This window comes from Beta vulgaris, chromosome 4 (genome assembly GCF_026745355.1).
Source record: "Beta vulgaris subsp. vulgaris cultivar EL10 chromosome 4, EL10.2, whole genome shotgun sequence".
Lineage (NCBI taxonomy): Eukaryota > Viridiplantae > Streptophyta > Magnoliopsida > Caryophyllales > Amaranthaceae > Beta > Beta vulgaris.
In genome coordinates, this window is record NC_079205.1 from 6,846,311 (window position 1) to 6,990,489 (window position 144,179).

At 33.9% G+C, this 144,179-nt stretch overlaps 6 protein-coding genes across 7 annotated transcripts in view; 3 read left to right on the forward strand and 3 right to left on the reverse strand.

Annotated features, from left to right (window-relative positions):
- Nucleotides 1-824, forward strand: part of LOC104907103 (scarecrow-like protein 21) — a 4,660-nt gene extending 3,836 nt beyond the window's left edge. The window contains exon 2 of the mRNA XM_010695983.4: nt 1-824. This exon is cut by the window's left edge and continues 1,338 nt beyond it. Within this exon, the coding sequence (XP_010694285.2) occupies nt 1-515 (515 nt within the window). The 3' untranslated portion in view covers nt 516-824.
- A 7,082-nt stretch (nt 825-7,906) lies between these two features.
- On the forward strand, nt 7,907-14,565 carry LOC104907154 (organic cation/carnitine transporter 4). 2 transcript variants are annotated; one of them, XM_048642697.1, is made up of 3 exons: nt 7,907-8,453; nt 13,231-13,752; nt 13,918-14,565. In XM_048642697.1, exons 1-3 carry the CDS (start codon nt 8,048-8,050, stop codon nt 14,376-14,378), a joined length of 1,389 nt encoding a protein of 462 aa, XP_048498654.1. In that variant the 5' UTR covers nt 7,907-8,047; the 3' UTR covers nt 14,379-14,565. The 2 variants fall into 2 exon arrangements, with proteins under 2 accessions (XP_048498654.1, XP_010694344.2); XM_010696042.4 differs by having other exon boundaries at nt 7,908-8,453; nt 13,231-14,565.
- A 9,187-nt stretch (nt 14,566-23,752) lies between these two features.
- LOC104907156 (organic cation/carnitine transporter 4-like) lies at nt 23,753-27,351 on the forward strand. Its single transcript, XM_048641908.2, has 2 exons — nt 23,753-24,169; nt 26,049-27,351. Exons 1-2 carry the CDS (start codon nt 23,773-23,775, stop codon nt 27,182-27,184), a joined length of 1,533 nt encoding a protein of 510 aa, XP_048497865.1. The 5' UTR covers nt 23,753-23,772; the 3' UTR covers nt 27,185-27,351.
- A 2,062-nt stretch (nt 27,352-29,413) lies between these two features.
- Nucleotides 29,414-34,496, reverse strand: LOC125496849 (uncharacterized). Its single transcript, XM_048642698.2, has 2 exons — nt 34,044-34,496; nt 29,414-29,583 (listed from the first exon to the last, which is right to left on the reverse strand). Exons 1-2 carry the CDS (start codon nt 34,394-34,396, stop codon nt 29,526-29,528), a joined length of 411 nt encoding a protein of 136 aa, XP_048498655.1. The 5' UTR covers nt 34,397-34,496; the 3' UTR covers nt 29,414-29,525.
- Nucleotides 34,497-65,624: 31,128 nt separating this feature from the next.
- On the reverse strand, nt 65,625-72,241 carry LOC104907104 (organelle RRM domain-containing protein 2, mitochondrial). The gene is made up of 4 exons (XM_010695985.4): nt 72,014-72,241; nt 67,215-67,283; nt 67,029-67,135; nt 65,625-65,993 (listed from the first exon to the last, which is right to left on the reverse strand). The coding sequence occupies exons 1-4, from the start codon at nt 72,159-72,161 to the stop codon at nt 65,886-65,888; spliced, it is 432 nt and encodes a 143-aa protein (XP_010694287.2). The 5' UTR covers nt 72,162-72,241; the 3' UTR covers nt 65,625-65,885.
- Nucleotides 72,242-89,839: 17,598 nt separating this feature from the next.
- LOC104907157 (uncharacterized) lies at nt 89,840-106,135 on the reverse strand. The gene is made up of 6 exons (XM_019252535.3): nt 105,438-106,135; nt 100,270-100,851; nt 99,104-99,614; nt 97,739-98,284; nt 92,148-92,201; nt 89,840-90,325 (listed from the first exon to the last, which is right to left on the reverse strand). Exons 1-3 carry the CDS (start codon nt 106,099-106,101, stop codon nt 99,277-99,279), a joined length of 1,584 nt encoding a protein of 527 aa, XP_019108080.2. The 5' UTR covers nt 106,102-106,135; the 3' UTR covers nt 89,840-90,325; nt 92,148-92,201; nt 97,739-98,284; nt 99,104-99,276.
- Nucleotides 106,136-144,179: the final 38,044 nt, after the last annotated feature.

Here is a 144,179-nt window from a genome sequence, read left to right on the forward strand (position 1 = left end):
CAGTTAATTTCCCTTTACAGCTTCACCACACACCTGATGAGAGTGTCGATGTGAACAACCCAAGGGACGGTCTCCTTAGAATGGTGAAATCACTCGGTCCTAAGGTAACCACTTTGGTAGAGCAAGAGTCAAATACCAATACCACCCCTTTCTTGACTAGGTTCACAGAAGCTTTGAGTTACTACTCCGCAATGTTCGAGTCTATTGATGTAACAATGCCAAGGGATAGGAAAGAGCGGATAAATGTGGAGCAGCATTGCTTAGCAAAGGACATCGTGAACGTCATCGCCTGTGAGGGAAAGGAGAGGGTGGAGCGTCACGAGCTTTTGGGTAAATGGAAGTCGAGGTTTACTATGGCGGGATTCAAGCAATACCCTTTGAGCTCATATGTGAACTCGGTGATAAGAGGATTACTTAGGTGTTACTCTGAACACTATACGTTGGTGGAGAAAGATGGCGCTATGCTTTTGGGTTGGAAAGATAGGATGTTGATTTCGGCTTCAGCTTGGCATTAATCTTACACATAGGAAGAAAATCAGAGATAAGAGACACAGAAAACAAAGATAGGTGTTCTATATCTCTTTTCAGAATTCTTTTCGCTGAGCAATGATTGTGAGTTGCTAAATCAGATAGATTTTGTAACTTCTCACCATTGTTGTTCTATGAAGAGATTTCATTGTATGTATTTACTTTGTGAGCAGGCTTTAAAATATTTAAAGGACTAACCTATATGAGAAATAATAGTTTGTTGTATAATGATTTAGGATTAAGCAAAGATTTGTTTTCATTCATTTATTTTCACATAATAAAGAGTAGTTATGATATAGTAGTAGTCCGTAGTAATCAAAGCTTGATTAGATATGTATGCATTATGCAACCCCAAGATCCTTGGCTGACAGCCTCATACTTTTTAGATATTGTGAATAACTACTTTTGTTTCTCAAAAAGTTAAATACTTTCTTTATCCGAATCAGTCACAATAAGTGGAATTTAGGTCAAAATGGTAAAAAAAAAAAGTTTAATATCATTGCAAATATGCTATTAAAAAGCAAGAGGAGATCTTAATTTTTTTTTGTTTCACCATTTGAATTACCTTATCTTATTGTGGTTTCAACTTTCTCTTTACATTTTTTAATGTTCTCCCACTTTTTCTATGTTTCACTTATTGAGAAACGGAGGAAAAACTAATTTATTTTCTTATCGAAAAGTGTTGGTTGTACAAACTACAAAGCCATTAATGGCAGTGACATAGAGGTAGTGGTCTTAATTCTTTTTAGCAGTTTAGTTCTGGTTCAAATCAAACAGTTCAGTTGATTTCAGTTCAGTTAATTTAGTTCGTTTTCTCGAGCTTAACTGATTCAGTTTAAACTTTTTCGATTTCAGTTTCAATCCATACAGTTAATTCAATTTTTCAGTTTAGTGTTGTCTTTTGGTTTGACCTATACATTTTTGGTTAAAACAATTGACTTTTTACCTATTACTATCAGTTAAACAAACTGCATCAACTCGGGTGGAATTTGATATGATATCGGTTATGTCATATGCATCTTTTTATCTCTTCATGTTTTGAGTCAAAGGTTTACCTGTTACATAATTTGAACTCGGTTGGACTTTTGTCATGTCGGTTGAACTTGTCGGAACCGACAATACCATTAAGATTTAAGAGACGTGTTTATATTTGTTCACAAAAGCACATTCGAAAGTTGCTAATTTATTGCGTATTTAATTTGCATTAATACATATACATAAAAGATTTAAACTATAAAGTGATTGATCATTAATGAATAATGATCACTCATCAATTTATCAAATTAGGATTATAGTTTTGACTTTGGAGTTGCGACAATCGATATAAAATACGTATGTTTTTCACTTCTTTGTGAACACTAAACACCTAACAATTAACAATCATAATCTATATATAAGTGTCCATACTAATTAATGGTTAGACTATTAGCATCATTAAACTTAACCATTTAGTTAGCTAGTGACTTACTCACTTTCATTGGTTCACTAAACATGAGTTGAACTAAAGAATTATAAATATAATGAAGAAAATGAGAATATGAAATTAGAGTATATGATGTATGAATAAGATGAAGACACCAAGATTGCGAGACATGAAGTAATGAAGTATGAATGTATGAAATTATAAATCGTTAAGCATGAAAAGTACGAAGTTTATGATTTGTTTGAACTTAATCAACTTATGATTAGAGAATACTGATTACTGATTGATAAATTGACGATCAAAGCACAAATAGGTGTGTAATGACTCTGATACTCAAATCAACTCATTCAGTTTCGATTCTTGCTATAATCCTAATTTGTTCGATTTTTTTTTCTAAATTCATGACTTTTTAAAAAGAAAAATCAATAAGTTGATTGTTGTTTTGTGTTAATCACTATTCACTAAATTCACAAACTTGTTACTTTGTTAGTTGTTAATTGGTAGTTCAGTACTAACTAGTAATTGGTGTTTGTACTAGTCACCTTCCTAACCTTTAGTGTATTGTATTCTATTAGTCAACTGCGTAAAACCATTATAATATATGAATGAGTATGTATAGCGCCTCTTGATATGTTCTAATATTATAACAAACGACAATAATAATAATGAGTATACGATGAATTCCCAGATTTATATAAATGACTCTATTATCATAAGCATTATGATTGATATATAAGTTTGTGAATAGTTATGATGCTGATGAACACAATACAAATGTATCAATAACCTTGTCTAATTAAGGTAACAATACTCAAGTTAAGTTAATCTTCATTAAGCTATATTCATATCGAAACTCAAAACATCTATTGCTCATTCGCAACTCAAGCCATTTTTTGTTTTTTTTTTTCCAGTTTTTGAGATATTTCTTAAATTAATTGATGTTTATTGCTCATATTACTTTAGGGTTTTCTTGAGGTTATTAGGAATCTCTATGTCATATAAAAGGATCTTATTGGATTATTAAAACCTCTAAGCCTATTGTAAGACTACTTGTAACCCTCCAAGTTTCTCCATTGAAGATTTCAAAAAAGCTCCTCAATCCCCCCACCTATGAACTAGGTCACATCGACCAAACCACGTAAATTCTTTTGTCTTTTGTTCAACTTATTTTGCTTTTTTCCTTATATTTTGTTCTTGATTATTGTTCCACATTAAATCAAATACAACACTATCCCATTATTTAACAATTGGTACCTGAAATAAGTTTAGGATGTTCATCGAAAGTTTGACTTTTTTTTATCATGTCAACGATGAAATTCGAGGTTAAGAAGTTTGATAGGCAAGTAAATTTGGCGTATGCCAATTGAAGATAAAAGCCATCGTAGTTTAAGGTGGTTGTCACAAGGCTCTTGATGGTGTCTCGAAAAAGCTTGGTAGTGAAAAAGTGAGAGGATATAAATTTGAAGGCTCTATCTACGATTCAACTCTTTATCTAATGAAGTTTTGAGAGAAGTTGCTAAGGAGACCACGACAACAAGTTCGTGTTTAAAATTGGAGTCACTTTATATGAATAAAAGTGTCACCAACCGTCTACTACTCAAAAGAGACTTCAAGATCTTTGCCTAGAAGAATGTATGCCGCTCGAGTTTCATTTAGATGAGTTTTTTTTTTCTGTAATTATGAATTTGCAAAATGTCGATGTTAAGATCGATAATGAGGATATGTCTATTAGGTTATTATGTTCTTTACCTCCCTTCTTATCAGCATGTTAGTATGAGACCCTATCATATGGTACGGATGATTTTAGTTTGGATGATGATCGATAATGAGGATATGTCTATTAGGTTATTATGTTCTTTACCTCCCTTCTTATCAGCATGTTAGTATGAGACCCTATTATATGGTACAGATGATTTTAGTTTGGATGATGTTAGGGATGTCTTAACTCAGAGTGATTTAATTGACTATAAGTTAATTGCTAAATCTAGTAGTCCTAGTCCATCTCAATATGATGCTTTGGTGGTTAGTGGTGGTAAGAATATTAACAAATTAAAGGGAAAGTTTGTAACTGTTGTTGTGTAAAAGGGAATATCAAACCTGAGTGTTGGAAGTTGAAGAATAAAAATGGTGGTAAATCAAATGATAGGAAGTCCGCCACTGCAAACTTCGTTGACACTGATTTTGATGATGATATATGATGCACTTTAGACTTATAAGTTTTTGTGAATTGCAATTTCTATGATCTCTTTATGACATATGTCTTTAAGATTGTTGGTAAGGCGCAAATTTATGCTATTTATTTTTCTTGGAGTCTTAAGTTAGATTGTGTTTTTGCAATAAAATTGCAATCTTTGGATATTGCATTAAAATATTGTTCCTAGTTAAGCTATTTCTTACCTCAATTTGGTACTTTTATGATTTGTTAAAGTACAATTGCAATTTACAGATTTTTGATGTAATTTTCAATCTCTCTAGAATTTTTCACAGTTTGGTTTTTTGAGATAAAGAAGTGTGTGCATAGAGTTGGGCCGATTTGGGTAATGCATGTTTGAGTGTCATGACATTATCCCCTCGGTCTAGGCCATGTTGATGGTTCAAGTTTCAGAGTTTTGTGTTTGGCAAAGCATTATTTCACAAGTTAGAGAAGTTAGATTTGTTCTATCTGATTGCCTGAAGTTAGAAGGCATATGGTACTTTGTTTAAGGTTGAGATTAACATTAGTTATATTTGGGTGAGCATTACTTCATGGTATTTATTTTTGATTCTGTGGGTTTCAAGTCAAGGTGGATAATACTAGGTGTTGCCTTTGAAATTGACGAATATGAAGATATGGAGTCTCCCAGACAGACGGTTTAATAGCTCGGGCGGACAACTTAATTATTATCTTGCATGCTCACTATCTCATTTATGGTATTTTTTCCAGGAGCGCATGAACAGTGTTCGAGCAGGCACGAACAAGGATTTTAGTTTTCGTGATTTTTGGTAATTTTTTTCCGTTTTCGATATATTTCGTAAATTAATTGGCGACTATTGGACATATTAATTTAGGATTTTCTTGAGGTTATTTGGGTTTTGTATGTCTTATAAAAGGATCGTAGTGGGTGATCAAAACCTCTAAACCTTTTGTAAGACTCCTTGTAATCCACCAAGTTTCTCCATTGAAGATTATACAAAAGCTCCCGAATCCCCCACATGTTGACTAAGTCGCATTACTTGAACCACACAAATCCTTATGTCTTTTGTTTATCTTATGTGTTGCTTTCTCATATTCTATTGTTGATTATTGTTCGTATTAAATCAAACACAATGTCGTGCTAATATTTAGTATCTATAATGGAAAAGGTGAAGATTTTATCATTAATTTAAATTTTCTCCACCCTGTAGTTATGTGGCATTCTCTATTTTACATTATTAATCTTGTTTCTTCTTTTTCTGTCAATTTATTCATGATTTTTTTATAGTCGTGTACATCTCCTATCTTAGTTGGTACAACCTTGAATGGTAATATGATATGAATTCATATCCTTATATCTTATACCAGGAACATCTTGAAGATTTCGGAGTCCCGGTTCTAATATAAAAATTGGGTCCCTAAATTTATAGAAAATAAAGATGGAAGATTAGAGTTCTTAAGATGAAAACTTGAAAATCTAAAGATAGATCATTGACAAATTTATTAATGGTGAAAAACAAGAGTGGTTTCTTCAAATATGAAGTAAAATTTCATAATAATATGAAGCAAAGAATTTTTAGAGCCCTTATAATTTTGGGGACCCTATGCTGTTGGACTTCTTGCATACCTTTTATCTACCCCTCTGTCTTATACCATCTACAACAGTGCTTCTGTGCCTTCTTATATACCCCCTTGAAAACTACATCTATTTACCCCTTGAAAACTCTATTTATTACCCCTTGCCTCTCGGTCCCAGAATATTGTTCCGTATTTTATTGGGTGTCCCAAAACGTTCTTCCCGTTTCCTTTTATGATTCCATATTTATTCTTGATTTGCCTATAAAATCGTGCCACAATCATTTACTTATGCCTTATACTTGGTTTTTTCTTTGTTTATTGGGTTAATTGGCTAGAACAACACAACCTTTGGCTCAAGTGCAAGGAACAACACAACCTTAAGCGGGTGCAAAGCGTAGCACCAACTTAAATACGTGGTGCGGAAAATAGCATAAATGGCACCGAAGCACGGAGATTCCACCGGAGCTAGGAATCTCCGTTCAAGGTTATGTTGTTCCTTGCACTTGAGCCAAAGATTGTGCTGTTCTAGCCAACTTTCAACTTCAATCTCAAAAAAAAAATAAAATTGATTTCCTCTTTACTCTTCTTCGCTGCTGTGCTACTTCCTCATTTTGCGATTTTCTTCCCTGTTCGACGTAACACAGATATTCACATCATCAACAAATTGCATCAGCGCCAATATCGAAATCAAGTCGCTGGATTTACTTCTATCATCATCAATAATTGACGTGTAACAATTGTGGAGGCTGATCTTAGTTTCTCCTAGCTCAATATTCACTGTTGATTCACCAAAGACCACTCCACGTGCTGTTTGTAAAAGAGTTTGTTTGATGAGCGCCTGCTTCGAGGTCGCACCATGGTCGCTCAAACTTTCTGGAACTCCTCTGTTTTGTGGTGAATTAGTACGGAGCGCCTGCTCTTGTGGACTGAGAGTAATGCGAGGTTGTGGTGGAGATGGTGTTTGGTGTGGTGGTGCTGCAGTGTTTGGGGCAGAGGATGACATTGTTGGAGTAGAGGTGGTGTTTGGTGTGGTGAAGGAAGATGATGGTGTTGAGGGAGGTGGTGGCGTTGTAGTGTTGTGGGCTAGGGAAGAGGGTGGCAGTGATGAAGTGTGGTTTAAGGTAGATTTAGTGTAGTAGAGGTTAAGGAATGGCGTGATTATGAAAATAAGGGTTGTGTTGTTCCTTGCACTTGAGCCAAAGGTTGTGCTGTTCTTTGCCAATTAACCCTTAAAATAATGGAGATTCCCTAGCTCCGGTGGAATCTCCGTGCTCCGGTGCCATTTATGCTATTTTCTGCACCACGTGTTTAAGTTGGTGCTATGTTTTGCACCCATTTAAGGTTGTGTTGTTCCTTGCACTTGAGCCCAAGGTTGTGCTGTTCTAGCCAATTAACCCTTGTTTATTCAACCCAAAGTTGAATTGTTCATACACTTAATACTTTTTCAGCCAACACTCTCCATTCTCTCTCCTAATATTAGTTGTTTCCCCTGTAACATTAATTTATGCATCATATTATATTTCACTTACCTTAATTGCGATGCAAAATAAAAAACAAGAACTATATTGTGAGATGGAAGGAGTAGTACAAATAAACAAAGAAATTGCTTATGTACTTAGATATATAACATGATGGGTCGATTTTTCAATTTTTTCTTAACTTGAGTGTAATATGGATGCGCTACTTGTTATCCTCATATATATAAACAAAATGTTGGGCTAAAATGTGGAAACGTACTCAATAAATTATATAATCCATCGTCTCAAAATATAATTTTTTCTTTTTTTTTTGTATAATTTCCAACCAGCACATTTGACCATCAATATCTTTATTTACGTATCAATAAAGATTATAAAAAGTTAATATTACAAAACTCATATGAAAACGAATCAATTAATATCCCACATAAATATGTTTTTAAATATATATCACCGACAATATTTGATTAAAAGTTTTATAATTTGACCATGTATAATGAAACGAAAACTATATTTTAAGACTGAGTGAATGCTTATATACATAAAAACACAAAATAACATAAATCTACTTTGATAAACAATGCCACTTAATATTTTAAACAGATCTCACCTCCTCACCCCTTAAAAAATCATGTGCTTGCGTTACATACCATGATTGGCAAGATACACTCGGCACACCGATTGTCACGTGTAAGAGTCGTTTAAAACCTTAGAATCTTTAGTCACAAAGATGAGCAAAGAATAGGCAAAAAAAGACACACATACACACCCACACAAAAAGATACGATTCCACATATAAATAGTCTGAATAACACATTATAAGTACCCATCAAAACATAGTAAAAACCTCCTAAAGAAAACAAAACAATGCCCTCTGAAAACCTCCTAGATCACAGGGACCTCCAAGAACCATTGATTCTCCCTACTAATGAAAAATCAAACGGTCCAGAAAAGCTCACCATAGATGACATGCTACAAAAATATTGTGGTGAGTTTGGAAAGTGGCAACTAAGACACTTTATATTAACAAGCTTAGCTTGGGCCTTAGAGGCCTTTCATACTATGGTTATGATCTTCGCCGACCGCCAGCCGCGGCGGTTGTGTACTGGCCCGGGCTGCCAGACCCATCCCGAGGTTTGCGGGCTGTCGCCGGGCTCGTGGGAATGGGTCGGCGGGCCCGGGAGCTCCACCGTTGCTGAGTGGGGATTAGTGTGTGCTAACAAGTACAAGGTTGGGTTGGTGCAAGCTTTGTTCTTTTTTGGCTGCATGATAGGTAAACAAAAGAATAACTTGATCATAGTTACTTTGTTTTTTTGATGTCTAGTTCTTATTTGTTGAAATTGTTATTTTAAATATTACTCGTATTATTACAAATGTATAGGGTATATTCGTGGAACGGTGGTAGATAATATCAAAGATTCTTAGGCTGATGAAATATTTAATAATTGATTTGAAGAGGCTATCCATATCACATTTGAAGTCTAGTACTAGTTGTGTACCCAAAACAAAAATGCCTACAAATTTTATAATATTAGTCTCGGAAATTTTAGTACCGCAAAATATGAAAATGGTGAACCTTGGAAAAAAAATTAATTTGCTCGTAAAACCTCAACTAATTTTGTTTATGATATCTGGATATGAGTAATCAATGGTGGTTATAGTACCAGAGTATGATTAGCAGCAAAATCAAGTAGAAAGATATAAATGTTCTTGATTGCAATCTTTTAAAATGTTCAACATGAAAGTATTAATAGGTGTAGAGGTGATCATGGCCCGGGCCGGGTTCGGCCTGGCCGCAACAAAAACAAATTTGCCCATTGGCCGGGCCGGGTCTAAATTCGGGCCGATTTTTTGTCCCAAATTTTTGGCCCGTAAAAGTCTGCTAATTTAGGCTACCCACAGCAAAAAAAATTCGGGTCAAAAAAATCTGTCCAAAACCTGGCTAAAAAACGGGCCGATTCGAGCCCGCGGGCCAAGCCAAAATGCTCACCTCTAAATAGGTGTGTTGAACTATTCTTTGAATTAATTGTCCGTCATTTAGAATTAACTTCTGTTCCTATTATTCTATAATTTGTACTCTTTATTCTCAAGTCTCAACTTAATAGAATTAGGTCTTCTTCTTGCGTAGACCTAGATAACACATTAAAACTACGTCAAATTTTTGTGTCGATTATTCTTCAATTATTCATTGTTTCATTTCATATGTTATAACAAGGTGGGTCATTTAATCAGAGATTACTTCATATACACAACAATTTGAACCATTATAGCCTGGAATGTATGTTACTAATATAATTGTTCACCACGAAGTTACTTGTCTTAACCTTTTAAAAAATTTACATGTTTCAATCATCTATGATCTCGCAAAGTTGTCATGTCAGGGTTTCTATTTAATAATTTTTCATATGATGAGTTGCTAACATCAACGTAGTGTACCAGTATAGGATTTATTCGATATTATATAACTGGTACTGGAGTAGATCTTATTGTGTTTTGGATCTTGTCGTTCTTTCCTGGTTGCATATGGATTCAAAAAACTATTATTTTTTTTATCAGCGATGAAAAACAAAAATGCAGCTCCTAAGTAGAATCTTTGTCAAAAAATAAGGTAATTATTTTAGCACTAGTCACCATTTCAGAAAAGGTTCTTTTTGGTCGTTACCTTTGGAAATATCAGCGAAAATTAAGCTGGGACTGGTAATCAAAGTCAAACATTACAAGTATTTCGGTTGTCTTGATGTATTCATATTTAGAAATATCACTTAATAAAAAGTTTAAATTGATAGTTGGAGTTTAGAAATAAATATATACTCTTTCACGTTATCACACGCGAGAGCCCATTGAGTATGAAGTGTAGATGTAGTACAAATATCTTGAGTGCAATACAATCACCTTTATACCAGGTTGACTCTCGTACCATGTCAAAGGAGTAAAAGACCAACTCAACCAATAGCTTAAGATGATGATTGGAGTCACATGAATAGTTTTACCTTCTATTATTATCTCTAAGACTTTAAACTAGGCGTCGGAAATTGATTCCACCTAAAAGTATATCTAATTAATTCAATATTGACGTGAACAAATTTGCCAAAATATAAATTTCATTTGAACAACATTTACCAATATTTGAGAGGATGGAAGTAGTTATATATTTTTTTTATTGTGTATAAGTGTATTAATAAGGCTTTCTTTAAAATACTTTATTCTTTAGGAATCATCCAAGAAAAATGGACACAATTTCACATTATCAAATTAAAAAGATTTGTTACTCTATATGTAGCTATTATATTCAGAGAATAGGGGCATGTTGCCAATGTGTGGCTGTGTGCTTAGCATTCAAAACAATACATGAATTTAAGTTTTGTTTCCAACTCAAAATCTTGGCTAATTAGGAATATTATCATCTATATAAGGATTTTTTTAATCAAGAAAATTGGCCCTGGCCATACTCCAGCTTAATAACCAATGTGAATTTAAAGTTTTAAATCAAACACGTGAGAGAAGAGGGGAAAAAAAAAAAGAGAGTAATAGTATATGATTTTGCTGAGGAATAATCTTCCAATTCATTTTAAATTTTGTGTATAGTAAATTATAATATGAATATATTATTTATCAATATAACCTTCGGTTCTAAGAAAGTATATATATATATATATATATATATATATATATATATATATATATATATATATATATATATATATATATATATATATATATATATATATATATATATATATATATATATATATTTACTTATAACTATAATCGATGTAATTAACTCTATACAACAAGTTGAGAAAAAAACTTGAGGGGGGTAAAAGAGTAGGCTGATAAGTAGTGTAAGCATATTTATTGCAATTATAAATTAAGTTTAAATTTAATACATAAACTTACACGATTTATTAAAAGATTCAAAATAGTAATAATATATTGAAATTTCTCAACGTGAGAAATACAAAAATAACAAAAGAATACGAAGTAAATTTTTTGGGCATGAGAACTTCATTGAGAAGTACTCCTAACAAACTACAGTTTTTTAATGTAGTTAAAGAAACACAGGAAACAAGTCAAAGATATTTTACCATGGAATGAGTCAGATTGAAAGGTCGAGAAAATTCAAGTTTAATGCAGAAAAGGCCTGAATTAGAAAAGTTTTTTTTTTTTTTTTCATTGTTGCTGACATGCCTGAATTACGAAGTTGATAATCAGAATCATCGATGTAGCCCACAACTTGTTGTGGATGATTCAAACAAAGACATATGTAAAAAGCCAGTAAGTGACGGGTGTAACGAAATTAAGCGGTCTGCGTATTCGTAGTTGCACTTGCACGTCTTCAGTAAAGAGATAGGTAGTGCGTTGCTCAACCAAAGAAATTTGAATTTAATGGTATGACTTCATATTTCTCTTATACGAGATTAAGGTTCAAATTTTGGTGAAAGTAAAAAATTTAATATTATTGGAGATTGGAGGTTGGCGAGGTTGAGGGTGGGAGGGGGGGGGGGGTGGGGGTTATTGGGTCTTTAGGTGAGTTCCTAAAAGAGATCCAAAAAAAAGTAGTACGTTGGCCGTTGGTCAAGTTTGACCTATCAAAAATGAAGTAGGCACTATATTATGGGACGGAGGCACTATATTATGGGACGAAGGGATATACTATTAATAAATCGCTCTTTCTATTATATATAATTTTTATTAGATGACGTTTATATATATATAAACGGAAAATGTAGTATTATATATTTTTTGGGTATTACTCGATGTAATAATTGAATAAATAGTAGTTAAAAAATAAACACTTTCTTAACAAAACAATTATTTGTTGGAACAATTTCTAGTATCCAGCTCCTAGTACCAACTATTACTATTTAGAATCGGATATTATTTTCTTCCTTGGTAGTATCCACCTCCGAGCTAGTAGCCTCGTACCAACAATTTCTCCATTGTTCGTTTGTTCCATTATAGACACTATATAAAGAAAAAGGTGGCTGCTGCTGCTAACTGCTTAATTAGTACTATAGTGGTCGCAAATACATGTTGTATTTCGTTTAGTGATAAGGTACGTATTTTACAATTTTAATGTTGTAGAATTAATTTCCATTAAAGACACTTTGATGGTAGGGTTCTCTTATTTCCCTCCACTCCGAAAAGAACCTTGCTTGTGTAGTTGGGTCGGATTAACCTCTGCGAAATTTCGATTTAGTAGCGTACTTCTCTTTTATCAATTAATAAAAAATAGTATTAAAATATTGTGTTTTCTGTCTATTATAATTTATAAGAAAAGCTTTAATTTTACTGTGTGTTCTTAGGTCTCTTTTATCAATTAATAAAAAATAGTATTAAAATATTGTGTTTTCTGTCTATTATAATTTATAAGAAAAGCTTTAATTTTACTGTGTGTTCTTAGGTCTACTGGTCTAATTAGAGTTTGATCATGTACAACATGTGTTGTCTTCGTTTTTCTGTTGTCTCTTGTAGTATAAATTGGGGAGCATCATATTAGGTGCTCTCAAAATTATGAAGTACTAAATCCAGGTGGTGCCCAAAATTTGGAAGGCTAATATTCTAAGAACAAATTGTTCAAGAGCTTTCTCTCTTAGAAATTTACATGAACAACAAAATTGATATCATATTATCATCCAATTTTAACGTATAAAACTGGAGAGATATATGATAAAACAAGGGCAGTGAAGGAAAATCTAGAGATATAATTATCATTACACTTCAAAATAATAACTATGTTTGAATTTTCCTCCATTTAGAGAAATAAAAAATTGCATTTGTTCCCCTATGAATAAGAGTATTTGAATCAATGTGTACGAAATACTATAAGATGTTGATTAAACAACAATAGTTAGAATAGCTATATTCTTCAACATGAATGAGAGCGAGGGATAGCTTAGTTGGTTAGAGCTTCTCTCCTGATCTCAAGTGATCCTAGATTCTCATCCTCGCCCTTGTGGCTCATTCGCAACAAAAAAAATAAAATTCTTCAACATGAATAAGAGTATTTAAGAATTCTCATTCTGATTACAAACTTTCACTATTTTCAGGTGCAGGAATATTTGGTCATTTATCAGATTCATCTCTAGGAAGAAAAGGCTCATTGACCATAATATGCCTATCAAATGGGATTCTTGGTTGTCTGACTGCTCTGGCTCCAAACTACTCAATCTACACCCTCCTACGCTTCCTTAGTGGCCTTAGTAGTGGTGGGGTGGGCGTGTGTGCCTTTGTCCTTGCCACTGAACCTATTGGACCGTCTAAACGTGGCGTTGCCGGTATGTCCACCTTCTACTTCTTCTCTACTGGCATTGCTCTCCTCTCTGGAATTGCCTACATTTTCCAATCTTGGCGATCCCTCTATGTTGCATCATCGATACCTTCGATTATCTTCATCACAGTCGTTATTCCTTTCATCTCCGAATCTCCTAGGTGGTACCTTGTACGAGGGAAGGCCAAGGAAGCAATGGAAGTCATGAAGCATATGGCACAAGTTAATGGCCGGACAATCCCACAGGATGTGGAGCTTGTTGTAGATGACAATATTGCAAACAAGAGCAAAGAAACAGAAGGTATACAAGGCTCTTTGATAGATGTTTTAAAGTCACCCATCACAAGAGTACGCCTTTTTTTGGCTATTCTAATCAACTTCTGTTGCGCGATTGTATACTATGGACTTAGTCTAAATGTTGTCAATCTAGAGACCAACCTCTACCTCAACGTACTCCTCAATGCAGTTGCTGAAATGCCAGCCTTCACATTAACCGCGATAATGTTGGATAAGTTTGGAAGGAAGCCACTTACAATAGGAACAATGTGGTTTAGTGGGGTGTTCTGTTTGCTAGGAAGCATGATGAAGAGCTATGGAATATGGAAGATTTTACGGATGATTTGTGGGATCTTAGGGATCTTTGGTATGGCCGGAACTTATAATTTATTGTTCATCTATACTGTAGAGTTGTTTCCTACGGTTGTGAGAAATGCAGCCTTAGGATGTGTTACACAAGCGTCGCAAATGGGTGCAATACTAGCCCCATTTGTGGTGGTAATGGGGACTAGATTTCCTTTTGTTGTGTTTACCGTCTGTGGAATTGTTGGTGGTTTGTTTGGGTTCTATCTGCCTGAAACGTTGAATCGACCGTTATATGATACCATGGTTGGCATGGAGGAGGGTGAAGCTATTTGGAACAATGCATAGATTTTATTTATCCTCGTCCCTCTATTTCTTTCCAGGTGGGTGGTATGAGAGATCTTTTGGTGATGTAAGGTATGTGAAATCATGTTTTGTATATCTACATTCTACAAGCTAAATCATAGTGAAGAAACGATGCAAATTTCTAAATTTACTACTCGCTCACATCAATAGTTGCATAGATTTTATGGTCGTGCAAATGTAGTTTTAGTTTGCTGCCAGTACAGCAGAAACTTTTAGCAGGCAGCACCTATAAGAGCATGAGAAGATAAGCTGATCAGGTGTCTCCAATCTCTCCATTTAATGAAACTGTATTTTGGGAAATTGAAACCAATCTACTTATCTACATCCATTTAAACCAGGGAACTTTCTATCAAGTTCAAGAAGTCACCTGCATTTTATTCATCGTCTAGATAAATATTTCAATATGACAAATTACTAATCGAAACTGCCATTTTATTGATTCAAACTTTTATATATATATATATACACACACACACAATACATTCGCACATAATTAGGGGTGAGACCGTAAGACTGACATGAGTTCACCATATATAAAAGAGTGAGAGATATATGACATATGAGCTCACATACAAAAAATATATGAGAGTTAATCTTGGATAGGGGTAGAACAAGTGTCCCACAAAAATATATTTGTTGTACAATTTTTGATGTAATCAATACTTTATGAAATTGTATAATTGTAATTCCGGGTCATTGCAAGTTCTGCATGCGCCAAAAACTCTATCACACTAGGGGAAAAAAAAGGAAGGGCTGCGTTTTTCCTAAAAGTGCAGCCCTACTAGTGAAGGGTTGCGCTTTTCTTTAAAAGTGCATCCCTACATATCAGAAGGGTTGCGCTATCCTTCACTTAGTAGGGCTGCGCTTTTATGAAAAGCGCATCCCTTTTTACATACAAAAGGGCTGCGCTATTTCTACAAGCGCAGCCCTACTAAGTGAAGGGTTGCGCTTTTTAAAAAAGTGCAGCCCTTCTATTATGTAGGGCTGCGCTTTTGAAGAAAAGCGCAACCCTTCTTAAAAAAATTTGAAATAAAAAATTCGCGGGCTTCAAATATATTATCCATCATTCTCTCACGTCCCCCCTCCCTTTTCCTCCTTCTCTCTCCTCTCTCACATCCCTCCTCCCTTTCCTCCTTCTCTCTCATCCTCTCTTCTCTCTCAAAAACTCCCAGATTCGCGACAAAAAGCCTGAAATGATTTGCACTAATCATGCCGATGAAGTCCGATTGTCTATTGTGATACCTTTTCGGAAGCGAAACAGGCCAACGAGTTAAACTCACCGCGATGCTGTGATGTATAGGCTTTTTAAGCCATCCGAGTTCGTTTAAGGCTCCAAATAGACATTTTAAGTTTTTTCGAATTTTATTATTTCCTTAATTATGTATTGGGGTTTTGTTTTACGTATTTAAACATTATTAGGTCAATGTTTGGAGACAGTTTTTGATTAATGTTCTTGTATTTTCAGATCTATAATTTCTTAATCTTTGTTTTGATTAATATTCTTGTATTTTCAGATCTATAATTTCTTCTCTTCTGTATATTAGTTTTGTTCCTTTTCGTTTCGTTCTTTTTTTTTGTTTGTTTTGGGTTTAGTTGCATTGTAGATTTATAATTTCTTTTCTTCTGTATATTTGGGTTTAGTTGCATTGTAGATCTATAATTTCTTCTCTTTTGGATTTGGATGGTTTACTTTAAAGGTTAATGCAAATGTTAAAATTCAGAAAATGTGAGATTAATATATATGAGTAAAAAAATGTCAAAATTTTTTTTTTTTTTTGGTAGGAAGGGCTGCGCTTTTTAGGTAAAAGCGCAGCCCTTCTAAGCTTGAAGGGCCGCGCTTGTGTAGCGCAGCCCTACTTAAAAAGTGAAGGGCTGCTATTGAAAGGGCTGCTGTCAAAAAGCGCAGCCCTACAGGCCTTTTTCAGCGCATTCCTTCTTCATTTTTCCACTAGTGTCATTATCTTCACCTGAATTTGCTAACCTTAATTGAACATATTTAGCCTTTATTATGCCTTATGTTTACACCTAATTAAATTTGATTAGACATGAAACTTCTTTTCTAGAACTAAAGAGAACACACTCTAGACAAATTAGAGTACTTAACAGATTTAGATTGAATTTTATTAGAGATTGTTTTCGAGTTGGACTAAACAACAATGGTATAGTATTACAACACAAAAACTATAAATGACACATGACAATTTCTCATAAAATTTACCTGTCACTCATATTCAAGAAAAATGTTACTCTCTTCATCCTTATATAATAGTCTTGTTTCACCTTCACGTATAAATGCAATGCTTTTGCCACTAATATCAACAATTACACGTTAAAGTACCAAACTTTAAATAATTTAAGTTACGTTACATAATTTTTCATCATATATATACCCTCCAATTTAATTTTTAGCAAAGTATGAGCTAATTGTTACTCGTAACTATAGTCTTTCATTATAAGGGTATTTCTCTTTAACTTATTTTTACTTATTTGAACTTAATCATACGAATCTAAACTTTTTAATCCTTATTAAACTTTATCTAAACTTAGTAGAACTAATCAAATCTTATTTAAACTAGTCTAAACTTATCTTAACATAATCGAACATATCTAAAATACTTTTTCTTATAAGGAATGAACATAAGTTTAACAAAATTGGGAGTCAATGTATTTTTTATAACCAATATTTAGTGGGATAAAGAAGACATAATTTTGTGGTAATATCCTCATTTCACATTTTTTTTCACATGCCCATGTAATACCTAGAGGTGGGCATGGGCCGAGCCAGGCCAGCACGCGGGTCGGCCACGATCCCTCTCAAGGCCTGGCCCGGTCCGTTGTCCACTACGTGGGCTATAGGCTTGTCAAGGTCAAGAAATTTTATTTCAGGTCCATCCCAGCACGATCTCGACTATCCGCCGGCCCGTGGGCCGAATTCCTCTTTTTTTGTTTATCATCTAAAATTGCCAAAAAAAAAATAACATAGAACATGGGTTAGGCCCGCGGGAGGCATAAGCCCGGCTCGGGAGCCCATGGATAAAATCTGAATATTTCAGGCCCGACACGGCACAACCCGCCATTCACGGGCTCGGGCTCGGCCTGACGGTGCCTAAAGCTCGCGGGCCAAGCCTTGAACAGGCCTGGTCCGGTCCATGCCTAGGTCTAGTTATACATGCATATTAATTGTGGAAAATTTGTAAATTATTTTTTAAAAGTTTAATTTTGTGAATAAAAACCTTTTAAAACATTATGTGGCAAAAGAATCACAGGCTTAATTTTCTTTTTGTAAGATGAAACCTATTCTCATTTTTGGTGTGTTTCTTAGATGCATAGAGGTGATGTTGTAGTGAATGAAAATAGGAGGTTAAATAAAGATAGAAGGGTCACCCCTATTCATCTCAAAAACTACTCTAGAAAATGAAAATAGGTTTTATCTTACAAAGAAAATGAAGTTTGTGATTTATTTTTTGCAAATAATGCTTTAAATGATTTTCTTTTGCTAAATATAGCACAAAAAAAGGCTAAATACAACACCTAATATTTTATAGAATTTAAATATGGTTAATTTTTACCCTTTTTTCGATAGTAAAAAAAACATGAGACTTAGTGTTCTAATATATTTGTTGTACCTAACTAGCCATTATAGTATAACAGTAGTACTTAAGATCACCAACAAATCATAGGGCAATTACAATATTAAGCGGACTTTTTTTTTTTGTTTTTTGGATTACAATAAAAATAATACATCAGTTCGATGAGTACTCAATTGTGTCATATCAAATTTATTGTTAGACTAGTAGGTCATGATCATTTTTTTTCCTTTTCCGTAAATTTGTCAAAAACAATAAAAGACTAAAGATCCCTCACGGAAGGTCATGATCATACTAAACATGACAAATATATACATCATGTTTATTGTTTAGTATGATCATGATTCATGACCCTCCCATGAAGGATGTTTAGTCTTTTATTGTCTTTTTTTGTTGCATTAACTCTTTTTTTTTGTGTATTTAATCGTGTGTTTGGTTTATTATTTTTAGTAAAGGAAGAGAAGAGAAAAGAAAAGAATGGAAGAGAAAAGAAAAAAAACCTTAACTTCTCATGTTGGAAGTATAATTTTTCTCTTTCCTTCCAACTTCCCCCACTTTTGGGAGGAATGAAAATTGAAATTTTATTAAAGAGTCCTTCCTTCCAATTCCTCCCATTTCCTTTCACTTATTTTTTTTTTTTATGAACCAAATATTGAAAAGTAACCAATTTCCTTCTGTTTCCTTTTTTTTCCTTCTAAATCCTTTCACCAAACAAGCTGTAAGTATTTAACACTTATGTTGCAAAATTAAACCCAAATTTTCCAAAAATTATTAATAGGGTGAGTACATTGTTTTGACTGAGTGTGAATTCATGAGTGAAGGAAAAAAGAAAGAACACAGTTGAAACAAAACTTACTTATTCATTCCAGACAAAACTCAATACCCTCATCTTCCTCCACTCCTCCCCACTGTCATAGTGTCATCACCTCCCACAAAATTTACCTTATCCATTCCAGACAAAAGCACAATTGAAACAAATATGGCGGAATTAGTCCACGATCTCGATGCTGTCACAACATCGACAATGTTTCGGCGGAAACCCTAACTTCCTTAACTCTTCCCGATTTCTGATTCTGGACTACATTCCTCCAAGACTTCCGGTAAAATTCCCTAATTCGTTTCAAATCTGCTTCCAAGTTTTTGCTTTCTACTATTTATTCCCCTGAATTAGCAAAATCCCACCTCAAAATGTCCTCTATATTTTCCCCAAATCAATTTATTATGCTTACTGATCGTTCATTTAAGTTTGTTGTAATACCTTATGATGACCTTAATAATCTGAAAGACCCTGTTATGATAAATTTCAGTCTTAATTCATGTGTTGAACAACTTCAAAGTGCTTGCATCGACTTTGTGGGGGTGTTGTAACGGCCTTGTATGTGTGTATTTATTGTGGTGTGGGAGTTTTGGATGGGGGTAGAGAGCAATGCAACTACTGGTTTCTTATGTATTTGCATCCCGACTTTACGTCAGTACTCGAAAATCGATAATCCTGGTTCTGAGTGTTTGATGCCTCTCACTTATTGGTTTGGTTGTACAAAATCGTCCATGGACGATTACAAGATTGTTGCTCGTTTTGAATCTACCAAGGATCATGACACTTTACATATATTTTGTATAATTTTTAGAAGAGAAAAAAGAGAAACTTAGAGAGAATTAAAAAGACTACATATTTATATTTTTCATACTTAAATAACTAAACAAAACAACCTTTAAATAGGCATACAAACACTACTAATAACATGTCCACTACGTAACCCACTACTTGCTATCCCATTAATAGACCATTATGTAGACCACTAATTGTTAGCCCACTAACTAATTGTTAGCAACTAGTTAAAACTATATGACTAGTTTTGGAGCATAATCCTCTTTGAGGACTGGGAAATGGAATAAAGTTTTTTTATTTTGATCCGCATTGTACTTATTACCAAAGTTTGAATCACGAGACGGTTACCGTGATGTATTGGTCTTTGGATTATGGGGACACTGTGCAAGGGCCTAAGTGTATTCTTGGCTTTGATTTGGTTAATGAAGAATTGAAAGAACTTCCATGGTTGGATTGGTTAAATGGGTATTGTCACGCAGATTTCTATGTGCTAGATGGTTGCTTGGCCTTGCATTGCCACTCGCGTGATCCATCTAGTGATATTTGGATATTGAAACAGCATGATGACTGGAATTCTTGGGTCAAATCATTTACTCTATCGCTTGTAGACTTGTCTATATATAATATTACTCCCACCGGAAAGTTTTTGGTATGGGATGATCGCCTGAAAGTATGTAAGATTATCGATCCGAGTAAGGATAATCAAGAACAACCCAAAGTGGATGTTTATTGTCCTAGTGCAGAAATAGTACCGGGTGCAGGAGATTACGTTGGCGAGGCCTAAGTCGTATCGGCTAACGCGCAAATAAATCAATACTACCCTACACAAACGTAGTATAAGGAAGTAAGGTTCGAATCCACGGAGAAGGTAAGTTTGGCTTGACTAGACGTGTGCTATGGTAACAATGGGGGGGGTTTTGAGGAATGAAATTTAAACAAACAAAACAAAAAGGAAAATCAAATAATAAACGAGATCTTGGCAATCAATCTTCACAACCAATTCAACCCTTGATCATTGAACAATCCAACAACTAAGTTACTTGAACGCCCTATTGTGAATCATAGGATTCAATCTCCCCTAACGTAATGGTATGACTAAGCGAGCGCTCTAGTCCTACCCTTAATGGCAAAACAACCTAGTCCAAGCGTTCTAGATTCAATTTAGCAATTAGATAACAACTAGGGAGATTTCAATAGGGTAATCTAGCATTCACACAAGCGGTCGAATGCGAAATTATATGATGATTCTTCTTATACTCAATCATCCACGAGCGTGCAATAATTGGGCATAAACTACAACCCTAGATAATCTCAAAGCAGACAATTATCTAGATAGTAGAGATTGCAATAAGCAAGAAGTTAATTGATCAAGTTAACTTAAGCACAAAAACAATCAAACATGAAGAACATGAAGAATCATCAACATTCAAGCAAATTAAAAGAAGAATTGAACTCACAAGTTGATTAAAATGGTTGATTCGATTGATACACCAAGATGGAAGATTAGCCCTCCATAATAAAAGATTACAATTTTATTTGAGTTCTCTCTAAAAACCAGATGAAAAACGATACAAAACCAAAAGACGAACTATTGTTTTTTATCAGAAAAATAGGGGAAGACGAAAAGCCGAATTCTCGTTGCGGGCTCCGCGACCGCGGAGGAAAGCACCGCGACCGCGGAGGGGGTCCGCGCCCGCGGTGAAGTCGCGGAGGAGCTCTCGGCTCTTTTCTGCCATAATTCGTCGCGGCCGCAATGAAATCTCCAGCGACCGCGGAGACCTGGCCTTAGCTTCTCACCTCCCTTCTTGTTGATGACTTACTCAAACCAAAACTATTCATGAAGCGCGCATTCCACTTCCTTGCTTCACTATGATAACTCTTCAAAGAGTTTCTTCGACATGCTAACTTTCTAACTTGAACTTTCTCCAACACAAATGAGCTCAAATGATTAAAAAGAGCTAATTACAACATAGTAGAGAAAAAGATCAATAACATTACAAAACTTGTGTCAAATCCCATTAGTAAGTGGTGAAAAAGTGTCAAGAATGCCATATAAACATGGCATATCATACGTCGAGAGTCTCATTTCGCCTTTCGGCACAATCAAGCTCACCCGCGATTAAAGATGATGTGTGTTTGCCATTTCTTATGAAGTTGGGTTTAGTTCTATATTCTATTAGTGTAAGGTAATTTGTTCTGCAACTCTGCTATTGATGGTCTTGCTTTGAAGGGGAGGGGGTTAATTGTAGCCTGTATGAAAATAGTCCACTCTTAAGTCTTAACCCTTTTGGTAGTCTAATGTGCGCACAATTGACTAAGCTGGCATATCTTGTGTGTTGAACCACTATATGTCTTGAATCTAGTTCATACAATGTATAGTAGGTAGACTCGGCTATTATCGACGTGTGTAGTTTTTAACGTGTTTAATTGTGCTAATTTTTGGCCTTGATTGGAACTGAGCATCTTCTTTTTTTCCTACCTTTTATAAAGTACCTAGAGTTAAAATGTGAATAAACACTGTGATCTTTGCAATTTCTAAGTTAGCAAGGAGGAACTAGTAGAACGAACCTAGAAGCATAAGACTTAAAGATTCTTTTTCTCTTGTTCTTTGCAACAGTATTTGTTAATGCAAGGCCTTGGTTTCAAAGGAGCTTTTGTTGATCGAGTCACACTATTTGGAAAATGTTTCTCCACCGAACTTGTGAGGAGGGGACATCTTAGTAAATACCGATTGTGTCCAACACTACATTGAAATTTCCTCTTTGTTTGGTAGAGAATAAATTATCCATCTAAGTTTTTTCATAATGATCAGCTTGGGTCAGACGCTCAACCCTTGCCTGTGCTAATATATGATCTCATCAGAAAATTGTGTTACGTATCTGCAGGAAATCGGAAGATTCTTATTTAAGCAGTAACCAACCTTTGTGTTTTAATTCCCTCAGTCCTTGAATTTTGGTTCTTGTAGTTTAGGCTAATTTAAGAAAATTTACGTTATTTCTTTGATTGATTATTTATCACCTCCTTTGTATTAAATTTTTTGTAAAATCTTGGTCCTCAGCCCAAGTGTTTGCTGCTGCTGTATATTGGAGGATTGTTCTATGAAAGTTTGACTTGATGTTATACAAGCAAGCATACAGTATTACATGCTCCTGGTTTAATGTTGCTGAAATCCTGTCAATTGTCATATAGTTTAGGCCTTGAATCTTGATGCTCAAAAAAGTGATGTTAGGTTGCACAGAAGTATGGATTAAACAAAAGAAAAGAGTGTTCTTGACGTTCCCATCTGTTGAGATTACTACTTCGATACCTCATTACTCTGTAGCTATGTCTATTTACTTAAGCGGGAATTATTTTCAATGAAATTGATATTTCATAGAAAGTATTCATTGTAAATCCGGGTGAACCATGTACATAGTACACTGAACGCCTTTTTTTTTCTTTTCCATAGAGGACGATGAAGCTATTTGGAGCAATGCATAGCTTTTTTTATCCACTTCTATTGAGTGATTTCACTTGTTAGAGTATATGCAATGGGTATCTTGGGAGTGCTTCTCCAACTAGCTCTCCAAGGAGTGAGAAAATGTAGAGTTATATCTTACCTAATAATGGGTCTCTCGGTTGTATCTTGAGTGTATCTTCATAGAAACACTTCGAATAGTGTTTATTGGAGAAGATACCATTTTGTCTAAAAGATATCCTAGAGGCTCCTAAGGTCAAACATTAGGTTGGATATATATTCCTTACATTTGGAAACATTTAGTATCCATTAAAAGATTATAAACTAACTGCAGCAAATCACATGATAGAGTTTAAAACATATCATATACCAAAATTCAGAAGCCTTGCATCACTCTAATAATGGACAATCTATAATTTATTTTTCCCGTTCATACTTAATACTTTACATTTAGGAATTTTTCTAATGAAAATCGTGAAGCACACATATTAATGTAACACAAAGTATATTTAGTGTCCTCACTACAGCAAACCCGTTTTCACGTGTTGCGTCCTTCCAGAATTTTATAACACAGGGTCAATACTAAAAACAATGCACAAAAAAAGAAAATCCACTTTTTTGTTTTCTCCCCATGATTCTCCACATATAAATAGCCACATAGTGTAATAAAGTTATAACAGCTTGGAAACATATATTTCACCCCCCAACTCCAATTCCCAAACAATGCCTTGTCAAAATCCCAGGGACCTCCAAGAACCATTGATTCTCCCTACTAATGAAAAATCAAATGGTCCAGAAAAGCTCACCATAGATGATATGCTACAAAAATATTGTGGTGAGTTTGGAAAGTGGCAACTAAGACACTTTATATTAACAAGCTTAGCTTGGGCCTTAGAGGCCTTTCATACTATGGTTATGATCTTCGCCGACCGCCAGCCGCGGTGGTGGTGTACTGGCCCGGGCTGTCGAACCCAACTTGAGGTTTGTGGGCTGTCGCCGGGCTCGTGGGAATGGGTAGATGGGACGGGTAGCTCCACCGTTGCTGAGTGGGGATTGGTGTGCGGTAACAAGTACAAGGTTGGATTGGTGCAATCTTTGTTTTTCTTTGGCTGCATGATAGGTACTTCAAAACAAATTCTTGTACATAAATCAAATGCAAAAATTATTAAAAGAGACGGTCTAATTTTAATATAAAATTAGACATAGTCACTAAATGAATTAAATTAGTCACCGAAAGAAATTAACCTAATTACTACTGGGCTAATTCTCTTTTCAATATTGGATTTACCATTGCCTAGTTTTAATTTAAAATTAGGCGGTCTCTTACAAGACAACTCTATAGAAATCATCCCAAAAGTTAGCTATCTGTTGGGGTTAATTTTTACTCTAAATTGATCATTTTTACTTATATAAGAGTAATTCATTTAAGAAACAAACAAACTATTTTTTTTGCCTAAAAGCGACTCATTTAGACTTGAAAAAAAAATGCATCTTAACTTATGTAATTTTGTGTCAAGTACGAAATTGGAAAATGGACGTTATGACATGATAATTTAATTTTAAAAAAACTTCTAAGGAATTGGGGATAAAAAAAATAATTACAATAGAATTGGGAATTAAGAATACTATTACCTTGATAAAAGTGTTAGAGATCAAAAAGGTTGTCTAAGTTTGTATAGTTACATATAATTGTAACTTTGAAATGTTAAATAGAGATTGTTGTGGATTGGTGGTTAAATTCTCACATTTCATTTCAAAGGTCATGTATTCGACTCCTAATAGCTACACATTATTAATATACTTCCTCCATTCCATAATAAGTGAATTGGTTTTACAATAAATTTATTATACGCCCATTGCACACAATTCAAATTTTATCTCCTATCTTACATTTTTATGTTATATTTATTGCAAGAAATATATATACTACTCTATAGGTTTTCATGTAGCTTGTTCGTTTACACACACTTTCTAATACAAATCTTGGACCATTATTATATGTAGTTAGGCGTTAGTAAAATAATAAAAAATTGATACTTCTTCCATAACGAAATAGATGTTATACTTTTCAAAACACATTCTTCTAGGCAATTTTTTAAAGAGGAGAGAGATAGAGAAAAAGAATAAAAGGAATCGCATGTGATATGAGTCTCCTAGGTGGGTAAAAAATTGCCTACGAGTCTCCGAAAACCCGGTATCCGATTCGAAAATTCGGTGATCCGATCCGAAAAATTTGGATATTCGAAAGTTTCATATTGGATTCGGATCACAATTCCTCCTATCCAAATTTTTCGAATTTTCGGATCTGATCCGGTATCCTACATTGAACAACCCTAATAGGAGAGAGATTGTTGCCTACTCCCTCCGTCCCTTTTCATAATTCTCCTATTCTATTTTGGGTGTCCTAAAATGTTGTTCCTATTTCTCTTTTGAACATCACTTTTTACTCTTTCTCTCTCCACCTTTTCACATGAGTTTTTTTTACACCCTCATTTAATGTTACTCAACTCTTATTGGTTGGATATAACAAAAAGCATTTTTTACCCTGTCTGATCTCCTCTTTTCACATGCCCACCACATTTAATATTTATTATTCTTTTTATTTTTTTATGACAATGATTCCAAAAAAAACAACTCCGATGCAACTACATAATAATCATTGTTTTCTTTATTCCCGTGCCCAAAATGAAACGGGAACTATAAAATGGGACAGATGGAGTAAAAATGAAGTAGAACATTTATTTTGTTACAACCATATTTAGAAAATATAACATCTATTTTGTTATGAAGAAAGTATTTTAATTACAGATCGAGATAAATCCAAAAAAGCTCGAGATAAATGTAATATTCTAAGTATATGATCAAGATAAAAAGCTACAGAGAAAGCAATAGATTGGCCCTTAACATGTTAATTGCATAGCAATAATCAGCTTTTACTCATAGTCAATTACACATATTTAAGAACTCTCATCCAAATTGCAAGGTTTTACTATATACAGGAGCAGGAATATTTGGCCATCTATCAGATTCATCACTTGGAAGAAAAGGCTCATTGATGATAGTATGTCTATTCAATGGAATTCTTGGATGTCTAACTGCTTTATCTCCAAATTACTCAATTTACACCCTCCTTAGGTTCTTAAGTGGCCTTAACACTGGTGGAGTGGGTATGTGCGCCTTTGTCCTTGCCACTGAACCCATTGGACCCTCCAAACGTGGGGTTGCTGGTATATCTACCTTCTACTTCTTCTCGATTGGCATTGCTCTCCTCTCCGGAATCGCCTACATTTTCCAGTCTTGGCGATCTCTCTACGTTGCATCGTCGATTCCATCAATAATCTTCGTTACAATTGTCATTCCATTCATCTCGGAGTCTCCTAGGTGGTACCTTGTACGAGGGAAAGCTAAGGAAGCGATGGAAGTCATGCGTCATATGGCAAAGTTTAATGGTCGGACAATCCCACAAGATGTTGAGTTACTTCTTGACAACAATAATGCAAATAAAAGTAAAGAAAGGGAAGCAATAAACGGGTCTTTACTAGATGTTTTAAAGTCCCCCATCACAAGAGTACGCCTATTTCTGGTTGTTCTAATTAACTTTTGTTGCGCAATTGTATACTATGGACTTAGTCTAAATGTTGTCAATCTTGAGACCAACATCTACCTCAACGTACTGCTTAATGCAGTTGCTGAAATGCCGGCCTACACATTAACGTCAATTATGTTGGATAAGTTCGGGAGGAGGCCATTAACGATAGGAACAATGTGGTTTAGTGGGGTGTCTTGTTTGTTGGGAAGTTTGATGAAGAGCAACGGAATGTGGAAGATTTTACGGATGATCTCTGGGGTTTTAGGGATTTTTGGTATGGCAGGAACATATAATTTATTGTACATCTATGCTGTAGAGTTATTCCCTACAGTGGTGAGGAACGCGGCCTTAGGATGTGGTGCCCAAGCATCCCAGATGGGAGCAATACTAGCGCCGCTTGTAGTGGTGATGGGAGTTAGATTGCCTTTTGTCATATTTTCCATTTGTGGAATAGTTGGTGGTTTGCTTGGAATTTGTTTGCCTGAAACTTTGAATCGACCCTTGTATGATACTATGGTTGGCATGGAGGAGGGTGAAGCTACTTAGGGTTTCTTTTACCTTTTTTTCTCTCTTTTTTATTGGCGGGTAATAGAGTGAGTAATACAGGTATGATAAACCTCTATTAGATAGATGTGTTAGACACAATTTTTCATGTAATAAATATTGTTTCGCATAACATATAAGGGGAAAACAACAAAAACAATATTTTTACATACACAAATAATATTTGTTACATGAAAAATTGTGTTAGATATATCTATTCGTTAGAGATCTAACAAACCTCATGCGGAATATGGGGCGATCTTAGTTTTATGTTTTTGACGACGCAAGGTGTGTCGTCTCATGTTTTATATGTCTACAAGCTAAATCACACTGAAGAAATGATGTAAATTGACAAATCTACTACTTATCATCCCTATCTAATTTAAAGGAATTATACAATCGAAACAGTCTCTCTTTTGCAATATAAGAACTTGTTTCGCTCGGACCAAACCAAAAACTACTACTTATCATCCCTATCTAATTTAAGACATTACAATAGGTAGACCTGGGCATAGGTCGGGTCTATTCATGGGTTCGGGTCGTGGGCTTGGGAAAATGGCGGGCTAGTCGGGCCTGAAATTTCCAAATGTTGTCCACGGGTCCGAGGGCCAGGCTCGTGCCTCCTGCAGGCTTGTCTCGTGTTTTATGTCGTTTTTTTTTGGATTTTTTTTACAGTTTTAAGCTAAAAAACAAAGGAAAGGGACGTTCGGCGATTCGTGCTGATGCGGGCCTGAAATAAAATTTCTTGGTCGTGACAGGTTCACAGCCCACGTAACGAATAACGGGCCAAGCCTCGAGCGGGATTGTGCCCGCCTGCCCAGGCCCACATCTAATGATAGGTAAAATAAAAGAAAATAATAAAAGGAGTATATAAGTATATTGCTCTAAATTTATTATAATGTATATTTTATTATAATGTGTATAAAAGAGTTGGCAATCCTGAAAGTTACTCAAACATTTCCCGAGATTACTCTTATCAATATAAGAGATAACATTAATCACCATCACACACTTTCTAATGGACCGAATCTCTTGATTCTTCACCTGCCACACCTAAATATCGCAATCTATTCACAAGCAGCACTATCATCACTCTTTTCCTATCTTTATTAGCTACTTGCCTAGTCGCCTAACTACAATTATCCATCTCGAAAGTCATGACAATTTAAGGATGGTAATTTGGCTTGTCTTATTTAAGGTAAGTTTGGTCTCAAACTTGAGTTCAATTCGAGAGTATTCCAGAGTATTGAAGTTTGGACACTATAAAAGCAACTAGGGTGTGGGGCTTCGTTGGATTGCAAACTGGACATGCCAATACGTATCAGCACCATCCACACTTTATTTTAATGCAAGGAAAGACAAACAAAGAACAATCACTCCAAACCAACTTATGCCAAAGTAAACTTTGGGAGCAGATCTTGATTCTTGAATTTACATACTTGGAACCAACATCATTATATCCCTGGTTTTGATTCTACAACTAAATTGTTGTGACAGAAGCAAATAATGAAACAAAGATAGGAGAAGAATCAACACAGAGATTTAGCGTGGTTCACTGTGCTAGTTACGTCCACACAGTAAGGATAACTGATTTTATTAGGTTCAAGATAGAGAGTACAATTACAGAATTATAGAGATAGAGGTTAATTAGCGAGACCCCGTACTTGCTTAATTCTAGCGCCAGATAATTCAAGGTATATTTCGACATACATTAAGTACAATATCACAAAAAAGAGTCGGTAAAAATCAGTTAGTTATCATGGTAAAGTCTCGTTAAAATAGTACTAAGACCTGAGATTAAATTGCATATAAGAATTACGTACTGACATCTATTACTCCCTCCGTCCCAATTTATTTGCTACATTTGCAAATATTTCCATATATAGTACATAGGTCCCACACTTTATTTATAAATTTGCCATCACTCCCTCCTTGGTTTTTGTAAATATTTCCATATATAGTACATAGGTCCCACAATTTACCTATTTGCTTTATTGTTAATTCTTGTTATGGCAATGGTCCCCACTTCCTCCTTGGTCTTTGTGATAAAGTGAATGTAGCAAATAAATTGGGACGTAGGGAGTACTAAGGTTCGTAAGAAGAAAGTGATAGACAGATGTGCATAAAAAGACCGACAAATACTCATTTTCTAACATTAAGTTTTAGGAGAGCTGGCATGAAATAAATACACCCACTTATAGGATAAAGACCATTGGTTGACATATTCACAAATGGTAGGGCAACGCATATTAACATTTCATCCATTAAATTCATTTACTTACAGACTTCGCAAGGTAAATAGCCTACATAAGATAGAGCTACAGCCTACAGGCTACTACTATCATTAAAACATGAATGGAGCTGCAGAGAAAGCTGGGAAAGCCATTGCAAGAGATTCTCGGCTGCAAAAGTACAAAAGAGACGTTAGAATTTTAATTTGTACAATTCATTGTACCAAAAAATATTACATATAGAAATCCCAAAATTATAGTACTATAGTATTATAGTGTCAATAATTAGCATATGAAATGAAACGCCAGGAAGTACTAAAGATTTTCTTATAGAGCTTGGTTAGTTGCTTGTTTGATCAGTTGTTATTATAAGCTTATTTTATTAATGGATTGAATCAATTGTTTATATTGACTATATATCTTATGAATCATCTACTGACGTACTAACTTTTCTAAGCCAAAAAAAAAAAAAATCAAATTTAATATAAACTCGTGATACAATTTTAAATAGCTATCCATCTTTTATAAGTAGGGTAAGTTTTAAATAAACTATGTTAAGTCAGTTAAATTTTGCGACAATTACCTTTTCTTATTATGATTAGATTAAGTTAACAACTAAATTTTTTATAGGTGCCACCAATCATAGTTTCATACTTTTTTAATCGTATATTTCAAAAAAGTCAAAAGTAAATAAAAAAACAGAAAATAAAGAATTAGTTGATGACTTAATCTAATCATAAAAGTGGGATATGAATTATCACTAAATTTCATAAAAGTGGGACAGCTAAAGTATTAGTGCAATTAATGGACAAGATCAGGATATGGATTATCACTAAATTCAATTGTTTGCTAACCGGCTCTATTTGACTAATTAGACGCCTCAACCCCACGATGATGTTGATACTTGATCTGACAAATGATCTATCCTATAAACAACTTGATGGCGTCTTAGCTTTGTGATTTAATACTTTTTTTTCATGGTTTCCATTACTTTATACTTTATGATTAATGCTCGATACTGAATTTTGTTATGAATTGGCAGCAAGAAATAGTCTTTTATACTACATATTTGATTATTAATATAAACCAATATGCAACCAAGACAAGTTAGTGCTTGTATAGTTATATGTCAAACATCAAAAGTTTGGTCATGTGAGAAGGAAATTATAATTACATGACAAAAAACAAGCCAACAAAATTAAAACTCAAGTATTTTGTATGTGCAAAAGGTTAATAGGTTTGATTTTATTCGATGTATCATTCAAGTTTTTTTTGGACTTTAAGTAATGAGAATTATTCCATTTACGTTTAAGTTCAAATGAAATTTTATTAATTTAGCTTAATATTGAAAATAGATCGATATTAGTAATCATAATTATGGAGGAAATTAGATTAAATCAGTTTATTCTATTTAATGTTTGATATGAATCGTTATATGACCAAGTCAATAATCCCATAACTAATTTTAGAATGATGATCTAGGTTTACTTTGGTGCTCCAAATAATATGATCTTGCAATCTGGACTCTTCAGATTGACTATTTTATTCTTAGCAAATTCTCATAGTTTTGTTATGTCAATTAGCAAATAACATAAAACAGATTTGAACAAAAGTTTAATTTGATTCAGAAGGATAATATCTTTATCAATTTATCAATCAACCAAGCAACCCCATCAATCTAACTTCATACCGCATTATAATTCCATACGTACATGCAATTTAAAGGAAACCAATTTTCATTAGGGGGCTAATTATTAGTAATGCTTCTATCCTGATTAAATTATAATATCATTATGTAAAATAATAAAAAAAAAAATCGGTCTAATTTTAATATAAAAGTAGACCTAGTTACTAAATAGATTAAACTAGTCACCGAAAGAAATTAAATTAATCACTATTGGATTAATTCTTTTAAAAAAATTGGACTTATTAGTGTCTAATTTTAATTTAAAAATAGGCGATCTCTTATAACACAAACTCTATTATTATAATATACAATTGGTGAATGGTGAATGGTGATGGGTCCCTTCCTAGCTTTGGGTCCCTTCCTAGCTTTGCCAATGTTACACATGAATGACAAATTCACGATTAACACCCAGTCATCCTCCTTTAAATTTGCATATCAAGATAGCCCAAACGTCATTTGGCACTTAGCAACCTCATTCTTTGTGACAAACTTCTCCACTCATTTTGATATCATATCCACCAAAAAGAATTAAGGGCGCACTCAAATTTGATTGATTGATATGTTGATTCTCATCAAAACTTTTTTGGAGCTTCCTCATTTTACTCATGCTGAATACACACATTTAAATTGTAAAAGAACAAAAAATTGAATAGTAGGTATTAGGTACTATGCAACTTTACACATTTGTTTTCTTTACATGTCTTTCACCCCCACTTTAGTCCCTACTTACTCCTTCTATCCAATAAGTTGGTAACTGTTTCTTTATTTGTTGTACGACGTATCTTTTCATTAGGTGCACTTAAAAATTTCTATTAGTATAGTAAGTTCTTGGTCGGGTAACTTCTCTCCGAGTGTAAGCATAAAGGACTTTATATAAGAAAATAAACACAAAATAAGATAGGATGAACACCATATTTTTTTTTTAGTCGATATATGGTGTATTAGAGACTTTTAGGAATCAAGAACGTTATCCTAACAATTTTGTTGTATGTATCCTCGATGAACTTGAGAACTTCTCCTTTGTGGCGTTATCACATCATAAATCTAGGATCCCATCATCAAGTCAGAATTATTGATAGCAATGCATCAAACAGAAGTACATAGACTTGGATATAGCTCGAGCCTTTCATGGGCTTAGCCTGTGGGCTTTGGGCACCATCGGGCCGGGCCGGGCCCGAGTCAATGAATGACAGGTTGTGCCATGCCGGGCCAGAAATTTTTAAATTTTGTCTATAGCCCGGCCCAGGCCCACGAGCCTGTGGGCCGAGCTCGTGCCTCCCGCTGGACTGACCCGTGTTTTATGTTGTTTTTTTTTATTTTTTTGCCAATTTTAGACTAAAAAACAAAGAAAATGGTGCCTGTGGACCGGCCCACGAGCCATCTAGGCGGGCTCGTACCGGGATGAGCCGAAAATAAAGTTTCTTGACCGTGGTAGGCCCAAGGCCCACGTAGCGGACAACGGGCCGGACCTTGAGCGGGATTGTGCCAGACCAGCCTGCGTGTTGGCCCGACCCATGCCCTCCGCCAGAAGTACAAAAACCCCAAGGTCATAAGCAATCCACTAGAAATATGGCAACATTCAATGACACAACCACAGAAATAACGCTTTATGAATATTTGCCAATTTTTCAACTACAAACATTCATATTTTTCTTATGAAGAACTTCTCTAAAATCTAAATTTTCTTATCATAAAAGCCAATTTTTCAATACTAAATGTAAGTAGATAGTTTGTAATTGAATCCATGTTGGCTAATTTTACTTTTCAACAATTTGGTTGAAGTTAAATGTTAAACGGAAGTTCCGTTAAAAAAGTTTAAATTTCGATAAACCATTCGATATATGAGTGGAGAAATCAAATAAAAATTCCAAATTTTAAATGAAATTGAATCGCCTTATCAAGTCTAAGTGCAAAAAAGATTGAGGTGGTAGATTATTGTCATCACTTCCCATCTCATATCCTAAAGTCTAACCAATCAAAACTCATGGGATTCATTTGATGATTTCCTATTATCTTTCAAATGATTCTCATTCATCTTACCTTTTAAAAATAAAATCTAAGTGCAAAAGGAAACAAACATGTAAATTACTTCTTGTAATAATCTACCCACAACAAAAAAAAAATTCCAATTTACAGTATGGTGATGTTCAATTCTTCTTGAAAAATGAGTCTTGCTAATTAAAAACTAATCACAAACAACTCTTATATGCATACTTCGCCAAGTTGCGAAGACCTTTCTTTATTTACTCCTAAAATATTCAAGAAAGAAAATCATGCATATCAAGTGGTTTTCAACTAATTACTCAAAACCTTATTAGCACGTACCCTAATACTCGAGCAAATCAAATTAGAAAAGGAAATAAATCTTCTTCTTACCGCTCATGAAAATAATGTGATAAAACCTACCTATAAAACAAAATAAAAGTATATAATTCCTTTTTTTTTTAACAATAGTAGTACCATATTAACTTTTGAGAATATTTTCACTTTCTCTATTTTTACCTTTTTAGTATTGGAGTCCGGATATATACGGAAAATTAGAGCTCGTTTAGTTACCGTTGGAAATTAAATCTCATGAAAAGTCTTATATCATGGAAAGTAAACTTCCTTGTCTATTTTCTAGGAAATGGATTTTGGTGTTTTGGTTGAGCATAGGAATTTGTAATTGACACATAAATTTCTAATCACCAAATGAGGATTGGTGATTAATTTCCTACACTTCATAGGAATTTTTCATTTCTTGGAAATTCTATTTCCCATGAATTCCCTATTTACTGCATACCAAACAATTATCCTATTTTATACTATTTTATACTTCATAGGATATCCAAATTCCAGCGAAATTTGAAGTGAACCAAACAACCTTTTAATCAAGTAGAATCTTATCAGATCCCATCTGTCAATAAACAACATAAAACAAAAAAAAAAGGTTAGATATCCATACCCATAATCATGCGCACGAGAACGGGCATTGACCTGGACAGATGAAGGACCACAGTGCTTAACATTCCTAGAAGACACCACCGAAGTCACACTCACATGTTGCCGGTTAACCGGCTTTTGTGGGGTCGTCGAGACGGCGTTGTCCTCGGCTATTGCAAATAGCGAAGGCTTCCAATCCGCCGACGACCCCCTCGTAGACGTACGTTTACGGCGGCGATGAGTTTTGGCCGCCTGCGTCGAAGTCACAAGAGATCGAGTTTCCTCCGTTCTCGGCGTTGTAGGCGATGGAGGATCCTCTTCCGAAGGAGAAGATGTCATGGTGTAGCAGCTGACGCATTCGAAAAGGAATCTCATACTCTCCTCAGTCCTCCCTCTCTCTCTCTTGATTCTCCTGTGGAGGAGACTGGAGAGAGAATAAGAGAGGAGGGATATATAGAGAAGGAAGTGGAGGTGGATGATGAGGAGGGACATATATATATAATAATAATAATAATAAGTTTAAATGTTTAATAAATAATTACTATATTTTTTTTGTTTCTTTTTAATTGTGATGGATCTTTAATTTTGACGGTTAATATTTTTAATTGCTTGGTGATAATATTCGTTATTACATATATTAGGATAAACGTGATGGCATCTTATAAAATTACAATCTTATAAATTTGGTAAGTTTCACTCAGCAAATGGAAGTACTTTACACTCATATTAGTTCGTGTATAATTCCGGCAAAGTTGCTAACTAATAATAAACAATGTTAATATTGATATAACTTACCATTTTACATTACCATTTATGTAACTTACCCGTAGTCGTAGATTTTGATTTATAATGTAGACAATTTATTTTGGAGTTGCGGGATTGATAATCTATATATATATATATATATAAAGCTAGAAAAATTTGCCTATGTGTCAAGCTATTACTTATTTCGCCACATGTCATCACTATACTTATTCTCATTTTTTTAGTGCCACGTGTAAAATGGATCAATTACAATCTTATAAATTTGGTAAGTTTCACTCAGCAAATGGAAGTACTTTACAATCATATTAGTTCGTGTATAATTCCGGCAAAGTTGCTAATAACTAATAATAAACAATTTTAATATTGATATAACTTACCATTTTACATTACCATTTATGTAACTTACCCGTAGTCGTAGATTTTGATTTATAATGTAGACAATTTATTTTGGAGTTGCGGGATTGATAATTTTCACAACTTTTTATATTGCTTAATTATTACTCCTGTAGAGTACATTATTATTAGATATTATTGTAGTATACAATAATTATCTTTACGTGTCATTTGTCTATATTGATAATGTAGGGTAGCAATAAGTTCGAGTTGGATTAATTTCAAGTTCACCTGATTTCTATTTCGGGTCACTTACCCCTAATCCAAACGTGACTTGATACTGATTTCAGGTCAAAAATTAGAATTTGAACCCGACCTTTATTGTCGATTTCAGGTTGACCCGAAACCAACCCAAAATGACCTGATTTTAAATTTAATCATTGCAATAATTCAACATATTGAGTGAGTCTTGAATTCAAATGCCAACTTAATCAAATTTAGAATATTCAAGAAACGAGTTTGGTCTAATACAAGTTAGATAAACATAGGTTAGCCTGCCTTGAATTTGACCCCACTTCAAAGTCAGATTATTCGGATTGTTTTGATGAGGTTCAAAAATTCAACCTGAACCTAACCCATTATTTTTTCTGGTCGGGTTGGGCTGACCCATCTTTTTTTCCAGGTTGAAAATTTTAACCCAAATCCGAAATTTTCAGGTTATATTCGAGACGGGTTATCATATTGGATCAGCTTTAATTTTGACAGCCCTAATGAAAAGATTATATCATGAAATATAAATTTACAATTTATAATCTTTCAATTTTAAATGTAGTCATTCCAATAATTTTGGAATTTAAAAAAACTATTTGAGAACTAAAAAAAATCCATGTGCATTATGCACGGGTCCAGATAATTTTAATATAAATTATTTCTCAAATAGTCAAGATGTAAATTATTTCGCAAGTCAATAGTAACAAATTTTAAAAGCCATCTAATCTTTTATTTCTCATTTATATCTTTCTTAAATTATTTCAATATTTAGTTGTGTATGATCACTTCATGATTCTAATGTAAATATCACAAAATATTCAATTTCTAAATTGAAATATTTTGGGTTTTCATATTTTTTCTTAGATATATGTTATTAATATTAATATCAGCACATATTTTGCTGACCCGCAAATGAAAACCATGCTATCTAGGGGAGATAGATATTTTTTTTAATATGTAAGAATATTGATATAAACAATTAGATTCATTGTAAGAAAATTTATGTGAGCTTAAAGCGAGTTTGAACAAGTTTGACCACTATATGTTACTCAAAGTTAATTAAATTAACCTAAGCAATGTATGTGCTATTAACTTAGTACCATTTAATCATTTATATGGATAATAATAATAATAATAATAATAATAATAATAATAATAATAATAATAATAATAATAATAATAATAATAATAATAATAATTATAGATACTTTATATTTCAGTATAGTGCATCGCACGGGTTGTAAGCCAATTTTAGACTATTCTTAATACAATATTATATCATTTTAGATAACAAGCCCATTTAGTTATTTTGTTTAAGGTTAAATCCATTTTAATTTATAGGATTCTCATTACAAAATCATAATATCGTGTAGGATATTTCTATATTCATTTCTTAGGTATATATTAGAAAAAAAATTTATACATTACAATATATATTTCCTTTATATATTACAACATACATGAAATTTTTTGTATAATGATTATGATTAAATGGGTTAAACGGGTAATTCGTTTATCAAATAGGTCGAGTCAGGGTTGAATATTTCAACCTGTTTATTAATTGTTTAGTAAACCCGAACGCAAATCCAACCAAACCTGAACTGATTGCCAGCCCAACTTGGTTGCCTACTCTACTTTTATGTTTATACTATTTCATTACATATTTATATAAATATATATACCATGATTTCAAGGGACGTATTATATAATTTTAAATATATATTGTCATATCAAGAGTTATTAGCAGGAAGGGTTTGATGAACATTAATAACTGATATTTCTATATTCATTTCTTAGGTATATATTAGAAGAAAAATTTATACATTACAATATATATTTCATTTATATATTACAATATACATGAAATTTATCGTCTATTTGATAAGATGAGTTACATGTTATTTTTTTTAATAAACTAAATTGAAAAATATATTTTCTCTTTAATTTCTTTGTTAATTTACATTTACTATACAGTGTAAATTATAATGTCACTACTTTATGTAGGGTTTGCAAAAGCTAACTCAATACGAAATACGACCCGAACCTAACCCAAAATAAGCAGGTTAGGGTTGGAACTTTGACCGATTTTCTAACCCATTGATTAAACAGGTAGGTTGAGGTTGACATTTTGACTCGAAATTGACATGCTTTGACTTTATTAACTTACATATATGTAGAAAATTCTCGAAAAATATATTGATAAATCTAAAATTTGGTTAAAAAAATAAATATTGCTAAAATTGGTCACAATTATTATAAGAAATATTAAACATGGATACTTTCAACAGTGAACTCTCTCATATATACTTTTAAGAAAATAATTAATATTTTGTATAATACTAATTATGATTAAATGGGTTCAACGGGTAATTCGCTTATCAAATAGGTCGGGTCAGGGTTGAGTATTTCAACCTGTTTATCAAATGTGTAGTAAACCCGAAAGCAAATCCAACCAAACTTGACCTGATTGCCAGCCCAACTTGCTGGTTATTGCATGCTCTACTTTTATGTTTATACTATTTCATTACATATTTATATAAATATAGATACGCCATGATTTCAAGGGACGTATAAATTATTTTAAATATATATTGTCATATCAAGAGTTATTAGCAAAAAGGGTTTGAAAAACATTAGTAGCTGATAAAGAACGTGAAAACTCAAATGTTACCACAAATGTATAGTACAAAGACGTGGTTCAAAATGTTTTTAAAATACTCTTATTATTATTGTCATTTAATAATTCATTTGTGATGTTCATTCATTTCGTTGAGATAAAAGGATTTTTTCGTGTTTCCTCTTTAATAAATGCTACATGCAAACTTGCAGTGTTTTACCATGTATGACATAATATATACACATTCTTATTTGATATAAAAAATTAAATCAAAAAAATAAACTTCCCGTGCATTTTTGCACGGGTGGAAAACTAGTTTATTTTAATATCTCTAATATATAAGGGAAGGGGGAGCAATGGTGTCCTCTTTTGAAACGCCTATTTTGCCCCCCTTCCCTTTCTAAATTACAAAAGGAATGTAAGTTAAACTAAAGTACTAAACAGAGGAAGTATCAAGTAGATACGCTCAAATATATGCCCATCTATTTTTACATTATCTGGCCAAGACTTCAGTAACCTTCTAAGCTATGATAAATCATCTATCAATCTCGCACTACAATGAGTAAATAAAAAATAAAAGAATGTACATATTGTAGGAAGGAAGCAATAAGTAGGGTAACACCGTAAGAGATACGGAAAGGTCCATATAACTTCTTATGCAAATTGAATTTTGGACCCAACTAATTTGCTGAATAAGAGCTTCAAACAAATAGTAAGTTCATATGATACAAAAAGGAAATCATATATCTCTATTACATAAGGGAAGGGAGACCAACGATGTCCTCTTTTGAACTGACTATTTTAGCCCCCCTTCCCTTTCTAAATTACAAAAGGAATCTCAATACCAAAATGGGGGTCAAACAAAGCCATCAGAAATTAATTTTCAACAATCACTCAGAAATCACTTATATGAGGAAACTTTACAAATCACTGATAGAATTGAGAAAATCACATTGTAAAAATCACGCAAACCATTCAAATGATCATGAAACTTTACAAAAACTAAAAATTAACTTACAAACAAAAACTAATATACTATGACGTCGATACATACAAAAACATTCACAAAATTCATTTACAAATCATTATTCTTAATAACCATTCACAATTACATACTCACAAAAATTACCTATAAACACAAATTTGAGAAAAACATAAGATTTTGACAGTGATATCATACATTCGTCCATCGGCGATTCGCAAACTTTCAAATAGGTACATAATTCTTTTAATCTTCAAAGTTATTTCACATTAGTCGACTGTTATGCAGTTGAAAAAAATGGAGATAATAGCAATTAGTTGAAAAGGGCTTTTATATAATTAGACTTAAATTTATTTGATTCATTTTCATATAAAATCAGAAAACAAGATGTGTATGAAATTTGATTCATATATGACACTGGCGAAAAAGTTACAAATTTAGTTCTTTTTTTAAATTCCAATATAAAATATTTGCCCAAAACTTTTGCAGAATATCTATGTTCAAAAATAAATTTTGAAAAAAAAACAATATCAAACCTTTTTGCGAACAACTTTCGCAAAAATTCATTTTTAGGAAAAAAAAAATTTACATTAATTTGCGAAAACCATTTCATGTGAAATCAGATTGTGCATGAAAATTTTGAAATTTCATTTCACCTATAATTGAAACTCAAAGTGTTCAAATTTAGAAAAAGGAGAAAAATTAAACATGACCATTTCATGCGAAATCAGATTGTGTATGAAAATTTAAAATTCCTTTCAAATATTATTGAAACTGAAAGTGTGAACATTTAGAAAAGGAGAAAAAAAAATTATGAAAATTCTTAATATCAATTTGTGAAATCAGAATTTAGAAGTAAGACAAGGAAAAAAAAACTGAAATTGTATTATACTTTTCGGTTACAATTTTGGGATCATAGAAAAAATACTGAAATCCATATCAAAAACTATTATGAATTACAAAAATGAATAAAATCAAAAAAAAAAAGAACATGGTCATATTTAGTAAAGAACATCATACTTATATAATAGAACATGCGCATATAAGACTTGAGAAACAAAAAACTATTCAAAATCACAAAAATGAATAACAACATAAAAGAACATAGAATAATTTTATTCACAAAATGGAGGTGAACATAAATAGTAACTTACATTTTCAGTTTATTTACTACTTAGTATTATGCCTAAAAATATCATCGCACGCATCGCGTGCACAAAAGGCTAGTAGTAAAATAAAAAAAAGTCAAAGTTAAATGCAAACCTTACGGTTTAGTACCTTATTTGAATTTGGTGAAGTATTGTTTTTTCTATTCATATGAGTCAGGTGAAGTATTGTGAATGCTTTATATGAAATGATACATGCAACTCTTTAAAAACAATACAAAACATTAATTATGTTGATCATCGTGTGATTATGTCATAACTTTCTAAATTAATACTAATATATGATATGAATTTAATGCTTATATGTAACCCTAAAAGTCGCATATATCAAAAATCGAATTTTATTTGGGGATATGAACAGCTTATAACAAATTAACTAATATTTCGGCTCAGACGACGCCGTGGGTTAATTACTATTATTAAATATATTATTATTATTATAAATCTCATACTTGATTTTATTGGGTTTTCTTATTATTTTGTCTAGTTCAAAACTGAGAAATGAATGTTATGGCATGATAAGTGTTAGAGATCAAAAAGTGTATTTATGTCTTTATGCTTACATATAATTATAAGACTTTATTATGTTTTTACTCTGAAACAATAAGCATTGAAATTATAGTGGATTAGTGGTTAAATACTCACATTTTATATTTCAAAGGTTATGTGTTCGAATCACAGTAACTACATATTTTGTTATTATTTTTAAATGAGATTATAAACACGTGTATTAGAGCTTGATCAGAGTACCATCTAGCATCGTTTCTTTGATAGTAACCCTTTTTAATATGTTTAAATATATTAATGGAAATATTAAGTGATAATTAAACATCAATAATAAATGACGATGAATGTATGATTTTGTCATAAGTTGGTAAATATATATATATATATATATATATATATATATATATATATATATATATATATATATATATATATATATATATATATATATATATATATATATCTATTACATAAGGGAAGGGGGGAGCAACGGTGTCCTCTTTTGAACTGCCTATTTTGCCCCCTTCCCTTTCTAAATTACAAAAGGAATCTCAATACCAAAATGGGGGTCAAACAAAGCCACCGGAAATTAATTTCAACAATCACTCAGAAATCACTTATATGAGGAAACTTTACAAATCACTCATAGAATTGAGAAATCACGTTGTAAAAATCACGCAAATCACTCAAATGATCAGGAAACTTTACAAAAACTAAAAATTAACTTACAAACTAAAACTAATATACTAGGACGTCAATACATACAAAAACATTCACAAAATTCACTTACAAATCATTGTTCTCAATAACCATTCACAATTACATACTCACAAAAATTACCTATAAACACAATTGAGAAAAACATAAATTTTGACAGTGATATCACACATTCGTCCATCGGCATTTGCGAACTTTCAAACAGGTACATAATATTCTTTTAATCTTCAAAGTTATTTACATTAGTCGACTGTTATGTAGTTGAAAAAATGGAGATAAAGAAATTAGTTGAAAAGGGCTTTTATATAATTAGACTTAAATTTGATTCATTTTCATATAAAATCTGAAAACAAGATGTGTATGAAATTTGATTCATTTATGACACTGATGAAAAGTTACAAATTTAGTTCTTTTTTTTAAATTCCAATATAAATTTTTGCCCAAAATTTTGCAAAATATCCATGTTCAAAATAAATTTTGAAAAACAAAACAATATCAAACCTTTTTGCGAACAACTTTTGCAAAAACCATTTTTCAGAAAAAAAAAATTTACATTAATTTGCGAAATCAGATTGTGTATGAAAAATTTAAAATATCATTTCACCTATAATTGAAACTCAAATGTTAAAATTTAGAAAAGGAGAAAAATAAAAAATGACATTTTATGCGAAATCAATTGTGTATGAAAAACTTAAAATTTCATTTCAAATATAATTGAAACTCAAAGTGTTAAAATTTAGAAAAGGAAAAAATTAAAATGACCATTTCATGCAAAATCAGATTGTGTATGAAAATTTTAAAATTTCATTTAAATATAATTGAAACTCAAAGTGGAACATTTAAAATGATGAAAAATTTTTAAATATCAATTTGTGAAATCAAATTTAGAAGTTAGCAAGGAAAAAAAACTGAAATTGTCTTATACTTTTCGGTTACAATTTTGGGATCATAGAGAAATTACTGAAATCCATATCAAAAACTATTATAAATTACAAAAATGAATAAAACCAAAAAAAAGAACATGACGATATTTAGTAAAGAACATCATACTGATTATAAAAGAACATGTGCATATAGACTTGAGAAACAAAAAACTATTCAAAATCACAAAAATGAATAACAACATAAAAAGAACATGAAAGAATCTTATTCACAAAATGGAGGTGAACTTAAATACTAACTTGCATTTTCAGTTTGTTTACTATTCAGTACTAGGCCTAAAAATATCATCGCACGCATCGCGTGCACAAAATGCTAGTATATATATATATATATATATATATATATATATATATATATATATATATATATAGAGAGAGAGAGAGAGAGAGAGAGAGATAGAGAGAGAAGTGAGTTCATATGAGAATGCATACTTATATGAGAAATAAGAATAAATTTTACGCACTATAACTCTTATAAAAAAGTGATGTAACTCCAAAAAAAGAATATTAGAAAAGAAAAAAATTAAAATCTAATGAACAAGTGTTGTAACTCTAATCCAATCATGTGGTTGAAATTTATTTTCATTTCTCATGTAAGGAGCATTCTCATGTGATCTTATATATATTGATTCATACGAGTCACGAAGGCAGTACAAAATACAAAAAAAGGGAAAAGATATTTGAATTTATGACCTGTCGTTCACAACACTTTAATTTTAACCATTAGCTCAAGATATTCTTGATAGTTGGTAAATCAAGAGTATATAGTAAGTGGTACTAATACTTTATAATAAAAATTATTTTATTCATTGTTGGTGATATGATGAATTGGTGATACCATAGGTGAATCTTGATAGATCATTTATTTCTCTTTCTTTGGAAATTTCACCGATGATGATATGACATATGAGGGATCGTGAATTATAGAGGACTTTAATAGACCAGATCTTTTCGGTGGACATTACTCTTTTTTAGAAAAAAAAGAAGAAGGAAACATTATAATAATGTATTAATTATTATGTGTTGTAGGATTGTAACGTCTTTCCCATCAAAGAAAACGACGGGTTCATATTTAATAAATTGAGGTATGCTTTAAAAGACTTTGGATTTTTCTACAATATATCCATGTCTTTTTTTGTTTTTTAATTCTAGCTATATTGTATCTTTAATTTTTTTTATTTATTCTATTGTATTTTTAATGTTCTAAAAATTTCTACACAGTACCCATATAGTATGTGTTAATGAAGACGGATTTTAATGATATTTGAAATTCCAACCTAACTTCCATTTAGGGCATGTTCTCTTCGACGTAAAATAGTTGAACTGAACTGAACTGAACTGAACTTATTGGAGCTGAACTGAACTGAATTGAAATGAATTGAATTGAATTGAATTGAATTGAATTGAATTAAATTGAATGTAATAATTATATAAATAATATTTCAAACAATAATAATATGAATATTAAATAATAATTATAATGATAAGAAATAATAATGAATAATAATAATAGTATTTTGGATATTTTTAAATGATAGTTATAAATAAATAATATTAATAATCATAAATTAATAATAATAATAATAATAATTAATGATAATAATGATAATGAATAATAATTATTTTATATTATTTGTATTAATATATTAATACTTGATGATGATATATAATAACAATAATATCTAAGAAGTAAATTAATATTACTATTTTAATAATTAGATTTAATAATATAAAATATTTAGTAATAAAAATAATGATTGAGTTGGACCGTGAAATTACATCATAAAACGTCTTGACGCGATTTGATTGGTTTATGGGCTAAAACAAGTGGTTTTATATGTGCTTTGACCTAAACCATGTTCCTCCTAATAATAATAGTAATAATAATGAGTAAAGGTATAATAAACAAAATAATATATAGAAACAACAGTAATAATAATAATACTTAATAGTAATGATATGTATTTTATTCAAAGGAACTGCTGATAATTCTTTCGAGGGAATAAAGCTCTGTAGAACAGGCCCTTCCGTGTCCCACCTCTTTTTTGCAGATGACTCTCTGATTTTATTCAAAGACACTCCTAAATCGTGTGAAGGAATAAAGAGTATTCTGGCTAAGTTCAGTAGATTATCAGGAGAAGTCATCAACTACCATAAGTTCCTTATCATGTTCAGTCCTAATACGCCTCCAAACTGTCGTCAACAAATGCGGAGCATTGTCAATACTCCCTCTGCGGAATCTCTTGGGAAATATTTAGGTAATAACATAGAGGTGAATGGAAGGAGCTCCAAGATGTTTCTTCCTTTAGTCGAGAAGGTTGAAAAGAGATTGTCAAGTTGGCATAATCTATCTCTCTCACTAGCTGGTAGAGTCATCCTCATAAACAGCGTCCTCTCTATGCTTAGTCTAAATATCCTTAGCGTTTTCCTTATTTCCAAGTTAACGACAGATAAGTTAAATTCGATTTTTGCAAGATTTCTATGGGCAGGATCCCGCACAACAAAACCGATTTTTTGGAAAGGAAGGACGACCCTGGAATTGCCTAAGGGAGGTGGAGGATTAGGAATTCGTAATGTCCATCTTTTTAATAAAGCTCTACTCGCTAAACAAGGTAGTTAGGATCCATAACACAATTCACTCTCTGATAGCCCAAGTCTACCATGCAAAATATAAAACTTCTCCAGTAAACATTGCTCTCAATAAATTCAAATTGAGCAGAGTTTCTTGGGGTTTTCAGGGGCTTTGCAGATCTATCCAGGACTGTGCAGGAGGGTTCGTCAAGATAATAGGCGATGGATCCGACACAAGAATATTAGAAGACAAATGGTTAAGAGGGGACCCTCTTAAGGTAAAGCCTAGGATTATCCTGCAAGAGAAAGGACTACAGAAAGTCAAGGATTTGATAATTACATATCGGAAAGTGTGGAATACAGAGCTCATATGGAAAACTTTCTTGCCAGAGTCCTCTATTAGAATTCTTTCAACCTACATTCCCAAGGAGAGTATTCAAGACTATTATGCATGGAGTGAGACCAATCAAGGGTCGTTCAGAGTGAAGGATGTTTACGCATTCTATCTAAGGCAAAAAGGAGACCTAGAGACGTCACAGAATAAGAGGAAATTTTGGAGTAAACTTTGGGCCTCGGATCTTAGACCAAAATGGAAGATTTTTTTATGGAGAATTCTTCAAAAAGCTCTCGCCTCCAACTCCAACCTGGCCAAGCGTAACATCCCTGTGAATGAAAGATGTCATTTCTGTCATCGATTTAGAGGAGATGAAAAGCATCTGTTTAGGGATTGTGATATTTCATCTCGTATCTGGTCAGCCTCTACACTTGGAATCAGGACTCACTCAAGTCGGTTCATCCCCATTGACGATTGGATAAGGAATTTTCTTCTACTATTCTGGAGAGAGGATGGAATGAGGTCTGAGCGAATTAGGGAATTTGTTGTTACACTCTGGTCGATCTGGTTACACAGAAACAATGTGGTGTTAGGAAACTTATCTGAGGATCCCTTAATCATCATTCAAAGGAAAAACATCATTCTCAGAGAGTATGACGAAAGTAATAAAATAAAAGGAAATCACCTCAAGAACACTGCACCATCTTCCAAGTCTCATCAAAGGTCCCCGATTTCTCTGATCGAATCCAGGCATCGAGATACATGCATTATCTTAGTGGACGGAGCGTGGAAAAGACATAAGCAAAAACACCCAAGAGCAGGCATAGGGTGGACATCATATGTGAATGGAGGGAAAGTTTTTGAAGGTAACGCAGCAGTCATGGCTACTTCGTCTCTGCAAACAGAAACACTTGCGGTATATAAGGGGTTGTGGGAAGCTCACTCGAAAGGTATTCGAAGTATACAAATCCTTTCAGACTCGACATAAATTGTTCGAGCGATGAATAGTCAACAACAAGCGTTTGAGATTACTCCAATAATGCATGACATCAGAGCTATTTGCCGGGACTTTTCTTATTAGGAAATAAAGAAAGTTAGTAGAGACGAAATTACTCTAGCACATAACTTAGCTGTAGCGGCTAGAATAGGTAAGTTAGTGTAATAGTCTTTTCCTGTGTGTTCTTGTCGCCAAAAAAAAAATGATATATATTTAAATAATAAAAATAATAATGATAATAATAATAATAATAATAATAATAATAATAATAATAATAATAATAATAATAATAATAATAATAATAATAATAATAACAATAATAATAATAATAATAATATAATAATAATAAGAGTAATTAGTAAAATAAATTATACCAACATAATAATAATATTTAACAAAATGATTATAAAAGAATGGAGCTGAGCTGAACTGAACTTATTCGAGCCGAACTGAACTGAACTGAACTTATTGGAGCTGAATTGAACTGAACTGAAAATAAGCTGGGGAGAACAGGCCCTTAGTAGTTTTAATGACCTCTGAATTTCTTCATTTCAAACTTTTAAGTTTATTCTCTAACCTTCGGGGTTAGTTTAATCTTCTACGATTCTACCCCTGTCACTTGAAATCCCTAAATCACGTTGTAGAACCCTACAAATTTGCTTTTCCCTGAAAATTGAAGTTTCATTAAAGGCGAAAGTGGAGAAGGAAGACGAAAGTACAAAGAGTAATCTAAAAGGGAGACACCAATATTCCGGTAATTTTCTTGATTATAAGTTATTAAATTATTAAATTCATGCACTTGCATTGTTTTGGTGAAGTTTAGAGCTTGATTGAGTGTTAAATTTTCTCGATGGAGGAGAAGTTCAGTAATGAGAATTATTTTTGGGAGAGAGAAGTCATCAGGAATGCAAATTTAATTATGAGAGAACAACCAATGGAGGAAAGTGATACTTATGGAGAGAAATTTTTCCGTTGTTGTTAATATGAATCAATAACAGGGATAATAAATAACTAACAGTAAACTTTACGTACACTTAACGAGGGATTACTATGTAGAAAATTTTAAAAAACTCAAGGATACAATGTAGAATAAAAAATATATTAGTAGCACAGCGTAGAATTTTTAAAAATAGAGATGTATATCGTAGAAAAATCCAAAAACTTTTGTTTCATATTTTGACATATATATCACCTCCATTTCTTTTGTATTCAATATTCACTAGTGAATAATTGTTTATTGCTGCGGTGGTATTGCTGCGGTTTACTCATACGCATCAATATATCACGTAAAAAAGAAAAAAAAGGTAAATATAAAATAAAGATATTGGTTCGGTTTCTACCAAAAATCGCTGCAATATTGTATCAATAGGAAAAATTTTGAAAAAAGTTGACTTTTTGACCAAACCTTGCTGCGGTTTTTTTTCAAGAACCGCAACAATATATTAAAATATTATTAAATAATAATATTTTAATATATTGATATGGTTCTTGACAAAAACCGCAGTATTAGATTAAAAAAATATTAAAAAATGTATAAAACGCTTGCTCATCAGTTAGGATTTGTTTTGTTTCCTCTCTCACAACTCACACGCCGTTTTCACCTTCACCCCTCTCTCCTCTCTCCTCTCTCCGCCCCTCACTCCTTCGGATAGCTCTCAGATCACCACTCCCCTTCACCCTCACTCCTCTCACCTTGACCCTCACCCTTCATCTTCGACGGTGGTGGCGACGAATACCACGAGAATTCCTACGAAGACCTCAACCTGTTTTTCTTTTTTCGACTCGAGTCAAATAATTCCGACGAAGAAATCGATCTATTTTGTTGTGGAGACGGCTTTCGTCGTCTCGAGTTCGTTCTCACCACGTCTTTCGCCCCACGTCGTTCGCCGTTCTCGTCCGTCTCCACCAACGTCGTTCGCCGTCTTCGTTTGTCTCCACCAACATCGTTCGCCGTCTTCGTCTCCACCACCGTCGTTCGCCGTCTCCACCAACGTCGTCCGCACCAACGCCTTCTGCACCAAGCTGTTCGTCCGCCCCATGTTCTCGTCGTTTCAAGATCTAATCTCATTTTTTCATTTTCTTTAAATTTTTAATTTTCTTTGTGAATTCTATGTAATTCTGTATTTCTATTTTTTTTTTCTTTTTTGTTTTTTAAATATTTTCCTTATTAGATCTATTTTCTTTTTTATATATATATTTTGTAATTAGGGTTTGTAAAATATTATTTTTATTGAATATATGTTGGTTTGATTTAGTTACTTTTGTGTTGTTATTGTAGTATTACAATAGTCTCCTTGGATGAGAGAATGATAGTGGATGTGTTAGTTATCTATTTTATTCTTTCAAATTTAATTGCAAAATGCAAAAAAAAAAAAAAAATTCGCCTGTTCCAGTACCTATTGCTACGGTTTTGGGCAACAACCGCAGCAATAGACAAAGATATTGTTGCGGTTCCTAGCCAAAACCGTAGCAATACATTGTACTTTTTAAATAAAAAATAAACATATTGTTGCGGTGGTGCCCAAAAACTGCAGCAATATGTTCAGATATTGCTGCAGTTTAAAAGCGTAGCAATATATTAATTACCTATTGTTGCCCCCGCAATTGTTGTGCGGCTAAAACCGTCGCAATAGGCCACTTAATGACTGCAACAATAAGCATTTATTCTACTAGTGATTTAGAAATGCAATATTTTGTTTTTATAGTTCACTCATAACAAAAGGCAAAGTGTTGCCTTTAACAAAAAGAAATGAGCATGCACATAATTCTAAGTGATAGTCATAAGTATTTCCTTGGTTCTTTATTAAGTGTAATAGCTGGATTTTCGCAATATTAGCCGACAAAACCTATAACCATTACTATATATAGGTCTTCCCTCTTTTACTTTATCTCTTATTTCGAAATTTTTTTCCCTTTTTACCTTCTCATGTGCCTATCATATGGTCCACCATTACATTATTAACGGCATGTTCTCTTCGGCGTAAAACAACTAAACTGAATTGAATTGAACTGAATTGAATTGAATTGAACTGAATTGAATTGAACTAAACTGAAATGAATAGTGATATGTGAGAGTAAAAGTATTGTCCAAAGCTGAACTGAACTGAACTGAGTTGAACTGAAAATAAGATGGGGAGACTAGGCCCTAATTCAATTTTACTCCCTTTCTCTCTCCTACTTTAACCATTTTTTATTTGTTTATTTATCTTAACCCCTTTCTCTCTCCTACTTTACCCACCCTACACAAATGTATCCTCCTTGGTTAAATTCCTACCCCCAAACATTTGTTTGGGATTTAAGGGGGGGGAGGGGGTTGGGGGTGTTTAGCTTGTAATGGGCCTCTGGGTGGGGGGTTTTGTGCGAGGGCAGCCCAAAGGAATTCTTCTTATCAATTTTTTTAAAAAACAAAATATATACGTATATATATGCATATATATACGTGTATATATATACGTGTGTGTGTGTGTATATATATATTCACTATATCAAGTATTTATAGTTTTACTAAAGTTAATTAATTAAAAATATGAATGATTAGAGTTGTGCATTGACAAAGGTGAAAATCTAAACTGTTGTAAGCATAAAGAATGTATTAAAGTAAGAATCACGGCCCGTTTAGTTGGTTGGAGGCCCTTGCAAACTGGGATCCCCAAATCCTCCACTTGCAAGAAATCTTCATGCATGTTACCTTAAAAAAAGTATTAAATATAGGATTTTTTGGTTTTAATGATGCAACCTTTTAGCCATTTGCAACGAATATAAGCTAACCTTTTAGTTATTTTTAAATAATGAAACCTTTATATTAAAATGTCTACAACAAGTCAAACTGACTAGTAATCTGTGAAACGGGTTAAATTTTTTTTTGTAGGAGATAAAAAAGCTAATTCTCTCACTCCCTCCTCCCTTACCCTACTGCCCACATCGCCTTCTTCCCCTTCCCCCCACCCCATCCCGTCTCCTCCCCCTTCCCCCTGCCCCATCCTGTCTTCTTCCCCTTCCCTGAAACCAGCCAAACCCACCCATGCCATCCTTTAAACCAGCGAAACTCAAACACCCATCCCTGAAACCACCAAAATCCACCCACCCCATCCCTTAAACCACCAAAACCACCTACCCCACCCCTTATACCAGCGAAACTCGCCCACCCATTCCTTAAACCACCAAAACCCACTCATCCCATCCCTGAAACCACCGAAACTCGCACTCTCATCCCTTAAATCTCGAAATCCACCCTGTTCGGTACAGTGGTTTGAGTTGTGTGGGGGTGGTTCATGTGTCGTGGTAGGTGCGATGGTTCTCTTCGTGAGGGTGGTTCGTGTTTTGTGGGGTTGTGCATTTGGGTGATGATGATGTTGTGGTTTCGTGGGGGTCGTTTGTGTTTCGTGGGGTGGTTCATGGAACAAGGAGGTAGGTGAGTTTCAGTGAAAGAGAGAGAAGAAGGTGGTGAAGGTGGTTCGTAAAAAAAGGAGTTGCGGAGGAGGGTGGGAGTGAGAAGAAGAGAGTTTGGGTCTGCATTTTTTCGAGGTGGGGGAGGAAATAGGTGGTGATTTTGGGATAAGGGACGGACTAGGGGACTAGGGGCGGGGGTTTTCCGGTGGGTAAGGTCGTAGGGGTGGGTTGGGGTGGGGTGGGGTAGGGTGGGGAAGAGTTCAATGCTGGTGGAGGGAGATAAGGAAGAGAGAAAAAAATAATTTTGTTTTTTTAATTCAACAAAAATCTAAACTAACCAATGAAATTATGACAATTGTCCTAAATAACCTGTTTATTAAGTTGCATTCGGTTGTTACCCATTCAGAGAATTTTTTGTTAAAGGTTGCATTATTAAGGAATAAGTAAAAGGTTTATTTATTCGTTGCGAATGGCTAAAAGGTTACATTATTAAAATCAAAAAATCCTTAAATATAGAATATTTCCTCAAATTATACTCCCTCTATATATCTTAATTTGCTCATTTAGAATATAAATGGGGGTCTTGTTTGATTACTCTCGATTAATACTTTAATAATAATCTAATCGTTATAATTTTTTTACTAAATATGTACTTGAAGATATTTAAGGTAATATAAGTGAATTGGTAAACATGCACAATCAAAACAGGCAAAACTAAATAAATATAGAGGGAGTATCAATTTAGCAAGTTATGATAAAATCACATTTTAATCCGTATTATTAATGTTTAGATATTACTTAATACTTTGCAATTTTAAATTCTTATATGTAAGGGTGTTCATGGGTGGTTAACCGTCCCGAAACAACATTTCAGTTCAGTAACCGGAAGTTCTGGTTCGCTCCTTTTTGCGAACCGTAACCGTTTAGACCGGTTACCGCTTAAGCGGTTAATCGTTTTTCCGGCACGATTTTTCGGTTGACCATTAACCGTTATTAAACTTATACTATTATGTTTTACTTAATGTACTATATATTTTCAATTTTTTGTATGCATATATTCTAATATTACATATATTATAATATAAAATATATTATAAAGTGGATAATAAATCATTGAAAAATATAACTAACACTAATAGTTCACTTCATTTCCTAATTATAGTGTTTATATTAGTACTAGAGTTTCAAAGTAATTACATACTTACTCTAATTGTTGTAACTTACCAACAAATATTAGAATTAATGTAATTGTTCGGAAATGTTCACAACTATTAAATAGAGAAAAGAATATTTCGGTATTTCGGTTAACCGTTCACTCAAAAATCATAATCGTAACCGTACCGTTTCAACCGTCAATATTATCGGTTCGGTATCGTGCCGTTGAAACTTTTTTTATCGTCACAGTAACCACCCATTTAGACCGTTTTTCAGTATTTCGGTACAGTTTTTCGATTTTTTATGAACACCCCCTACTTATATGCATATATTATTTTCTTTGTACTCCCCGAAAAACTATGGGTTGCTAACACTTAAGAGAATTATCTTTGCTTAACTTAAAACATTTTTACACCCCTTTTTGAGATAGCCAACTTATAAAACATCATCCAAGTTAATGATTTTGGGGATGACGAAACTTAGGTAAACACTTCGGTGTAAATAATCCCCACATCCCATATATCCTTTAGACATCGAAGACACACAACACTTGTTCCGCTGGTGTCCTTTAGCTATCGAGGCTTGGGCCCATCGACAATTAGGAATGGATCCGACTAAAGGTAACACTTCTCTTTTTCAGAAATGGTTAAGTTACTGGCTGCTTTTCTTTTATCAGGAAGATGGTTATCATGGGGTTCGAATTCCTGCCTTTATCGGCACCCTATGGGCCATCTGGCGTTTACGGAATGATCAGATTTTTCGTCAGAAACGGCCAACAAGCGAGTTGATTCATATACATATTCAAAATAGCCACAACCAGCATGAAATATTCAACAACACTGTGAATGATCCATCTAGGAATCCACGGGACCCAAATATAGGTTTCCACTATGCACATCTGCGCCAACAAACTATGGGCGAGCGACCCCTCCAGGTGCAGATTAATGGCGTGTGGGATAGGTCTAAATTGTCCAGTAGCATTGCTTGGGTGACCCCTTCAATAACTAATACCAACCAAAGGTAAAACGACTGTTTTTGCTATGTGTCATCAGCACTGGCTGCAGAGTCTATGGCTTGTCTAAAAGCCAAACTTTGGCTCAGAATGCAGGTTACATGGATATTGTCCTACTAACGAACTCTTATAACCTAGTTCAACTCCTTCGTTCGGGAAATTATAAGGATATCACTGTCAGATGGACTATCGAGGAAATTAGGACGCTTGGGTGTTCTTTCTGAAAGAGAATAATCCCATGAGTATTATCATTAACCTAAAACGTTTAAATACAATACTAACTATGTCCTATAGACTAGGCTACAATCAAGGAAGCTAATCTTGCCTTTCCTATTATACAGAGACATAAATATATACAATATATTTACATACTCTAACACACCCCCTCAGTCGAAGCGGGAGGTTCACGAATGCTAAGACTGTTCCTGAAATCCTCAAAAAGGACTAAGGGAAGACCCTTAGTAAATATGTCAGCAATCTGATATCTGGAAGGGACGTGTAAGACACGCACTTGGCCACGGGCCACCTTTTCGCGAACAAAGTGTATGTCCATCTCGATGTGTTTAGTGCGCTGGTGCTGAACAGGATTCCCAGATAGATAAATCGCACTAACATTATCACAATAAACCAGAGTAGCCTTAATGATAGGACAATGAAGCTCAAGCAATAAGTTACGTAACCAACAAGATTCCGAAACCACATTAGCAACACCCCGATACTCTGCCTCAGCACTGGATCTGGAGAGAGTGGGTTGGCGTTTCGCCGACCATGACAATAAATTATCCCCAAGAAATACACAATAACCAGATGTGGATCGACGAGTATCCGGGCATCCACCCCAATCAGTATCAGTATAGGAAATAAGAGTGGATGTGGTAGATGGATAAAGATGTAAGCCATGATCTAAAGTACCCTGTAAATAGCGAATAATACGCTTAAGAGCATGCATATGGGCCTCACGGGGATCATGCATAGACAGGCAGACCTGCTGCACAGCATAAGAGATGTCTGGCCTGGTGAAAGTGAGATACTGAAGAGCGCCAGCCAAACTACGATAGTGAGAGGGGTCGGCATAAGGAGCAGTAGAGGTGGCACCCAACTTCGGTTTAGTGTCAACCGGAGTTGCTGAAGGTTTGCAGGTAGACATGCCGGCCTTGTCAATAATCTCAGAAGCATACTGGCGCTGGGAAAGAAAGAGACCACCTGCATGACGAGTAACTGCAACACCCAAAAAATAACTCAAGGCACCCAAGTCCTTCATAGCAAACTCAGAACTGAGGCGGGAGATAATAGTATGAAGTAACTCATCTGAAGAAGCAGTCAAAATAATGTCATCCACATAGAGTAACAAATAAGCAATATGACCAGCATGGCGGTAAATAAACAAGGAATGATCAGAGATGTTGTGAGTGAAACCAATAGTGGAGACATAGTCCGCAAACCGGGTGTACCAGGCACGAGGGGCCTGTTTTAGACCATACAATGACTTCTTCAAGAGGCAAACATGATCTGGATGAGTAGAGTCTCTGTAACCCATAGGTTGATGCATGTAAACAGTCTCACTGAGAGCACCATGTAAGAAAGCATTTTTAACATCCAACTGATTAATCGACCAGTGCTTAGAGAGAGCCAAGCTGAGAACTGTACGAATGGTGGCCGGCTTGACCACAGGACTAAAAGTCTCACCACAATCGACCCCAACCTGCTGAGTTTTGCCATCACCTACAAGTCGAGCCTTATGGCGCTCAAAAGAACCATCAGAATTATGTTTATGAGCAAAAATCCACATAGAACGAATCACATTAACTCTCGGGGGGCGGGGCAACTCCCATGTCTTATCTTCAATAAGAGCATCATACTCAGCATCCATAGCCAATTTCCAATTATGGTCACGCAAGGCCTCCACAGGGGTACGGGGTAAAGGTGATTTTGTGGTGGAGGTGTGGAGATTAAGAATTGTTTTGGGTTTGAAAATTCCACACTGGCTGCGTGTAATGGGGCCTGGACGAGTGGGAGGAAGAGAGGGGGGAGATGTAGAAAGAGTGGGGCTCAAGGAGACCGAAGAAGGCTGCTGGCCCAATTCGGGGGAAGGGACACGGGGCGGTGTCGAGATGGGATGGGGTGAGGACGGCCCAGCAGACCGAGAGCCAGAGGGGAGTGAAGGCGAGAGCTGCGAGGCAGACGCTGGGCCAGGAGATGTGGGCTGAGGCCCGCTGTCATTAGGACTCGAAGGAGGAGGAGTAAGAGGCTGTAGGGATGGGCCAGAAGTCAGTAAGTGATGGGTGAGATAAGGAGAGGGATCATCATCCAAAAAAGAGTAAGTAGAAGAGGTAGGAGAGTGAAGCCTAGCAAATGGAAATTGTGTCTCATCAAAAATCACATGGCGGCTTAGAATAATTTTATTAGAAGAAAGATCATAACACTTATAACCCCGATGATTTGACGGATAACCCAAAAACACACATGGTGTGGAGCGAGGTTGAAGTTTATGTATGGTGGTGGAGGGGAATAAAGGATAACATAAACACCCAAAAACCCGTAGATGAGAATAGAGGGGGTCCCTTTGATATAAAATCTGGAGGGGGGAGTTGCCACCAAGGAGTTTGCTAGGAATAATGTTAATGAGATATGTAGCCATGGACAAGGCATGATGCCAAAAAGATGGGGGAAGAGACGCATGAGCCATGAGGGTGCGGATGATATTGTTAATGGTACGGATTTTTCGTTCGGATTTACCATTTTGAGAAGATGTGTATGGATAAGAAAGACGGACATGAATACCATTAAGCTTACAGAAATCCCAAAAGGCCTATTATCAAATTCTTTCCCATTATCACATTGCAAATTTTTGATGTTGCGTTCGAAATGAGTGTTTATGAAAGCTCTAAAAGAACTGAATGTGGAATAAACATCAGATTTTTTTGCAAGAGGAAATGTCCACAAGTAATTAGAGTAATCATCCAATAATAACATATAATAACGGTGTCCCGAAGAACTCAAAACAGGGGAAGTCCATAAATCACTATGAATAATGTCAAATGGCAACACAGTAGTAGAAGAAGATGCAACAAAGGGCAATTTGATATGTTTCCCAAGAGGGCAAGAATTACAAATATGAGAAGTCCAAGAACTACTACAATGAATAAGTTTATTCTGATGCATCGAACTAAGAATAGAGTGCCCCGGATGTCCGAGGCGAGCATGCCATAAGGGAGAAGCTAAGGTTGCAAAAGCAGCTGGTTGAGCAGGAGAGGATGGAGTAGTAGGAGTGAGAGGATAAAGCTCGCCCTGACTATTGCATCTCATGAGACACAGCCCCGTCTGAAAGTCCTTCACAGAAAACCCAAAAGGATCAAATTCAACAGTAACAGAATTATCAGTGGTAAATTTTCGAACAGACACCAAGTTTTTAATCAAATTGGGAGCATGGAGGACATTTTTTAAGGTTAAAGGTGGGTTGGAGGAAGGCAACGTAGCATGACCATAACCACAAACAGGTATAGAATTACCATTACCAACTAGGATGCCAGTACTTTTGCTCAAAGGAAAATAAGAAGAGAGGTTACCTTGCCCAGAAGTCATATGAGAAGTTGCTCCAGTGTCCATGTACCAGTTGGAGTCCGGAGGAGTGAGGCTAAGCGTGTACATAGCTACCTCAATATCAGTAGGGGTCGAAGAAGGTCCCTGTGAAGTATAGGATGGATTACTACTTGCTGCATATGCTTGGGGCCTGCTGCCCAACACTCCAGGGCCCTGCTGCATTGGTTGGGTCTGGGTATTGGGCCTAGCCCAATATGGTCCGGCTGGATAGGGACATGGGGGGGAGCCCAAGGCCACTGCCAAGGCCAAGGCCCCCCGTTAGTTCTCGGCTGCCACTGTCCCCATGCGCGTGGCTGGCTGGTGGCCTGCTGATGACCACCACCGCGCCGGCCACCACCACCGCGACCCCGATTTCCGGTCCGGCCACCACCACCGTATTTTTTCCCGGCCGGTCGGTTTTGAGAATTTTGAGACTTTTTCCCCCCAGAATACGTAGAAATCGAATCGGAAGGAGAGCCCGCCACGTCAAAAGACGAAGCAGCCACCATGGCGGAGTGGTCATTGGCGGCCTGCTTTGAGAGGCCTGATTCCTCGAGCGTGAGCATCGACCTTGCCTGATAAAACGAGGGCAGTGGTGTTGTTTGCCGGATAAATGTGCCGACTGTACTATACGCCGGCGTGAGGCCCGAGACAAGTTGAAGGACCAGGCGGTCATTTGAGACGGTGGTTCCAACCTGCTTAAGTTGGTCAGATAATTCTTTGAGTTTCTGGCAATAAGAGGAGGCTGAAGGAAAATCAGCCATAGATAAATGAGTAAACTCTTGTTCAAGAACAACGGCTCTAGAGGTCTTGTTGTCCTGAAATATATCCCGCAAGCGGCACCACGCAGCCAGGGCAGTCAAATCCGGTTCAATGATTGTGTAGAGAAGGTCGGTGGAGATGGTAGAGTAAATCCATTGGAGGACCGTGGCATCTAGAGTGGCCCATAAATCCTTCTCCGCGTCCGTAGACGGTGGCGTGGCATTTTCAGGCGGTATAATATGGTTTAACACTCTTTGAGAGCGTGCATGAACTTTGAAAAGTTCAGCCCAAGTTCCATATTGAACGTGTTCCAAATCAAGGGTGATGGGAATGTTATTTTTGATATTGGACACGGTTAGGGCAGGGTGGAAGGAGGAGCCCTTGGTGTTGGCCATGGAGGAGCCGAGAAAGAGGAACACTGGGACAGACGAAGAAGATGGCGGAAGGTGGAAGAGATCTAGGGTTAGTCTGATACCATGAAAGAGAATAATCCCATGAGTATTATCATTAACCTAAAACGTTTAAATACAATACTAACTATGTCCTATAGACTAGGCTACAATCAAGGAAGCTAATCTTGCCTTTCCTATTATATAGAGACATAAATATATACAATATATTTACATACTCTAACACTTTCACAGCATGTCAGGTTATCAGGGTCTCTAGTCCACAGATAAGGCACGCTCAACAGCTAGCTCAATGGTGTCGGGAACACCAGATGGGTTTTGGCTAGGGGCCCGGGTTTAGTTAAATTTATTTTTCGTTTTTCGTCTTCAAGTTCTGTTATGCTTTTCGAAGTCTTGTTGTGTTAATCATACATTAGAGATTTCACAATAAGGGCATATTTTCCTATTCTCCTCAACTTATTTTTTGTTGAACTTAATTCTTTATTTTTTTACTTAACAGAACTTCTTTTGAACTAAAAACTATCTGTTTATTATTTTTGTGAATTTATGTTATATTTTGTTGAAACTAACTTACATTTGCTAAGTTTAATTTATTCTTGCTGAAATTTAATTATTATTTTTCTTGGTGAAAATATGTACCATAACATTTTAATTATAAGTTTTACAATCCGCAAGATATGTGTTCATACAATGGGAGTGTTTAACCATTAGAATTTTGGAGCAAAAAGAGAGTTTTGAAGCAAAAAGAGAGTTTTGGACCACTTTTAGAGTTTTGACTAGTCAAAAACTCTAAAAGAGTTGTTTTGTAAAATAGAGTCTTAAAGAGTGTTTTGAAATGAAAACTCTCAAAATGAAAAAGCTCCTAATAGGAGCTTTTTCTTTAGAAGATTATTAGGTACAAATATGTCCAATGACTCTTTTGCCTTTAGTAATACTACTACATATTATATTAAAATGTCTATAAGTGTCATTTTACTCAAATAAATGGCAATAAACTTTTAACAATCAGTTAATTGTTACCAAACACATTTATAAAAAAATTTGTCAATGAACAAAAAGTTAAAACTCTAACAGCAAATTCTAAACTTTAACCGCTATACTCTAAATATTATTTGCTAAACAGGGCCAATAACTAGAGGTGGGGCTAAAATTTAATTTGAATACTTCCATACCCTAAACCTTGTTATTCAATTATGGTGATCCCACCTAAAGGAGTTGCTTTGCCCTAATATAAGGGAACGAAATCGAGAAATGGCCCTCGCACCGTCACACTCTGACACGCATCCGAGAAAGTTTTGCTTTTCTTTTATTGATTTATGCATTTAAGCTCCAATACAGAAAGTTACTCTCATAAAAATGACGATGAACGTGAAATGCTATATGTGAATACTTCTTTTAACTTCATTCAAGATTTATTGTGGACAACAAGAATACCAGTTTCATGAGGGTGGAGAAATCGAGAGTTGAAGACAAGAAAAGTTCCGTGATAAACACGGTATTGCATGGTGATATATTATACCATAACTACTAAAACACAAGTATGTATCAAGGTTTCATGTGTCATCTTTTATTCCTAATGTATTATTGTTATTCTTTTGATAGCGACTTAAGTGCAATTCCAGAGAAAGAATCTAATTTTTCTAGTATTGTTGCTACAAATGATGGAGTATTTGGGTTTATAAAAATGTTTGCTTTTATACACATCATACATTGTACACATGAGATAAAGTAATAATGGGGTAAAGATTTGTATCTTGTAATTAAAAGGTTGTGGGATCAATCTCTATTATAAGAAAAACAAATCACATTTATATTTTATACTTTTTCTTGTGATATTTGGGGGCGGAACCAAAAAAATTAAGAAATACGATTTTTAATTTTTTTCCTATTTTTGAAAAATATAGCAAAATTTACCTTAGCTTTTCCAAAAAAAAAGTTGGGGCTGTCAAGACCTCCGCCCGCACCGATATTCCGCCACTAGTGATATTTTTCAATAAATTATTATTATTTCTGTCTTAAATTGTCAATCTTCAGAGAGTTTTCGAGCAAATTAAACTCACTCTAATGCTTAAGTCAATAAATGATCTCAAGAAGTGTATATGGGCAATGGGTTCCTTTGTGAGTATTAAGGCTTGTAACGTTAATAAAGTATCTATATCAAGGGAGGATATCTAAAAGTGGGCTTAAGTTACCTCCTTTGGTCTTGTCTTTGATGGTGGGCCCAAGAAATCCACCAAAGTGGGCCCATTAGAGTGAACTTTAACGACTAAGGGGGTGAACATAGCATGATCCATTGTTAGGCTCCTGTCCATATTCTAACCCCAATAAATTATTAAGCTGCAAAAACACAGATCTCTCATAATTGAGTATTTTCTGTTCTTCTAATAACCTTGAAAGTTTTATCCTCAAATCCTTTGATTTTTGGCGTTTGTTCCATCTAGGCTTTACATAGTTCCAACATCAATTGTTCCAATAATTCACCCCCTCTTAATAGATTAGCTAACTGTTAATCAACTTGCTTGATGTGCACAAGTCACGTATTCATTTATATGATTTATAAGCATGCCAATTTGGCTCAAACTACTACTACAACTACTAACGTATTTGTCACATACGTACATATTTATTCTTCTAGGTTGCCATAGTGCAATGAAAACCCAAGACAGCGATGGAACAAAAGGAGCAACGTGGTTTTACGTGGTATACAAACACCTAAGCCCTATTGTCTGTCCTAATATGGTCTCTCATTTTCTGATAATTTAGTGTGTACATATATAGTTGCCTTCCCGACAAGGCAGCAACTGAAAAATTAATAGTACCTACGCAAGGAACTAAATATGTTTTGATATTTGGCGATCTAAATTGGATTCATGCATGTTCCAAAAAGACATTCTGTAGTCTGTGTACTTGGGATTAGACAAGAGCTAGTCTTCTATTCCATGTAGATGTGTCAATCTGGGTTATCGGATGGGTCTAGGTTGGTCCGAGCTGGGTCGGATGTATTTGGGTCAGATCGTACCGGATCAAGCCTTTTCTCAGTTTGGGTTGTGTCGGAGTCACTTAGGTTGGATTCAACTCGGCCAACATATACTCGGCCGCGAGTTGGATATGAGTCGGACCATTTCGGCTCAGCTCAAATCGTTTTTGGGTAGACATAATTCGGGTTTTTAATGGATTTGTGGGGATCAAGTTGGATTCAAACGAACTTGGGGTGTTCGAATGGACTTAGGTCAGCTGAAGTCCAATTCGGATGAAGTTGGAACTGTTCTAAATCCCATTGTCTCCTGTAAATCAATATGAAAAAAAAAAAATGTTACACTAAGTTCTTACTTTTAATTAAGTTTTAACACCACTGTCCACTTTCTTGGCCCACACAAGGTCATTTTTTAAACTTTGTACCAAAACAAGTATTCAAGCATGGTAAAATGAGAGGAGTAATTAGCTAGGTAGATTGCTATCTTTGTCGAGACGAACATATATATATCTAGTGTTTTATAAGGGTAACTATTGTGGTTATCAATAGATATTGTTATCGGAAGGATATCTCCTTAAAGGGTAACTAGAAATCTTGATTACTTGCCTGCTAATTCCTATCTTTGGATGGATTTTCCTGTAATTAGTGTTGGAAATTTTCTAGCCCAATTGTTGCGCCATGTAAATATACAATCCTCTCACTAACTCCGAAACAATAGAGAGTTTTCGGAATGGATGGAAATAGTGCATGTTATTCAATAAAATAACATGACTTTTTCGATTATGTAGCATACATTAGATAACACTCCAAATCTTCCGAAGTTGTATGCTTTATCAGTTTATCTGTATATGACTACTGTAGAGCTAACAAATTCATGGACAGCTCTGCGTCCTTATTTCGGCCATGCTTTTGTCCAAACCTAGTATAGATTATGGTTGAAGGTTGATCATGTCTAAACTGTAAAATGAGCTCTCAAAATGGATGATTTGTGCATGTTTTCTAAACTAAATGCAATTTTCATTTCATCGTGATTTGTGAGTGCGCTTTGTGTGAGAGATATTGACAAAGTCATTGCATCGTATTGGCTCTTTCTTTGAGTTTCTTGTTTTTTTGTTTCCTTATTTGTTTTTTTGTGCAACATTCATCGAATGATCGAATGACAAAGGTTATATCCAATATGATTATAAACATTTTTTGTTCATAATAGTTTAAGATGTTTTTTAGAAAATAATATATTAGTCTAATAATTCGTATTTTCGTACTTAATTGTATATTTTTTATTCAATAGAATACTTCTTTTTGGTTATGAACAAAAATTATTTATAATTGTAAGTTGGCTAACCCTTTACACTGAATAAGAATACTCTCGAAAATATAATTATGTAATGAGATGAGTGCGCTTTGTTGTGAGAGATATTGACAAAGTCATTGCATCGTATTGGCTCTTTCTTTGATTTTCTTGTTTTTTGTTCCTTGTTTGTTTTTTTGTGCAACATACATCGAATGATCGAATGGCAAAGGTTATATCTAATATGATTATAAACTTTTTTTTCATTCATAATAGTTTAAGATTTTTTTAGAAAATAATATAAGTCTAATATTTCGTATCTTAGTACTTAATTGTAAATTTTTAATTCAATAGAATACTTCTTTTTGATTATGAACAAATATTATTTATAATTGTAAGTTGGATAACCATTTACACTAAGAATACTCTCGAAAATATAAATATATAATGAGATGTAACTCATAATTAGAAAGCTACCTCCCTTATAAAAAAAAGACCCAATTAGAAGGCTAATTAGACTAAAAATAGCAGAAGATTGTTATGAGATTTCATTTTCTAGATACACAAAAGAAGCATCCTAATGTCACTTTCAACTTCCAAACACATATACACAATTTACCAAACAACCTAATGTATTCATCTATACATATCATGCATAAATAGACAAATGGTCGAGGTAGGGTTCAACAACACATGCTTTGTTCCATCAACATTTATTACCAACAAAAGAAATCATCATAAAATGAACTCCCTAGAGAATGCCTGAGGTGGAAGGTTGTCTCAGCAACTAACTGTTGGAGGTCAATTTATAATTTGATAGTGGATATTTTGATATTTCTGCAAATTGAACCTAAAATTGGTACCATAAGTGGTTATTTTTCCCACTTTTCTATACCAATAAATTCATGTTTGTACCAACTCAATAAATTAAACATTACAAATATTTATATGTATTCGAATTTAGCACTTCTTACATCATTCCAAAAATTTAGAAATTGGTACCTTTATGGTAAAAAAGTAAGTATAATAAGTTATTGATTAGCCGTTTTTTCTCCCAACAAAGAAAACCTTCTCCAAGTGAATCCTTCAGCGGAGCAACCTGAAGGGCTCGCCGACCGACTGAGGCGGGCACGGTGCCCGTCGAGCCCCTCCCCTTTCCCCTCCTGTGCTTATGGTTTTTTAGTTTTAGTTGTCTTCTTCGTTGAAGTTCTCCGGTTCGTCGCCACGTGTGAAGGCTCTGTCGCCGGCAAGTTCGGGCCTTCTACCTCCTTCCTTCCCAGTCGCGTCTATTGGGCTTCCCTTCCCCCTCCCCTATTACTTCATCGAGCTTCCCTTCACCTCCCTTGTTTTTGTTCGTCGGGCTTCCCTTGGTTTCTCTAGTTAGTTGGGCTTTTCATCCCCATCCCCTGTTTTTCGTTAGTTGGGCTTCCCCTTCCCTTCCCCTGTTTGAGTTCTTCATTCGAGCCCTATCCCCATCCCCTGTTCGAGTTCTTCAGACGAGTCCTATCCCCATGCGATCCCTTGTTCGAGTTCTTTAGTTGAGTCTTATACCCATCCCATGTTCAAATTCTTCAGTCGAGTCCTCTTCCCCCTTTCGTTGGTTGTTTTTGTTGTTAATACATCCCCTTCCCTTCCCCTCAGTCGTTGGGGTTCCCTTTCCTCTTCCCCCTGGTTCTTCGACTCCCCTCCCTAGCTATGTGAGATATAAGTTTGCTGGTTTTTTTCTCAGTATGTGTGATTAGTCGTCTAATAGTTGATGTAAGTTGTTTCTTTCGAGTTGCTAAGGATATAGTCCATTATTGGTTGTAACAATTTAAAAAATGTTTGCCAGTTGGATAAAGGATGGTGGTGTAATGCTGTAGTAGTCGACTATGCAGGTTTTTTAAAATCTTTGATGAAGGAACGAGCGAATCAAGAGGATGATAAGTGTGAGTGTGGTCGAGGCGATCAACGATATTCATGGTTGGACCTTGTATTTTGTGGTTTTAAAAGCCGAAGGTGTGATCAAGAGCTCAACATGTTTAACTCTCTTTTTATTTTGGCATTGACCTTCATGGTCCGTGCCTTGAAATTTTCAAATCTGCAGGTGGCACCCGATTTGCATCTGGTGCATTTCAGCACGCCCCATTTCTCCTACCTTACGGAGAAATATGAAATACTCTCTCTCTCTCTCTCTCTCTCTCTCTCTCTCTCTCTCTCTCTCTCTCTCGAGAGAGAGAGAGAGAGAGAGAGAGAGTCATGAGTCACCAAGGAACGTGACTCTTGAACAGACCATGAGCCAAGAATCCCAAGCAATAGAAGTTATTGGGATTGCTCATGCGACGAGATGCGACGCTCGCCATTGGTTGTTCGTTCTACGGAACCCTGAACAACTTTCATCAGCCATTAGAGTTTTGACTCCACCAGCACAATTATTGACCAGCGACGCCCTCCTTAACGTGCGACTTTCTATCGATTTTATTTGCTTTTGTTTTATATGATATGTAAGAGCTAATAAAGCTCCTTTAGGTTTTACTTTGTTTATGTTCGATGTATTAGCATTAAACTGTAGTTCTTTGTTTAATTCATGCAAGTTTTCTCGATTTCGAAAAAAAATAAGCATCACAAGAGTATTATTTTGGTACTACAAGGAGTACCAATTAAATCATTTTTTTAGCTTTAATTTGAATAATATAGCTATTTTAGACTCACCGGGTAATCTCTATCACATAAGGGAATAGGATCCATCCTAAATTACAAATATACAGTCAAATAGAAAACAATTAAACTCATCTTTAATAATTTTTTAAAAAACAAAAAATATGTTCAAATTACATGGCAGTTTTTCAACTTAATTGGCATGTTTTCTTTACAGGACTTTTCTCAACCATTTTTTATTACATGTTATTTCAGGATATTAGATGTAATATATTATTCAACTTTTTATTTATTTTGACATACATATAAAACTAGTAGTCTAGTAGGTTGGAAGTTGCAACGTTATCCATTAGGAATATTTAGGTGGTTCGAAATGTGAATAGGACTATAGATCTATAGGAAGACCCTTAATTCTGATGAAAGATACATTTTTTTTTTTTGAAGGAAAAAAGGTATATTTCTTGACTATTGTCCACAGCACACTGCACACACCATCTATCGTCTTTCCTATAGGAGAGGAAAAATATTCTTCCAAAGATGTTGGTATGATAATAATTGCCTTGTAAATAAAGTTTACGTGATGAATTTTTTGTACATTAATTCCAATTTAATGTATCGTATAGACGTATATCATATTACCATACATGAATACATCCAAGTGTGGAGTGTGGACATGATAAGCCGTGGAAGAAAAGTCAAATTTCATTATCATGATAATTATGACTTTATGAGTATAGCCTCAATGCTCTCTAAAAGATTTTGGCTATATGCTGTTATTATCTTATTATCATACTGATACTAATGGATGTTATTTTCTCATATTTTAAAAGGTAAGTTTGATAATATCTCATGTATTAAGTAGTATGCAAAGTGTATCATCAAACTTGAAAATACTTGTAATCAAAATCACATTTGGAATTAACATGGGAATGCAATTTAAACTTGGGATTTATAATGACAACTTTTTTTATTGATGGCATTTGTTGACAGATTTAAATAACCTAACGACACGACGACATTTCATCAATTTGGTTTATAAAATTAATAAATGACAACAATTTTTAATGAAAGAGGAACTTGGGGATATTTTGCTAGTATTTACTTTTTAGTAAACACTTATCTATCTTAGATGTTTTTGCAAGAAAATTTACCGTCAATTAAGCACATAATAGTGAATCACTGCATTGAGCAATACCGTTTTATCAAAGGGGTCAAAACTTAACCATCATTTTGGCGTCCATCCTTCTTTACTATTATATGTTTCACAATCACTTTTAGATTACATCGACTTCAACAAAGTGCGGAGTCCATATTCAAGGGACAGTGATCCACACTGCGGATAGCTAGATTTCTTACTTGAACAAAGTACAAACAAATACAGATCCCTTAATGGGAACAATAAATAGATCAATAACTGGACTGGAACATAAACGCCATCGACATGACAAATTAATTATATTATTGGTAACCATTTGAGCCAAACACAGGGTTTCCAAACTGCTGTTGTGTGGGAGTTGCAGGTCGTGGTCTTGCATACTCGGCGAAAATTACCCAACCATCCAAGAACTGCAGCGAGAATCAAAGAATGCGTTAATCAAAACTAAGCTGAAACATATCGCACAGCAGCTTCTTCTCACAGTAATTCAAAATTTTCTCCAGTAAAACAATCATGGTATAACAATTGAGATACAGCGCACACCTACTCATAACCATTTCTCCACAAGCTACTACAAGTAGAGATACCATAACCATAGAGAAGCAAAACTGGAACAAGACATAATCATAGTTCATAAACACCTCCACAAGCCGAGAAGCAAATTAATCACCAAATGGAGAAGCGGAATAAGAGAAGGAAACCTAAACATTCTGAACATAATAATGTCTGAGAAGCAGAAAGGTTTCAGTTTTCACCAAGAAGCATGTTCTGGTTGACTTATATAACTCAAAATGACGTGGGGATTTTCACCAAGATAATAATGGTTCAGGGTTGACTTGTAAATTTTGGTGATTTCAGTATCCAACAGCAAAAACGAAGCTGCAACACAATCTTACTGTTACTAGTAGAAATGTCAGCAAAGCTGAATTGTCTTCTCACTTCCAGGGCACTTTTGCGTGTATACTATTTGGGGGAGGGGGATACTATATACCAATCAGATTGGCATCATAAGAATGCAAACCAGCTGACACCAACAAATTTTCACTTCTTAGCAACTGAAGCTTGAACCTCAGGAGGATTTGGCGAAAGTAATACTTTGTCCTGATTTTATTTTTTTACTTTCATCAAGTCGATTGATTGCAGTTTTAGGAGTCCATGTGAATAGTAAAGAGATAGAGAGAGATAAAAAGGGGAACTCATGTAATATGAGAGATAGCAAAAACCCATCGCAACTTCCATATAACGGAAGTGATGAATGTATGAAGAAATGAGGAAGTATCCAGTCAATGAAATCCTATAACTTCTTGTTCAAGCAACTTCTCACTAATGGTACCTCATGAGTCATGACTTGTGTTCTTGTTGGCACATTTACCAGATGTAGCAAGTTTGAAGTAGTAGTCCACACATAAACATATCAAAAATAAAGGAAAAGAAAATGTTCACACCTGACCATCCATGCCCTTTATTCCTGCAGTAGCGTCTTCTATTGTAGCATACTTAACAAAACCAAATCCTTTTGAATACCCTGAGACACGATCAGTCACCACTCTGGCTGCAACAATATAATCCCTTTAGCAAATACTCACAACCCCAAGAAATTACCCATGATATACAATTTTCCATAAACGTACCATGAACCACTTCACCGAACTTTGAAAAGGCTTCCTGTAATCCTTCTGTAGTAGTACGTTTGCTAAGACCTACAGAAAAAGCAATAACGTCATCAAATCAATCACTGATCTAAAAGTGACGACTCCTACACAAAGCCCAGCACCAGAGTAGTATTCTCTAATGACAACATCACAGTCAGTCAGTGCAAGTACAAAGTCGACAACTTTTTGTTTAACTAGCAGCTATGAGTTGACAGCAGATGTATAATTAATGCACATTGTTCGGAATTTCAGTAATGAGAGTTTGAGAGAGAAAAATTCAAAAGCAGTTCATAAACAGGACAAAAATTCATATGATGGCCAAAGAGCATAGTGAAATAAGAGTATAAGAACTGAGCAAAGACCTTTTCAGAAAACTACAACTGCATTCCCCCATTCCTGAAAAATAATGTGCGCACATACATAAATACAACAAAAGAAAAATCAATAGCACGATCTCATACATAACTCATTCTATCACTTTCATACATGATATATACTTCCTATGTTTCTTAATAGACGCTTCATATTGTTTGCCACACTTCCCGTTTTCCCGATAAACGACTTTGACCATCAATGTCTTCAATTACACTTCCTCTGTTTCTCAATACTTGCAACTTTGCAGAAATGTATATAGAAAAATAAAGTCAAGTGCGATCCTATTGGATTAATCTTGATGCATACTTTGAACATATCAACCTTTTATGGTTTTTACTTATACACAAATAAAGATATTAGAAAACAAAGTAGTGCACTGGCTAGCGTGTAAGCCTAAATGGTTGAAGTATTAACAAACGCACAAAGTATATCATTAAAAATTATAAAGAAGAATTTTTCAAAAATATACATTAAATTTAACCCGACAACAATTAAAATGATGACATTTTTTTTGTTTTAGTTGGACCGTTTCTTTTTGGGCAATATTCATCAACCAACTTTGTTAAGTTATGTGATATCATTATAATAAGAAAAAAAAAAGTCAAGAAGAATCTTTCTAGATTTGTCTCAATGCAAGTATTCCAAAAATCATTTTTTAATTTTTTTTTACTTACATGCAAGTAGAGATATTGACGTTCAAAGAAGCATCTCAGCACACGTGAAAAACAAAATGGTGCAATTAAAAGAAATAGAATAAGTAGTAATTAAATATGGTCCGGATAAGTAGTAATTAAATACAGTCCAAATTGATATCCAAATTTGCAAAAAGTCAATATGATACATCTTTATTAAGAAACAAAGAAAGTCGCATTCTTAATTCAATATATATTGCTCTAATAGTATCCAAATGTGCATCATATCACTAGTATTATAACTAACCTCTACAACTCAAAAGTTTTCACCCTACTAAGACTTAAGACTTCCCTATTAATAATATATGGAGAAATAATCAGCATATGGGCAACAATACATAAATAAGTGACAAGAAGGTAGATCTACTAACTCCAAGCAGGCCCCTTTTATCATTATAAATCAGAAGAGATAATGGAAATTGCGACACAGGATCAATCCAGCCAAAGCATCCCAACCATTCCTCGAAAACCCACACGTAATTCTAATCACATTCAAAAGGCACACTGCTCAAATAAAATTATTCCTTTAAAGACAACTTTCCTTTAGCTTCTTGATCTTGTTTTAGAATTTGGGGTGTAAGATAATTTCTTGGTAGGTGATATTTTGGAAATAATTATAAAACATAAGGTAGTTATCCTCTGTTATAAAAGTGGGGTGTAATATGTAGGATGTAACCAGATGAAAAAGAAGCCAATAAGGAAAAACTACGATGAAGGAGACTGTTATGACTAATGAGAAGGAAGATCGTAGGCGGGTTATGGTGACAGCAAAATTTGAGCCATTACCTTTGTCACAATGTCCCAACCAAAAGCCCCAACATCTTAGCAATAACTTCCGAAGATTCCACCTTCAATAAGCTCATCTATGATTTTTCTCTAACTTTATTCTTTGGCAATTCTCTTCCTAAATCTTATTGTATCCACCCCAAATCCCTATCATATCGACAATGATATGCGGTTAACCTATCGTCTTCCCATAACATAGTTTGTACTACTTTCTCCCCAATTAGTTGGGACATTTGCTATTTCACGATCCTACGATATTATCTACGTAATTGTGAGACAACCAGCTCTTCTTTCCCCAGCCAGATATATCAATGTTTCAGTCGTCATTTAGTTTCCACAACAGAAAATCAAAAGAAAATGGCTTTCAGAAGAAAGATGGGTGGTCAGCGACTGGCTTATATCTCAAGATGAACAGCTGAAGGCATCTGCCAAACTGCAATGATAGTGGAAAATATAAAAGGCAGAAAAGCCTCCTGATGCAACCCAACTCCTAGGCTACCAATCTATTAACCAGAAGTTATAAGCAAAAAGCAAACGTGTTCACCCTCACTCTCTGTAACTGCCCATCAAAGTTTTGCTTCAAAAAAAGCAACAATTAATTATCTGCCACCTCATATTCCAACATTAATCCATAGCCTCATGCCTTACCTTTGACTATTGTCCACAGCCTCATTAGTTATTAAATTTGCATCATCATAAGAAAATGTTTTTTGCTAATTAACAGGACACTACTCAAAACAAGAGCACTTTCAATTCCTCGTCATTGAATCTTGACAGATCAATCTCTCTTATGGACTCGAGTAAGGAAACGGATTCATGCTCTTTCAATTCCTCAACATTGAATCTTGGACAGATCAATCTCTCTTATGGACTCGAGTAAGGAAACGGATTCATGCTCTTTCAAAATCCGTTCTTAGAGACTACCCAAGTGACAATCACCAAATCATGCTTACAAGCATTTTAGCCCTCCTAAGTCCCATACAAAGTAATAATAACATCATTATGGCCCACAAAATCTCTAGAACACGACATTTGACCAAACCTTCCAACATAAGACCAACAACAATATCTTGTACAAAGATATTCTCACTACAACTTTATGCTCTTATCTTGTTACGAGCTGCATCTTAACTGACGGGAAAAACGTCTACTCAAGGCCAACACGCTACTAATGAAGATGCACAACATAGAGGCTTAGTTGACAAGAAAGCTACACAATTTCAATACTAGGTTTAATCGAGCACCACCCACCAGATCATGCTCATACTCATCAATTTCCCAACATATAGATTCAAATCTTCAATCACATTGCAAAGACCTAAAGAGATTCAGAGAACTCATGAGGCAAGCATCCGAAAGACTTTAGACATCTCACTAACAAAAGTTCTTATAGCTTTTCTGAGATTTTTAAGGAAAGTCTTGTAGAGAAATAGATATTTAAAAGAATCATTAAGAGATAAACAAGGGGAATGTAATTTCTATCAAGTATAAGGTTAGGTATCAAATCCATGCCTAATAGTTTAATACCAACTGTGTGCTTCATAGTAACTAAGAACCAGAACCCCAACTATTACACTCACCTCCCCCTTTTTATATTCTCCTCTTCTGGAGAATTCAATTCCTTTCTTTAGATCGTCTTCTCCACTCTTATCCCCCCTCCTCCACCTTCCATTTCTTCCTTCCTTTCACCACATTCTCACCTTAATCATCTTCCACTGTCATCAACTACCACCTCTCTTCCAAACTTATATGAACCATTCCTAGCCATCATCATTTGCTGACCTCTAATTTCTCCATTATGCAACTCTACTTTACCCTATACCTCTTCATGTTTTCTCAAAATTTGGTGCAAAAAAAAACCTACGGTAGTTGAATTATTCCACCATGATTCCAAATCCAAGATTGAATTCGTCAAATCTGATGCGTTTACAATGGTGGTGCAATAGGAGTGGTGGGCTTTAAGCTAATGATCATAGTATGGGGTTGTTGCAATGGTTTCACTTTGTGTGCGTTATCTTTTTATGGATTCCAGAGCTAGGGATTTCCTCTGTTTATGAACCCCATACCTCTAGATATCAGAGATTACGATAGTTCGGCTATTAGCAATTTAGCACAGAGGCAGCAACAACCAGTACGCTGAACTTCACTTGCAGCCCAATTAACAATCAAACACACGTCTGAAGTTAACTACTATCCCGTATGATGCTACTCTTGGGAACATTAAGACATCGACTTTAAAGCAACTACGCATCTCGTAGTTGATCGGTACTGCCATCAACAGTACCAACAGTCCAACATGGACAAAGACTGCTGAACATGGATAGAACAAGAGTCCAACTCGCGAATCAATCACTCATTTTGTTTGGAAGATCATTGGTTCTTCACTCTCTTGCTATTATTTACCCGCGCAGCAGCCAATGTGCATATTACATATTAAAGAAACTCCAAATTACAATTCACCCATTAATAAACTCTCTTAATTAATTTTATGTTCGTTTGTTCACCAAAAAAAAAAAATCTGATAACCTGAATTCACGAAACATCAACAATAAAGAAAATCTAAGCTCTTGTCAAAAAAAAAAAAGAAAATCTAAGCTTCTTTTACACCCTAAAAAAAGCCATTTTAGATAGAGCGGCAAAAAAAATGACAATAAAACAGATTATAAATATCAGATATTCTGTCAAGCTTCCACTCAATAACTAAAAACTGTCGCACCAAATATATATTTCATTCTTATACAAAAATATGAGGTTTATGATAGTGCATGAATAATTGAATATTATGTCAAAAACACATTATTTATTGGTTTCAGTACATTTCTTCCGGAAAAAAAAAAAAAAAGCAGATTAGTGAAATGATATCCAAATAATTAGGTTAGAAATAAAAAAGACAGCATAATAAAAATAATAATTAGAGAGAAATACCGGAAACGAATAGATTAGGGTTGGGTTCTGCGGGAGGAGGAGCAGAGGATTGGGAGGGCGGCGGTGTGAAATTAAAAGCTGAAGTTGCGAAAAGACGATTAAACCCCCGAGGAGCCACCGCCGCCATTACTGCTGCTCTCATCGCCATTGCCGACTTTCGAGGGTTTAAGGGTTTTTTCTCTCTTCACTTATGGGAGAGAGAAAGGAAATGAGTTTCTTAAAAGTCTTAAACCCTTGGGTGTTGACCTGTTGGGTTTATACTCTTTTAACTCGACTCACTCAAAAAAAAATATCACAAGGTATCTTCTCTCAGTCATTGAAGGTATTTTAATATATTATCATAAGACTCATGTGATATACTCCATCTGTTTTTTTATCATTCTCATTTTTCTGTTCGCGTCTTTCAAGGCATTTCTTTGAACTTAAATATTTTTCATTATATATTAGCAAAAATTATGATGATTGAATATTAATAATGTACTACCTCCGTTCTTTTTTAGTTGCAACATTTGACAAATTGCACTATTCATGTTCTCTTATTTGACCACATTTATTGATTTATATGTTAAACAAAATATAGTCATGTGGGGTCTTGTTTGATTCGTTTCGAGGTAAGCTTTCATAATATCAAATTTTTATAATTTTTACTTACATACAATTAGAGATAAAACGATTTGAAATTGTACATTGGCAAGCGTGAAAGTCAAAACGTTGCAACTAAATAAAAACAGAGGTAGTATTAATTAAGACGAATCAAACAAGACCCCACATGACTATATTTTTTCTTATATATTGAAAACGATTGAGAAGATTCTCTCTGAGTATGAATAGTGCTAAGTAACTAAGTAAGAAAGATAAAAAAAAAAAAAGGAGTATTACCTAAGTTCCATTTAATAGGGTGTAAAAGAATTTTCTCGAAAACTTTTTTCTTTTATTTTCAGCTTTACATTGTTTGGTTGGCAAAAGAGTGTAAAACCATTTTTCCTTGGGGTTAAATAACTCTCACAATGATAGAAAATCATTTTCTCTTCAAAATGAAGGGAAAATTATTTTTCTTATCTCTCTTGTGCATTCCTCTCACTACCTTCTTACTCTCCCTTTCATTTTCCTTTCATTTCTTCATTTTTCTTACATGGAACCAAACAACGGAAAACTAATATTGGAATTGTCTTTTACATTGTAAATTGTTTTCCATGAAAATCGTTTTACACTGAAAATATTTTACGCCCTACCGGAGCCGTAGTGAATTTCTAAGAGTGCGAAGGTACCTGTTAATTTTCAAAAAACTCGGGGATACTTAGGTCACCTGACAAGAGTGAAGTAAATAATATATGGAGGGAGGGGTGCATTCATCATATACCCGGGTACACCATGTGCATGGTACACCTAAGGCTACGTTTTGCTCATTTACTCATTTGGAACTCTACCTATTATGTGAATACTGGAGGTTTCAAATGAGCAATTAGCAAAAAAAAAAAGCCTTGGGTGTATGATAAAAATTGTAATGGAGGGAGTATTGGATTTGGTTGAACCTAACTAAATTTATAGAACTAAACTAAAATTAATAACCCCTTTGTAATATTAATAATAATTAAGATAATCGAAGTAATATCTAATAATATCGATGTTTTATATGAAAAGACCTAATAAATATAATTTTAGTAATATATATACATACATACATATATATATATACATACATACATACATACATATATATACATACATACATACATATATATATATACATACATACATACATATATATATATACATACATATATATATACATACATATATATATACATACATATATATATATATATACATATATATATATATACCTAATTTTGGGATGACAATTCTATTTGAATCTAATTTGAGTCTAGCTAACTCGATTCGACAAAAAAAAATCAGCTTCAAATCTAAAAATGTGAAAATCCTATCTAAATTATAATGAGATGGATGAGGTGGAGCCTAGATAAAATCCTATTGTTTCGACCAAAATTCGATAATTATTATCACCTCATCAACGTATACACTAAATTTACATTATAATGGACAATTATGCGTGTTCTCATAAAACAAGTAAAATACTCCCTTTGTCCCATGTTCATGAAGACAATTTGATCAACATATTGTTTTAGGAGCTTAATTTGAAAATTTATTTGATTGTTAATTGATAGTCGATGGTAAGTGAGTATTATTAATAATAATATGTTATCATGGTAGATGATTATTCTAGGTAGGAGCATGGTGGTGATGCTCGGGATCTCATCTAGATGGGAGCATGACCGTGGTGGGTTTGGAGAGATGATGGATCTATGTTGGTCGAGACCTTTGTGTCGTTTCCTTTGGTGAAGGGCACCGAAGGGAAGCGGAATTGGCTATAATGTATGGAGAGGTGATGGTGATGATTTTGGGTATTTATGGTAGGATGTTCTCTTGCTTAACTTGATCTCCATGTGGAAGATTGTTGGGTTTAATGGGAGATGGTGAAGCAAGTAGAGAAGAAGAATAAGAAGCAAGCCGAATAAGAAAATTCTGTTTTCGTTTTTCTTCTTTTTCTTTTTCCTTCTCTACCTCAAATTCGGTTTTATCATCCTCTTCTCCATCACATTCATCTTCTTCCTCATCATCATCCATATTTGCTCGTCCTTTAACTACATTGCCATCAATAACACACACATTCAAATTATTCAAGGCTTTGGCATTAAGCAAATTTCCCCTTGTCACACCAATAGTAGGAACTCCATTAAGCTTCACATTGAACTTAATTAGAATTTCCGTAATAAGAGCTCCATAGCCGACAACAAACCCGTTTTCAATACAATGACTCATGTGTTGAATCATTAAAGATGGAAAATTGATTGGTTTATGGGAAACTATGCAATGAATATAAATTAAATATAACATGCTAACTTGAGCACGTTTAGAAAGGCGGAGCAAAATGGCTTTCTTGAGAATGTGGAAAATCTTTTGATTAACATATATTTGAACTGCTAATAAATGTTTCCCTTTTGATTTAAAAACAAGGTTCTATCTAATTTTCCTCTTTTAAACTCATTTTCAAGAAGGAACTTTAAAAGTCTTTCATACCATGCTCTTGGAGCTTGCTTTAACCCATAAAGAGTTTTGTCAAGCTTAAAGACATGATTTGGAAAATCTTTATTTTTAAAACCTAGAGGTTGTTCCACAAAAACCTTTTCATTAAGATAACCATTTAAAAATGCACATTTCACATCCATTTGATACAATTTGAAACCCATGAAAGCAGCAAATGCAATAAAAATTCTCATAGCTTCCAATCTAGCTACAGGAGCAAAAGTTTCTTCGTAATCAATACCTTCCTGTTTATTGGATCCTTTCACAACCAAACGAGCCTTGTTCCTTACTATGGTTCCAACTCATCCAACTTGTTCCTAAAACACCCATTTCAAACCAATAACCTTATTGTGTTTAGCTTTAGGTTCAAGGTGCCAAACCTTTATTCCTTTCAAATTGATGGAGTTCATCTTGCATAGCCACAATCCAATCATCATCAGTGAGAGCTTCTTCATGGTTCCTGGGTTCCATCATAGAAAGAAAAGCATGAAAAGCACAAAAATTTCTAATTTGAGATCTCGTTTGAGTTCCCTTATTTATGTCACTGATTACGAGTTCCACAGGATGGGAATGCTGATGTTGCCAAGGCTTTGGTTGGAAATCCTGGATTGGAACTTGATTTCCTTGTAGAGTTTCTTGATCATCTTCACTTGGGAACCAGGTTCAACAATATTGGATTTACTCACTTGTGTATCCTCACCTAGTTTTTCTTTTTCGTTGGAAACAGGAACATGATGTTATTCCTTAGGCTTTGTTTCCATGACTTCTTCTTCTTCCAAAGTATCATCAATGACAATTTGGTCTTTTACCAAACCTATCTCGAAGTAATCATCAACTTGTGTGCTTGGAACAAGTTTATCTGTTTCATCAAAAATAATATGTACACTTTCTTCTACACACATGGTCCTCTTATTATAAACTCTATAAGTTTTGGTACTTGAAGAGTATCCTAGAAATACAGCTTCATCACTCCTAGCATCAAATTTTCCAAGATTTTGCTTCCATTATTATGAACAAAATATTTACATCCAAATGTTCTGAAATATGTAATATTGGGTTTTTTAGCAAAATATAGCTCATAAGGATTTTTATTTAATAAAGGTCTCAACATGGCACGATTTATAATATGACAAGTAGTGTTCACGGCTTAGGCCCAAAAATTCATAGGAAGACCAATAGCTATCAACATAGTTCTAGCCATTTCCTCTAAGGTTATTTTCTTCCTTTCAACAACACCATTTTGTTCAGGTGTCCTAGGGGCCGAGAAATTATGGTCCAAGTAAGTCATGTTCCCTACTAAAGTTCTCAAATTCCTTGCCATGGTCGGATCTAAGGTGTAACAGTTTTTGACCACTTAAACCTTGAACTTTCTTTGCAAATACTAAGAACTCATCATAAATCGCGTCCTTGCTAGAAAGAAAAATAACGCAAGTAAAATCTAGAGTAATCATCAACAATGACTAACACATACTTCTTGCCACTCCTACTTTGAATCCTCATTGGTCCACACAAATCCATATGGATCAACTCTAATGGTCTTGTGGTACTCACCACATTCGTAGCACACGCATCACAAACACGATCTATATGAAACTTAATTGAAGGTAGACCTAAAACTAGTTCTTTCGATCGAAGTTTTTCAAGTAAAGAAAAACTAGCATGTTCAAGACGCATATGCCATAAAAGAGGATCATCATCAATAACACTAAGGCATGTAAACTTATTTTTGGGAACAAAGTTAAGATCCACAACATATGTTCCCTTTCCTTATTCCTTCTAAAACGACATACCTTGTGCTTTTGTTGACGCTGAAAAATTTTTCACTATTAAATTTCACAAAGTTCCCCTTATCACAGAATTGGGAAATACTCCCTCCGTCTTTTATTAGTTTACCCCTTTCTTTGGGGCACATTTGCCGAGATACTAATTTGAACCTTAATATCTCTAATTTTCGATAAGCAAAAATTACAAAAAGTTGATATTTGGATAATACACATTGAGACGAATCCAACAAGATCTCACATGACTATATTTTTCCTTAAATACAAATTACAAAAGATAGTCAAAGTCATGTATGTGAATAGTGCCAAAAGTCAAAAGGGGTAAACTAATAAAAGACGGAGGGAGTACTCAACAAATTATGCTTTAAACCATCAACTAGAAAAACATTATCTATGGAATGTGACGATGACTTACCAACTTTGCCCATGGCAACTATGTTGCCTTTCATGTTGTCACTAAAAGTCACACTTCAACCATCATAGGCTGAGAGTGAGAGAAATCTTGATTATCTCAGTCATGACTTAGAACAACCACTGTCTAGGTACCAGTGTTGTTCCCCCTCACTCAACCTGCAAGAAAACTAATTGTTAGAGTTAGGAACCCAATCTTTCTTGGGTTCCTTTCCTTCAGGAACAATAGTTTCTTTTCCAAGTTAATTTACTTGTTTCCAAGTTCTTTTAAGCGACCAAGTCTAATAGGGCATGAGTTCCTATAATGACCAGTGTTCCCACAAAACATACAAACTTTATTACTTGGTACATCAACTCTCTTTTTAGGTTTTTCATATTTCTTTTTATGATTAAAACCAAGACCTTCAGTTTGCTTGGTTTGAGGGTTCTTAATCCAATTTAGAATAGGAAGGAACTTCTTCTTGTTCCTACTTAAGTTCAGTTCCCCTTCATGTTTCTTGTTTTCTTTTGCCAAAAACGAAACATGATTTTTCAATCTTTATTTCAGATTTAAACTTTGCAAGGGAACTGACTTAATGTCAAAGGAACTCACTTCAGGAACAAACTCTTTAATTGGATAACTCAAGGCTTAACAAGTATTCTCATTTTTAAGATTTTCGAAATCCTCTTTAATTTAGTTTTTATCAAACAACTAAAAAATCTTTGTTCAATATCAGTTCGAATACTTTTAAGCCAAGAGGTATGTTCCTTTCGCAACTATAAAGCATGTTGACATTGTTTCATTTAATAGACTCATCTTTGCAATCATTACAAATCAAAATAAACTCAAAATTTTCTTTACTTAAAGAATTAAGACGAGTTTTGATAGTGTCTAACTTGTCTCAAGAGATTCAATCTCTTCATCAGACTCGAAATTGTCAAGAGCCATGAGACAAAAGTTTGTTGTTTCCTCATTAGGTTGAGGTTCATCTTCTTCCTTGGAGTCAGAATCTCCACATGTAGCAATCATAGCTTTCTTCATATCAGATCTGGTATAAGAACTTTTGTACTCCTTGTTCCTATCTTTGCTTCGTTCCCTTCTTTTGCCTTTGTCTTGTTCCCATGGGGGACACTCCTTGATAAAGTGATCGAAATTGCCACATTTTGACAAACAAGTTTGTTAGAATATTTCTTATTCTTACCTTTGTAGTCTCCATTCTTCATGTTCCTAAACATCCTTTTGAATTTTCGAACCATGAGAGGGATTCTTTTCGTCAATTTTCGAATCATCACTTTCATCGGCTTTCAAGGCAATCGACTTATGTTTGGACATATCTCCATTCTCATTGTCCATTTGTAACTCAGGAGTCATAAGGGAACCAGCATGTTGTTCCAGATTGAACTTCGTAAAGTCCTTAGTTTCTTGTAAGGCTGTAACCTTGGCCATTCATCGATCCCTAAGAAGGCTTCTTAGGACCTTTCGTACCTATTCCTCACAAGTAATTACATTTTCAAGAGAGGTTAGCTCATTAATAATATTGGTAAAGCGTGTAAACATGCCTCGAATAGATTCTTTTGGTTTCATTTGAAAGAGTTCATATTGAATCATTAAAGATCATTTTGATCTCTTAACTTCACTCGTACCTTCATGAGTGACTTCAAGAAGATCCCAAATTTATTTTGAGATTTTGCATACCATGAAACGATTGTGTTCATGATGTCCAAGACCACAATGAAGCAGTTTAATATCAAGAGCATTAATTTCCATTTTTTCGAAATCAGCTTTATCGAAATCAGAAATGCATTTAGGAATTACATCGTTCTTGTCATTAGTGGTAGTGACTTCAAAATTGCCTACCTCTATAACTCTCCATACCTGGTAATTGTCGGCTTTGATGAAGATCTCCATTATGTTCTTCTAGTAGGTGTAGAATTTGCCATTGAACATCGGTGGCCTCTGTGTAGAGTACCCTTCTTCGAGTTTCTCTCTAGTATTCATATTTTCCGAGATCTTGAACTCAATAGGGTTTCTTGTGTTTTAATTGCTCCCGCTTTGATACCAATTGTTATATAATATGAGCACTTAAGAGGGGTTGAATTATAGTGAGACAATATGTTATACTTTTTGCGAAATAAAAGTACTAGGAAACACACAATGGAAACACGAGATATTTTAGCGAGGAAAAACTTCATAGGCCCAATAGGAAAAAACAACCTCGAACACAAGGGATTTTAACTTAAACCTTCCTCTATAATAGGCCAAATGACTCTGTTTACAGACCTATTACTTTTGTCTCGGGCCACAACTTGAGTTCCTAAACTCAAGTTCCCAACAACAGTTCCCACAACTGTTGTTCCTCTCGAACTTCCCTCGAAATTCCTTTCTCTTTTCTCTTTCTCACGCTTTACCCAAAGCTTCTCACACTTACAAGAGTTCACTCAAACCTTTACCCAAAAATAAAATTTGTAAGACAATGGAAGAGTGAAAACTCGAATAAAGTAAGTATGAATTCTCTTAGGAACGGCACTGACTCTTAAGACAACTAAGAATATTTAGCTAAGTCAGACACAAAATAATCTAAGGTTTAGACGCCTATTTATAGAGTACTTAGGCAAGACATAAACTAACCACTACTTAAGTCCATTATCCCATGATTTTCATAACTTAATTAATTAATTAGTTTTTATAAAATATTAATTTCTTGAGAAATAATTAACCCACTCACCCTACTCCTTAGCTTAAAAAATGAGAAGCAGTAAATATTACGTGATTGTAAATGCTTGGGGAATAATTAATCTAATTAAATTAATGTAGTCTTGGGAAGAAATTAATCAAGCCCACTAACCACTAACTATAAACGTGCAGCAATAGTGTATTTAGGCGTGATATCTTATTACTTGGGGAGTAATTAAAATATTTACTTTAAATAGTTTTTTGGAAAATATCTTTATAAATAAATAGGTTTAATTAAAATATAGATAAGATTTAAAAGGTTTGATATTATCCTAATTAAATCAGAAAATCATTTAAAATCTTTTCCTAACAAACTAATAACAAACGCCCTAAAACATTGGATCTAGTCAAAACTAACCTAGGACTCCTAACTAACTAGCTGGGCGCACAAATAATGTTAGGCGCACCACTTAGGAAATATTAGGGGTTCTTTACGTCGTTTCTAAGTATGTTCCTTAATCTTGTTCCTAACTGTCCAGTGTCGTCCGTTCCTTTCATGGGAACAGAACCAAGTTCCGTTTGATGATTCAACACAAACTAAATTAAGCATTCACTCGACCTTAACAAGAAGATATTAAATGCATCCTAGTGTATGCTAATCTTTACTCCAAGCTTGATACTTCATCATTCGAACATCTTCACTTCGATCTTTGATCAAATCTCCATTTTAATCTTCGATCAAGTATTCTCTTTGCTCGAGAATGAATTACCTAGCAACAACATAAAAAAATACAATATGTCTTTTGTGGTTAAGAAGGCGTTTGGTATAATCAACGTAAACATAATGAAAAGGGTTTGGATAAGGAGGGGAAATAAAAATAATAACTGTTACCTTTAATGGTTGTTTGGTATCCTAGTGGAATGGAAACAATTGAGAGGTTTATAATTGAGGGAGGAAACGTGATTTGTTTCCACTAGTTTGATAAAGGTAACAAATGGGAGGATTATGTTTCCCTCCGGAAACGGTATTTGTTACTTAGCACTCATACCAAACAACTAGAAATGGAAACGCTTATTTGAATCCGTTTACTACATCAAAATTTTCCATACCAAACACCCTCTAAGTCATCTTCAAAACTCAAGGGTCAACACCCTTCATTATCCCAACATATACCAATAGAGGTAATGGCGGAACATTATGGAAATGAGGTTGAAACATAAGAGATGCATGTCACGTGCCTATACATGTTTGGTTTTTACAAGTCAACCGGAACATACATAGCCAATTTCGAAAAATGGGTCAAGATTGTTAATTATTTAGTTGACTAACTCCAAATTGTTTTTTTTTTTTGATGGGAAATAAAATTTCATTACTCCAAAATCAGATTATCCATGAGTAAAAACGGAGCCACTTCCGCAGGATAGTGGTTCTCCCAAACTTGCTCGATACCAAAAGGATTTAACCTCGCTAAGTTATGAGCTACAAAATTACCTTCACGCTTAACATGCGACCACTGAATAGTGTTAAAAGTAGCACAGGAAGCTAAAATATCATGCAACTAGTTTTTGGACCCGTGCAAAAATGCACGGGAACTTTTTTGTTTAATAAGCATGTTTATATACCAACTATAGTAAAATAATATAAAAGATTCTCTACGTCCACTCGATTCAATATACGCTTATGTACTACTCGAACTCAAATGAGTTTAACCTCTATAGTCTATACCATATTAAATTAATAAACTTTGAATGATGTATTTAAATAGAGAATAATCCTATACATATTTAACCAAAAACAAAGCATCAATGATGCACTTTACCCCAAAAGACAAAAAATCATTCTTTATGTTAATTATAAAGTTGTTTTGCAAATACATGACACTCTTAGGTTGTAGAAGACTTATTTATAGACATATCATGTTCTTTCTCACAAATCAATATTATTATATACTTTCTACCCGTGACTTTAAAAATGACCACATACAATTGGCTATGGCTGAAAACCGAACTTGGGAGATACAAACCCATATGTGATAGGTATATCTTTGACTTTTATGTATAATCATTGCAAAACACAATTGAAGGAAAATTTTGTTCCATTTGACAGAATGAGTGTCATATGGGGCATAAATACCATATTACTCCCCTTTCCTTGACATACTCAGGCCCCCTTTAAATGATTCTCTAGGAAATACCAAAAATATGTTTTCTACTATATATAGTTGATATAGGATCATTTCCCTTTCCCTGACTAAAAAAGTAATGTAATTGATTTTTCTTATTGTTGGCTCCTTGAGCCACCCCGTGTCCTTACCACCGCCTGATTAGTTGTTTTTCCATCTTTTTTATTCTCCTTTTAGTAGTGTAGTCTCATTTTATTTGGAGCCCCTTAGCTTGAACATGTCTATGACCTCGAGGATGAATGTTCGATTATCCATGTACCACAATTAACCAAATTTAGTAGAAGAAATATGCTACCCATTGGTAGAAAATATGACTTGTTTTGTAGAAAATTAAATAATTCATAATTTACGTTTAATAAAAATGCACGGGATAAGATAACATGTGCAATAAAAAAACTCAAACGGCATGAGATAAATACATCACGTTGATGTCATTATTTGTATAATCCATGTTATTTTAAGGTCATTAATTTTACTCAAACAAAATTATGGTTTTTCTTTAAAGAATTATAAGAGAATAACATAAAGAATTATGATTACCATAACTATCATAACTTACTAATAGAAAGTGGTCTTACTCGACCAAAATGCATACTAAACCACACCTCTATTATGCAACTTAGTAAAATTATAATTTATTTTTCATATTGTTTTGCCCTACTCAATGTAAACCAACCTTAAATAGAAACCACCCTCATCCCTTTAATTTATTCCCATAGCCACCCCACTAATCATACAATTAACTTCAAATTGAACAAAAATATTGACTTCAATTTATACTTGACATTCACCTATCGTCTATCTCTAGAACAAAGGGGTATTATAGACATGTATTTAGTTCCACCATAAAAATCATGATCTGAATATATAGGTGTTAAATAAAGTTAACATGCCAAGTTTGTATTTGTCAATATTTAAACTTATAGTATGATTAATACGATTCGATAAGTGTTTCAATAAAATAAGCAACCCATCTCTTTACATATGAAAATTTCATGTGATATAATAGATCTAGTTCGATCTTGGTTATGCATTAGTTCTAGGTGATTATACTCCACTTATAATGAAACTAATTTTAATTAAATAATTAATCTTAACATATATTTATTGAGATATAAAGAGTTTTCTAACTTTCTTCCTTCTTTAATATATCATAATTGCAAAAATGAAATCTCCTAATCATCTACGAACTTTATTTAAGTTATCAAATAGTTACCTATTTTTCTTCTCATTGAGATCTAAAGAATTCCTTAAATCTGAACCATAATGTTATGATGTTACCAACTGAACTTTCCTTTGATATTTTTTGTTGTTTGACTTAAATTATCTTCATAATCTTTTGTGTTCCTTCACCAAGTGATATCTACCATTTTGGTTGATCACTCAATTTTTTAGCTTCATTGAAAAATTCTCTAACTTCATACCATGTGGCTTCAAGGATTTTGTTTAGATATAGAGATATTATAATTCAAAAAAAAATTAAATACATATTTTATTTAATGGTTGTGTATAAATTTAATAAATTTTGATAGTCATTATTAACATCCATTTCAACCAACAATCACGATTTTCAAAATTATGAGTAGATAAAGGAAATGTTAACACAATAATCTATTATATTTATAAATGTGATCAATTATAATGAAAGTGAAAATAAGTTATCTATGGAATTTACCTACAAAAAATAAGAAAAAATTATAATAATTGTATTACATATAACTATACCTTTACCAACAAAAAATATGCATACTTACATTCTCACCTTTTTTCGCTATCATAATGTTAACTTTCACCAAACAAATTTAACGACAGTCTTTCATATAGCAAGTTAAGCTCTTAGCTCTCCCTCTTTTACAAATTATGCAACTTAGACCCGAAATTTTAGTCATAGTAGATTAACACACACAACCCCCCCCCCCCCACATTTTATTCAATGCTCAATATGATTTAACCCAATTTTATTATATGAACATTTAATATATTCATTTCTTTTTTGTAGAATATGAATTAACAGATAATATTTTATGGATTATATAATTGTAAGACATAACTATACTTTTACCCATAAAAATATGAATATGTATAATATACATAATACACTTTTCAAGTATTTTCCCTCAGCAAGATGAACTCTCACCCCAAAAATTTATGGTCATCTTTCATGATATTTTTCATAATTTTCGTGATTGATAATGTATCATATGATTCACCATATCATAAATGCTTTAAAATTTAGGGTGCGTTCTCTCAACCTGAATTCTCCTAAACCTAACTAAACTTCTCTTCACCAAAACACATTTAGCATCGAAGTACGTGATGCATCCATACTTGAATTCCTATATACGATCATTGTATGAACTCTCAATGTTGTACTATGATTCTGTAACCCCAAAAATATGATCGTATATAGGAAATCGGTAAAGTACATTTCATTCATTCAAAGGGTTTTTGCGTTCGTTAGCTACTATATCACGTCTTGATGGTAATACTTTGTTAAACAATATATAGAAACTTTTAGGCATATTATGTTGTGTTTAGTTCTCGATATTGCAACTTGTATATTACATAACCTATAATTTTTTATAGCAATTCTTTTTCATATTATTATACCCACGTTTTATTTACAGATGATGAAGTGTAGGAGAGCCACTCAATATCGTTACAAAACTGATATGCAATTACTATCATTTCTAAAATATACTTATCTTACTGGAAATGAATGATAGATTCTAAGGGTTGTTTTTCATTATTTTATACTTGATTAATGGAATAGGAATGTGAAGATAAAAAAGCACCAAACTACGAAATGTTGACATAAAATTTTTCTGGAATGAGGTAATAGACTGATAATGAAGCAACAAAATATGAATGATTCACCAAATGTTGCAGAGATTTATACAATTGTACGTAATAACTTAATCAATGCCTCATATAATGTGATAGCATATGTGTTAATTTGACTAATGGGGAAAAAATTGAGTACTAATATAGTTATGCATATCTCACAATACCATTTATTATAAATTTGTAAATACTCAATTTAGAAGGTGCATTAGAGTGTATAGGACTATAGGAGTGTATACCAAGTCCTAAATGCAGCATAATCTATAAAGTTAACCGAATTAAATGATAACGTAGGAACCGATCCGAACTGATTGGAACTGAACTAAACTATTTACGGCCGAATCAAACTGAATCAAACTGAACTGAAAATAAGTTGGGGAGAACATACCCTAACTATCATAAGTTTTATAGCACAACCATCCATTTAAAGTCTTAGATTTATACCTTCCATTTTTATTGTAATTTTTTGTAGATCTAATTTACTGCAACAGGATAACTAATTTCCACGATTTTTTCTCTCTCTTGATCTACCTAATTACAAATTGTTTTGCTTATCATTGTAGAAAGCCGGTATTAGTTAGTTTCTTCTTTTTGTGAATTGTGATTCCTACAATCACATTTTAACCTCCATTGATAATTGCCAAACAAAATCAAGCGACGAATGATTAATGTCCTTCAAATTAGGGGAGAGATTTGATTATTGATCAGAAGGTGATATTGATGCTTATACTGTTTCAAATTTGGAAAATTTATCAATCATAGTATTATATGTTTGATAAATCTAAAGTCAACCTTATCAATGGTTGAGATCTATCAATTACAATAGCTATAATGCTCTAGTGATACTTTTTTTAACAAGAAAGATAGCATTTTTATTCATTCAAAAGCATTGTATCAGCAATTACATCCCTAATAGCTTCCTGCGGACATTCCTCCATCCACACTCTAAGTTCATCAAAATTTCCACTAAGTTGGGCTAATCTATAAGCGACTCTGTTAAGGGCTAATCCATGCTCTAGTGATACTTGTTTCTAATTTCTCTCCTCTTTTTTATTATTTGTTGTATCAATTACAATAGCTCGACTTTTGTTCCACAAAATTTCAAAACCAAAAATGCAAAAGTCGGTCTACAAATCTCGAGGATTAAGGGCGGATCCAGGAATTTGAATGAGGGATAGCGTAATATTTATTATGATAGTATTCGTTACAAAAAAAAAAAAAAATATTGAAGTACAAATTAAGTAAAAATTATTGAAGTAGAAAAATATTATCTCCCCAACCGATAATAAACAATATATATTCCCTAAAATATATCCAACTTCATATTGGTTCTCTTGGCCAAGTTGGAATTATCCTCATGGGATTATGTAAGAAATCAAACTTAAGAAAATTAATCAGATATCAAAACGAAATTAAAACAATATCTTCTTGAAACACATGTCTAGAAAATGAAAATTCTGACAGTAGCTAGCAAATTTAACAGAATCCTAAATATTTGTGTCAACCTCCTCTAAAACACACATCAAATACTTAATAAACTAATCTCCTATGCTTTGCTTAATCAAATCCCAAACTAATGACACTAAGTAAACAAAGAAATCCTAATTAAGTAATCAACCCATGATATGATACCCAACAATGAACAAAACCATGAAGCTAGGTAAACTCCAATGATCGAAAGCCTGAGTAGCATCACTTTTCTTCTTGGTGTCTTCTGCAGCAGTTTCATTTCCAGATTGTTGATCATCATCAGATGAATTTTCGACGTCCAAAACCTTGACTATCATCTTCTGCCCCTTGGAGCAATGGCGGTCACGCCACTGATGAAGTAGAATAAACCAAACGCATGGGTAGATGATTTTAGAGGTCAAAACTCTTAATATGGTCAAAACTCATCTCCGCCACCCGCCGTTAAACCTGAAAACTTGAAACCAAACCAAAAAGAATAGACCCAATACAGGGAAGCACCGGTTTTTTTTGCATATAATAATGAGAATAAGGGAAGGGGGAGCAACGGTGTCCTCTTTTGAAATGCCTATTTTGCCCCCCTTCCTTTTCTAAATTACAAAAGGAATATCAAAATCAAAATTGACACTCAAAGAAAACTACCGCAAATTAATTTACAACACTCACTCGATCACAAATCACTTAAAAGAAGAAACTTTACAAATCACTTAAAAGAAGAAACTTTACAAATCACGCATACAATTGAGAAAATCACGTTATAAAAATCATGCAATTCACTCAAATAATCAGGAAACTTTATTAAAACTTAAAATTAACATACAAACTAAAACTAATAACTTAGAACGTATTTTTTTCTATTATATAATAGAGATTAATTATCAAGGTAAAAAGGTTTATGTAAAATATCATTCAAGAATTAAAGTACATCATATCTCTATTATATTAGGGAATGGGGGAGCTATGGTGTCCCCGAATGAAGAGACTATGTTACCCCCTTCCCTTTCTAAATGACAAATTACTTACAAATCAAAGGTGGCTTCAAACAAAAATACCAAAAATATAATTATAACAATTACTCACAAACTACAACCTATGAAAAAATTGACTTCAAATGAAAGTGTTCACTTTCTTTACAATTTATGAAGTACTATACTTAATTCAAAAATCAACTAAAAAATTATAATATTAGAAATCATAAATTCAATAAAATATCTATTTTGTTCATAGAATTTAACCTTGAAAAGTAAAAGAAACAAAAAGAATGTTGAGAGACTTAAGTGACATAAACTAAACCAATCAAATTTTGCAACTAAAAACTATTATACTTCGTATGTGTAATGTTCAAATTTTGACTCTTATACCGAAAAAAATTGAGTTTCTGTTTCGAAAAAAAATTCAAGCACGCATCGCGTGCAAAAAATTCTAGTATGAACATTAATGCAAGGAGTGTATATGTTTGATCTAATACAGGTTCATCGACTACAATTAGTTGGATCAGATAGATTTGAAGCACGAGCATGAGCCAAGCACAACATGCATGAATGATATATATGCACTTAGCACACACATTCATTATTGTTCTTGTAAAAATGGGAAAGATTGGACGTAAATATTTGAATTCAATATATATTACCTACTATACCAAGAGAAAGAAAAGTCGATCATTACGAACATCTAATAGTACATTAATATGTTAAAAGGTATTGTTAAATAAGGAATAGTACTATGTAATACTTTCGTTATTAGTATGTTTTATATCATGTAATAATCAATAATTCATATACAATAAAAAAAAATAGATACACTGTATTACATTTGATATCGTGACTTCAAGTTAAGTTTGTATACTATTCCCTCCATCTCATAATATAGTGCCTATTTCATTTTTGTTGGGTCAAACTTTAAAATCTTTGACCAAATATTCTCATTATTATATGCAAAAAAAAAAACCTAGCCTCAACTGTTGAAATCAACCCGGTACTCACCCTAGAAAACCTTTCACCATATAGCATCTTTACAGCTAGTAGTACTACTCCCTCCGTCCCTTAATAGAGTGCCCATTTCTTTTTTGGACACTATTCAAAGGTAAAGAAAGCCCTCAAAAAATATTTCTAATATATAAGAAAAAACATAGTCATGTGGGGTCTTGTTTGATTCATCTCATTACGTACATTAAGAAAATCAAACTTTTATAATTTTTACTAATATGAAATTAAAGATATTAACGATACAAAACGTGCATTGGCAAACGTACATTGGAGAAATGGGCACTCTATTAAGGGACGGAGGGAGTACATACTAAAGACCATGCAGTCTTCCTCCACAAAGCCTTGGTTTTCACTTCTTCAAATAATATAAATTAATGGAATACTCAAAACTCCAAATGCCATTAGTGCCCTGCAAAAAAAAAGCTACTCCAGTTGATCCAAGTAGGGCAGCACTGCAGCAAAAACGACTAAATCTATACATATCCAATTCAGCCAAAAGCCATTGTACGCCAAACCATTTCCTTTAGAGATTGGTGGATTTTTTTTCTCAAAATTATTAATTGTGGCTTATGAAATAAACCAACATAATTCCTTAACATTAGCTTCAATATATATAGTGCAAGTTATAATTCGAATGGAATTGATTTTGATCCATAAAGTTTCCTAATTTTGATCCATTCTAGCATCAATCTATCGCATGATTGAAGCCATCATAGAGATTGATTGACCGAATATTCTCAATTAGGTATTATATGTGGGAAACTTTATGTATTTTTCCTATAATTCAGCCATTCAAATTGATCCTAGTATCAATTAATACAGTAATTACATGATTGACATAACTGTTTCCTTAATTATATAGATTACCTATCAATTAAAATCCGTGATTGACATCAATTATATAGATTACTGAATCAATTATATGCGTGATTAAGGGAAGGGATATGAGTGATTAAGGGAAGGGATATGCGTGATTATGGGAATTTCATATTCTTTGATTCTCTTGCCACGTGGACACTCTCATTGAGCTTTGAGAAAATACTGATCAACGGAGCATGCCACATCATGCCACGTGAGCTTGAAAGCTCTAACTTTGCGACACGTGGCCTGAAGGATTCTACTTTAAATATATATATATAGATACACCATCTAGATCAGATAAAAAGAAAGTTTTCTTCATAAGGCGGTGGATAATCACTTGACAATCGGATTCCAAGACAACATCTTTCAGCCCAAACCTACTGCCCAACCGCACCGCCACAGCGACAGCCTTGGCCTCAGCAATTTCTGGCGTCCAACAAGCACGAACACGCCGGACAGCCGCAAACAACACATCTCCATTCGAATCCAAATTGTTAGTAGAACTAAACCTCATGGATTTATCTTTGGCACTGCTTCTTCAGCATACCAGGTTTTTATTTCTCTTTCCTTTTCTTTTACAGGGAATTGCAATTATCTGTTAGAAGAGTTTACAAATGCTAATACATTTTTGTCCAACACATTCATTCAAGATCATTCACCAAACAAGTTTTAAGTTATACTCCAATAGTCCAATTTCACACATGTATTAGAAAGACGTAAGCCTTGACTAGGCTGATTCGAGGGATTCACCGAGTACTAATTCATTCACGCCTTCATGCTGCTGATGTTCGACTATGAAGCACATAACCTCTAGGATTTGAGCTTTCTCAGTTTCCAATATGTTTCCATTCAGTCATTTGTCGCGCTAAGGAAGCCCAAGAATGGCGACAACCTGAGATTCACCCATTTCCATGACATACCATTTCCAAAACCCCAATTATTTACATGTTGTATAGATGTTCAATCTACAAATTTGAAAGAGGATCGATTCCTTCAGAGTTATCGCCCCGAGAAGTTCTCTGAAACAACATTATGCTTGGACGATTAGATGATACACAAAGTGAAGTGTTTCACATTTTCTGCCTCGCAATTTACACAACAAGTAAGTTCAGGAGACATAAAGGAAAGACTCATAAGTCATGACGTATTTTATCACCAAGTGAAATTAGAAGCCTGTTAGTTGAAGGAAACATGCAAAAACTATATGATTATTATTATTACTTTGAAGGGAATGAACAGTATATTATGATTTATGACCAAAATGTTCCATTTGCATTGTATTTTCACGTTGAGGAGTCTCTTTGTGAACTTTCTCTAAAAATTTGGAAAAACAGTTAACATTAACATTTGTATTTATTTTTGCTCTTGATACCATGTAAAATATTATTAATGAAAAAGCTTGGATATCCTATTGAGTCATCACAATATATATATATATATACTAGCAATTTATGCACGTGATGCGTGCCTCACTTTTTTATATTATAATTTATAACTTTTTTTGGGCATAAACAAAGGTAAAATTTGAACATTGGACATGTTTTTTGGGATATCTAATTTTGTTGATTAAGCCTATATCACTTAACCAAACCGGTCTTTTATTATTTATTTTATTTATACTTTCTTTAAGATATTTAAAATTAAAATTGATGAGCGATAAAAAAATGTTACGCAGATTTGTTAAGGATTTCTTATATTTTTATCAACAAAGTATTTTGTTTCAATTAAATCATTTCACTTTGTTAATTGATTGTATCTTCCTTTTTGATTTACTACTTGATTGTGTATTGATTGATCAAATATTTGATTGATATAATTTTCTTTGTTAATTTTTTATGCTATATTTGAGTTTGATTTTCTTTCATCTTTTTTTGGTTAGAGTAGTTGATTTACTAAGGGGTAATTAAGTAAATTTATTGAGGGACGATCTTCTGTAGTTGATCATTAGACAAAGTAATTTTTTTTATTACCTTTAGTGACAATCACGAACTCTTTAAGTAAATGTTTTTTTGGTAGAGTTTCAGTTCACCTTTAATTTTGGTGTCTCGACAATCTTATGTAGTTATATACAAATGGACATGTTTTTTTTAATCTGAAATTATTTTGATAGTGATGTAAATTATTAAGGTTCTTTTGTAGATGTTATTATCTTTTCAAATTAAAGGTGAATGATTTTTAACTGTCCAACACCGTCACTGTAAAATTTGGTCGATGATTTAATAATTTTCTTTTCAGAGACTTTAGTATAATTCTTTAACAATTATAAATGTTAATAAACCATATTGTTTGAACTTTCCCTTAATGAAATATTATGTTATCACGATATATTGCTATACTTTTTTTGGTTGAAGTAATTGATTTCGTGAATTGATTGTGTCAATCTAATTTTTCAAGTTATTAATGATATTGTTTGACCTACTCATATGGCAAGTTTCCATTGATTTTCATTTTTCAATTTTTTATAAAAAGAAAAATATTATTTAAAATTATTAGAGGGTATTTTAGTCCCTTCAAAAGAGGACACCACACCTCCTCCCTTGGCTTATATAATAGAGATATACAAGAGTTATACTGTTGTAGGAATCTGATATGGAAAGGGAAACCTATCGAAACACGAAGAACAAATTCTTATTAAAATTTATCTTTAACAAGAGCCTTATGTTATCTCCAACAAATTGACCTTATTCCCATACTTTTACTTGAAAACATTTGTTCAATTACTGGAATGAGCATAGCATGCATGGCAGTATTCATGGCTTGTAATGACAAAAGCATAAGAAAGTTGCACCAGAAGAAAGGGTAATGTTAGTCAAACATGAGCAAGAAAAAGACAACTAATACCCTTTTTGCGAGAAGTCCTCCAAATTCTGTGAGCTTCATCACCTGTCCCGGAATCTGAAATAGGAGCACAGTAAGAAAAAAAACAAATTTAATCTGGGACTAACTGAGAGGACTTCAGAAACACTAAAAGACTAATTTTGAAAATAAAAATTTAGAACTTATGGTGTATCTAATCTTATTTTCTTCAAGACTTAAGGACCTGTTCGCTTCGGTACAAAACAATTGAACTGAACTGAACTGAATTAAACTGAACTGAATTGAACTGAACTAAACTGAACTGAAATGAATAGTGATATGTGAGAGAAAAAGTATTGTCCAGAGCTAAACTGAATTGAACTTAACTGAATTGAATTGAACTGAACTGAAAATAAGCTGGGGAGAATATTCTTCTAATGAAGTTTAATTTCCCTCGTAATTGGGAGGTTAGAAAGAACTAATGCTGAGTTCAAAGCTACGAAGCAAAGAAATCCCCATAACCCTGAGGTTCCTCTACACTTGTGCTAAAAAAAAAAGGAAAATATATGGGGTGTATTTCATTGGTTTCAAAATCGAACAAAAGTTGTTGACACAATATAAGATTTATGTATATTTATTATCCTAGTCAGCATTCCTTATGTTGGTTAGTTAGTTGATGTTGTATAAATACAGCTTATTACACCTTGTAATAACTGATTCAGTTGATTCTGTTATAAGATAATAATATCTTCTTTCTCTCTCTATATTTTCTCTCGTTTATTTCTTGCTTGAAGCTAAAGCTATCTCAGCTTCTTCATGGTATCAGAGCTTATCTCTTTCATGAGATTTAGCTGAAAATTTTCAATTCTTAGAATTTGTTCATAGCTTACAATTCTGAATTGTGATTCAATGGCTCAAGAAAATGAAGCCTTATTGAATAGTGAAAATAATGTTCGTAACAATGGAGTTCGTGATAATGGAGGTAATAATATTGATCCTCTTTTCATTTCATCCTCGGATAATCCTAATTCATCCTTAGTTGTTGCCATATTTGCTGGTGATAACTTTATGAGATGGAATCGCAATGTGAAAAGAGCGTTGATCGCGAAAAACAAAGAAGGTTTTATCAATGGTGTTTTGAAGATGCCAGATGAAACTGATAAAGATTTCCAGAAATGGAAACGTGCTGACTATATGGTTATGAGTTGGATATTAAACTCTATGAGTCCAGATTTAGCGGATGAGTTTGGTTTTGTGGAAAATTCTGTAGAATTGTGGTGTGAATTACAGGAACGTTTTGGTCAATCTAATGGACCATCGGTATATCAATTAAAGAGAGAAATCAGTGCTCTCAAACAGGAGAATATGTCAATTGTTGCATATTATGGAAGGATCAAGAAGCTTTGGGATGAACTTCAAAGTTTGAAGATGTTTCCAACATGTTCTTGTGGCGCTCTAAGTACATGTTCTTGCAATTTTCTCAAGAAATTGCAAGATTTAGAAGCTGAAGACAAATTAATGCAGTTCTTACTTGGTTTGAATAGTGGCTTTGATAGCACTATATCAAATATATTGTCTATGGATCCTATTCCTACGATCAATCGTGCATTTGCTATAGTGCAACAGATTGAAAAACAAAGAGAAGTGAGTGGAAACTCAATTGAAATCACTGCAGAAAGCAGCGCCATGGCAGCACAGAGGTTATATAAACCTACTGGTGGAAATCAGAAAACATTTTCTCAAAACAAGAAAGATTGGAGAAAAGATAAGTTGGATAAATTTTGTGATAATTGCAAGATGCGAGGCCATTCTGTTGATCAGTGCTTTAAACTGATTGGTTATCCAGATTGGTATAACACTATAAAATCTGGTAAGAAACCTTTTCAGCATTCACAAAAGATGGCTGCTAACGTGCAAACTGAGTATGGTGAGACTTCTGTTGATGTGAATACTGGCATCAATTCTGACATGCTGGCTCTCATTTGTCAACAAGTCATGAAAGGCATGAAAGATAAACAGATGACTGGTGAAGGAGGGACTACTTCTAGCTTTGCTAGTTTTGCAGGTAATGATTCTATTACTTGTTGTTTTATATCTAGATCAATTGATGAGAAGAGTCATTGGATAATTGACTCAGGGGCTTGTGATCATATGGTGTTTGATGTTAATATGCTCACTGATAGGGTAATATTAACTAAACCTATTAAGGTAGGTTTACCTGATGGCAGTTTTAAACTTGTTCAAATGACTGGAAAAGTTCATTTAAGTCATGATTTGGTATTACATAATGTGTTGTTAGTAGAAGGATTCAGATATAACCTCATGTCTATTGGACAACTTGTTGATAAATCAGGTGTGACTGTTGTTTTTACCAAGGATGGGTGTTGTTTTCAGGGCCTTACTAATAAGCATCTTCTTGCTGTGGGAAAGAAGCATAATGGGCTATACTATTTTCATCCTTCTTACTTGCTACCTTCAAGAAGAGTTGATGAGGTTTTTGCTGCTGATAAATCATGTAATGCTGCTGTTACTGACTTACATGTTAATACTAGTAAGCTGCCACCTAAGACTAGTACTAGTATAAAGAATAAAGGCATTCAGCCACTGAGTTTAGATATGATTCATGCCAGGCTTGGACATGTTTCTTTATCCAAAATGCAGCATATTGGCATTTGTAATTGTCAAGGTTTGAAGGAATATAATTGTACAGTGTGTTTTCATTCTAAACAACACAAATTACCTTTTCCTATTAGCCAAAGTAGAGCTGATGCATGTTTTGATCTCATCCATCTAGATCTTTGGGGTCCATATAAGGTGTTAGCATTGAATGGTGCATCCTATTTTTTAACTATTCTTGATGATCATAGTAGAGTAGTGTGGACTTTTTTATTGCAAAACAAAATGCAAGTAGCTAAGACCATTACTGATTTCTTAGCTATGATTGAGACTCAATTTCTCAAGAAAATCAAACACATCAGATCTGACAATGGGACAGAAGTGATTAAGGAACAATGTTTATCTTTGTTTTCTGAAAAAGGTATCATACATCAGAAAAGTGTTCCCTATGTTCCACAACAAAATGGAAGGGTGGAAAGGAAGCATAAACATTTATTGGAGATGTCTAGAGCTTTTAGGTTTCATGCCAAATTACCTAAAAAGTTCTGGGGAGACTGTCTTCTTACTGCTACACATGTCATAAACAAGCTTCCTACTAAAGTGTTAAACTGGAAGACTCCTTATGAAATTCTTTTTCATAAACAGCCATCATATGAGAATTTGAGGGTTCTGGGTTGTTTATGTTATGCATATAACATGAATGTAAACAAAGACAAGTTTGATTCCAGAGCAAGGGAATGTATTTTTTTGGGTTATCCATTTGGTCAAAAGACATACAAGGTATATGATCTTAATACTCATACATGTTTTGTCTCTAGAGACATTGTTTTCTTTGAAAACATATTTCCTTACACTGATATTGTGACACATAAGAAGAGTTTAACAATCCCTCTTGTTAATTTTGGTGTTGATATGCCTGATATTTCATCTAACAATTTGATTTCACCTGAAGATTCACTTCAATTTGGTTCTCCCATACATAATAACATTGATTCTGATGTTTCAGTTAACTCAACTCACATGAATTCTTCCCATATACCTACTGATTCCATATCTATTTCTGCTTCTCATTCTTCTTCCCATTCTACTCCTTCTTCTGATTCTAACTTTTCTATTATGCCTAGACAATCATCTAGACACATTAAACCTTCTACAAAACTAACAAATTTCATTACTTCTTATATTCCTCACAATTCTGCTTTGAATAACTCTTCTGATAATTCTAACCTTTCTGCTTCATTTGCTGTTGCTTCTCTTCCTATTTCTGAACTCAAACACTATAACCAAGCCAAACACAACCCTCACTGGATTACAGCTATGCATAAAGAATTGGAGGCATTGGAAGCTAATCATACATGGGAGCTAACTTCTTTACCTGCTGACAAAAGGGCTATTGGTTCAAAGTGGGTTTTTAAAACTAAGCTGAATCCAGATGGAAGTATTGAAAGATATAAGGCTCGATTAGTAGCTATTGGTTATCAACAAGTGGAAGGACAAGATTTTACTCAGACTTTTGCACCAGTTGCTAAGTTGGCTACTGTCAGGGTGTTAATTGCAGTTGCTGTTGCACATCACTGGCCCATGTGTCAATTAGATGTTAATAACGCTTTCCTACATGGCTACTTGGATGAGGAAGTGTACATGCAACCACCTGCTGGGTATGAGAAAGCTGCTCCTGGTCAAGTTTGTAAGCTGAAGAAGTCTATCTATGGCCTTAAACAGGCTTCTAGACAATGGAACAAGGAGTTGTCGAAATTTCTTAAAAGCTTGGGTTTTGTTCAGTCAAAACAGGATTATTCTCTTTTTACCAGAACATTAGATGGTAATTTTGTGGCTATCTTGGTTTATGTAGATGATATGGTGGTCACTGGCACAAACATGGCTCAGATTAACTCAGTCAAACAAGCTCTTGATAAGGAATTCACCATTAAAGACTTGGGTGATTTAAATTATTTCTTGGGAATTCAAGTGTCTAGGAATTCCAATGGAGTCTTTCTTTCTCAGAAGAAATACATCAGAGATATTATAACTGATTGTGGCATGGCTACAAGTGATAGTTCTCCTGCTCCTCTTCCTACAGGCTTGAAACTATCTACTGATGTTGGAGATATTTTGGATAATCCTGAAGTTTACAGAAGGTTAATTGGTAGATTACTTTACTTAGGTCTTACTAGGCCTGATTTGTCATACTCTATTCAACATCTCAGTCAGTTTCTACATCAACCTAGAGCTCCACATCTCAGAGCAGCTATTCATGTGGTAAAATACTTACAAGGTACTCTTGATTATGGATTGTTCTATCCATCTCACAGCACATTCAAAGTCACAGCCTATAGTGATTCAGACTGGGGTACTTGTCAATTTACAAGTAGATCACTAGGTGCTTATGCTGTATTCCTTGGTGATAGCCTTGTTTCATGGAAAACAAAGAAGCAAGCCACTGTTAGCAAATCATCAGCAGAGGCAGAATACAGGAGTATGTCTGCCACTGCTAGTGAATTAGTGTGGATTCATGGTCTCTTGGAAGATTTGAAGGTGTTTGTTCCTTTGCCTATCACCATGTGCTGTGACAATACTTCTGCTGAGCATCTTGCTCAGAACCCCAAGTTTCATGAGAAGACCAAACATCTTAAAAGAGACATGCACTATGTTAGGGAGCAAGTTGAAGAAGGTTTCCTGACTACTATTCATGTTCCTAGTGCAGCTCAATTAGCTGATTTACTCACAAAAGCCTTGTCTTCTCAGCAACATCATGTTCTTTGTTCCAAGCTTGGTCTTGTTTCTCAAGTCCAGCTTGAAGGGGGGATATAAGATTTATGTATATTTATTATCCTAGTCAGCATTCCTTATGTTGGTTAGTTAGTTGATGTTGTATAAATACAGCTTATTACACCTTGTAATAACTGATTCAGTTGATTCTGTTATAAGATAATAATATCTTCTTTCTCTCTCTATATTTTCTCTCGTTTATTTCTTGCTTGAAGCTAAAGCTATCTCAGCTTCTTCACACAAAATTTTACCTGTTTCAAGAATTGCAGCTTCTCTTTCCTTTTCTTATCTATAGAAGGGATCAATCCATCAAGCACTCTGTATAAAACAGTCTTGTTGAATGAAATAACTGCCACAGAAGAGGTCATGACAATGATAAGTAATGGTGTCCATAACGATTTCTGGGATACAACCGTGTAGATTCCAGTCATAAATGCAACCAATGTAGCACAGAAAGAGTGCACAAGTACGAGCACACTGCGATCAATGAGTACGTGTGATTGAATATCATCACAAACCATAGACCATATCAGGCAGAACAACACAAACATGGAACAACACATGGCGTATGTATCTGCTAGAATAAACACTATGAACGATATCTTCCTTTGTAGAAGGGCTTCTCCATTATCCTGATTCAGGCCTCCCGGAAGAGTAAATCCAGCTGCAAATGTAAGAGTTGCTAGAAGGGCTGCCACAACTGCTAGCGTGTCTCGCATTTTCTCCAGTGCCCCTGTGTCTTGGATGTATCTGGTTTTTAGCAGTGGATTTATCTTCAATCTTTGACACAATTCGTGCTGTGAATGAATGATTATCAGGATACAATCAGGTTGTAAGATAAAGTATATATATATGAAGATAGTATAAGAAGATAAGTTAGATGGTAGCCAAAGGGGAGGAAGTGTTGGTTTTTAGTTTTTACCTGTTGGAGTGCACAACTGCACACCCAAAGTAAATATTAAATGATACTAAGAGACCTGCAAAATGGTACTAATATATGCTCATGAGACCTTTTTGTAGTAACACTGAAATGGTTTCAGTATTGATATATACTTGATACTTGATAGTATATCTCAATTAGTTCGTATCCAGCATATAGACCTATTAACACTCTGTTCTTTTGGCCTGAATTAAAATAAACTCAACCACAGTTTTGAGAAAAAACTAGTTGAACTGAATTAAAACTATGCCCAAAAGAACAAGATCCTACCTTAGGCGATTGAATAGAAGAATGACCTCACATCACATAACATAAAAAAGTGAAAAGAGATAGTTATTATCTAAAAGGGATCCACAACATAAAATTGTCCGAACAATAACTTGTACACTGATGATAATAGAATAAACAATAATTTTTGAGAATAGAGGTTCCGGGAGTAATTTTGAATTGCCTGAACACTAACAAGAAAACCTTTTGAGTAGGCCAAAATTTATTAACCATAAAAAAACAAGAATGACTGGAAAGGGTGAGCAAAAGTTAGTTACCTTAGGCGAATGAATAGAAGAGTACTTGTTAATTTGTTTCTAGAGGTTTACTCTCATTTCTAGGCACAAATTAACGAAGCGAAGCCCATAATAATTTACAAGTGTTATAGTTTAGAATGAAATTGACGTACCCATTCGTAATGTTGCGCACTTAGGTCAGCTAACAAATTTTTGGCAGTTGTTCCTTTTATGTCGCTGACGCTGCTATCAACGCCTTTTTTTAGTAGTAGTTCAGCAAGTACTATGTCTTGACGTTGCAGTGCTAGATGCAGTGGTGTTTGACCATAAGAATCACGGTTATTTTTCATCTCCCAAATTGGTGAAATTGATAAAATTTCTCATAGTCTTCCGCAGCTGTCAGCTTGATATGGTGCATAGGCGAGTCAATGTGTTTAACACAGACCTCCTTAAACTTATCACAGTTCTTTGCAAAAACTTTTATGACTTCAAGATCGCCTCTCTTACAGGCTTCAATCCAAGCTTTTGGGGAAGTTTCAATGGCAGAAGGGTCCTTTGTGAGCAGCAACTCTATAAGCCATTTGCTACAAACTTTTGAAGCTATATCAAAAGGTCTCTCTCCATTGTTGTCTGGCAAACTGATCAGGTGTGGAAACATTTCCACTAAACATCTGCCCGTCTTTTCTGAATACAAGTTCTAAGCATTACACTTCATTTCCACCAAGCACTATCATATCAAATTATCAATGCACATTCGGCATTATTGTTCTTTTCCACCTAAAAAAAGGGTTATGCTATATGCAGCCCTAAGGGTTGCATATAAGACATAAATACATTGCTTAAGATGGAATTTAGTTGTAAATTTATGACAGAAGTTTGCATTAATCTATGTAATAAATGATCAGTTAATGTTTGTTTTTTTTTTTTTCCATTTTTAGCTTCTTATATGCAGCCCTAAGGGTTGCATTTAGCTTTTTCCAAAAAAAATACACTGAATTTTACTAATTCATGTTTTCTTTTCAATATAAATGTACTAATTTCTAAGTTGAAGAGAATAGGTGTTTATAATCAAACATGTCAATAATAAATGATTGCTTTTAATACATATGTGTATATTAGGATTTAGGAATATAGTTATGTGAATATGTCCATAGTAATTAGCCATAAATGTCATTTGTTGATGTGGACAAACATGTGACTCGCATTAATTTCTTATGATAGTCTTTTATTCGAGAAGGCTATTATAAAAACATCGGTTACCAAATCGACTATATTATGATGTTATAATACTGACACTCAGCTTAATGCAAAGAAAAGCCAATTTAGCAACTTCACTCACCTGTGCAATACGACACAACATGCAAGACTGTCTGCCCATCGCAGTTTACAGTTGGAATAGTAGTTTGCAGTGAAGGATCTGCAGCAACATAGTCGCAAATGTTTTGTACAGCATCATTCATCCCCTCTTTGACAGCAATAAAGAGTCTGCTCTCTTCGGACGACTTGCTACGCACTTGGTAAGTCCAAGAATCCTGAGTAATGCAGCGTAACACGAAATTTCCCTGACGTTTCCTCAACGCAATGTCAAAAGGAGTTACTCCATCTTTATTTTCGTATCTCCATATTGGGGGATCTAGTAACCCACATCTTTTAATGATGAACAATGCAAAGTCTTCGTTACCATGCTCAACGGCCAAGTGAACAGAAGTATTTCCTTCGCTGTTTACAGAACTACTTAATTTCTGGAGATAGTCAAGACCATGATTTACTGCCACTGCTGCAAGCTGCACTAATCTATTTGTTTTTGCCCATGTATGGAGAACTGATGATTGTCCATTTTTACTATTTACAAATAGCAGATCCGGGTGAGATTTGATTAAGATTGTCTCAATTGAGCTCTCTTCAAATTCAGCTACTGTACCTGCAAGTCTTGTCGTTACGAGTATATGTTAGCCATTTGATTTCTTGGTACATTATTCTTATCGAGAAAGTATCTTTGCATAACCGTTATAGGCAGCACTTGCCCATAATTGGGAGATCTTGATAATAAAATGCAAAAGCAATTGGCAAGAGAATAATGACTATATCTCTCAAAAGTTATCATGGCATATCCTGAAACAATTTTGTACCTCCTTCATTTTAATATAGATGTTACATTTTTTTAAAATGAAAATCTCTTAATAGAAGTTACATATTATAAATGGATCCCTTTTCACAATAAAAAAATTAACATGTTATTAAAAAGTTAGTGATCCCCCACTTTTTCCTTTAAAATACCAATACTTTTTCCTGAACAATATTTTTTTATTCAAAGAGTGGTGGTGCGGTGGTGCCACACTTTCTTTATCTATCTTTCTTAAAAACTCTCTACTTTCTCTATGTAGCATCAACAAAAAGACAAAGAAAGTAGTTTTATAATAAAAGTCAATATTAAAAAATTATAACAATAATAAAATTTTTATTTTTATTTTTATTTGGGGTTTGTTACTTGAAACCTAGTTGATATATTAAATGACTAGTATATCATATCTTTACACCATCTTATCATATCGATTGACTACTATATCATATCTTGGCTGCATCTTATTATATCAAGTGAATGTCATATTATATTGTATTGTATCAAGCTATTACTCTAGAGTTTTATTAAAAATAAATTCAGTAAAATAAGTGCTAGCATATGGGGTTTGCTGGAAGTTAAAGTTATCTGTTGGCAAGCAATGGCCGAAGAAGTGTGTCAAGTATTTTGAAATAAAGGAAGTATATTATATCGACAAAAGAAAAAATACATATGATTAAAAAATAGTGGGTAGAGTTACTTTATTGATAAGAGAGAAAAAGTATGAGAATAATACTTCATCCGTTCTAAAATAAATGAAACACATACCATTTTAGGTCATTTCAAATAAATAAAACATTACTACATTATTCAGTACTTATTTTTCTCTGTATCTCTCTCATCACATGAGTTCCTCTTTTCTTTCTCTCTATCTTTTTCTTCTCCGAAATCCTCATGCCAAAGCTTTAGGGTGCGTTCTCCTCAACTTAAGAGATTAAGTTTCAGGTCCAATAAGTTCAGATAAGTTGCAATAAGGTCCAACCAGGACAGTAAGTTCCAATCAGGTCTAATAAGGTCCAATAAGTTTTAAGCAGGTGCAATAAGTTCCAATCAGGTACAATAAGTTCCAATCAGGTCTAGTAAGGTCCAATAAGTTCAACCAGGTCTAATCAGATCCAATAAGGTCAAAATAGTCAATGTTTAATAAACATTTGTATTATTGTCCATTATTTTATTATTCATAATTTCATATCACTATTAGCTAATTATGTTATTACTATAATTTTAATTAAAGTACCACAATGATTATATAGTATTATACTTGTTATTATTAGAATTTTTCAAATGTGCCAATTTTAACTTGTTAGCAATAAATGTTAATCAACTTTTGATTTTCTACTAGTGATTTATGAAATCAAAACAAGACTATTAGATATATAAGTGGTGAAAGTTATGTATATGCAAATATATAAATAGTAAATTTTTTTTGTTAAATTAATTATCGTAAGAGATAATTAATAATAATTATTTTTTTAAAGGACGAACTTTAATAATTATTGCTTCATAATAAATTTTGAGGGGTAGTATTTACGTTAGGGTAATATTTATGTTATTAATGGTCAAATTTTTTTTTTGTCTAATAAGGTCAAATAAGTTTCAATTAGGTCCAATAAGGTCTAATAAGTTTGAATCAGGTCCAATAAGGTCTAATAAGTACAATCAGGGCCAATAAGGTCTAATAAGTTTCAATCAGGTCAATAAGTTCCAATAAGGTCCAATAAGTTTCAATCAGGTTTAATCAGGTCCAATAAGTTGAATCAGGTTTAATAAGTTCCAATAAGTTTAGATAAGTTCAAGGCCAATAAGTTGAAGAGAACGCACCCTTAGAGTTCATATAAAATCGAAAGGAGAAAGTATGTAATTTTAATGGTCCTTGTTATTATAACACTTGATCTAAATAACAATATGGGCCCAACTCAAATAGAAGATAAGTGAAATACTTTTGAGATATCTATACTAATATATTAAAAGGCATGTCTAAATAAGGAACAATGCTACTTGGCACTCTCCCTAAGTGAGTGTTACTTCATGTAATCCACGAAACTAAAAATCTTAAAAATTGTGTACTTGGGACTTCAAGAACATATACTAAAGTTTTAATCACTAGACCTAATAACATTAAGTGTTATCATCTTAAAGTATAATATTGATAAATAAAAATTTTCCTTATTCGAGTATAACTCGGACCTAATAACTAGTTTCAAAATAACAAGGAAATAAAAGGAAATATTAAACATTCTAAATTTATGATGATATTGATATCTAACCCATACGAGATACCTAAGGCACATTTGACTCCAACATCATTCACCTAAGGTCTAAGGAGCACTCGGAATGCTCCTTCCCATGGTCACTTGTGCGGGTTGGGCGGATCGGACCGTGGATCGTAGTGGGTTGGGTTGAGATTTTACAGCCCAAGATCAGACCGTGAAATTCATAGGTTGGGCGGGCTTGTCCGCGGGGTGAAAAATCTTGGCACACACCGGTCTGTTACCGGTTTCAACGGTTCGAGGGTCTGGTGGGCTGGACCAGGCTGACGGGCCGGCATGAGAATTATTTTTTCAAAATTATTTAATCATTGAAATTATTCATTATTGCTACATAAAATCTTTAAAATGAATCAAAAATATATACAAATATTAATATTAATGAATAATTTCATTGTTTTTAAATTTGATTGAATCATAATATATGCAATTTGATTAAAATACTACCTCCGTTTTCTATTATTTGCAACGATTAGACATTTTTCCTCTCTACTTTATGTCAAATAGTTGGACATAATAAAAAAAAAGGAAGTAGTATATACAATTTGATTAAAATATACACAATTTGGTTCAATATTTACTTGGATTGGCTGGTCTGGTTCATGGGTCGGATTGGACCGATTTCATGGTCCGGGCTGGGCGATTTTAGTAGTGGGCTTTAGTGGCCTGTGCTCAAGGAATCTGGCCCACGGTCCACCAACAAATTTCACGGTTCGAGCTGGGTTGGACCAGACTTTTTGCTTACACGACCCATGAGGTGGGCTGGATTGGATGGGCTGAATTGGCCCGCACTGTTGGCCATTTCTATCCTTTCCATTTGACTCTCTTTTCTGTACTTGGGTTTCAACAATGCGGGCAGGTTGCTGGTTGCCCATCAATGAAGGTGCGCTAAAAGATGAGTATTTCACCAAGTTTAGGAGAAATGAGGTGACATGTGGAAAGAGACTGAGCGGGGATTTAATATTTTTGGCTCCTGTTTAGGAAAAAACTAGTCTTTAGTCCTCCGCGATGTAGGCCATGTAGCGTTATTAGTCCTTAGTACATTTCATCTTAACAAATATCATCTAATGTTGCATAGTTTATTGATTAGGACTTTAGTATATAATTAACTTGAGGTCGCGTCATGTGGTCGAATCTTATATAAAGCATGATTCTTTTTTTTAATGTACATAATGACGATATGGAATGAAACAATAAAAGGGAGAGTGCTACGTGGCGCGTACACTTGCTTAAGAAGATTTTTTTTAATATATTACTATAGATATTTCCACTGTTTTTTAATATAGAGTCGTTTCCAATTTTAGGAAGTTGCATATTACTCCATACTTTTAAGATGCAACATTAATATTTAAGGCAATATATTATCTCTTTTTCTCTCCTAGCACACAAGGTCCTTTTTTTTATTTCTTACTATCTTTCTCCTCTCCTAAATTTTTGTTGCAAGTGAAATAAGTGAAATAACGGCGGAAGTATGAATAAAAGAAATTTACATATCCATAATTAAAAATTCTTATTGAGGTTCCATAAACGGTGCTTCCTTAAACCGTATTTGAAGCATTTGTTCTAATTGCTTATGATATACCATTAAAAACAAGTTCTATAAAAAGTTGATATTATAAAACTACAAATCTATCAAAGATTAAAACTTTGACTATGAAAAATAAGTTGGAAACTATATTTTTTGGGAGGGGAGGGAGAACAATATAAGAATCCATATATATATATATATATATATATATATATACTAAATAAAGTAGTTTGAATTTCGGGTTCATCGTTTGGAAAAAATTTTATAATTAATACTGGAAATTCCTTGTTTCGGAGTTTTTTTTTTCTTTTTTTTTGTAATTAGCACAAATTGCAAAAGAATCGACAGAGGTGGAGAGTTTAGAGGGGTACTAGGATTTCATATTTGGAATTTTGTTAGGTACAATGCTTTTTCAAACACCACTCTGAAATTTGTGTATTTGTCATGTGGATCCGAAGCAGTAGAAGTCAACGTCTCGGACCATTGAATCTAACAATCTTTCAAGTAATTAACTCCGATCCTATTTGATTTAATTTTCTACGTAAGATCCATACAATCAATAATAAAGAAGGGGCGTAATTCTGATGACTGACCTGAGTTTTCTGCCAAAATTTGAAGGGGATTCAAACCATCTTCGTTGCTAATATCAAACTTAAAATTGGACTCCAACATCTTGGAAGCTATCTTGGTGAAACCTTGCTGCATGGCAAGTAAGAAAGGAGTCCTCCCTTCGTTGTCTTTCAGGCAACAAAGCTTTTCTGTATTCATTGACAATATTTCCAATGCACATTCCTCATTCTTTTCAAGGGCCAAGTGCAAGGGAGATTTCCCATTCACATCGGCCGCTAAGCATGGTAGATCATGAACAAAAATACTAGCTGCATCAATTGATTTGTAAACTTCATGTATGAGCTGAATCTCTTCTAGATTTCCCTGAAAGGCTGCGAAATGAAGAGGGTTCCATTTCAGAGAGGCTTCTTGTTGGGTGAGGAGTTCATGTAAATCAATAAGTTCCAGTTTCTCGATTGCTTTTGTGATGAAGGCTGTCCTCCTTAAACGAACGGCTATATGGAAGATGTTGCATTTGTTACTTGTTCTGAGCCTGAAGTACTCGGGCGGATCAGAAGTGAACGCCTGCGTGAAGAAGTCGACATCTCCCAATGTTGCTGCTGTTTTCAACATAGGGTCCATTTGCCTGAATTTTATGTATCCTGGACTAGTAATCTCCCATGGTTTTTCCACCGGCTCTTGCGCCATTTTGAACTAGGATTGTACCTCTCTTGGGACGACAGTAATTGGTATGCTCAAATTAGAATTGTACCTCTCTTGGTTTGGTATGCTCAACTACCTAGATGCACCTTCCACGCTTATCTAAATCTTTATCAAAGTCAATGCTCTTCCCACAACTAAAACACATCATCTTACAGTTACATTGATTACAAATTACAATAAGTGTCAAGTTGTCATGGCAAATATTCTAATAACCCAAGTTGGCAAGTTATTGAGTTCCTCAAGCCAAAACAAAAATTGATCATCATCGGAGGGGCTCGATTCGAGTTCGGGATCGGCTCGAGACCTTAACGAGCCGAGACTGAGCCTAATAGAGTTCGGCTCGAAAGCTCGCAAACACGTTCGATAAAAGTTACATTACTATTTATATATTAATATGTAATCCAATTTGTACCTTAAATAGTACTCCACTAGGCACTAAAGTCCCATATTGGTTAAGAAAACAAGCACCAATCTTATATTCTTTATAAATAGCTACTACTTCTTACCTCAACTTAGAGTTTGATTTTGTACCTCCTTGGTTGGAAAACAAACTTTATACTCTATTTTATTCACAAAAGGAATAAAGTATATTTTAAAATATTTGATTATTTGATAATTAAACTATTTAATAATTTATTATTTAAATGCACTTAGAGTCTTGTTGTTACAAGGTTGGAAGTTTGAATAAAACATGGAGTTCTTATAAATTCTATCTTGTAAAAACCAAAATGTATCCTATATTAGGGCTCTCTGTTTACTTCATTTGAATTTTGGTGATTAGAATTTATTAGAAGGGACTAAAATTGATACTGAACTTATTTTTATTGAACTGATTGGTTTCCCTTTTTATTAACTTGCCCAAAAAAAGTTAAGTTTTGTTGTTTTTCACTAAATTTTGCTAAATTGATTTTTGGTGAACTTAATTTTTTACAGTTTTTGAAATTGATTAAAATTGAACATTTTTTAATAAGGTGAACTGAACGGGTCTAAGCTTAAACTAGGTAAAACAACAGTTGCAAATAGTGTTGTCTGGCAAAACAGTTCATGTGATCAGCTCCCAGCCAATGGGAGTCCAACGAGTGGAACAGCCTTGCCCTTATTCTAAGCCATTGCCTGATAGTTTTCCAGCGTTTGAAACCGATTGCAAAGACTTACATTGCAAGACAATTCTACGTGATTGATCTTGATCTTAACGATGTCTAAGTTATGTTTTCCTAACTAATTAAACTCTAGGAACAAGTATAATTAGCTTACAAGACTTCTTGATTTACTCAAAACAAACTTGTAAGAAAACACTAAAACTCATAAAAAATCTTAAAAAATAAAAGAACTTTAGGGAAGTTTCAAGAATTATAAAAACCACTTCAAGAACTTCTTGTGCTATATGTAGTTGTCTTGAACCTCATCAAATTCATACATAATATGATGAGTATAAGTGTAATTTGTTTAATTTTTCATCATTTATTCTATTGGATTAATTTTTTTCATTCATAATCTGTTGCAGTGTAATGTGTTTCAGTAAGTTGCTTGAATTCCAAAATTGTTTTCATCTTTATCCAAATGTGCATAAGGTATAGTTCCCATTTTTATTTTGGGAGTCAAATTTTAAAATTTTGACCAAATATTCTTACTAATGTATCAAAAAAAAACATATTCATGAGAGATCTTGTTAGATTCGTCTTAATGTATAAATTAAATTCGTAATATCAACTTTTTATATTTTTTACTAATAAGAAATAGAAGATATCGTACATCAAAGGTACGTCTTGAAGACTGTGCAAAATGAAATGAGAACTATATTTTGGGATGGATGGAGTACTTTTTTTTTTTTTTTTTTTTTTTGACAGAGTACTTGTTTTCATTAAATCTATAGAAATTGAAAAAAAAGGATGGAAAAATAATATGAATTCAAATATTAAAACAGTGAATTATCCCATTAAAAGAAAAGGAGTGAAATAAAACTTAAGAGGGGTCATTAAACCTAAACCCTAACATTTCAATTACAAATTTACATTGTAAAACTCTTCTCTATCTTTTGTTTGATCGAGGGCCAAAGGTCAGCAACCTATCCAATCCCATGATCATCCCATCACATTTCTACTAATTTGAGGAAATACCTTTTTTATTGACGAATTTTGAAGACAGCTTTTTTTTGTTTTTTTCGATCTATATTATCGTTCACAACAGTTCGATCTTAAGCACCAAACCAAAATATCATTGGTAGGCGGGTTTCTCCATTAGTAAACAATTCATGACAACTTAGTAATTATTCTGAATTTGTTTATTTATATTCAGTATTCTTTTATTTATTATTTTTTTATAATAATTAAAAATTATTGTTGTTCAACATAGGTGATATCATGAAACATAACAGGATGTCGATGTTGGGGTCAGGAAGTGAAAGTTCCGACGATGAACCTTTGCCAAAGAAGCTCAAATTTCTGGTAAGATTTCCTTTGCTTGATTGTATATATACTATATAGGTTGTGGTTGGGAATTTATATTTTATTAGATTTTCATTCGTTTTTCAATAAAAGAAACGTCTTAGCAGAAAGATTAGTTCTAATTAATATTGTACTGTTGTTTTTAGAAGATTAGTAATGAATTAGAGTGCTTCGTAGGGTGTAAATTATTTTCTACGAAAATAAGTTACTCTTCTTTTGTGTTTGTTTGGTTTGGGAAATTGGTATTCCATTAAGGCTCCGTTTGGTAGGGTGTAAAATATTTTCAGTGTAAAATGATTTTCATGGAAAACAATTTACAATGGAAAACGCAATTCCAAAGTTAGTTTTCCGTTGTTTGGTGCGATGTAAGAAAAATGATGAAATGAAAGGAAAATAAAAGGGAAAGTAAGGAGGTAGTGAAAGGAGTGTATAAGAGAGATAAGGAAAATAGTTTTCCCTTCATTTTGAAAGGAAAATGGTTTTCCATCATTGGGAGAGTAATTTTACCCCATTGGAAAATGATTTTACACTCTTTTGCCAGCCAAACAATGTGAAACTGAAAATAGAGGAAAACACTTCTCCAGAAAAACGTTTTACACCCTACCAAACGGAGCCTAAGAGAAATAGAAGCTATTGTGTAAAGGAAAATCATTTTTCTTTGAAATATAGAGTACAAGGGATTATTACCTTTGATCTTATCAAACTTTTATTCTCTCCTTATCTATTTTCTCCCTTTTCTTTCCCTGTTTTCTTCATATCTTTTTTCAGAGTAGCTTTTTAATTGTAATTTCCATTGTAAAATGTTCTGCATCTTACTAAATGAAGCTTTCAAGGGAGGAGACAGGACTTTGGGTCGAGTCGAGTAATTCTATACTTATTTGATGGTTAATACAATTCCTGTATTTCGAAATGAAATGAAACAACAGGACTTTACCTGTGCTGTATTTATCAGTTGTAATTACTGAAGTTGTAATGATTTGGATTTTAAAAGTAGTTGAAAAAGCTTGTACTCATTTTTGTTTTTAATTTTATAAAAATAAGTTCAACTAGCATATGAATCAATTAACTCACATCTCTTTCTGGCGGGGCGACAGGACTGCATACTGATGTACAATCTTGTCTGGATGCAACAGAGGAAGCTGCATTAAAAGCATTGATCTTGGATAAGTGTTCATCTCTTCTGGAATTGTGCAAGGAAGTTTTGGATTAACTTTACCATACTTTGCTTGATGGAGTTGCCATGTTTTTGGGCTTCCAAAATCTCATAAACGGGTCTAATGATTTGGTTTTTATTGTGCATTAATATAAACTCTATTTTTGAAAATGTGGTGTTTTGGGATGTGAAGATATGGATCATGTATTTGAGTCTTTTGCATGATTATATGAAGAGTGGAACATCAATTTATCCTACCTTTCAGAATGTTTTTTTTCACCCAAATCTTGATAGTTCTATGTATGCTCCTATGGATCCTCCCAAAAGGATGCATGATTCAAATATCTCTACTTTGATGAGATTGATAGCCACAGGTGATAAAGACTATAAAACAAAAAATAATAACTGAAAGACAGGCACACAGGTTGCGCCATCGAGTATTCGGCGTTCAAATGCATCAGGAGCAACTCCTCAACCCAGATTAGAGCAGGGATTGACTCGTATTCGAGATTCTTTTCGGCACGCCTTCAAAGATACTGAAGTAAGTCATTTAATTTTCAATTGTGGTTTGGCTTATATGTATACTGTTTCATAGCTAAATTTTGGTAGGTTCCCTCTAGGGTTTCTTCTTGAGAAGATTTTTTCTCTCAATGGTTTCTCCTTGGGAGGGTTTTTTCCTAGCTCCGTCGCTAGGTTTTCTTCTTTTTCTTGATGGTTTTTCCTTCATTCTTTCTCTTTGTTTTTTCATCACTTTTCTTCTTGGTCTCAATTGTGAATCTTTGTAGGGGCTTCTACTGGTGTTCGTACTGGTGGGAAGCCCCAAAAACCTTTTTAATTGCTAACAATAAGTATATCCCATTATTAAGATGGTATTTATTTTAGGATGTTCCATTTCTTTTTTTGTTCGTCTAATGAAGAAGGAAGATCAAACAATCATTATTTTCTGTAAGGATCTAGAAGACCACGGAAATATTTTCACCCAAACGACTATGCATCAGCGGAAGTTACGCCGAATCAGGGCGAACTCATAGATTGTATTGCTTCAGATGAAGTTTTTATTAAGGCTATTTTTTATCAAATTTGCGATGTATTTAGTTCTAAGTTGCTATATACCTATGTTGGAATTTTCAATTTCTCAGGAATTGATTGTAAGTGCCGTTTGGCTATCCCTTAATGAAATTATTATTTTTCCTGTAAAAAAAAAAAAAAAAAGCTAAATTTTGGTATGTTATGTAATGAACTTACCTATCATCAATACTTGAAGATAATCCTCTTAAAAGTTCAACAAGAGATCCGTCAATTTTTACATGTTCTGTCTCTAACATGCTTTATTCGTAGAATTTGATAAGGCTTAGTGTTTACCGCATAACAAGATCATTATTGCTCTAAAATAAATTTTTTACACTTAATGAAAGTGACCTATGTTCTATTTTCATTATAGGAGCGGTTTCCACTTGAAGATCTACACCACATGTATCAACATGTGTTTCCCATAAATATGATCGAGTTTGCAAAAATGCAAAACATTATTTCTTTTGATGTTGTGGGAATGGTACAATCACTTTTATGATAAGTTGCTTATCATTTTGTTCATTTTCCAATATAGATCTGTATTATACTAATTCCTTACCATTAATTTTTGATGATGGTATGCTTTATAGGATCCTTCCAACAATGTTCTCTTTCTTATCATGATATGTTATTATCTATTATCTAGTCACTTAGCTGATTATCATGATTTAGCTTTATTTTAGCTTCTAGACATGTGTACTTGAATTTTTGTTAGGTTTATATATGATGTATGAGAGTAGCGTCAAATTGAAACCTTGACGATATATAACATCATGGGGAAGTACATATATAGTTGGACTCTAGTTGTAAAAATGAGAATTAAAAAAACTTTGGATTTGTATGCATCCACGACTCTCTTACTCATCCACTTGCTGGTAATTTTATGTTGAATCGCTTGTATGAGATCTTGAAAAACTAAGATTCAAAAAATTAAGGTTAGGTGATAAGGGGGGCTGACAAACTATCTGCATATCAAAACCATCTTTTTTATTATATTTGTTCTTGCTTGATCTTTGAGTTGCCATCTTTTTTTTTTTTGAATGGAATATTTGTGATCCCTAAGCTAATAATTTCACTAACCACTACTTGAAATTATGGGTCTTGCAAAGGCATGCATACAGCTAAAAACATGTATATGACAGCTCTTTGATCGACTGAATAGCTGTGTATGGATCTTCTTCTTGTTAAAGTCAATTCATCCTCCAAATTAAAGATGCAACTTTTGTGTGATTCTTTTGACGACTCATCATGTTATAACGGACGTGAGAGAGAAACAAATAACGAATGCTTAAACAATAAAATCGGACAACATAATTACGTGGTTCACCAATTTGGCTACGTCCACGGCAGAGAGAGAATATTTTATTGATGATCGATGATATGAGAAAAACAGAGTTACAGATGTTATATAGGCTATCTTAGTCGAATAAATGACATTAGGTTAAATAGGAATTTAACCCGGCTAATAACTCTTAACTAAAACATGCGTCGAAGAATTCTCGCAAAAGCTCGAGTCGCGGTGGCTGCCGCGAGTCGCGGTGGCTGCCGCGAGTCGCGGTAACCTCTTGGCGATTCGGCCGCGAGTCGTGCTGCAATTCGTGAGTCGCCAAATCTTAGATAGCTCTACAATAACGATTCAAGGCATATTTTCACAAATCTCCACCTCGACTTGAATCCTCTCACCGTAAAACCTGAAAACAGATGCATTGATCACAACGCCCAATTGTGAGCTTTTTGGTCAAAGTGTAACGAGTAAAAAAAAAAAAGCCGAAGAAGGTATTTTCTTTTATAGCCTCTTATATGGAAATAGCATTTTCCTAAAAATAATAACAAAAATCATTTACATTTACATTTACATTTACATCACAATTCAAATCTACAAAAAGCTCATTCAAACAAACCAAATTCATCACTTTACAATGTTCCAATATTGAGATGACGCAAAGCATACAAACCCCACATGAACCAGCTCCCAAAGAAGATTAAAGTACTTGAAATTTATTTAATGTATCCAAAAAAATTAAAGTATTTCAGAACTTTAGTACACAATGAGAGAATTTGGTGCTAGGCTTGATAGTAACTTCAGTAACACGATTAACAGTAGAAAAATCATGTTCGCAAAATTTCTTGTCCCCACCAAACTTATTTAATCAAACAAATAAGTGATTAATGAAATAAAAGAAATAAGTATTAATAATTTATTGTTGTAATGTAGAATAGGAGAAAGGAAGAAGAGTGAGAAATGAGACAAAGTGTTAAGTAGATTCATTTGTATGCAAAATACCACCATGAAACCAAAAACCTTCCTAGATCCATTTTGTTTCTACTTTACACTTTAGTTTTCAATTAGTTTGCATCACCAAAACCAAAAATAATAAACAGGTACCCCGTAAATTGAATTAGCTTTATCCAACAAATTACGAACCAAATATCCATAGACCATTAATAGCTAGTCAAATAGCACAAAGAGAAAATAAGACAATCCTCCATTGCAAGCCTTCCTTTAGTAAAGATTTAGCACCCACAAGTTGCGCCATGAGTAGCTAGGGTCGAACCCCCCTATATGCATCCAATACGTCATGATGTTTAAAATATCTTGCCTTCAAAACCTGAAAAAGAAGTGAGCCTTGGTCAACAAGAAGTCTCCAATATTGTTTTGCCAACTTGATTAATGCACTTAAGGTCTCTAAACCCCATTCCACCCAAGGTCTTTGGTAAGCACAAACTATCCCATGACTTCCAATGCATCCTCCTTTCATTATTCTTAACGCCCCACCAAAATTTTGCCATACAAGATTGAATTTCATCAAGTAAACCATCCAAGATTCGGAAAATACTCATTATATACTTGGGAATCGCCTATGCTAATGCTTTGATAAGGATCTCCTTCCCAGGCTTAGACAACAACTTCTCTTTCCACCCTTGCATCTTTTTCCAAATTCTTTCTTTAAGGAGAGCGAAAGTGGCCCTTTTTGATCTACCAATGATAGTCGAAAGTCCAAGGTATTTCTCATGTTTGTCAACTTCATTCATTCCAAGGGTCTCAATAATTTTCCATCTCTTGTCAACCGAAACGCCATTGCTAAAAGCGACTTCAGACTTATTAAGATTAACTCTTTGACCCGATGCCCTCTCGTAAAGACTGATAATATCAGCAGCCATAGAGCATTCGTCTGAGTTTGCCTTTGCAAATAGAAGACTGGCATCAGCAAAGAACAAATGAGAAACACGAGGAGCTCCTATACAAACCCTTGCACCATGAATTAGACCATCCCTTGTAGCCTTTGAAAGTAAGGTGGAAAAGGCCTCTTCACATAAAAGAAATAGATAAGGAGAAATAGGATCCCCTTGGCGCAAACCACGGGAAGGCCGGATCGAACCAGTTATCTCTCCGTTAATTTTGAAAGAGAAGAATGAAACACTGTCAAGACAACTTTGCATACGATTAATCCATGCATGATTGAAGGTTTACACATCACATGCCTCAAAAATTCCCATTCAACTCTATCATACACCTTATTCATGTCCAATTTCAACGCAATAGAACCATCCTTCCCTTCCCCGCGTCTTTTCATTGCATGAAATATTTCAAAAGCAATTAGAGCATTATCTGTAATTTGACGCTTAGGGACAAAGGCACTTTGGTTTATTGAGATAATTGAACCAAGAAAAGGCTTTAATTTATTCGCCATAGTTTTAGAGGCAATTTTGTATAAAACATTACATAGACTAATCGGTCTAAAATCATTCATGCACTTAGACTCTTGTAATTTTGGGATAAGGGCAATACAAGTTTTATTCACATCATGCAAAGAAATTTCCCCTCTCCACCAAGATTTAATGTAAGCAACTACATCACAACCAATAATATGCCTGAACTTTTGGAAAAAAAGTGCATGCATATCGTCTGGGCCCGGTGCTTTATGAGGATGCATCTGAAAGAGTGCTTGTTTAATTTCATCCACTATAGGTTCTGCATTCAGCACTTCATTCATCTCATTATCGACCACCTTATTCAATCCGGCAATAGCTTCCTCCATATTATCAATAGGAGTTGCGGTAAATAATTCACTGAAGAAATTTGTCACAATACCTTCAAGTTCATGAGCATTGGTTCTTCATTCATTGTTTGCATCAAAGAGGCCCTGAATTAAATTGTGTCTCCTCCGTGAGTTTGCCTTATGGTGGAAATAATTTGTATTTTTATCCCCATCACCGAACTCATTCGCTTTGGCCCTTATATGCCAGTAAGATTCTTGCATTCTTTGAAGCTCATTTATCTCATTTGCCACGACATTACTTTACTCCAGAGTAGCAGCATCTGGAACACGGCTTTGAAGGTATTGGAGGCTTCTTTCAGCATGCTTCAAACGTTCCTTCAAATTCCCAAAAGTATTCTTAGCCCAATTAGCCATCCTACCCAAGACCATATTGATTCTTGCAAGGACTTGAAGATGATTGTTCTATCTCATTCCAAGCCTCACTAACCACTTCCGAGCAAGAGTCATCAGCCAACCACTAGGACTCGAATTTCTTAAGCTTACTTCATGCCGATTTGCTCTTCTTCACATCATGCTTTAAGAGAATTGGAGCATGGTCTGAATTATGAATTGACAGGTTAAGAGATGTAGCATTTGGAAAGAGAGCACACCACGAAGAAGTAGCAAGTAAGCGATCCAACCTTTTGCGAATAAGAGAGGATTCAGAAACACCCAGCTGCCACGTAAATGGATTCCCCGTATATCCCAAATCTTGAAGTGAGCAATCGTCTATAGTTTCTCTAAATTCATCCATCATTCGTTCACTTCTAGCCACTCCACCCTCCTTTTCTTCATTGCTTACAACTTCGTTAAAATCTCCAAAGACGAGTGCTGGAATCTGGCATCCCATCATCAAATGTCTCAACAGACTCCATGCTTGATGTTTTTGTGTTTTGTCTGCCCAACCATTATCCCAATGGCCTTCCATGAAGGATTCCCATCTGAGTTAAGGATGTCCGCTTCGAAATGGTGGGTAGAATAAGATTTGGTTTGAAAATTAATATCATTCCACCAGAATCTCATCCCTCCTGAATTACCAGCACTACTACTACAAACACCATTCAAAAAGTCGCACTTCTTCTTCAGCATATCAAGATTTTTTTCCTCAATCATGCTCTCCATTAGGAAAACAATATTAGGCCTATCCCTCCAGCAAATGTTATGAAGAGAACGAACTGTGTCAGGGCTAGCCAAGCCCTGACAATTTCAACTAAAAATTCTCATAGCAGAAGACCTTGATAAACAAGGAAAAGAGACCCACACAAGGGGGAAGAAAAACGCAGGACATAAAAGCCTGGAAGGAAAGCACACAATAACCCTAACTTGGGTGTGAGAAGGAAAAACCACCTAAAACTGTAATAACAATCAAAAAGGATATTAATAGGTAGATCATTGAGAGAGGAAGAGATTGATGGCTGAATTAGCGATGAGAATGGAAGAATCAGGTGGAAATTGGGTTGATTGTATTTTCATGGTAAGACTTTTTGGAATTATCTAAGCTAGTTAAGAACAGCACATTCTAGCACAAAGCAAATCTATAATTCGAATTACAATACGGCTAATCAACAACAAATCAACTCCACTGAATTACTGATTAAGGAAAACGAATTGGAAATTTAAATTGAGAAGCTTACTGATTTTAATTAGCAAATGACGAATAGCTTCACGACAAAAAGCAATGGCCGCCGATAAAGTTGCCGGCGAGAGGGCGACAACCGACAAGAAGAGAAGAAGATGATTGGGCCACGATTAGGGGTTTATGCGATGACATCACTTGGGTTTGGGTCCCACTAAAAGACTTGTTTGATGGGAATACGGGAATGGATTGCTACGGAGTAATGATGCTTAGGTTTATGAGCTGTAGTTTTGTAATTTTATAGTAACGTAAATTAGGAAGATTAATTAATGGTACCATATAGAATGAAAAGTTGTGCAGTGGTACCACGTAAACAAGCCAAATCTGCGATGGTACCATATAGAATGAAAAGTTGTGCAATGGTACCACGTAAACAAGCCAAATCTGCGATGATACCATATAGAGTATCCCTTAGGTTAAAATGTCAATCCAAAATTTATGCAACTACTTAATCATGAATTTTATTTTTAAATGCTTGCTTAACTTCTTTAATGTGTTGGGACGTCCAACGTAAAAACTCAAGTCATTTACATTTACCAGCAAATTTAATGCCCAACATTGAAAGCCCAGCAAATTTAAAGCCCAATAGTGAATCGCCATATATCAATACGTTCATCTACATGAAAAGATTGGAATACAAAAACGCATTCATCAATGTCACAATGACTACAGTAGAAAGTTACCTTAACAATTTTTCCTGATAAAAAACCACTGCATGCAATTATGTTGATAAGCTCTTTGCCCATTAGTTGTGTATTATGTATGTACATTAGAATCACAATGCACCACTGCACCCATGTTTAACGATCAACACTCTAGGTTCCACAAGCAAGATCCAGAAGTAAAGGTGAATTTTAAGTACAAAGCGAAGACGATCACAAAAAGTTCTCAAAAGACGATCAGCCTTTTCATAATAACCTTAATGTAGCAACGCCAAATTACCACTCGTCCATGACATTATTGGTCCAATCCTTCAGGGGGCTCAAACAGCTCGTACGCAAGGCTGACAAAAAAGGTGTAAAAGATATGATAATGATATAATCTTATGGAAACCTTACATAGGTTGACGAAATATACAGATATACACAGAAAAATGAAGAGAGATAAATGGGCTCAAATTGAGTTCACAGTACCAGTCCTTAAATCTTTGAAGTCTTCCTGCATTTGTTTCACCTTAATACGAGAACGAAGTAAATTAGAATCTGACTCAGAAAGTACACCATGACAACGGAAAGTAAAACACACGAGCGCACACATAAGAAATCCAGGTCAACAGGATTTACTACCTCCTCCTCAGAAATGACAAAATCTTTGGCGAAAAAGATTGCAAAGGCAAGATATTCTGCTTCAACGGGCTCTTTCTCTGCAGGCCAAGAAGAAGGGAAGTAAACATCATTTATTAAACTTTAGATGAAGAGAATGCACCCAAATCCCCCTTCATAAACAATTAAAAAATAAAGGTAAGAGCAAAAATTTACATAAAGAACATAAACCATACCAGCCTGGGCCAACATAAACGCAGTCATATATATATGATAAGGGGGATGACCATGAGCTTCAGCAGCAATTCTTGAGGTTAACTCATCCCCAAACACAGTACGTAGCCCTGCAGCATCACGCAAGATAATTTGCTTTTAGAATTCAAGAGCAAGGGAATTAACCGTGAACACAACGATAGAGATCAACTTGTACCCCATCCACTCTTTTCAAAAGCCCATAAGAAATGATCCCTATTGATAAAACGACTCCCTTCAGCCCTACGTCGAAGTTCAGCAACTTTAATCAAGCCCAATAAATCCACAGATGGACACTGTCCTACTCTTACCCTACGACGATATTCCTCAACTTTACTCATGTCCAATTCACCCGAAGGACCATCAAAAATCTCAATATCAAACAAGTGAATATATCGCATTACTGAAGAACCAGCCTCTCTCTGAACCTGTAACAAAACTAGACTAATAGTTGAGAAATCTCACTCAAAAAGGGAAATAAATTAATTACTGTTTTTGATAACAACCACCCTCAAGCTGATTAAACAACCAATCAAAAACATTACGATGCTAAACAGAATTAATACTAGAAAAGTTAAGCAAACATACCCTTAATTTTTTACCCGAAAAAATAATCATGAAGTGCAATCTTATATGCTCATAAAAATCTTTAAATGACTCTATGCCTCGCACAAATAAAGTCCTGTTTGAACTAACATCTAAGCCATAAAAGGCTTCAACATTAATTTTCTCCACAGCAATTTCGAGCAGAAGATCTTGGAATTCAGTACTTTCCTCCGTAACCATCTCTAACAGTAGAGACTTATATCGATCAACCTGCTCCAAAAAAGAAGACAACGTCATCGACAACTTTAATCTTCATTTCATAATCAACTATGTTAAACCTTAAAAACTTGCAACAAAATGAACTACTTCCTTAAAAAAAAAATGGAGTGACCAAAGCATCGAAATAAATGCCCTTCATGCAGCAAATTAACTGGAAAAAAAATGTTAAAATTTCATTACCTTAAGTACTAATTGAGAAATACTATGTGATAGAACCATTTGTGTTTTCACGCACATAGAAGGGAATTAAAAAAGGATGTGAAATAATTTATAGTTACAAAAAGGAAACTAGTTATTGACTTGCATACTCCCTCCAATTCAAAACATGTCATACTCATACTTAATTAGTTATATATTCTTAATATTCAAGCAAGCTTCAGCAAACACATATTATCGTAATATTCAAAAATAACTTTTACCGAATAACCAAAACAACTCTGCGCCTTTCTGATTGCGTGTTGAATGTCATCATCAATAGCACTCTATAATAACAAATAAGGTACTCAAATTAAAGTTGAAGATAACAGAAACCTTGAAGACAACAGAAAAGCAGATAAAACATTGCTACCTTCCCACATTCCTCGTCATACTCATCGTAATCCGGAACCTAACATTAACAAAATAAGTCAGTAAATAACCATATGTGGGCTAAGGTTCCTTTGGCAATTAAAATGTGTTAGATTTCAGTCTACCATCAGTTATAGCTCATTAAGCACTTCACCAAAATATCCATACTCCCTTTCTAGCTTTTTTAATGAAAATTATTAAGGGTGCATTATCTTCAACTTATGGGGATCTTATTTTATAAGATCAGATCTCATAAGATATCATCCCCTCACAAGATAAGATCTCAAAATTCAGACCAGACCAGACCAGATTCGATCCTATAAGTTGAAAGGAATGCACCATAATTGCAATTTAATAGGCAAAACTGTAAGAAAAAATTAAGCAAAGGAAAAACCAAAGCAATGACCCACCTTAAGTATATAGTAAACCCGAAATGTTAGCTAACTATAGTAAATTGATTATGGGCACATTGATCGTGCAACATTCATTCGACCGAAGCAGGACAAGTCAATAGAAGATAATTACCCCAGCAAATTGGTCTTGAAAAATCCATTTACAATGAACTTTGTCGCATTAGCATCATTGAAATTCCGATTCATTCCTTCACAACTTTTGCAGTGTTCTCACCAAAAGAACTTCACTGATCAGAAATTTGGCGTTCTTGCTACATCCCTTCACAACTTTTGGAGTGTTCTCACCAAAAGAACTTCACTCATCAGAAATTAGGGGTTCTTGCTACAAAGTTCTCCCAATGATCACTTTGATTGGGGTTTAACAGCCTCGCGATACTTATTGTTAAACATCTTTATGACAATTTTAGTGAAATGAGAATTATGTTTCTTTCCGATTAGATGTCAACAAAAAAAACCGACGAAAGTTCTTTTATTTTCTCAGTCCATTAAAGCAGTCATCAAATTTTACTTGGTTTTAGTAATATTGATGGTGGCCTCTCATTATAACTAACTTTTCATTTACTTTTAACCAAAATATCCACACTCCATTTGCCCCTTTTTTGTTTATAGATTTTATCCAAAAAGTTTTAATCAAATGAATAGGTAATAAAATGAAGTTAACACTATCTGTTGTAATCTAATGCAATACAATACTAAACTTCGGTACAATCCAAGACCTTTTTGAGTGACTAGACACTCGATCAACAAACTAACCAAACTAAAGGCAAATTTCACCAAATCACCATGCATGTTATGCTCCCTACCCTTCACAATTTAAAATGGAAATTAATCCTCATAATTCCACTTTCTTCAACCCTATTATGCAATAAACTATATTACCCTTCCTTGTTTCCAAGTTCATCACAAAGGCTCCTAACATTTTTTGGTAAATTACAGCAAATAAGGACCACAGGGACTAACATCATCCATTCACCCAGATTTATCAAGGAAAGAGGGGAGAAGAAAAAAGAGATGAGAGGTGAGAGCGGAGAGACGTACCGAATAAGGCTTCCACTCCGGATGAATCCCATATCTCTGCAGGTCAAAAGTCAACATCAGGAGGAATGAAATAATCACACAGAAATTGTAACTCAATGTCTAATGCATCAAAACAGAAAAGCTTCACCGTCAATAGAGTAGCAAGATCATATTCGTTCAAAAGAGAGTATATATCCAGATCAGATTTTTTACGAACAATCCACTTGCAAGCCTCATAAACTTGTTTCCTCTGAAAAAAAAAAACAAAATTTATATATATTAATTGACTAAACTTGGGGATATAACGGGCACTACTTTCCCATAACTTTCAATCTAGGTTCTACAAATGATGATGACTGCATAGAAACTGGTGCAAAAGGTTTGAGCAAAACTGAAATCCTACGTGAAACACCAATAATTCAGTTTTTGGGCACGCGCATAGAGGGTTGTGTAACAATCACAAGAAAAAAATTAAGGAAAAGGGAATGAAGCTTCCTCCTCGTCCTGTGCCATTGCAAGAAACAAAAGCTACATGTGAACATACATTGCTAGTTGCTAATACCAGTGTCATACAAAACAAACAAAAGATAGCATGCAGTGCTAAATTCAACATAATCACAAACCATCTTTACAAACGGTTCACATTTGCTTCCATGTCCTTCCCAAAACTCCCTCCGTTGGCGATACACATTATGAGAATGATGCACCCGATACAGATCGTCCTGACATGTGACATCAATGTGGCATTAGCAATTGTTTGGTAAAGGAATGTTTGGTGATCTGTTATAAATAAGAAGGGCAAAAAAATATCTATTAGCAGAATTGGAATGATAGACGTATGACCAGTAAGAGTAACTCAAACACACACACAGAGATATAGGAAATATATCCAATGAGAAGGGGGGGTTTGGTTGAAAAATGAGAAGGGGTGTTCTTAGCCCTCCGATGGAACATGGACGGCTGGGATTGAATCTTATCAATCTGAAAATCACTATCTAAGAAATCTCTATCTCAGACAGCAATTTCCATATTGTTGAGATTCATCTCAGCTATCGCCCCTTCTCATTTCTCACCGAATGATAGATGTATGAAATAAGATACAATAGTCGAAATCGTGTTGATTTAGAGCATTAAATCCCAACTTAGTTATATATAACAGTACAGTACATTACAGAGAGAAGAGGTGAGGACTGGAAAAAATAAAGGAAAAATTGTTAAAAATAAGTTAACCTTTAACCGGTCTTCTTTTAATAAGTTAACCACTGACTTATCCTGGAATAAGTCAACTTTAACACCACTTAAGCTTTCAATGAGTTAGATGACTTATGACCTATTTAACCGGTTAAAAAAAGAAAAAAATTCAATTTTTTTTTCGTTTTTAATATTTCTGATCTCTTCTCTCTCCACCCTCATGTCCTCCTTCTCTCTTCTCTCATCTCCCATCACCTCCTTCCATGGATAACCACCTAACCCCAACAACCCAACTAGCCTCAACCACCACACAACACCAAATTAAAACCTCGACCCACACCCTCTTCCAACCCAACTAGCCTCAACCACCACACAACACCAAATTAAAACCTCGACCCACACCCTCTTCCAACCCAACTAGCCTCAACCACCACACAACACCAAATTAAAACCTCGACCCACACCCTCGCCCAACCCCATGTTCGCCCAACCCCCGTAGCCCACCGCCCCACCCTCTCCTCACCCCTGTTGTCGCCTTCAGTGCACCAACCACCGACGCTCTTGCTTGCAGCTCCGTCGACGAGCGTTACGCCTGCCGCCATCAACCGGCTGTACGCACCTGAGCACAGCCGCAACCTCGCTGCTCCTACTTCTTCTTTTCTCTCTCTTGCTCTGCTCCTCTGCTTGGTGTCACGCTGCACCACCACGTTGCGCCACCACCCTGTTGCTAGCTCTGCTCCAATTACACATGAGATTCCAGTCACGTTTGCGGGACTAAGAGGGAGAGGGAGGGGGTTTCGGGGCTGAAAGGGAGGGGGGTAGCGGGGGAGGGGGAAGGGATGGGGAGGTTTTTGCAGGGAGTGGGGAAAGGGGATGGGGAGGTGTTTTCAGGGGGTGGGGGAGGAGTTGGTGGCAGGCAAATGGGGTGGGGGACTGGGGGAGAGGTGGTTGCAACAAGGTGGGGAGGTGTTCACAGGGGTAGGTAGAAAGTACTGTTTGCAAGGGTGGGGTAGAAATACAATAACCGGTTGTTCCCTGCAATAGCAGGTCATATTGTAGTCCAACTTGTTTGATGCTTAAATGATATAAAAGATGGCTTATTCCAGGATAATCCAGTGGTTAACTTATTAAAAGAAGACCGGTTAAAGGTTAACTTATTTTTAACAATTTTTCCAAAAAAAAATCATATATTAGGGCCCTGATTAAATCCAAGTTTTTTGAATGTGTTTATTAATAAACAATTTTTTGGTCCGAAATTTTTGAAGTTTGATTTTTGGTCCAGACCAAAAAATAAAATTATAAGGATTATTTTGTAATTATACTAAAATCATCAGTCTTTAAAACAACTTATAAAAAATAAGTAATTATATATATAGCACATCCTATGATAAGAAAGAGAACATTGTTGGAGACCTTATAAAGCATACCATTATCAAAATTAATGGTAAGGAATTAGTATAATACAGATCTATATTGGAAAATGAACAAAATGATAAGCAACTTACCATAAAAGGGATTGTACCATTCCCACCACATCAAAAGAAATATTGTTTTGCATTTTTGCAAACTCGATCATGTTTATGGGAAATACATGTTGATACATGTGGTGTAGATCTTCAAGTGGAAACCGCTCCTATAATGAAAATAGAGCATAGGTCACTTTCATTAAGTGTAAAAAAAGAATTTATTTTAGAGCAATAATGATCTTGATATGCGGTAAACACTAAGCCTTATCAAATTCTACGAATAAAGCATGTTAGAGGCAGAACAGGTAAAAATTGACGGATCTCTTGTTGAACTTTTGAGAGGATTATCTTCTAGTATTGATGATAAGTAAGTTCATTTACATAACATACCAAAATTTAGCTATGAAACAGTATACATATAGGGCAAACCACAATTGAAAATTAAATGACTTACTTCAGTATCTTTGAATACGTGTCGAAATGAATCTCGAATACGAGTCAATCCCTGCTCTAATCTGGTTTGAGGAGTTGCTCCCGATGCATCTGAACGCCGAATACTCGGGGCGCAACCTGTGTGCCTGTCTTTTAGTTATTATTTTTTGTTTTATAGTTTTTATCACCTGCAAATATCAATTTCATCAAAGTAGAGATATTTGAATCATGCATTCTTTTGCGAGGATCCACAAGAGCAGAGGTAAAACAATCAAGATTTGGGTGAAAAAAAGCATTCTGACATGTAGAATAAATTGATGTTTCACTCTCCATATGATCATGCAAAAGAATCAAATACATGATCCGTATATTCACATCCCAAAACACAACATTTTCAAAAATATAGTTTATATTACTGCACAATAAAAACCAAATCATTAGACCCGTTTAGGAGATTTTGTAAACCCAAGGGCGAACCTACAATATTAGGGCCATGATTAAATCCAAGTTTTTTGAATGTTTTATTAATAAACAATTTTTTGGTCCGAAACTTTTGAAGTTTGATTTTTGGTCTAGACCAAAAAGTAAAATAAAAAGGTGATAAAATTTTGCAATTGTGTTTTTATATTATTGTATACATAATTTTTCATATTATACATAAATTATAAGGATTATTTTCTAATTAAACTTAAATCATCAGTCTATAAAACAACTTATAAAATACATAATTATATATATAGTGCATCCTATGATAAAAAAGAGAACATTGTTTAAGGGACCCTATAAAGTATACCTTTATCAAAATTAATGGTAAGTAATTAGTATAATACAGATCTATATTGAAAAATGAACAAAATGATAAGCAACTTATCATAAAAGTGATTGTACCATTCCCACAACATCAAAAGAAATACTGTTTTGCATTTTCTTGATCATGTTTATGGGAAATACATGTTGATACATGTGGTGTAGATCTTCAAGTGTAAACCGCTCATATAATAAAAATAGAGCATAGGTCACTTTAATTAAGTGTAAAAGAATTTATTTTAGAGCAATAATAATCTTGATATACGGTAAACACTAAGCCTTATCAAATTCTACGAATAAAGCATGTTAGAGACAGAACATGTAAAAATTGACGGATCTCTTGTTGAACTTTTAAGAGGATTATCTTTTAGTATTGATGATAGATAAGTTCATTACATAACACATATGAAACAGTATACATATAAGTCAAACTACAATTGAAAATTAAATGACTTACTTCAGTATCTTTGAAGGCATGTCGAAAGGAATCTCGAATACGAGTCAATCCATGCTCTAATCTGGCTTGAGAAGTTTCTTCCGATGCATATGAACGCCGAATACTCGGGGGCACAACATGTGTGCCTACCTTCCAGTTATTATTTTTTGTTTTATAGTCTTTATCAACTGCGGCTATCAATCTCATCAAAGTAGGGATATTTGAATCAGACATCTTTCTGGGAGGATCCACAGGAGCAGATGTAGAACTATCAAGATTTGGGTGAAAAAAAGCATTCTGACAGGTAGGATAAATTGATGTTCCACTCTCCATATTATCATGCAAAAGAATCAAATACATGATCCGTATCTTCACATCCCAAAACACCACATTTTCAAAAATAGAGTTTATATTACTGCACAATAAAAACCAAATCATTAGACCCGTTTATGAGATTTTGGAAACCCAAGGGCGATCCTACATATTAGGGCCCTGATTAAATCCAAGTTTTTTGAATGTTTTATTAATAAATAATTTTTTGGTCCGAAATTTTTGAAGTTTGATTTTTGGTCTAGACCAAACAATAAAATAAAAAGGTGATAAAATTTTGCAATTGTGTTTTTATATTATTGTATACATAATTTTTCATATTATATATAAATTATAAGGATTATTTTGTAATTATACTTAAATTATCAGTCTTTAAAACAACTTATAAAAATTACATAATTATATATATAGCACATGCTATGATAAAATAGAGAACATTGTTCGAGGGACCTATAAAGTATACCATCATCAAAATTAATGGTAAGGAATTAGTATAATACAGATTTATATTGAAAAATGAACAAAATGATAAGCAACTTACCATAAAAGTGATGGTACCATTCCCACAACATCAAAACAAATACTGCTTTGCATTTTCTCGATCATGTTTATGGGAAATACATGTTGATACATGTGGCGTAGATCTTCAAGTGGAAACCGCTCATATAATGAAAATAGAGCATAGTTCACTTTCATTAAGTGTAAAGAATTTATTTTGGAGCAATAATAATCTTGATATGCGGTAAACACTAAGCCTTATAAAATTCTACGAATAAAGCATGTTAGAGATAGAACATGTAAATATTGACGGATCTCTTGTTGAATTTTTAAGAGGATCATCTTCTAGTATTGATGATAGGTAAGTTCATTACAGAACATACCAAAATTTAGCTATGAAACAGTATACATATAAGTCAAACCACAATTGAAAATTAAATGACTTAATTCAGTATCTTTGAAGGCGTGTCGAAAGGAATTTCGAATACGAGTCAATCCCTACTCTAATCTGGTTTGAGGAGTTGCTCCCGATGCATCTGAACGCCGAATACTCGAGGGCACAACCTGTGTGCCTGCCTTCCAGTTATTATTTTTTGTTTTATAGTCTTTATCACATGCGGCTATCAATCTCTCAAAGTAGGGATATTTGAATCAGGCATCCTTTTGGGAGGATCCACAGGAGCAAACGTAAAACTATCAGGATTTGGGTGAAAAAAGCTAACAGGTAGGATAAATTGATGTTCCACTCTCCATATAATCATGCCAAAGAATCAAATACATGATCCGTATCTTCACATCCCAAAACACCACATTTTCAAAATTAGAGTTTATATTACTGCACAATAAAAACCAAATCATTAGACCCGTTTATGAGATTTTGGAAGCCCAAGGGTGAGGCTACATATTAGGGCCCTGATTAAATCCAAGTTTTTTTTGAATGTTTTATTAATAAACAATTTTTTGGTCCGAAATTTTTGAAGTTTGATTTTCGGTCCAGACCGAAAAATAAAATAAAGAGGTGATAAAATTTTGCAATTGTGTTTTTATATTATTGTATACATAATTTTTCATACTATATATAAATTGTAAGGATTACTTTGTAATTATACTTAAGAGAATGTATTGTGTTGGACTCGTCCGACACAACACTCTCATCGGACGAACAACACGCGCGCGAGTTATTAATGACCGAAAAAATTTAAAAAAAAAAACAAAAAAAACACTTTCATCCCCTTCATCCGCTTCATCCGCCATTGTTCAAAAACAAAAACAACCGAAACATATCGAACAGATCCACTTTCTCCCTGCAATTAAATCTCATTTGAGCATTCCACTACTCAAATCTAGTTCAACCAAGAATGTCAACCGAAGATTCGAATTCACAAATCGAAAGTTCATTACAAATTGATCTAAGCAATGAGAATACTGACACATATCTCACATTACAAATTGAACTAAACAATGAAAACCGTAACACAGATATCACATCAGAAAAAAAAAGAAAGAAATTACATGAAGAATCAGCTGGAAAAGAAGACAAAGAAACAGGTGTATGTCTAAAATTAATTTTCAATTGCATTTGCTCATTTCCAGTTAGTATTTCGATTCTATCAGTTAGTATGTATAAAATTAGCATTTACATTGCAACAAAAGTCTATTTTTCACTCATTAACTTCTTTTTCAGTTAGACTTATTTAATACTCACTTAGACTTGTTTATTATTCAGTTAAACTTATTTTGTTTTCAGTTAATATAGTTTTCAGTTAGACTTATTTAGTTTTCAGTTAGACTTATTTAGTTTTTCAGTTAGACTAATTTAGTTTTCAGTTAGACTTATTTAGTTTTCAGTTAGAACTATTTACTCTTCAGTTAGACTTATTAACTCTTCAGTTAGACTTATTAACTCTTCAGTTAGACTTATTAACTCTTCAGTTAGACTTATTTACTCTTCAGTTAGACTTATTTACTCTTCAGTTAGACTTATTTACTCTTCAGTTAGACTGATTTAGTTTTCAGTTAGACTTATTTTTTTCAGTTAGACTTATTTACTCTTCAGTTAGACTTATTTAGTTTCATTAGACTTTCTAGTTTCAGTTAGCTTATTTAGTTTCAGTTAGACTTATTTATTTTCAGTTAGACTTCTTTATTTTTCAGTTAGACTTATTTTCTTTTCAGTTGGTCCTTAATTTATTTCATTTAGTATAATTATTCTTTCATTTGATACTATTACAATTCATTTTCAGCTACACTTGTTTATTTTCAGTTAGTGCTTTTGTTCTTTAAGTTAGTGTCCTTATTTTTTGTCAATGAACTCAACAGCTGAACATGAATATCTCAAGTACATCAATGACGAAATATCAGTAGCAGTTTAATAGGGAGACATGTTACAGATCACAAAGATGGTTACAACTTGTATCAAGCACACTCAAGAGCATTAGGATTTAGTATTAGGAAACAAACTCTAAGGAGGAGGAGAATTGATAATTCAATATACGAATTCTACTTGGTTTGCTCAAAGGAAGGAGCTCAAAATCAACAAACAAAATAACATAACCAAAAGAAAAAGACACACAACAACATGTTCAGATACCAGATGTTGAGCAGCCAACCAAGGAAAGAAAGGAAAGAGTAGTCAATGAAACAAGAACAACATGCAAAGCCATGGTCAGATTTAAGCAAGAAAAACCTGGTAAGACTTTGTTGTAGTAGCTCATGAGTTGCAGCACAACCATGAGTTGGTAATACAACAAGAAATACATCATCTGAAATCAGAAAGGAAGATAACTGAACAAAAAGGACAACTAATAAACAATGGTTGAATCTGGCATAAAGCCAATGCATGCATACAACTTTTTGTGTCATGAGGCTGGATCAGAAGAAGTAGTGGGCCACACAAAAAGGGACCATCTAAACTATATCACACAGTACAGAACAAGATTGGTTGAAGGAAAGGATATGCAGAGCGTGTTGGACTTACTTCAGCAAAGAGCGGATGATGATCCTGCATTCTTCTACAGGCTGAAATTTGGGGAACATAACAACATTGTCAGCTACTTTTGGCGAGATTCAATGATGTTGGAGGACTTCAAAGCATATGGAGATGTTATGATATTGACACAACATATAGGACAAACAAATATGGACTGATATGTGCACCATTTGTTGGCATAAATTGCCATTGGAAAACAACAATGTTTGCATGTGCTTTCATAACTAATGAAAAGGAAGAGAGCTTTGAATGGCTACTAGAAACATTCAAGAGAGCAATGTGCCAACAAGAGCCAAAGACAATTTTCACTGATCAAGATAAGGCAATGGGCAATGCAATTGAAAAGGTATTTTTCAGTTAGATATTTATTTTCAGTTAGATTATTTAGTTTTCATTAGAGTTAATTATTATTCAGTTAGACTTATTTATAATTCAGTTAGACTATTTAGTTTTCATTTAGACTCATTAATTTTCAGTTAGACTTATTTACTTTTCAGTTAGACTAATTTACTTTTCAGTTAGACTAATTATTTTCAGTTAGACCATTTATTTTCAGTTAGACTAATTTATTTCAGTTAGACTAATTTACTTTTCAGTTAGACTCATTTATTTTCAGTTAGACTTATTTAGTTTTCAGTTAGACTCATTTAGTTGTCATTTTAAGTTAGTGAAATTTTAGTTAGCATTTCCACTATTTCAGTTAGACTTCTTTTTTTCATTAGACTTATTGATTATTCAGTTAGTTTTCAGTTAGACTTATTTAGTTGTCAGTTACACTTATTTACTTTTCAGTTAGACTAATTTACTTTTCAGTTAGACTTATTTAGTTTTCAGTTAGACTCATTTAGTTTTCATTTGGGCTTCATATTACTTCTTTTTGTCTAATGAAATTTTCAGTTAGCATTTACACTGTTTTCAGTTAGACTTCTTAATTTTTCAGTTGGTCTTCATATTTTTCTTTACTTTTCAATTAGATTCACAAGCATTCAAATGAAAGTGATTTCTAGCATAATATGTACTATCTTAAAACAGGTTTTCCCAATTCAAGACATAGGCTTTGCCTTTGGCATATAGAGAAGAACTTTGTAAGCCACTTCGGATCCCTCAAGACCAATGAAGACTTCAAGAACATGTTCAAGAACTGTTTGATGGGGTGTCAAAATGAATCAGGCTTTGAAGAATTGTGGGCGAAAATGATGGAATTGTATGGACACGAGAAAAAGGAATGGTTCGACAAGTATATGATCAGAGACACAAGTGGTGCACCGCGTTAAATGGGATATGTTTTCAGCTGGAATCTTATCATCACAAAGAAGTGAAGTCACAAATAAGGCAATATCATTCAATGCAAAAGCAACAACAAACCTGTTTGAATTCTATCATATATTTGAGCAAACAGTGAAAAGATGGAGAAGCAATGAAACTAGTGACAACTTCCGGAACAGAACTGAACGTCCCAAAGCCGTCAAATCCAAATCAAAGCTTCTGAAACATGCAGCTGATGTATACACACTAGCACTGTATAATGACTTTGAAACAGAGTATGAGTGGGCAATGGCATCTTTTTACGAGCATTTGCAACAGAAAACTCACAGCTGAAGTTGTTTGAAGTCTCACCAGAAGAAGTTTTACCAATTCACATACAGTAGCATACGATGAGGCTACAACAGAATTAGTGTGCTCATGTCAATGCTTCACAGAGACGGGGATGCTTTGCTTTCACATAATAAGGGTCATGCACATGTTCAGCATATTTCAAATACCACAACAATATATCCTTAAGAGATGGACAAGACTTGCAAAGTCACAGTATGGGAGAATGTTCAAGGTTAGTGAAATAAATCAATATGACTAACTGACAAATAAAGCAACTAACTGAAAAACTGAAGACTCCAACTGAAACAATTAACTGATCACCTGAAAGATTTAATTAGTGAACTGAAAAAAAAAGGCTCCAGCTGAAAATTAGTATAACTAACTGATCCATTAATGTTACTACCAGAAATTAATTGGGGGTTTTGTTTGTGTGTGGAGGGGGATATTAGTGGTGGGGGGTTTTGGGGGTGTGGGGTTTAACACTTAACTAACTGAAACAATTAACACACCACCTGAAAGAATTTATAAGCTATCTGAAAAATTTAGTTAGTCAAATGAAATAATTGACTAAGAAACATTTATTAAGCAGACAAGGACCAAAGCCAAAATGCACTGTTGTGGACACCATGGAGACATGCAATAACCAAGAATTTCTACAACCTAGTGTCAATATGTCAATCAAATGAGGATGCAAGAACATTATGTGACAAGTCGTTGAAGGAATTATACAAATCAGTGAAAGAAGTTTTCAAGACCGATCAACAAAAACAACAAGAAATCGAAACGAAGAACTACGAAGACAAACAGTTGAAAATCCTGAGGTGATAAAGACAAAAGGAAGACCCCAAAGGGAAACAAGAGAGTAAAAGGACATTTTGAGAAGCGTAAAATGAAGACAAGGCATCCGAACGAATATGGAACAAAAACCCCAAATGTACCTCAAGTTGAATAGTGTTCAAATAATATTAGTTTTCAATTGTATTCCAGTCAGTAATTGTATTCAAATTTACACTTGTTTATTTCTAAGCTACTCGAAATTCAGTAATATTAGTATTTATTGTCCTTCAGTTAGACTTGTTTATTTTTCAGCTAGTGTTTAGTGCTTCAGTTAGACTGGTTTACTTTTCAGCTTATATTAATTGTGCTTCAGTTAGACTTGTTTATTTTTCAGCTAATCTTTATACTGCTTCAGTTAGACTTGTGTATTTTCAGCTAGTTTAATTGCTTCAGTTAGACTTATTTATTTTTCAGCTTATATTATTGTGCTTCAGTTAGACTTGTGTATTTTTCAGCATTGTAATTCTGCTTCAGTTAGACTTATTTATTTTCAGCTCTGTATTAATTTGCGCTTCAGTTAGACTTGTGTATTTTTCAGCTAGTGTTAATTTTCCTTCAGTCAGACTTATTTATTTTTCAGCTAGTATTAATTGTGCTTCAGTAGATTCTTTATTTTTCAGCTAGTGTTTATAGAGCTTCAGTTAGACTTGTTTATTTTTCAGTTAGCGTATATATTCCTTCAGTTAGACTTGTTTGTTTTTCAGCTACTATTTACAGTGTTCAGTTAGACTTAAAATTTATATTTACAAATATATGTCATACACTTATTATTATGAGTTAGATTTTTCATTTTTCAGTTGGTGATTGTATTTTTCCAATTAATTTTCAAACAACTTCATTTACACAAATGTATTCCATTCAAAGTAAGTGTAAATGTACAATTCATTAAAGATAAAAAATATAAATGAGTTGTGTGATTTCTACTGTACATTACAAAATTAATGGTGTGCTATTTCTACTGTACATTATAATAATAAAAAAAAAAGTTTGGCACTAAGAATAATGAAATTTCAACGGTTGCTCTATTTTCACTTTGTCTCCAAAATTATTATTCAACACCTCTTCTACTTTCGCCTCATGATCCCTCCTTCGCCGTAAAATGTGTGCTTCTTTTCTATTTGTCTTCTTTGATTGATTAAATGCTAATTTATCTAGAACAACCTCTTTATCCTTCCTTAACTTCTGTCTTGCCATCAGTTCAGGTTTCTTTGCAGACCAAACATAACAGTCATGCTTCACTTTCTCTCTCAGTTTGTTTAAAGGATGGTCCACAAGACGAAGCGACAAGCCTCACCGCTCAAGGTTTTTGGTGGCTGCCTAAAAATAATAAATCAAAACTATTAAAAAATTTCAAAACAAAATGTAACAATTAAAAATAAAACTAACTGAAAACAACAACAACATCAACTAGTCTTTATAGTGCTTCATTGTTTTTCAGGTAGTCCTTATAATGCTTTCAGCTAGTAATGATTGTGTTTCAGTTAGACTGATTGTTTTTCAGCTAGTATTTATTGTGTTTCAGTTAGACTTGTTTATTTCTCAGCTAGTCTTTACAGTGCTTCAGTTAGACTCTAATTATTTTCAGCTAGTCTTTATAGTGCTTCAGTTAGACATCTTTGTTTTTCAGCTAGTCTTTCAAGTCCTTCACTAACTGGCTATCATACCTTTTCTATTAAAAAACTTTCAAAAACAGAAATTAACAAGCAAAATACTCCCTAAAAACAATAAAGTAATCATACCCTTTTCAGGTCAACAAGTGCAACATGGTTAGTATTTTGACCGTCATACAGCTCCATGGTTTTGATTGCATAGACACCACAATCAAAATTGTTGTCCTTGCTTCTCCAAGGGAAGTAAAGAGTTGATGTTTGCCAATGGTGGAGATGATCAAAATCACGACATCTCATATACTTGCATAAAAGAATCAAAAGCACGACACTGCATTTGAAGATCAAAAAGTAAACAACAATTAAAAAACAAGTAATAAAATGGAACAAAAAAAAATACAAATGCTCATAAAAAGGTACGTACAAAGTATGTAAGACCGTTAAATTCCTCATGCTTATATCTATCAATGTCCTTCATGTCTGTACGATTGTCAATATTTTCAATCCTTTTTGCTTTCTTGTTCAGCACCAAGACAGTATAATGATCATCCTTGTGAACAGGAACAAAAATCTGGAAGATAAACATAAGATGCAAAAGCAATAAGTCTACCTGACAGAGAACAAAAAACAAATGAAATACTAAAACATAGCTGAACAAAAACATACACAACTAAAGATAAAACATGACTAATGTAATACTCAACTCATAAATACACTAACTGAACTAAAAACATACACTAACTGAAAACATAAACTAGACTAACTGACAAGTAACATACACTAAGTGAAATAGAAAAGATACCACTAACGACATAGAAACATACACTAACTGAACATAAATAGTACTAACTGACAAGTAACATACACTAACTGACAAAAAAATAAACTAATGAACATAAACTAATATACCTGACATGAAACTACACTAACTGACAACAAACATACACTAAATAAAACATAAAATAATACTAAGTGAAATCAAAACAAATAAAAAAATGGTTAACAATAATACAACTAACCAGTTCAGCTTCTCGAATATCATTCCCTGGAAATGATTTCACCCATGAAGAAATACTTCCTTACATTTCTTGTATATAAATCATCATCTTTTGTAACCAGCTTTTTTTCTTTTTTCCCATTCCTTCAACTTCTGATCATACTGACTAGTGCCCTCCAGCTTTTTCAAAATAATCTCATTTTCAGCAATCTCACTCTCAAACTGAACCTTTTTTCCTTCTCAGCAACACATCAATTGATATAGTTCTACAACAAAAGAAAACAGATAATATGACAAACTGAAGACAGAAGATGACCAACTGAAAAAATAATATGACCAACTGAAAACATAATATGACAAACTGAAAAACAGAAGATGACCAACGTAAAAAAATATATGACAAATTTAGTTTTCAGTTAGACTTATTTAAATGTCAGTTAGACTTATTTATTTTGTTAGATTTATTTAGTTTTCAGTTAGACTTATTTAGTTTCAGTTAGACTTATTAAGTTTTCAGTTAATTATTTAGTTTTAGTTAGATTATATTAGTTTTCAGTTAGACTCATTTAGTTTTCAGTTGGGCTTCATATTACTTCATTTAGTCTAATGAAATTTTAAGTTAGCATTTCCACTATTTCAGTTAGACTTCTTTATTTTTCATTTAGACTTATTTATTATTCAGCTAGACTTATTTAGTTTTCAGTTAGACTTATTTAGTTGTCAGTTACACTTATTTACTTTTCATTAGACTGAAAAATAATATGACCAACTGAAAAACATAATATGACAAACTGAAAAAAAGATGACCAACTGAAAAATAATATGACCAAATGAAAACAAACATATAAAACTAAGCAATAACAATAAACACTTACAAAAGGCATAATATTAAACCAGAATCTCCTTGTTGCAGAAGGTGATTCCTCTTCTTGCCTATTGAACATGAAGGCGCATCCGTCAATAACTCCACTTGTGAGCCAACCTTGACGAGGCATGCTAATTAAGTCGAATTTGTACAACTGAACCGCATAGTTGCTATGAGGATTATCAAAATCCACAATGAGATCACTTGTTAGTTCACTTTGCATAATTTGATTTTTCATCTTCACTTCTTCAGAATCTTATCCAATGACATAAATGCAACATCTTCATACTCATTGTAAAATAGATAATCAACCAGCAACCTCTGCTCAGGAGACAGATCACTCAAATACTTATTATATGTTGCAAACTTCGACACAATATTATGCCATGATTGTTGACAGGAACAGCATGCAATCCAGGTGTAGAAGATGAAACAACACCAGCTTCCTTCTCATCCTCTTCTTTTTTAGCCTTGTCAGAAGATGAACCAACTCCTTGTGCACAAACCCTATCAATGAGGTCCTCCAAACCTTCATCGTCATAATCATCACCTGGTTCCTTAACTCTCACAACTTTCTCAATTTTCTGAAGTAGGTCATAGTCCCACCCCTTCAATAATTCAGGTGTTGAAGGAATTTCGACTTTGATTGTTTCTGAGGTTTGTAGGATTTGTATGATGATTGATCAGAATAAGAGCCATCACCCTGCATTCAATTAAAAATCAAAAAAATGACACATATACTAACTGAAAGATAAACATACACTAACTGAAAATAGAAACAGATACTAACTGACAAGAAAACAAACCAAATGAAAAATAAACTATTACTAACTGACAAGAAAGATACACTAACTGAAACATAAAATAATACTAACTGACAAGAAACAAACACTAACTGACATGAAACTTACACTAACTCAAACATAAACTATATACTAATGACAGAAACAAACTAACTGACAACAACATACACTAACTGAAATAAAAGATATACTAAATGACAAGAAACTACACTAACTGAAACAGAAAAATAAACAAATTAAAACCAAACTAAAACTATACTTACTCGAGGATATTTTACATTTACTGGAGTGATGATTGGAATTGAACTTCCAACACCCTCACCATCTCTGCACTGTCTGCAAATCCAACATCCTCAACAACAGGACTAGGAGTTAATAGTTGGAATGAAGGGCCATCGAAATCAGGAATCTTTTTCCTTTTAGCAGAAGAATCAACTCTCCAAGACTTTCTGCTATATACATTCTCAACAGCTTCAACAACAGGAGGAGGAGGAGGAGGAGGAGGAGTTGGAGTACGAAGATCAACACCAGCAGCGGTGCGAGTAGGGACGTGTGTAGAAATCTTACACTTATCCTTATCCTTAGCCCCTTTAAGTTGATCATCATCAGCATTCCTCGTCTTCGTATCATCTTCCTTTGGTTGTTCTTTCTCAATCTTAATTCAAAAACAAAAAACAATAAAAAATAAATATAAAAGTTCCATTTGATATTTATATGATATTCAGTTGGTATTAATACTATTTCAGTTAGAGTATCAAAGTTTTCAGTTGGTCTGAATATTCTTTCAGTTTGACTTGTTTATTGTTCAGCTAGTCTTTATAGTGCTTCAGTTAGACTTGTTTATTTTTCAGCTAGTCTTTATAGTACTTCAGTTAGCCCTATTTATTTTTCAGTATTTCAGTTGCTATTTATAAGATATTATTTCCTTTAGAGCATCACATTTTTCAGTTGGTCTTTGAATTCTTTCAATTAGCTATAAATCAAAGAAACTTACTTCCTCCTTTCTCTCCATCTGCATGAACCCGATCCAATCTTTATTTCCTCCTTTCTCTTTATCTCCTTGAAGACCACCATCATCATCAGCATTGCCAGTCTTCTTATCATCTTCCTTTGGTTCTTTCTCATTATCTTCATTCAAAAACAAAAACAATAAAAAAAATATAAATACACAATAACTGAAAAACACAAAATCAAAAATGAATCAATTCATTGACAAACTGAAACAATTTTTCCACCAGATTAAATAAAAACAAATACCAAAAGTTTCATTTGGTATTTATATGATATTCAGCTAGTATTAATATTATTTCAGTTAGAATATCAGACTTTTCAGTTGGTCTTTTTATTCTTTCAGTTAGCTATTTAACTTTTTCATTTAAGCAAACTGAAACAATACAATAAGAAGAATTACTTCCACCTTTCTCTCCATCTCCATGAAACCACATCCTTATCTCCTCCTTTGTCTTCATCTCCTTGAAGACCAGCATCACCATTATCATCAGTCATCATCCTTTGTCTCATTATAATTCTGGGATCCTTATCATCACCTCATATCATCATCATCATATCATCATCATCATCATCATCATCTTATGCTGATCATCATCAGCATTCCTCTTCTTCTCATCCTCCTCTCCTTCTTTTTCATCATCTTCATTCAAAACATAAAAAACAACTAAATACACATAACTGAAAAATGTTTCCACCAGATGAAAAAAAAAAATCAACTGAAAAATCCAGCAATCAAATGAAAACTTAATGAAGTGAAAAAATTCATTTAGTATTCATCTCATTTTCAGCTGGTGTTCATATTATTTCAGTTAGACTGTCAAAGTTTTCAGTTGGTCTTTTTATTCTTTCAGTTAGAGTCTCAAAGTTAGCTATTTAACTTCTTCATTTAAACATTTCTTTCAGTTAGAGTCTAAAATTTTTATCCCAACCAGATTACAAAACTACAACAACAAAATGAAAACAATATAATGAAAGGAACTTACTTCCTTCTTTCTCTTCAACTCCATGAACACCAGAATCCAAATCAGGAACATTTTCATTTCTTCCAAACTCCAATTCAACAGGCCGCTTCACCAATAGTGAAATTGTAGGATCAACTTTGTTTGCACTGTCTTTCGCTTCCAAATGACGCTTGCATATGTCGTCAATTTGACTCAGAAAATCTGGGTTAAATACTTCACTTCATCCAGAGAAATACTGTCTTGAGACAGCTTCTCGCCTTCCTCCCGAATATTTGGGCAATCTCCAAGTTCACTTGACAGAATGCAAGCGCATTCCTCTTCAACTTGTGCATGTTCTTCACATATTCCTTCAATTAAAAGAGCAAAACAAAATAAACAAACAAATCAATATGATGATGACACAGAAACAACATAAACAAAAATAAAGGACCAACTGAAAGAATCCAACAATCAAATGAAAACTTAAATGAAATAAAATAAACTTATTTAGTTTTCAGTTACACTAATTTAGTTTCCAGATAGACTTATTTAGTTTTCAGTTAGACTTATTTAGTTTTCAGTTAGACTTATGTACTCTTCAGTTAGACTTATGTACTCTTCAGTTAGACTTATTTAGTTTTCAGTTAGACTTATGTACTCTTCAGTTAGACTTCTTTAGTTTTCAGTTAGACTTATTTAGTTTTCAGCTAGACTTATTTACTTCTCAGTTAGACTTATTTACTTTTCAGTTAGACTAATATAATTTTCAGTTAGACTTATTTACTCTTCAGTTATAGTTTCAGTTAGACTTCTTTATTTCTAAGTTACACTTCTTTACTTTTCAGTTAGACTTATTTGCTCTTCAGCTAGAATGACATTATTTCAGTTAGAGGTTAACAGTCTTCACTTAGAGTTCAAGAGTAAAAAAATAAAAACATAAGATAAATGAAACTCACATGAACATCAAGAGCATCTATTTCCTCATCAGTCATCAAACTTTGAGGAAGATCCATAATAAGCTGCCTAGTTGAAGGTATGGACCCTCAACCACCTTCATTATAGGAGAACCAGACTTCCTACTAGCAGACTAACACTAGGAGCTTTTAAACTCAACCTTCTGTTTTTCACGCTTCACCGGCAAATAAAATCCATGTTGATCTCAAACTGCTTCACAACATACTCAAATCCTTCTCTTCCTGCCAATAAGTGATAAATGGCTTACTGACATTTGAATAATCCAGATTACGACACTTGAAGTTGTGAATAACAGCAAGAGTCAAAGCGCTACGCATCCCCGAAGCTTGAATGTACTTTCTTCTGTCCAAGCTCATTCTTCTTCATCATAATAGACTGATGACAGTCCAAAACAGCAGCACAAAGACTTCTCAATATATATCCACACCAGTCATAACTTGAAATTGTAGATGCATCTTCTAAACTCTTGGCACATTTCAGCACAGGCCCTAAATCAGCTATAGGACATAGAAGCTTGGACAACGAAAAGATAACAAATAACTTCTTCAAATCATCCCCGGATTGATATTTCTTAAACAAATCATCCCAATTTTTTCTACCAATGTATGGCTTCTTGGGTCAGAAATACCAAGAAACCTATGCCAATCCTTCCTGGCACTTCCAGCCTCTATCTGACTACCTTTCCTCCTAAAGGCGTCATCATCTATAACCTCTACTGGTCTATCTGACACAGGTAACCCAAAACATCACTAATGGTAAACTTATTAAAAATCAGTTTACCATTCTTTGTTGAAAACATCATTCCAGATGCATTGTAATTCAACAACACCTCCAAATTCAGATTAGGACAAAACTTCTTTATCCTAATATCTAAGAGACTCCCAAACCCAATATCCCTAATGTCTCTTTTTTGCTCATCACTCAAATTACTAACCACTTCATTTAAATGGGAATAGTCTGACAATACTTGTAGACTAATTGACTTCATTTCTTGCTCAGTGAAATTCCTAACAAAAGTGAACAAAAATAACTTTAAAAAAAAATCATATAATATAAAAGGAGAATAATGAAAAAAAATACGATCTATCAAATGTGTCTTTCTGTTCATCGGGATTAGATCTTGAAAATGAAAACTTGATTGGTGATAAATCAGATTTGCCTTTCTTCTTAGACAATGATTTATCACATCTGAAAGAAAGAAAGTTTAATCAAACAATAAAACTAATGAACAAAACAAATCAACTGAAAGAATACAAAGATCAACTGAAAGAATACAAAGTTCAACTGAAAGAATACAAACATCAACTGAAAGAAGACCACCATCAACTGAAAGAATACAAAGAGCAAATGAAAGAAGACCACCATCAACTGAAAGAATACAAAGCTCATTTGCTTATTTTCCACTTGTTTATTTTTCAGCTACTCGAGATTCAGTTAGTTATATTACTATTTATATTGCTTCAGTTAGACTTGCTTGTGTTTCAGCTAGTCTTTATTGTGCTTCAGTTAGCCTTGTTTATTTTTCAGGTAGTCTATATAGCGCTTCAGTTAGCCTTGTTTATTTTTCAGGTAGTCTATATAGTGCTTCAGTTAGACTTCTTTGTGTTTCAGGTAGTCTATATAGTGCTTCAGTTAGACTTGTTTGCTTTTCAGCTTATATTAATTGTGCTTCAGTTACACTTGTTTATTTTTCAGATAGTCTTTACAGTCCTTCAAAGTAACTTCTTTGTTTTTCAGCTAGTATTTGTTGTGCTTCAGTTAGCCTACTTTATTTTTCAGCTAGTCTATATAGTGCTTCAGTTAGACTTGTTTGTTTTTCAGCTAGTCTATATAGTGCTTCAGTTAGACTTGTTTGTTTTTCAGCTAGTCTCTATAGTCCTTCAAAGTAATTTCTTCATTGTGCTTCACTTAGACTTATTTGTTTATTAGCTAGTCCTTATTATTTCATTTAGTATAATTATTCTTTCATTTCATTCTATTCCAATTACACTTAAAATTTTCATTGAAAATTTACATTGCTTCAGTTTGACGTGTTTGTTTTATCAGCTAGTCTATATAGTGCTTCAGTTAAACATGTTTGTTTTTCAGCTAGTCAATATAGTGCTTCAGATAGACTTGTTCGTTTTTCAGCTAGTATATATAGTGCTTCAGATAGACTTGTTCGTTTTTCAGCTAGTCTATATAGTGCTTCAGATAGACTTGTTTGTTTTTCAGATAGACTTCTCCATTTTTCAGCTAGTCTATATAGTGCTTCAGATAAACTTGTTTGTTTTTCAGATAGTCTATATAGTGCTTCAGATAGACTTGTTTGTTTTTCAGATAGACTTCTCCGTTTTTCAGCTAGTCTATATAGTGCTTCAGATAGACTAGTTTGTTTTTCAGATAGTCTAAATAGTGCTTCAGTTAGACTTCTTTAATTTTCAGTTAGACTTCTTTATTTTTCAGTTGGTCTTCTTACTATTTCATTTAGTATAATGACTCTTTATTTCATTGTTTTCCAATGAGACTAAAAATATTCAGTTACAATTTACATTATTTAGTTACACTACTTCATTTTTCAGTTACACTTCTTCATTTTTCAGTTACACATCTTTTTTTTAAAAAAGTAACGAAAAACAAATGAAAAAACACCAAAAGAAAGTTACAAATGTCTAAATGAAACAAAAACAACATCAACTGAAAGAATATAAGAAGCAACTGAAACAATACTAGAATCAACTGAAACAATACAAGAATCAACTGAAGGAATATAAATATCAACTGAAAAACAACATCAACTGAAAGAATACAAGTAGCAACTGAAAGAATACTATAATCAACTGAAAGAATATAAATATCAACTGAAAAACAACAACAACTGAAAACATATGTGTATAAAACAACAAAAACTGAAACACAAACCCTAACAACATGAAATAAATACACTAATAAACTGAAAACATCCAGAAATAGAAAAATAAATATCTCAACTACACTAAGAACTTGAAATCTACCTTGGATCATAATCACCATCTTTATCTTTCTTCTTCCCAGCAGTAGACAGTGCCAAAATTTTCCCTGAAGATGCGACACTCTTCACCTTCTTCGACTTCGGGCTACATTACAATTACAACAACAAAAACGCTTAAAATTTGAAAAAAAAAAAAAAAATTGCAGCAAAAATCAAACAAAATTATACCTAGAATCATCATCTCTGATCCTCTTCACCATATTTGCGATGCAACAGTAATGAATTACGAACAAAAAAAACACGCTAAGTTTCAACAGCAGAGAAGCAGAAAATTTCTAGAAATAATCAGTAAATAATATATCGGTTTCTTTGAAAGAGAAGAATCAGTTTTAAAACTAGCGAGAATCAAGCAGATATCCTAAAAACAGTTTCAAACTCGGAAAAAGATAATGACCTAATAACCGTTAAATGTTTTTTCTAAAAATAAACAAAACTGCTGATCAACAAAACAAATATGAAAATTAAAAGCCTGCGCGTTTTTGATGGGCTAAGCCCGTCCGACGGAAGGTATTGGGTCAGACGGTCTGACCCAATACTTTCACTATACTTAAATCATCAGTCTTTAAAATAACTTATAAAAATTACATAATTATATATATATATAGCACATCCAAATGAAGAGAGTAAAACTTAATTAATTATACATTTAAGAGTGGTTGATATATATGAAACTACCCTTAATACTTATTACAAGTCAGTTTCACTCACCCCTGTAGAGCAGCATATGAATTTGTATTCAACCAATCACAAAACGCTTTCATTTCCCAACTTGTAGAGAAGTTTCCTGTTCTACGTCTGCCAAAGTAGCGAAAGAAATCTGACATAGCTTTTGCCTCAACTGCCCAACTTTGATTTGCTAAATCACAAATAAAGAATGAATTAGTTAAAAAAATTTGACTATGTTTCGTTTAAAGATAATATGTAGAGAATTTTTCTACAATTTATTATCAAACATTAAAAAAAGTGAAACTATTGGGTCAGACCGTCTGACCCAATATGTTCGTCGGACGAAGTTGTGAGAACGGTGCGGCAGCTTTCACTGTCGTCTTCTTGCTTCATCCCACTGTCGTCTTCTTGCTTTCATACAATAGATGTATGGAGTGCTGGTGTTATCTTGTATATTATGCTTTGTGGTGTTCCTCCGTTTTATGGTGACAATGTTGAAGACACTTTTGCAGCTGTTGTTCGTTGTAATCTTAGATTTCCCACTAAAATTTTCAGGTTTGTTTCTCCTGAAGCTAAGGATTTGATGAGGAAGATGCTTTCTAAAGATGTTTCAAGAAGGTATTCTGTTGAACAAGTCCTGCGTAAGTCCTTTGTTACTCTTCGAGTTTTTTTTTCGAGTAACCGAAAATCTAGTGGTCATATTTGATATATATTCACATAAGAATCATTCCCATAAAAAATGTGCTTCTAACTGAAACAAAAACAATAACTAACTGAAAAAAAATGAAGACTAACTGAAAAAAAAAATGAAGACTAACTGAAAAAAATGAAGACCAACTGAAAAAAAATGAAGACTAACGGAAAAACATTAACTAAATGATGACCAACTGAAAAAAAATGAAGACTAACTGAAAAAAAAATGAAGACTAACTGGAAAAAAATTAAGACTAACTGAAAAAAATTAGAAACTAACTGAAAAACATTAACTAAATGATGATCAACTGAAAAAAAAAAAGACTAACTGAAAAAAAATGAAGACTACCTGAAAAAAATGAAGACTACCTGAAAAAAAATGAAGACTACCTAAAAAAAAATAAAGACCAACTGAAACCCAAGTGCGTCTAACTGAAGCACAAGTGCTTCTAACTGAAGCACAAGTGCTTCTAACTGAAGTGGTCCGACCAGTTGTATTGTGTCAGACGAGTCTGACACAATACCTTCTCTTAAAAAAAAAACTATAAAATCTTACTCCTTTCTTCAAAAGAAGTAAAGCCTATGTTGTCTCCTGAACCGATGTACGTGGATTCCTCCTCCAATATAGGCATAAAAGGAGTGTTGTGAAACTTAAAAACAGTCCTCACAATGCTTAACATGAGTGTGTTGCACTTGTCATTGGCATATAGATGATGCTCCTGAATCTTTTTGGGCGTTTTGTATTTTAAGCCACGAATGGTGACGTTTGAAAAAAGCTCATTTGCAAGAACTTTGGACGGTGAATTTTTTATTTCACTATGTTTCATCATCAACACTTCTACATAGTATAACCTTCCAAGGTGAAATGAAAAAGATATGTCGGAATTTGTTCCATCCTTCTCAAGATATCATGGAGTTCCCTCAATCTATGTGGATGCTTACAATTTACTTTGCTGTAGGACAAAGTATCTTCAGCACAACTTATCGACATTTTATCATCAATTTAGGTTTTATATTCATCTGCAAGTTGAACGGAAGAGTATTGACGATAAAAAATACCTTTTGCACAACTTTACATGCTTATCATAGACTGTACCTGATATTATGCCTCCCACCTTCCATTCATACAACACTAATCACTTTTCATTTATCTTGCATCATATATTGTCGAGATTATTTGCAATATAGATAAAGTTGCAGAATTCAATTCCATCACTGGATGTGTTTGTGTGT

Excerpts from the sequence above, each read along its gene's own strand:
- LOC104907154 (XM_010696042.4), top strand. The coding sequence starts at position 8,048 with ATGCCCTCTGAAAACCTCCTAGATCACAGGGACCTCCAAGAACCATTG. Across the intron at positions 8,454-13,230 it reads CTTTTTTGGCTGCATGATAG|GTGCAGGAATATTTGGTCAT; the intron begins GTAAACAAAAGA and ends CACTATTTTCAG.
- LOC104907157 (XM_019252535.3), bottom strand. The coding sequence starts at position 106,101 with ATGGCGCAAGAGCCGGTGGAAAAACCATGGGAGATTACTAGTCCAGGA. Across the intron at positions 100,852-105,437 it reads AATTTTGGCAGAAAACTCAG|GTACAGTAGCTGAATTTGAA; the intron begins GTCAGTCATCAG and ends CAAGACTTGCAG. Across the intron at positions 99,615-100,269 it reads TGTTGTGTCGTATTGCACAG|AAAAGACGGGCAGATGTTTA; the intron begins GTGAGTGAAGTT and ends ACTTGTATTCAG.
- LOC104907156 (XM_048641908.2), top strand. The coding sequence starts at position 23,773 with ATGCCTTGTCAAAATCCCAGGGACCTCCAAGAACCATTGATTCTCCCT. Across the intron at positions 24,170-26,048 it reads TTTCTTTGGCTGCATGATAG|GAGCAGGAATATTTGGCCAT; the intron begins GTACTTCAAAAC and ends TACTATATACAG.
- LOC104907104 (XM_010695985.4), bottom strand. The coding sequence starts at position 72,161 with ATGGCGATGAGAGCAGCAGTAATGGCGGCGGTGGCTCCTCGGGGGTTT. Across the intron at positions 67,284-72,013 it reads CCCTAATCTATTCGTTTCCG|GTCTTAGCAAACGTACTACT; the intron begins GTATTTCTCTCT and ends CTTTTTCTGTAG. Across the intron at positions 65,994-67,028 it reads TAAAGGGCATGGATGGTCAG|TTCTTGGATGGTTGGGTAAT; the intron begins GTGTGAACATTT and ends TTCTCGCTGCAG.
- LOC125496849 (XM_048642698.2), bottom strand. The coding sequence starts at position 34,396 with ATGAGATTCCTTTTCGAATGCGTCAGCTGCTACACCATGACATCTTCT. Across the intron at positions 29,584-34,043 it reads TCTCGTGCGCATGATTATGG|CCGAGAATCTCTTGCAATGG; the intron begins GTATGGATATCT and ends GTACTTTTGCAG.